The 142620-nt window shown below is 44.0% G+C and overlaps 1 protein-coding gene and 1 long non-coding RNA gene across 5 annotated transcripts in view; both read right to left on the bottom strand.

The window, feature by feature from the left end:
* Positions 1–36325: 36325 nt before the first annotated feature.
* Positions 36326–99180, bottom strand: mpped2a (metallophosphoesterase domain containing 2a). Of its 3 annotated transcripts, none has more exons than XM_061222043.1 (7): positions 98919–99180; positions 96587–96841; positions 80706–80887; positions 69084–69309; positions 41500–41615; positions 40626–40739; positions 36326–37383 (listed from the first exon to the last, which is right to left on the bottom strand). In XM_061222043.1, the coding sequence occupies exons 2-7, from the start codon at positions 96712–96714 to the stop codon at positions 37265–37267; spliced, it is 885 nt and encodes a 294-aa protein (XP_061078027.1). In that variant the 5' UTR covers positions 96715–96841; positions 98919–99180; the 3' UTR covers positions 36326–37264. The 3 variants fall into 3 exon arrangements, with proteins under 3 accessions (XP_061078027.1, XP_061078029.1, XP_061078028.1); XM_061222045.1 differs by lacking the exon at positions 98919–99180 and adding an exon at positions 97736–97886; XM_061222044.1 differs by lacking the exon at positions 98919–99180 and adding an exon at positions 97715–97859.
* A 39661-nt stretch (positions 99181–138841) lies between these two features.
* Positions 138842–142620, bottom strand: part of LOC133110964 (uncharacterized) — an 8216-nt gene continuing 4437 nt past the window's right edge. For both annotated transcript variants that reach the window (XR_009704950.1, XR_009704951.1), the window contains exons 3-4: positions 139960–140001; positions 138842–138952 (exon numbers count right to left, since the gene is read on the bottom strand). This is a non-coding gene — a long non-coding RNA (uncharacterized LOC133110964). The remainder of the gene's footprint in view (positions 138953–139959; positions 140002–142620) is intronic.

Genomic DNA, 142620 nt, shown 5'->3' with positions numbered 1-142620 from the left:
CCTACTGTTGTGTTATGTGTTAATATGGTCTACTTTACCTAGCCACTCTGTCTCTAACAGGCCTAAACAGTGCATAGTGTTACAGAATAAAATATTGGCCATACCTAAACAGTTTGTACCTTTCTGATCCATAAAAAAAAATATATATATATATAGAATTAAAAATATCTAACTTTTAACTTTGCATTGTGCACTGGTGGTCAATAAAGTGTTCTCATCCATTGCCTCTTTGTTGTTGATGTCATCCAAAATAAGTACAGTTTGATGTGTTTCAGTATTGTTGAATGATGATTCTTTTGAAAAATCAGAAGATTCTTCCTCATGGGTTTAGAAATGCTGAGCAAACTGAGCAAATGGGTATATATAAATGTCTGTGTACATCATTTTTCTTCATGAAGGACAGAACCACTATATGTTGCTTATTTCCATCTTGCTTATTTATATTTATATTTATACCTTGCTTATCACGACTACTGTCTGTTCTGGCTCCACGGTGGTGGAACGAACTCCCTGTGGAGGTCAGAACAGCAGAATCTCTGGCCACCTAGAAGCGCAGACTGAAGATGCACCTCTTCAAGCTGCACCTTTCCCTGTCCCTCCCTACCTCCCTGTAAACCTTAATTGTTGTCTTTACCTGTGATTTTTACTTGTGTATTAGGATGTTTTATTTGGCTAGGGAAGCATTGTTTGGTTAGGTAAGCGGTTCGTACATTGTTCATACATTTGCGTGTTGCAGTACTACGATTAAAAAAAAGAGAAAGAAAAGCCGTTTCCCGGCCTGACCAGAAGATGGCGGTGTTGATAAACTTTGGCTTTTTCCGGGGAAGTTCGTGGATGGACAGCAGATGGCAATATTGCGCACTATGAGTCCAACTTCGGGAGGGTTGCCAGGTTTGTAGTTTTCATGCCAAATTTGGATACCTTTCAGAGTTAGCCGCGGGTAGAAAATGACTTGGTCGTGATTTTTTTTTGGCCCAATTTTTTCCAAATGTGTGTTCAGAGAAGGCAAGCTCTCTCGGAGCACAGTTAAGAGGAGCAGTTGTTTGCGATAGATCATTATATTTGCACCGTGCCCCCCCCCCTCCTCTCTGTCTGCCAGCATCATCACCTCCTGGTTTCCCATTGACTTTATCTTTGTCCACTTTTCTGCAGATTTTGGGCTGGAATTTCTTCTAGACCTGGCAACCATGTATGTGGCCATCCACACATTTTCTGGTTGCAAGAGCTATTGATTTTGCGTACTGTTAGACAATCCATATCCAAGACAGAAAACCTTCAAAGGTTCAGGAGATTGTGACACCTTTGCTGGCCTGTTTTACCCTAAGACCAATATAATTAGGTTACCATGTCCACTACCTGGATGTTCCCTCTGCAGATACAGGATGGATATTGCAGTTTCTTCCAGCCGAAGCTTCTTACAGTACATAGCCAAGCAGCGTGAAGCCTTATATCTTCATGTCCTTCTCGGTTCAGTGAAAATGTGTGAAACTGTGGTTAAACCCTACTATTCCCGGCCAGCGCACCAGTCGGGAGGAGGCGAAACCCTCGGCAGGGCCAAGTGGAGGTGATAATGGTGCCAATAGGAAGTGTTACAGCAACAGCAGGATTTCCCGAGAAGTGACAGCAACAGGATGGAAACACCATGGTTTGTTCATGCAGGTGAAAAAAAAATGGTGCCCTTTTATGCAAACTTATCAACCATTAGAAATGTTATTTCAGCTGCTAAAATGTTGAGTCATGACTTGTGCACGGTGCGTCCCATAGTCTATTCTGTGAGAGTTTGGGCAGTACATTGATGTTTCTCAGATCGAGTGCATTTTTGGGGATAAAAACTACAATGGAGATTTTTGCTAGATATTTGCTGTGATAAGGATGCTGTAATTTATGTTGTCTGAGGATTTCAAAAGAGCTGAAGACCCCCACAAACGTCCTCAGATGTTACAAAATAAGGAACCATTCATCATGTTAGCATTGTAGATAGAGATAGAACTATGAATTAACACTTTCAAACAGTATATCATGTGACCAGAATGATTGAAAATCTCACCATGCAAATAAACCCAATCTAGCCCAAAAAGGAGTTGGGTTTGTTGTAAAGGGTAGGAAAGCCCATGCAAGAAGATAGCCATGCTTTCAATGTTTGGAACTGAAATTACCTAATAATGCATTTACTTACAGGAAAAATAGATTTTTTCACGAAAATGGCTGAACAGACTTCAACGTTAGTCAGACAACAGTCATAACTTCATAACCGGGTGGAATATTTGGTTCTATAAATATGTCTGCATTGAATAATTAGCAAAACAAATATGTTGGCAGGATATGCAATAAAAGTGAGCTAAGAGAAACAAAATACTCTACCTTGTTATATTGGGATATGATTTTCTGACATAGAGAAATGGTATCAAGGATTGTTAGAATATGCCTTCTAATGTCTGAGTCTGTGATTAGGGCAGGGTTGTTAACCATGAGAGAGGTCTGGGGGAGCTTGCTGTTTCATTGCCCTGCTTTGCAAATAAGGGGCTGATCTAAAATGCTGTTCTCACAAGCGAGAGAGTCTTTTTAACAATTGGCCATCGCCATCTTGGGGTTTTATTTCATCAGTTTTTATTATCTTTGAACAACAATAATTTGGGACGTCGTCGACTCAAACACAAGGGGGCAGCGTGGATGGGGCTAAGTGTTATATCAGAATGCATCATCTTCGATCGCGTGTGTCAAGGGCCTGTGAGAGAAAATTAGTTTGAGAATTTATTTCTAGAGCATCTGAATTTTCTCAAGTTGTGCAGAGAAGATAAACTGTCAACAAGCTAATGGACTTGTGCTGACATACGGATTCTGAATGGCTTTGGTCAGCTACATCACCGTAAGATCACATCTGCAGAGCATTAATGCCGAATTGGTTTAAAAAATAAATTACAAAACTGAGGGAAATGCTTCAGCAGCTGTTTCTTGCAAGAGGCAGTAAAAAGGTTGTAGAAGTACCAGTGCAAGTGTACACATCTGACAGCAGCAGAACTGGATCCACTTGCACTTTGAGGAGAACGCAGTATCCTTGAACCAATCTTGAGCCATTCTTAAAGGCCAGCCCATCGAAAACAGGCAACAAACTTGTTAGCAGCTTCCCAAAAAATCAGCACATCTCAATGTTAATTTATTCCGATTTGTCTTTTCTGATGCACTTATGTACTTGAAATCAGCAAGAGGTGGAGATGCTTTGTGCAATTCCATGGTGCCAAACCCACGGCTCCATGATGACTTCTTCAAGCATGGCAGGCTCACCTGCAGAAGAGTTGACTTTGGTCAACTTCTGGCCTTAATTACTTAATTATATTTGACATTTTAGCTGCATTTCTTGATAAGCCCCGTGAATGGCAGCTGAAGACTGTTCTTGAGTCCCTACTGAATATGAAACAATTTAGTGTGATCTAATCTACAACTGAACCAGTGTTGGTGTGTACAGCCCATTAGCCAATTTAGCTAGGGTAATTGTTAGATAGATAGTTACATTTATATAACGATTTTGCCACGCTCTAAATGCTTTTCAGTGATGAATGGAAACTTGCCTCAAACACCACCAATGTGCAGATGTGCACCACCTGAGTGATGCAACGGCAGCCATTTTGCACCAGAATGCTCACCACACATCGAAGTGGAGGGAGATAACTATTTTTTTGCCATTTAAATCAGGGGAAGATTAGATGGCAGGTTGAGAGAGCCATGTTGGTAATTTAGCCACAAGGGAACCCCTTACTTTTTGCAAAGAATGTCAAGGGATCTTTAATAACCACAGTGAGTCCGGACCTTGGTTTACTGTCTCATCAGAAACATCTTCTACATCACAGTGTCCCCATCACTGCACTGGGACATTTATTTGAAGATCAAATATGGCTAACTAGGCAAGCTAGCAGACAAAACAATCTCGCCATTCCACAGTGCATCTAATTCTGTTTATACAACAAAGCATTAAGATATGCTTTAGGTGATGCAGAAAGCCACAGAAAATGGATGGTTAACCAATTTTACAAAGCTAACAGCGTTAAATGTCAGAAAGCAAAATGCTAGCTTGCTAATGTAGCTAGTGTATTCAACAGGCAACAGGCTGGAGTTTCAACACAAGTAATTTAGCAGACGCTTTTAATCCAAAGCAATTTACAAGTGCATAGGTTCTTCAAGTTAAAAACATCACATCCATAAATAGCAAAACACGCATGAACAGCTGTTAGCAATAGTCATCGTAAGTGCAGTTTTTATTCGTATTTTTCATTTTTTATATAGGGTGCACGAGTGATATCAGAAGGAGGGAGGGAGTACTAAGGTAGAGTTTGAAAAGGTGTGTTTTTAGTCTGCATCAAAATATGGGCAGGGATTCTGCTGTCCTGACAGTGGTAGGCAAGTCAATCCACCACTGAGGAACCAGAACGGAAAACAGGCGTGAATATGCAGCTCGACCACCTGGTACTCGTAATGAGGGAACCACAAGGCGACCAGAGCTGGCAGACCGGAGTGGTATTGCTGGGCTGTAGGGAGGAATTTGGATGTAGTGTGTGGTACTCCCTTTAGCAGCCTGGAATGCCAACACTAGAGACTTGAAGCGGATACATGCGGCAATAGGCAGCCAGTGGAGACAAATGAGGAGTGAAGTGACATGAGTCGACCTGGGCTGACTGGTGGTCAGGTGGGCTGTAGCATTCTAGACCAGCTGGAGGGGCTTGAAGGCACAAGCTGGGAGAGCAGCCAAGAGGGAGTTGCAGTAGTCCAAAAGTAGAAAAACTTGAGTGTCATTGGCATAAGAGTGATAAGACAAGCCATGGAAAGAGATAACGGAACCAAGAGACATGGTGTATAGAGAGAAGAAGAGAGGACCAAGAACTGAGCCCTGTGGGACTTTGTAGGGGGTGGGGGTCAGAGACTGAGCCCCTCCAAGTCACCTGATAGGAATGACCAGAGTGGTAGGAAGATAACTGGAGAAGAGAGGAGAAGGTTGAAAACAGTTTGCGATGGTTAGAGGCGGCTGCGTTAATCGTAAAGTGAAAGAAAGAAGACTCCACAGATGGTAGGGAGGAGAGGATGACAGAGGAAAGGGTGGAGGTAGACAGGTGACAGTGGATGGTGGGAGGGATGGATGGGTGTTAGAGTAGAGTGGAAGAGAAAAAGAGATGAAGGAGTGGTCAGATATATGGCGTGATGTTACAGAGAGGTTGGTTGTTGTGCAGCACCTTGTGAAAAAGAAGTCAAGAAGGTTGCCTGCTTTGTGGGTGGGAGGGGAATGTGTGAGGGTAAGGTCAAAAGAAGAAAGGAGGGTGGACTGAAGAAAGGTTGACAGGGTGGACTCACCCGGGGGGATCAGGGGAGTGCCACTGTCTGGTGAGGAGCTAAGCAGGATGTCCATCTCATCCAAGGAGCTCCCCAGAGGACCTGGAGGGTGACAGACAACAATAATTAAAAGCATGAAATTCAAAAGAGGAGAAGGATGAAGAGAAGACACAAGATCTCCATGAGGATGAGATTATGAGACCTGTGCCTTCTCCTCTGCCAGTAGGTCAGGGTGTATGGGGAAAATAATAGGCAGAGGAAAGGGCAGCCGGGGTGGCTGTGTTCTCTTGTGAGTCACGTTTCTATTAAAGCAAGGAAGTCGAGGTTGAGATGGGAGGCATATGCCGATATGAAGTTTGCTTTCTTGGCGGCCAACTGGCAATCCCAGAGGCCACTGGCCACACAGAGATCAACACCAGCGGATCTGGGAGGGAAGACCAGATTAGACATGTCAGTTATGTCAGTAACCTAGCACACATGCTGAAATCTGCTAAAAACCGGTTTTCATACACATATTTATAAGTATAGACAAACGGTGGTCTTATATTTAATATTTGTTTCAGCCGTTCACAAGCTAAAGGAACGCATCTAAACCTGGCGCAAAGCCTAACTGGCATCTAGCTATCTGTGCAGGTGTTTGTCAAATTTTCACTAGCTATCTATCCTGTTATGGTTAAGATTTTCTTTCGTATTAATAACACATGAAGATGACACTTTAGCTATATCAAACAATTGACTAGTAATATCACCATAGCTGTGGTAATGTTAGCTAGCGTTTGTAGCATATTGCTGTTGTGGTTTTAAAGCTTTTCTTTCATGATATATGAAATTATTTGGCCATTAAGTATGAGTGTTCTATCTCAAGAAAGCACAATCAATTGTTTAAACGATTTTGTACGACTAGCAGCAGTGAATAAATGTCCCGAGGTATCCTGGCTCTCTCGCATTTTGAATCTCGAGCAGCTGGAAGAGTGCAGACTCACCCCCCCCCGACCCCCATTCGTTCCTGCACCCCCCTCATCCCCACACATAAAACATGACTTATGTACATTTCCAACTGAAATGCAGCGGGGAGCGCACATTAAACCGCCTCTATATCAAAATGAAGAGCACACTCCTGCTGGGTAAGAATTTCAATTCGAAAGTAAGGGGTTTTCATGGGAGTGGTTTGACTAGAACTTTACATGCTGGAATTCACATTTTCATCAGCAGTAGCTGTGAAACCAGGCTACCAGAAAGGGTCAGAATTAAGGCCTAAAAGTAAGCTCCCAAATAACAAAGAGTAGATACAGTGTGTGTGTGTATACATACATGCATTCATAATCATCGCTACTACAACACACCTTTCATTGCCTTCAGCGGTTCTGAGCAGAGGCCATATACCGTTTAATCTGGGTGAGGAGGTCTCAGCTTCAGAATCAGTGCTGAGGGCAACAGTCATCAGACCTCTCCCATGGTGCAATGTGTTTACAGGGAGCCCCAGACCCCACCAGGATGGTGACTGGAAGTAACCACATCATTGTGCTTTTAATGAGAGCTCATTTTATAATCTCTCTCTATGTTGTTAGCAGCTGCTTTTGTGCTCACCAGCACCTTCTACTGTCCACCAACCACAGGGCTTCTCACAGTGACAACTGTGGCCAGGAAGGCTGAATATTGAGCAACTCTCTGTCCTGACGGGGAGAGGAGGATCTATGGGACGATCATTTACACGACTCATGCTTTCTGAAAAAATACTTCCCCAAAGGATGCATTCATGTTTTGTTGCTCAAGACATCTTCAGGAGCCTCCTGGCTTCCAGCTCCTAGAAGGAACTTTTAATAGATTGGAATTTCCTTAAAGATGGTGGACCTTGATCGATTTTGGGGTCAGGCAAGGAACAAGTAGAAAGAAGGTGAAAAATAAGCTATTGCAATAAGCCCACAGACATGTTCTTCTTTTCACCTGAGCCTCTGATTGGTTCAGCCCAGAGGAAACATCTGATAGAGGAACCATTCAGGGGTCACAGTCATCAGAGACTACAGGAAGGCTCAAGCCTCTGTGGGTTTAGTGGAGGTCACCGTCCAGAGTCTTTTGAGCTCAACAGAAAGAGCCATATCCACACACACAAATAAATAAATAAAAAACACCTCCTCTTTATTGCAACCCTCTGAAAAACAGATGAACTTTTCCAAGTTGATTTATTGCACAGTAAACTGCTGCTACTGGTAAGAGAGCTGAGGACCAACTCTCCCACTGCAGTTTCTCTCAAGTGGGTTACTCTTACACACCTGTGCAAAAAACGGCAATGGGGCATTTACTTTGCTGAGCCATTTCATTATTCTTCTGGACCTAAATAACCACATAATAAATATATCACAGTAATGATTTTGATATACTGCAATGACAGCATTAAAAGCAGAGGTCGCTCCATTGCAGTGCTTTGGACTGCAGTTTATTATTGTCAAATATTGGTCTCCATTTTCAAAAGGAACCGATTTATTTCCACTACTTGCAATGTCGATTGAGTCTCCCGCTAGAAACTAATTCCACTGAAACAGTGATGGATTTACACATCCTTTAACAAGCTAATTAGAATCGTTCCCATTGTAAGAGCTCATTTAAGGCAAACAAATTGGGAAATATCAATTATTGGGTGAAAGCTACAAAATAAAGAATTTTATCTCTCTTTTTTTATTAGCGAGATAACGTTTCTGGAGAAAGCCAGTATCTTCCAGATTCCAGAGCTTCATCATTATGCAATACAGGAGATTTAACATAGGCCTATAATAAAGCGATAAAATAAAACGGCTTCTTTGAAACAAACCACAGTGAAAGATACCCAAACATGTTTTCAAGCAAAATAATAGAATGAAAAGTGAAATGTCTGTCGTGTTAATAGGGACAAACGACCTGCATATAGCGGCATTTAAAAATAGAACCAATTACGTGTTTATTAGTGTAGGATAGGCAACTTAATACCACTGTATTTTCAGTAGCCTCGCCTTCAATGCCTATTAATTATTCTCTAACTTTTATGCCTACATTTCATCTGAGGAATTAGGAGTCAAAAATGTTTCGTTAGAAATCCCAATGGTGCAGGTGATTAATCCATCACCCTTTGCGTTTATCAAAACTCTGTCATAAATACTCCTACGTTTAAATAGAAACGGTTACCCGCATAGGCTACGGTTAATAAACGCTCACTTTTTCTTCTTCTTTGCCCTGCTTGAGTTCTCTAACCCCTGTGTCTGCTTCGCCGTAAACATGAGCCTCGGAGCCGACCCCTATCAGCTGTTAATGAAGAGAGCATGTAGCGCAGCTTCGCCGGCGTCTCCGCACAGATGTCGCCCAACACCCATTGATTATCTGGATTAATTAGGGAACAGCTGTCCGGAGAGCCCACGAGAATTCCAGGAAGCTGGGGACTCGGGGAAAAAAAATATCTTTTCTCCGTCTCTTTCTTTGTGGATAACATTTGATGTGCTTCACACAAGAAGGAAAACGAAAACGAAAGAACAAAAATTAATGCAAACGAGAAACGCAAGGTGGTTGCACCTGCTGGGCAGGGAATGAGGATTCTGTTCTGTAATGAGTTTTGCATCATAGGGAAGTTATTAATTAAAGCTTTGAGTGACCCGTTGAAACACACGCGCTATCAAACAACAGTGAGGTTGACCACTGTTCTAAAGTACACACCATGATATCGAAGCTATTGGTGCCAATTCAATGGCATGATAAAGCCACCATACTAAAGTAAAGTAGACCTACTGCACGCATACCAAGTGTTGGCTATTGGTTAATTATTTAATTTAATTTTTCAGTAAAGATCAGATCATAAATGAATACTTCCACCTGTGTGAGTGTGTGTGTGCGTGTGTGTGGAAAAAAAACACAGAATACTCACTTCAGTTCCATAATGTCAAAAATGCTAACACCTAGTAGTTAGATGACAGAGGGAAACTTTCCCCTAATGTTAGTTAGTTTCAGGCTTCTTTAGTTTTTGAGATTAAAAAAACCATATTCTCTATCTCACTGTACAACAGTGATCCCTTTTTTGGGTGCTTGTGATCTGCCTGCACCAGCTGTGTATGCAGTCCACAGTTCAGTCAGACCATTGCTGGCTCAACATGCAATTCTGTTACCAAAGGTCTGGGTTCACAAGCTGGGCAGACCATGGTGAAGCATTTCATATCAGGACACAATGACATTCACTAGACATTCAAGAAATGACAGACCGTGGCAACGATTTGGCTGATGACATGACATGACGACTGGTAGTAGAAAAGAGAGAAACATTTGCCAACCCCTCGTCTACAGCGGAAAAAGCTGGACTTTCCAATGAAACTTGTTTCTTACAAAAAGAGCAAGATTTGCACGTAGGTTCCTGGCTTTCCCCCTGTCTTTCTGCTGTTCTGTAACACAGTCATTACACCTCTGTTGGTATTACTTTTAGTGTGATTTTGTTTATAGTTTAAAGAATAAGCACTTTTGCATTTCAGTCAATTCGCAGATAGTTACTGCATGCAACAATACTGCATGCAAATAGAAACATATAACTTAAAATAAGTATATGACGAAAGAGATGTTATTCATCTTAACCATTTAGATTTATGTTTTAGTCAAACTCTCCCAGATATTTTACAATCCCATAACTCATATCTATATTTAGAACAGTGGTATTAAGCACTTCCAGAAACGAGGCCACTGTTAATCCCGAAGAAAAAGTTAAGTAGTTGAGTTAGTGGCAAGATCACGATTTGCCAGGCACAGAGAAGCAATGTTCAAGGGAGGCGCTGTCTGGGTCCTTCGTGGACGGAAGATGAACACAGATGAGATGGGAGCGGGCAGCCCTTCCAGGGGGCCAGTGAGGTAGAACCGGAATGTTTTGGTGGGAGAGGGTTGGGGGAGGTAGGCCTCTGCTCTCAAGGGCAAATCTGAAGCGAGGTTTGTTGTTTTGTTGTTTGTGGTTTTTTGTTACCTGCATAATGTCTATGCCGGTTATTTCTCCATGACGTGAAAATGTGAAAAGCTATCATCAGCACACAACACAGGGCTAGAGTGTTCATTGACTTGAGGACCCAGTGATATTGTGCTCTGAATGAAGACGATGAGTGAGCAAACGTATTTTTGGTTTTGAGGAGCGAGAGTGGGAGGGGACTGACCAGCGTCCTTGACGAGCGAGCAGAGAGGGACTTCACCTCGCTCACCCCCGTGTGGCCCCCTCCTCCCCCGGCCGTGGGGATCACCGGCGAACCTTTGGACCCGGGCCCCGAATAGCGACTCCACCCGAGCAAACATACGTCAGTGTCATTGAAGCTTACGGTCGACCCACTCTTGCATTGTTACCGTCGCAACATTTCTGCTTTGCCCGCCTGTCCTCGGGCCCTTGAGGGACGGAGCGGCTCTGCATGTCATTTCACCTCCGATCCCAACCGCGTATCATCAGCCCAGACTCAGTCCTCATAGGCTCTGACAATACTGGCCCATCCCTGGAGACCAACCGGGACCTTGCAGCGTTCTGTCAGCCTTCTCCCGCCCCATAACACCCTCTTTACCTTCCCACCAGTTCATTTCTGTCCCCTGTAGAGGACATGAGTCTCTGGTCTTAATCTCAAGGACCGTATGTTCTACTACGCTGAGAAACCTGCATTACAATGGACATCATCTTTTTGCAAGTATTTTCACTGCAACATGTTTTTGTCATCCAAAGCACCAAAAAAATGCTTTCTTTCCTGTCGTGTCGTGTGTAGGATGCAGTTAGTGACCTACATCCATTTTAAAAGGCTGTTACTGAGCCCTCAGGCACCGGGCTGCAAATTCTCATCTCTTCCCACACCACTGTCTGCCACTCACACGCCTCAGCTCAAATTGTATTCGTTTCAGATTCAAATATTTTTGTGTGCCTGGCAAGATCAATGGAGCACAGAAAAGTATTTGAATCCAAAACTATTATTATTTGAACCTAGGTCTGCTCTGCTGTCTGCCCCCTACCCTGTCTCCACGGTGGGATCAGTTACCCACCATTCACCAAGGACTCAGGTGTCAGACTCCAGTCCTGGAGGGCCGCAGTGTCTGCAGGTTTAACTCCAGTCCCGGAGGGCCGCAGTGTCTGATGGTTTAGCTCCAGTCCTAGAGGGCCGCATGTGTCTGCAGGTTTACCTGGATGTTCTCAGCCCCCGTTGGTTCATTCAAGTTACTGATTGGCTAAAGAATCTGCACACCTTGTTCTCAAGGCCTAATTGGCAGCTGAGTGAAAGGAAACCACAAAAACCCACAGACACTGTGGCCCCCTGGGAATTCAGTTTGCGCCCCTGACCTATGAGCGCAGCTGCATTCCTCCAATCACAAAGGCCGGTTTGGGCACGCTCTGTCTCCCCATAGAGCAGGACATTATACAAAACAAATGGGATGGGATTGGTGCTAGACAAGCAACTGGTCCTAGATCAGTTGTGAAGGGTGGAGAGGATCGGGAGCCAGAGATCTGGATATTGCACTACACAGTGGGCACGCTTGTGCAGATTGCGCATTGATTGTTTTGGATGGCACAATGGGAGCCATATGGCACCTGTGAGCCACCGTAGATAAGGGCCTGATGAATGCTTAAAGACTATGATGATGATTACTCGCATAGGTGACGATTTGCTACTGTGAGCTGCCAGTAATCAGCCCGGCCATTATGTTTCCTGCATCTGCTTCAGAAAAACCCACCAGCGAAAAGCCTCTTATTGCACGAGGATACAGGATGTCCTCAAATATGAGAAACAGACGCGATTCTTTTGACCCATGAGAAGTAACATTGTTAAAAATAATCTTGTCTACTTCAATGCGTAATCTGATGTGGGTTTTGCGTTTCCACTTAATTTCTTTAAAACATTTTTGATTCCTTTATTTGTAGTAATGTGATGTATTAGGAAGTAATTTTGCGTGTCTGTAATTTTGTGCTGTTTGTCTTGGCCAAGTCTCTCTTGGAAAAGTGATTTCTTAATCTCAACGAGGCTAACCTGGTTAAATAAAGGTTAAATAAAATAAAATAAAATAAAATAAAAAGACCTAACTCATAACCAGTACAGTATGTGCCGTTCTGTAGCGTTGCTGATCAAGAAAAAGGAAATATCACCACAGGTTCCACGATGTCGATTAAAAATATAAATACCACACGAGAGACGCCATGTAAGAGCCAGGGGTTACCAGCTGATGACGCCAGGCCGGATACGCTCTCTGCGTGCGATTGGAGGGCTCGGGAGCCGCGGCGCTGGCTGACTCAGTCGGCGGCGGTGAGCGACGGCGTACAGCAGCCGTGGAGAAATATCTCCAGCCAGCGGGCGTCTCGAAGGCTCATTCATCAAACAATTACAGCGGGCGGCTCCGCTGGTATTTTAGCGGACCCGTCAGGAGATGGACAGCGTCTCCCACAGGATCAACAGCGAGATTCACTCTTTCCCCCCCCCATCCCCCCTTTTAATTCCTCCGCTTGATATTCCTCTGCGGAGAAAGCTCCTGACTCGGGGATTGGCCCTTGCACGGCAGAAATTGCTATTGACATTTCAATTCAGCCCGATTCCTCTCCTCTCCCCTCCCCCCCTCCCCCTCCCTCCCTTTCGCTCTGTAATGGGAGGTAAAGATTTACATGTGAATAGAGACGCAAGCGGCCTGCACACGGGCACAGGAATGTCATTTCATTTGGTCTTCTATTACCATTACCCTTTCCTACCAGGTAATGCAATTAAGGGGTAAGTGGTACGGCCGCCGATGCTAGGTTATGAACAGGAGCCACGGCTGCCTCACTCTCGCTCTCTCCCTCTCTCCCTCACTCTCGCTCTCTCCCTCTCTCTCCCTCACTCTCGCTCTCTCTCCCCATCTCTCTCTCTCTCTCCCTCACTCTCGCTCTCTCTCCCCATCTCTCTCTCTCTCCCTCACTCTCGCTCTCTCTCCCCATCTCTCTCTCCCATCTCTCTCTCTCCCTCCCTTGCTCTCTCTCTCTCTCCCGCTCTCTCTCCCCCTCTCCCTCTCTCTCTCCCCCTCTCTCCCTCCCTTGCTCTCTCTCTCCCTCTCTCCCCCTCTCTCTCTCTCTCTCTCCCCCTCCTCTCTCTCTCTCCCTCTCTCCCCCTCCTCTCTCTCTGTCTCTCTCTCTCCCTCTCTCTCTGCCTCTCCCCCTCTCTCTCTCTCCCCCTCTCTCTCTCTCTCTCCCATCTCTCCCCCTCCTCTCTCCCTCTCCCTCTCCCTCTCCCCCTCCCCCTCCTCTCTCTCTCACTGTGGCTCGTAGGAGAGCGTTGCGCGTCTCTGAGGCCGTGGCACAGCGGTACTCAGCGTGGTTCCTGAGCGAGGGGGGTCTGAAGAGGCTGTGGTTCCTCTGGCTCCTGTTTCTGTTCTTACCGGCTGCGATCAGCATGCAGCTCGGACGTTTGATTCTGGAGCGGCGGGGGTTCCCCTCGGCAGAATTAGCATTTTAAAGCCGATAAGCAGAGACTTCACAGGCCGGCTCTCCTGCCACCCCCACCCTCCTGAGATGAAAGGCAAGTTGTGGCAGCCAATCAGCAGGCATGTGCCAAACTATAATTAAAAAAAAGGATCGGTGGATAATTGTCAGAGGTAATACAGAATCAAAGCATTTTCACTCTTTTCTAGCGCCCACTGTCACGGTTCTTGGACCATGTGTATAGCCCAGGTATACTTCCTTCAAGGCCAGTAGTGCTGCTGGTTTTCTTTTCTCGTTACTCCTTAAAATGGATATATATCCATAGTTCATTTCAAATGAGATATCCACTCAGATCTGAAAAGCATGAGTCTGACTGCAGAACTCCTCCATAAGATAGTTTTTTTTGTCAAATGAAATCAAACTATCTTGAGTGCATTTTAACAGAGCTTCAATACATTACACTGTACAAAAGAAGAAGAAAAAAGAGGAGAGGAGAGGTCAGAGTTCATGTGTAAGACGGGAGATAATGGGATGCTATTGCATTGCAGGTGAGGTGCTATTGTAACAGAAGAGATCTAGGGGGGAAGAGAGGAAGAGAACAAGAAGTCGACCAACAACTCCCACCAAAGCATTCTGCACCTGGCAGCTGACAAGAGAAGGTTCCAGCAAGAGGGGCAACTATCTCTGGGGCTGTGTCCGAATGAGCTTACTTGCCTACTATTGAGTATACAAGTTGTACATGACTTAAATCCTCAATAGGCCCGTGCACTCATTATCACATGGTTCCTGGTTTAGGACTTTTTATATTTGCAGGCTCTGTAATATCAAACCATTCTTAGCAGGGTTAATGGCTGCACAGTGAGTGGAAAAACAATTCAATTTGGTTTTATTTGTTTAGCACTTATCAAAGGACCAATGTCTCAAAACACTTTACACACACTTCAGGTCCCCGGTTCCCAGCAAGCTAGCAAGGTTGAGTGCGGCAAGTAAAAATGATTTCCTGGAAAAAGAAAGAAGCCCTTGGATCTCAGGGGGGCGGCCATCCACTGCTGGTAGACACTGGGCCGGCTAATTTAAGCGGTGACAGGGTACGGAGGGCAACGGACCGCCTACAGAACTGCCGCTCGCTGGAGGTTTCTTGTTTTCTCTCTTTCTCCCATAAGGGCAGTGTTTTCTGATCTAGCACCAACAATCATATCAAGACACTCAAACTCAGATTGCGTGTCTTATTCAATCAAATAACTATTAGAACGGCCGACTAAACCTCTTCAGCATGCTTTATGTATATTGAGTTGCAGCTGCATGATTAGCCATTTGGAGGAACTGGATATTTGCATAAACAAGCACGTGCACCTAATAAAGTGGTCACTGGGTGTATTTTAATGTTTTGTCTGAGTGTAATGGTCATTATTGTAGGTTGACATTGCATTATATACATGGTCCTTCAGGGACTCTTTTATTTTATAAACCTCCATATTAAAGGTTTATAAAAGAATAAATAATTTCCCAAGTTCCACAGGCTGTCAGTGGCTAGTGACAGATGCATCACAGGTAGAACAGGAGACATAGACACAAATGCTCACACAAAACTGGGGGAGAAAATTGGGGAATGGGGTTTAGAATCCTGGACTGGGAAAACCATGAGGAGGGATCTTCATGGTCTGGGAGGCCCTTCAGTTCAACCCTGGGAAATTTGGTCATCGTCCAGGAACCACTAGATTAGGCTACGGAGTGAAAGTGAATTGTTCTGTTATGGTCAGCTAATTTAACAACATTATTTCCAGCCTTGCAGCCTTCAACATGTCTATTAAGAGCAGCGAAATGCAGGGAGGCCTTCAAACTGGAACACGGGGGACTCGGAGGGTCAGCGTCTGGAGGGTGTCAGGGCGGCATGTGTCTTTGATGAATCCGTGAAGCCGGATCACACAGCAGCAGTGGATCCCAGATGAAGTCCTTGTTTTTTTCCCGAGGAGCGAAAACAACCTCAGCACTGATGTAGCGTTTACATTTTATCACTTCCAATTAGGCTGTGTTAATGTCAGAGTTTACGCACTTAGCGGAAAAATCGGTTCCCATTATAGCCGCCGAGCCGCTGCTATCATTAATAAACGCTGTGTTTTCCAAAAAGAAGAGAAATCAATATGCAGGCAGAGTTCAGACAGGGCCTCCGACCCCCCGAACCCCCAAACCCACAGCAACGGATCTGAGGCACGGGGCGGTTCCTTCAGCACACCGAAATCCAGAGGAGCTTCTCCGTTCCTCTGTGATGCCCCCAGGGAGCTTCTCCGTTCCTCTGTGATGCCGCCAGGGAGCTTCTCCGTTCCTCTGTGATGCCCCCGGGGACCTGCTCTGAAGGCCTGGGTCCCGAGTCAGGCATCGCTCTGAAGGGAGCTGGTTTGGGCGTCGGAGAGGTCTGTTTGTGGTGGTGAGGAGCAAGCAGCACGGTCAGGTTATAATGCAGTAAAACCTCCCTCATTCATGGCCTTGCGCAACAATGACTCTGAGCCATGGAAGAGGGAATAAGAGAAAATGGGCTCTTTAGTGTCTGAGCTCCAGCCTAACCAGGGCTCTTCATGGCCCAACTCAAAGACACTCACTTTTGTGTTCGTGTCCCACAGGAGACCCTATCCGGCTGGAGGGGAGAGGTTAAACCAGGAGCACAGGTCAGACAGCACCTGTGCACTCCCTGTCTGTCCCCACACCCCCAGCCCAGAGTCACAGGAGTGGTTTCTGGAACCAGTGGGAACAGGTAACTGGTTGCAATCCTAAAATTTCCCCAGTAAACTGTCATCAACCCAACCGGATTTTCGGATGGAATCCAGACCGTGCCCATGGTGACTGTGGCCAGTGGCTCCATGGGGTGAGGCTGAATCGATGGCTACATCGCCCAGGGTCCGAGAGGCTTCCCGTGGGTTAGAGATCCGTGCTTCATTGCACGACAGCGACCCTGCTGATCGTCCTCCGCTGCTCACTTCAGGCGGTTCAGCTCTCTTTCCCCGCAGCGTTCGTCTTTCCCTGAAGCGTCCCCGTGACGCAGGTCTGCAAGTGTGCCGTGGAGATCCTCCTCTTTTTTTTTTTATTAATTACCTGGAATTCTGGAATGTTCCGAGCAGTCACGCCGACCGTGCGGATATTTTTGAGAGCGTAACAGCCCCAGGAGGGGCTGTTCTCATCCGCCAGGTGAGGAGTGTCACCGCGCCAATGTGACCGCTGCGGGTTTCGCTCTGATTGCCACAAGTTTGAGGGCAGGAGGGTGTGAGGGGCGGGACGGAAAGCCTTAACGAGACGTGAGGATGAGCAGCCCCCTCCCCCTGCAGGTTCCGCGGGTGGCGTACAGTAACCGCTCTTGTTTTAGGAGGACATTCACGATGGCAACGCTGCAGCAAGAGGGCTACAGAGGGCTGGGCCTGATCGCTGAAATTACACAGAGCCACTATCACTCATCTGAGACTGGCTGTAGGTGAGAGCGGGCACGTCGGTGGTCACCTGCGGTCAATGCGACTCCACGACATATAGGGAAATATGGAATGAGAAGTGCAGTTTATAATTATTTCCTGGATAACAACTGAAATATTATATTGCTTATATGTAGTAGCCTGTGTGTCCTCTGTAAGCATTAAATATGCAGAAGAAATATGGAGTCACCTATGACTAAAACCATTCAAATAAAGATTTTTATCAAAATGTTTGTGACTATTTAGGAACATTTATTTTTTGCGCCTTTTGAAACACTTTGTTCGCACTTGAAACTTGATAAGGCTTGACATATTGGAAATGTTATTTCTTTTTTTTAATTTAAGATTTATTTTTATTATTTTTTAGGCCTTTTTCAGCTTTATTGGACAGTATATAGAGACAGGAAGAATGGGGGCAAGAGAGAGGGAAAGACATGCGACAAATTGTCAGACAGTCAGATTCGAACCGTTGACGTCGCGGCTCACAATGAACATGCTGTCAGTGCTCTGCAGGCTGCACCACCGAGACACCCCAATTTAAGATTTATTTAAGACGGGAGCCTGTCCCCTTTTCAGCAGGGCTCTACATTACAAGGCATGAAACACACACACAATTTATTAGGCACACTAGTACACCGGCACATGAATGCAAATATATAATTAGCCAGTCATGTAGCAGCAACTCAATGCTAAACACATTCAGACATGGTCAAGAGACATTGACCACAGAATGACTGTTGGTGGTTTGAGTATCTCAGAAACTACTGACCTCCTGGGATTTTCATGCATAACAGTCTCTAGAGCTTACAGAGAATGGTCAGGTGGGCAAAAACACCTTGTTAAGGAGAGAGGTCAGAGGAGAATGGGCAGACTGGTTCAAGCTGACAGGAAGGTGACAGTAACTCAAATAAGCAGAAATTACAACACTGGTGTGTTGTAAACACACAACATATTTGGCTCATTCCAGTCCCTTATTTTTCTCCGCCTTTTCCTTTTCTTTTTCCTTTTCTAGCTCCACCCATCGTGAGACGCTCGGAAAAGATGAAAGAAAAAGAAGTAACGACAGGGGAACTGTGAATTAGGCAGATGGAATGTCCTCGCTCCTTCAAATGTCAGTTTGAAGCCATGACAGTTACAGACAGGTGTGTGGAAAGGTGGATACACAATCAGTTAATCATTTATATGTCAGACTTTTCAAAAAAAAAACTTCTGCAAAAGATGCGCTGATGTTTTCTTGCTCAAAGGAAAGATTGGGAGTTCCTAACTTCTACTTCTAGCTCCTAGAAGGAACATTTAAGGGGTTGGAATGTCCTTAAAGATGGCGGACCTTGATCGATTTCTGGGTCCAAACTAAACGAGTGGAACGAGCCCCTTGAACCTTGAAGTGGATGGACTACAGCAGCAGAAGACCAGTAAATAAATTACATTACTGGCATTTGGCAGATGCTCTTATCCAGAGCAACATACAGTTGATTAGATTAAACAGGAGACAATCCTCCCCTGGAGCAATGCAGGGTTAAGGGCCTTGCTCAAGGGCCCAACAACTGTGCAGCTCTTATTGTGGCTACACTGGGATTAGCACCACCAACCTTGTGTGTCCCAGTCATTTACCTTTACCACTACGCTACAGGCCGCCCCTAAATAAAAATAAGTAAAGGGGTTACTGAGTGTGTAAAACTGCTGTCTGGTGGCCCTGCAGCATTATTTCCTGTCTGGCCAGCCACTGATCAGTGAGTTAATGAGACGGAGAACAACCCTGCTGAAAAAACAGCTCAAGCTAGGTTTTTGAAACAGCCAGTAGCTGCCAATATCAAACTGGTCATAGCTGGATTTCGCACCAGGGAAAACAACCGTGACGGTGACGCCCGTGCAAATTGGGAGACAGAAGCTTCGGAAGAATGCCTTCGTCTGAGTAAGGGTACTCTGTGGCCGTCAAACGCATTTGTGAGTTTCGGGGGAGGTCTGCGGGCGCCGGGGGTGGCGAGAAGTCGCGAACCTTTCCCTTGAGAAAAGTCAGGCGGCTGCTTTTACATATCCACAAAGACTCCAATTACACAGAAGGTCACTTACTTAAGGGAGGTTTCCACACCTGTGCAGCGTGACGCAGAAAGTAAATTACAGCTAATTAAACGGATCAACCTTCAACCTGTCAAACAAGCGCACCAAGGAGAAGAGCGAGGCTGTGGGCAACCCCTTGCACGCCGAGGAGAGACACTGCCTTCAAAATGGAGTCTGAACCACAGACTACATTGAAAGCAATTAAACTGCGCTAATGTAGCCATGTTTCTCCCCCCAAATTCCCATTTTGCTCATTACAGTACACATGTATGTATAGATATTTACAGAAATAAGAACCATGTTAACTAGCAAGTTACCTTTTTGTTTTTATCGATTTAAGGGGAGTTCGGATAAGTCTAACGACCACAACAATTTCATCATAACCTTCAAAGATTTGATTCTAAGCGGAGTGAGAGAAGCTGAAGTGTGTTAGCGAACGACTTTGGGGCATGAGCTAATCTTTGTGACAGGACATCAGGAGATGACCGGGGCAAAAGGCACGGGGGAACCGCTTGCATATTTCATGCCAGATTGGAGGTCCGGATTTCTCCATAATTCATCACTCAATGGTACTTCTGAATGCAGTGCACCTCCACCCGCCCCCTCTCCCCCCGACAATACTCCACCCCGCCCGGAATGGGTTCTGGGATTGGACACATCCGCCGCGGGATGGCTTCATCCCGTTTACACCCACATCCACCCCTCACCCCCCACCCTGCTGCTAACATCTCCTGCCAAGCTCACCTGGCACACCCTGTGCGCTGCGCGTGCTCTGACGGTACGCTCCAGTGAGCAGCCAGGTCGGGTAAATTCTGCTCTTTAATTCCCCTGGCACACAAAATGGAAGTCGCTTTTGTCGGCAGGAAAGAGGAAACAAAACAAATGTACAAACAGTTGAGCGGCGAGTTCTACTTTTCCTAACGGGGTCAGATCGCAACCGGGAACGTGAACGTGTTGTTTGCAGATTCAGGAAACACTGTAGTTATATTTTGTAAGATTATTGCTATTTATTTTCTTTCATTAGAGAATACTGATGATAATGGTTATCATGTTTGTGTCTGTATGAAAGTCACAACAAACTCTGGCCTGATGAACTTGCTTTCTACAATAAACAATTTTAATTACAATAGCTGAATGGGTCTTGTCTTGTCTTGTTTGCTGACAATTTAACTGAACAGGATCTGACTTTGCCATCACGTGCAATGAATACATCTTCAACACTGCTCATTTTCCAATATTGTTTAGGCAGCATATGTTCAAGCAATAAAACAAGATCAGCAGATTTCAATTCCATCAAATATTCTTTCCTCGTTCAAGGCGTTCTTGATACCTGCACCTTTTAGCCAGCTCTTTTTGTTTACCCAGGCTACATCCCCTCCCCTAGAGGTCATGTCTCTCACCCTCCTGCCATTTGTGGTTGTCATACAAAGAAATCGCAATGCTGTTGGAATTCAGTCCATCCCCCCCCCCCCCCGAATAGGTGGAATAAATCATAACTGTTGTTGGCTTTTATTTTATAACCTTCAACCAATTAATTGGAAATGTAAAAAGGGGGATGATGGTTTCTTCCTGGTCATCATGCATTGCTGTTATTTATGTACTCGACAGATGGCCTTTTTGGGGTAACTTACATAGTTTTATATGTTTATAAAATGTGGCATTTACTGAAGCGTAGTTAATCTGCAGTGTTACAGTTGAGGAACTGAATCTTGCGGGGGGCGGGGGGGCAGCAGGGGACCTCTGAGACCATCCATCCAACCACCCATTATCAGGTTACTCCTGCTCAGAGCCTATCCCAGCAGGCATTGGGCATAAGGCAGGAACACCCCGGACAGGTCACCAATCCATCACAGGGCTGAGACTTCCCAAAACAATATTCACATTGCATGTTATTTAGCTAACTCTTTTTATCCAAAGCAACCTACAGTTGATTGGACTAAGCAGGGCACAATCCCCACCAGAGGGATGTGGGGTTAAGGGCCTTGTTCAAGGGCCCAACAGCTGTGTGGAATTTATGGTGGCTACACCGGGGGATGAACACCCGACCATGCTGGTCCCAGCACTGTAGCATAACCACTATGCTACAGGCTGCTGCAGTCTATTCATTGGAAATACATTTTGCTTTAGCCTCAACTTTAAGCAGAAAACCAGAGGTGTTCCCTTTTTCATTTCATACAAATGTTATGGATAAAGGAGCTGCTGAAATGAGCAATAAAAGTATGCCGTTGCATAAATGTGTCAATTCAAGATGGAGGGCAGCGCAGTTGAATGGAATCAGAGCATAAAATGTCTGTGAAGATAAAACATTGATGAAAATATATTGTTGACAAAAAAGCAATATTACAGTGAAGTATAAAGTAATAAATGTGTCCTTTGTGTAATTTTTATAGTGCCCAAACGCAAACTGCATAAATGTAATTCCTTTAACCCCTTTATGCACAAAAGCAATTCTTCCATTACTGAACCTCCATTCAATCAAAATCACAGGAGGTGAAGATGGCTAGTCTATCACAGGTTGCTCTGGGCCTATCCATTATTAAAAAGAAGAAAAACAATTTGATTTTGAAACAATAACATTTGGACCAAATATTTGGTGTAGACTATGAGAAATTAATAATTATTCATGCCAGAAACATTTTAATAATTCATGCTCGGCTTTCTATTCCTATTGTACAAAATGTTATCACGGTTGCAGTTTTTATTAAATTGAACACAGGAGGAGGTTATAAGGAGCTTGCCTACTGAGGCACATGAGAGCTTGTTGGCTACTTAGGACCCCTCAAAATTTTAAAGTGGAGCATATACTGTTTCCAATCTGGATACAATTAACAGTGACCGGAGCATTTAGAATACTCTAGCGAGTCCCTGGAGGAAGTGTATAAACAAAGAAAGGCGCAATGTCATTCGCCCGAGCAAGAATCGCGGACAGACGACAGCCGTCTACGATCCGGCGATGACGTGTTATATGCGAGGACCTGCCGTTGGCCTCGGCTGCACCCTGCTCACATCAAAGGCCGCCGAAAGCGGCAGCTGTGCGACTCCATGCTACGCAGATGTCTGGCGCCGCTGCACAGACGCGTCAACGGCACAAATTCTCAAACGTAGCGTTCGATCGTGAGACGGATTCTCACGGCGGACTCGTATAATAAAACCGCGACGGGAAAATCCTCATGGCGCGGAATTTAAGATGATTTATAGGACGCATATGCTGGGTTATTTTCTAGCCTCCGCTGTATCGCGGAGGTTTGCAGCGACACGGTCTACATAAACTCCCCCTGGAACCGAAGTGGCTCTCATCTGCCTGCAATGATCGGGTGACATTTGGGGACAGGAGAGGAGAGGAGAGAAATAGAGACCTGAGTGAGGATGAAACTGGCTGATAGACCAAGGGGATGTTACATATGGAAAATAAAGAAATGTGAAGGATGCAACAATAGGCTAGGAGATATGGTAGCAGCATATTAATGAATGTGCTCCAATATCACTGAGAAATACTACATTTGTTAGGTAATTTACAGCTGGGATTGGGTGTATCCACAAGGCTCAAACAAATAAAAAAACAAATCAACCCATCACATTGATAAGCCACAAATGGAGGGTTACTGCAGGCTCTTTAAAACACGCACACACACACACACACACACTCACACACTCACACACACACACACACACACACACACACACACACTCACTCACATACACATACACACACACTCACACACACACACACACTCACATACACACATACACACACACACACAAGCACGCACACACACTCTCATACACACACACACACACACTCACATACACAAGCACGCACACTCACTCACTCACTCACTCACTCACTCACAGTGATATCCAAGACTTGTATGGACAACGACACCATTATAAAATGGTGCAATGGCACAGATAGTAACCCAAGTTAGCACTAGTAGTACACACACACACACACACACACACACACACACTCACATACACAAGCACGCACACTCACTCACGGATGCAGTCCATAAGTATTTGGACAGTGGTACAATTTCAGTTCTTTTGGCTCGACTCAGGCAGTCAGGTGTATTAAATTGCTTGCGTAGTGCAGGTACAAGAAAGCTTTCAATATCGTCTTGATTCAAGGCTTTTATTGACATTTGTTAACACGAGGATCAAAGTTGTGCCAATGACAACCAAATAAGCCATTAGGAGGCTGAGAAATATTTTTTTTACACAGACATATGCCAAACAATATGCTTACCAAAATAAATAGTTTGGAACATTATTGAGAAGAGAGAGTAATCGCAAAAGACACGGTAGGCCAAAACAGTTTATGGACAAAGAATTCTCACCATAATGAAGCAAAACACCCAAACATCTGTTTGACAAATCAGAAACAGGTGTCCGTGGCCAACTTGCTTCTTTTCACACCACAACCCAGAGCCAGGCTTGTGTAGAGTTGAGTCTGAGGAAGACATCTAATATGAGGCACATAGGCACCCATCATTGGGGTCGTTAGAGAGCCAGGAGACAGACCTCTGTATAAACCCTCTTGTACTGTGGGTTGCAGTTGTAGTTCTTAATTTGATGTTCCCAACACTGAAATTAATTTGTAGCTGTTCAGTTAATCTCACATTGTTTAGAATGCCTGTCATAAATACATATATGTTGATTCAAGACAACGTCTGCATGCAGAAGCTTCTCATTTTGAACGTTTGTAGAGAGGGAAAACAGGGGTTGTTAAACAATAATCCAGATTAGTTATACATTCTGTAAGAGAGATGATATGACAAACTGAGTAGTAGCAATTAGTCTTGCACATGTAACTTCGCACAAGTCCATCAACAGGAAACACGGATAGTTAATTATGATTGCATCTCTGGATTGCACATGATACTTCAGTTTGATCATTACATTTAAATAAATCATAAAGTAAAGGATGGAGAACAATGCATGGTAAATTAAGACCAATTGGAGCAACCATCTCTGCTCAGAATTTTAATGAAAAAAAAGAAAGTTAATTAAAAATGGTTAAGCCCTTTTTCGAGCAAATAATAAATGTTTTTGTACACATATGCATGTGTATTGGGAGTGATTGACTGATTGTTTACAAAAAAGAAATCACCCTCAGATATTACCACATTTTAATACTGTGAGAAATGTCAATTTGTATATTTGTTTCTTGTATTAGCCCTGTGATAATTACAAAATATAGCTTTTATATAAGCTTAATATTGTTTGATATTTGCACATATTTCTTATCCTCATTTTCAGTGACAGATTGTAAGAACTGGATAATATATAGTCAGCAGAATTGTTACTTTTGTAACAATTGTGCAAAATGCAAAAATGTTATTTGCTTAATAATGTAATGAACTTGAACACATGACATTTTCTGGTGGTTATTTCATCAGGTGGGAAAAAACTACTTCAATTAGTAATATAATGGCTAACCCATTGGCGCCGGATCGGCCCGAATCTTAGGGAGGCTGAGACGGGTGTCAGAGGGGACGGTCTGCTGATGGGTTCCTGAAGACAGCTGTGCCTTCGCGCCGATGAGCGAACAAAAGGCCTTCTGGAATAAACTGGAAAACGGAGGTCCCCGGTCCGTGCAGGCGGAAGACGCAGAGGAAGAGAAGTTTGTTTGTCTCTTTAGATGAGGGGAGCTTCGTATGGAGGCTGATGGCACAGTCATAGGAGCTGAGGCAGGGAGCAGAACGATGGGGCAGTCATTCAGTCAGGTGAAACGATTGAATGAAAATGAATGAACAGAAAACAGAACTACGGAAGGTACAGAGGGAAACAAAAGGCAAAACGCAGGGGATTCAGACAGAATATGGAGACATATTCAAAAAACACAGATCATGACAAAAAGGGCCATCAACAATTCACCTCTGGAGGACTTGCAGATAGCCCATCCTGTGAAGGTGATTACCGTGTATACGGACTGTGCCCTAGAACACAGATCTTGTGTTACGTCCACTGCCTGTGTTGGAAGCTTGGAAGTCGTATAATAGGGTGACACTCCGACCATACCACATTCACATTAATGGGCGTCACCAAAAAAAACCACAATGTTCAGCTGTGATGCGAACTCGGGAACTCTATCTACTCTGGAGGTGCCCGTGATTTCAACTCGGAATGACAACATTTATAGCCGTTCAATAGCTCATTTTCTATTTGGAAGTCAGAAACAGCAGACGGCGAGATGCCATGAACGCACCATTACACCGGGCTATGCTGTTGTGGAGCGTGATGCAGCAGGACTGCATACACTTTGGTGGGTGGCACGGACAGTGCAGCAGTGCACAGCAGTGTGTAGTTCAGCGAGGGGGGAAAATTGTCTAAATGTCTCACTAGTTTACCCTGAATGACCAAGAGTGTTCCATGAGCACATACAGTACACTGTGGCATATTCAGTGTAGATTTAACCGACAGGATTCATTAAGTCTCACAGTCCATCAGTGTTAATGCGAAATAATCCTATTCATACCAGTGAGCTTCGCTCAAAGCTACAGGAGGATGCTGTGTGGCTAGCAGGCCCAGTATGGGACTGGCTGTCTCTGGGATGGAGGTGTGGCTAGCAGGCCCAGTATGGGACTGGCTATCTCTGGGATGGAGGTGTGGACCCAAGTGCACTGAAGCAGTATGGGACTGGCTATCTCTGGGATGGAGGTGTGGCTAGCAGGCCCAGTATGGGACTGGCTATCTCTGGGATGGAGGTGAGGACCCAAGCGCACTGAAGCAGTATGGGACTGGCTATCTCTGGGATGGAGGTGTGGCTAGCAGGCCCAGTATGGGACTGGCTATCTCTGGGATGGAGGTGTAGCTAGCAGGCCCAGTATGGGACTGGCTATCTCTGGGATGGAGGTGTGGCTAGCAGGCCCAGTATGGGACTGGCTATCTCTGGGATGGAGGTGAGGACCCAAGCGCACTGAAGCAGTATGGGACTGGCTATCTCTGGGATGGAGGTGTGGCTAGCAGGCCCAGTATGGGACTGGCTATCTCTGGGATGGAGGTGTAGCTAGCAGGCCCAGTATGGGACTGGCTATCTCTGGGATGGAGGTGTGGCTAGCAGGCCCAGTATGGGACTGGCTATCTCTGGGATGGAGGTGTGGCTAGCAGCCCCATTATGGGACTGGCTATCTCTGGGATGGAGGTGTGGCTAGCAGGCCCAGTATGAGACTGGCTATCTCAGGGATGGAGGTGTGGCTAGCAGCCCCATTATGGGACTGGCTGTCTCTGGGACGGAGGTGTGGACCCAAGCGCACTGAAGCAAACCCAGGAAGCAGGAAAAAGCAGTGAAGCGGCGATTTAATTAACAAAATAAAGCTCAGGAGATTAAACACAGGTACAGAAATAAACACGGGCAGAAAAATTACAAATGGGCAGAAACAAGGGAGATTGAATAAACCATGAACGCAAACACACAGCAGGAGGCAAGACTGAGCAACAAGACATGGAACAGGGGCAACTCAAATACACTGGCAAACAAGGATCGTGTGAAAATAATTATTACATAAATGGTGAAAGTAAGAATACAGATCACTGCAGCTGGACTATAAACTGGCCTTTAGTCTTCACTAGTTGGCAGCAAACAAAGTTGTGTCTGTTCTCATGAGAGTGTGTGCACGCATACAATATATGTGTGTATACGTGTGTATATGAGTATGTGTGTGTGTGTGTGTGTGTGCATAAGCGTGTGGGTGTGTGTGACCATATGTGTGCATGAGCGTGTGGATGTGCATGTGTGCATGAGTATATGTGTGTGCACGTGTATGCATTAGTATATGTGTGCCTATGTGTGTGCATGGGTATATGTGTGTGTACGAGTGTATATGAGCATATGTGTGCGTGTGTGCGTGAGTATATATGTGCGTATGTGTGTTCATGAGTATTTGTGTCTATACGTGTGTATATGAGTATATGTGTGTGCACGTGTTTGCATGCATATATGTGTGCATATGTATGACTCTAATGGTTGAATTAGGTGTGTAACTGCTTGGTTGGAACAAAAGCCTGCACCCACAGCGGTTGTTTCTGGGAAAAAGGCCTGGTAATAATAATAATAATAATAATAGATTTTATTTGTGGGCGCCTTTCAGAGCACTCAAGGACACCTTACAAGACACAGTAAAAACATCATACAAAAACTAATCAATCAATAGCACCGACATGTTATATACAACAAGACATATAAAATTATCAACATAAAACATAAAACTCATCAATCAGGGTCAGGTTAAATATGCCAGTGTGAAAAGGTGTGTCTTGAGTCTAGATTTAAAAGTGAGGAGAGTGTCAATGTTGCAAATGTCTTGTGGCAGAGAGTTCCAGAGGCGGGGGGCAGAACGACTAAAGGCTCTAGATCCCATGGTGGTCAGGCGGGGGGCAGATGGTGTGGCAAGTAAGGAGGCAGAGGAGGATCTGAGAGTACGTGAGGGAATGTGGCTATGGAGAAGTTCAGAGAGATATGAAGGTGCCATGTTATGAAGGGCTTTGAATGTGAGCAGCAAGATCTTAAAATCAATACGGGATTTAACTGGGAGCCAATGAAGTTGCTGGAGAACTGGAGTGATGTGATCAATGGAAGGAGTTCTGGTGATGATACGGGCAGCTGAGTGATGATTCTGGACCAGTTGAACTTTATGGAGACACTTGCGTGAAAGACCAAAGAGGATGGAGTTGCAATAATCAATACGGGATGTAACCAGGGCGTGGACAAGAATGGCAGTGCTGGTAGGTGTAAGTGATGGGCGAAGACGATTAATATTGCGTAAGTGGAAGTATGCAGACCGAGTGACATTATTGATGTGTTTTTCAAAGGATAATGTGCTGTCAAGGATGACACCCAGACTCTTAACCTGAGGGGAAGGGGAGACTGTGGAGTTGTCAATGGTGAGGGAGAAACTGTCAGATTTAGCCAAAATGGATTTGGTGCCAACGAGGAGAACCTCTGTTTTTTCACTGTTGAGCTTTAGAAAGTTGATTGAGAACCAGGATTTGATTTCCAGCAAGCAATCGGAGAGGGAAGTGGGCGGAAGAGCGGAGGTGGGCTCAGTGGACAGATAGAGCTGGGTGTCATCCGCGTAGGAATGAAACTGAATCCCATAGGTCTAGGGCTTGGTCTAGGGCCTGTCTTTTCCACAGGGTGTTTGAAGGTGCTGCAGGGGGTCCCTGGCCAGAACTGATATTCAATGATTACATATAGACTATTTAAAAATATTAAACTGTTTATTTGTATTTTTATGAATATAACCTTTTTTAACTTACGATAGGAGCCTTTGATCCTGAGTGGGGGGTCCTTGGACTAGACAAGGTTGAAAAGCCCTGGTCTGGAGGCTTAAACCTGAGGTGTAAACTTCACCCTGTGAGACCCAGGAGAGAGCTCAGGTTAACCACGGAGAGCCTCTCCCATGCCTGGGAAGGAGCAGCCAAAGCACCTACTGGAGCCTCCCATGCATGGTTAGCATTAGCATTAGCATTAGCGTTAGCCCCCCATGCATGTTAGCATTAGCGTTAGCCCCTCATGCATGGTTAGCATTAGCGTTAGCCCCCCATGCATGGTTAGCATTAGCCCCCCATGCATGGTTAGCATTAGCGTTACAGGGGCGGCCTGTAGCGTAGTGGTTAAGGTAAATGACTGGGACACGCAAGGTCGGTGGTTCTAATCCCGGTGTAGCCACAATAAGATCCGCACAGCCGTTGGGCCCTTGAGCAAGGCCCTTAACCCTGCATTGCTCCAAGGGAGGATTGTCTCCTGCTTAGTCTAATCGACTGTACGTCACTCTGGATAAGAGCGTCTGCCAAATGCCAATAATGTAATGTAATTTAATGTAATGTAATTGTTAGCATTAGCCCCCCTGCATGGTTAGCATTAGCGTTAGCCCCCCCATGCATGGTTAGCATTAGCGTTAGCCCCCCATTCATGGTTAGCATTAGCGTTAGCCCCGCATGCATGGTTAGCATTAGCGTTAGCGTTAGCGTCACGCGCGATGCAAGAGTTCTCCCACGAGCGCCCCTGCCAGACTCCCAGCCCCTCGTCCTGACCTTGAGTGCTCCTTGAGCCCGCCCCCTGTCGCCACGGCCTCCGCTATCCCATGAATCACAGGGGCAAGGGGGTGCGCAGCCACTGGCAGGCAGGCCGCAGCAGCATACATCACCCCCACCTTCACAGAGATGTATGGCCTCGCTCAACCACTCCCGGACCAGGGGCCGTACACCAACACAGATTCTGCTGAAAGATTATTTTAGTTTATCGTCCCCCTCGTGAAAAAGAGGAGGAGGCAAGAGAGGAAGCGTAATTATGGGGGGCAGGGACTGCTCATTTATTAGTAGTGACACAGTCCTAGCTGTGGCCAGATGTGTGTAGCCTTGCTGAGCAGGGCTCCCATGTGTACCATAGACTGTAGGAAACTAGTGCCTGCTACCTCACCCACTGATTATCCGTGGGCTCGTGAAAAGCGGTTTCAAGCCCAGGAAGTCAAGTTTACCGGCACCGCCATGTTGTACATTTCGAGCCAGAGTCTGTGCTGTAGGGAAGACAATGTGGCTCCTCCCCTAAGTGTGTGAGAGTGTCCCTGACCTGTCTCTGATTCGTCCACAAAATATTGCTGTGCTGTCCTAATAACATCGGCACATGGGGAGGCATTAGATGAAGGAAAGAGACAGGCAACTACATTTTCTTGTGGGGAAAATTATGACCTTGACTTTACATTGAAAACGGGTCTGAATGACCGATACTGGAGCCAACTGCTGTGTCTGACACTGCTGTGATAGTGCAGTGTCACGTGTTTGCATGTTTTGTTTGACGTCACGTTTTGGCGACTGTTGTTGTGTGCGTGTGTTAATTAAATGGAGCAGCCTAAGCTCCAAATGTAACTCCGATTTGTTCTCGTTTACGAAACGTAACACCAACTCTCAGCGTCTCTCAGCATGACCAGGAAATGTGCTTCAGAAAAGAGGCATGGTATTGGCTGCTTGGTGTGTACTGATCGTGTTATTCTGACGTGTGGATCACTCTGTTCCTAGCAACTTGATAGCTGGTTACTATGGTGAAAAATATACCCGGGTCTTACCCATAATACCTGGAGCATTCAATTCAGGGCAATATGAACGAGTGTCAATCAGTCAAATTGAATTGAGCTAAATTAGATGGAGATGAATAAGCAAATGTCAGTCAGAACAATAGCACTGCAGAATGTCTGTCTGAAGACATTTTCAAATTAGAACTGAAATGTGTCTGGGCAGCAACATAATTATATAGGGTGGGAAAAAAAAATACATTTTGCCTATTTGTTGAAGAAATAAAAATAATCCTGAAATGTATTCTGAATAATAAGAAGTCAAATTGCAGAGGAGGCCATATTTAAATATAGGTGTTCCTCATGATGGGCCCAGAGTAACAATAATGAGTTCTCTGTGTACATTTTAGGCCACCCATCAGTCTCTCAGGCGTAATTGGGATGTGGTCATGTGACATGATATTTTTAGATGGTGTAAACTCGCTCCTTTCCCCCTACTACTGCCTCTCACCTCTCCCCCCTCAGACATGGGTGTAGCTCAATAGTTCCCGTGTCTTCTGGAACGTTCTCTTGGCTACCAACAGCGCACGGGTCCAGATGCAACAGAAAAAACGATTATGTGCTGTAGTGTGCCCCTTCATACGATACAGAAGGAATCTTTATTCTCTGCTTGCGCTGAATTTTCTCTGATGAAGTAGCTGCCGGCATTCAGTGTGATTATTTGTAGTTTGTATTGCTGTTTAAGGGCAATAAAAAATGTTAAAAGTGACATCAATATGCCCCTTTTACCTTTGCTTACCGCCAAAAGCAGTTTCACTGGACACTGGCCACGTGGTTAGAATGACCAACACAATGTTGCGGTTATATCACAATATGGCCACATGGTAAGAATGACCAACACAATGTTGCGGTTATATCACAATATGGCCACACGGTAAGAATGACCAACACAATGTTGCGGTTATATCACAATATGGCCACACGGTAAGAATGACCAACACAATGTTGCGGTTATATCACAATATGGCCACACGGTAAGAATGACCAACACAATGCTGCGGTTATATCACAATATGGCCACACGGTAAGAATGACCAACACAATGTTGCGGTTATATCACAATATGGCCACACGGTAAGAATGACCAACACAATGCTGCGGTTATATCACAATATGGCCACACGGTAAGAATGACCAACACAATGCTGCGGTTATATCACAATATGGCCACACGGTAAGAATGACCAACACAATGCTGCGGTTATATCACAATATGGCCACACGGTAAGAATGACCAACACAATGTTGTGGTTATATCACAATATGGCCACACGGTAAGAATGACCAACCAAGCTGGACCATGCTTATTCTTGTTCACTGCTGACCACCTCACAAAGACTAGAGAACAATATTAGAAGTGCAGTTGGACGGGATGGGCAATTTTGTTTTTGCGGGACTGCAGAAATGTCCCAAACACCAGGCCATCCCCTGGAAAAGCCTTGCAGCATGTGGTGGCAAAGCTATGCGGAAGAGCAGAAAGCAATAAGCTCCAAACAGAAAGCTCAGCGCCTGAAATGATTTGATTCACTCAGGTTCCTCTTTGCGGGTCAAAGTGTCATGCAACCAATAGTATCTGGAGACAGAGCATGTGGCAAAGTCAGTGTTTGTCAATATCTACAGACCGAGCTGAGGACATACTGAACCGAAGATCAAACGCTTATTATTCACGCCACCAGGCTCCGTTAGAAATCTGTAGCCAAATAGGCGGTAATAAAATTCTGAGAATATGGAATAATAATATGCAACAAATGGACACATCGAGGAAAATGGGACCGGCATATTATTCTGCATTCTGTCTTATGTCCTCACTTATTTCATAGCCATTCAGCTCGTGCCAAATGAACTCCAGATTGTAATAATAAAATTCGGCAAGCTCAATTAGGGCAACATAAACACTCGACACAGTGTTCTTGGCACCTCCATTCATAAACACCACACACACACACACAGACAGCCCACACACACACACACACACACACACACACACACACACACACACATACATACAGACAGCACATGCACACAGACACTACACACACACACAGACACACACTTACACAGCCCGCACACACAGACAGCACACACACGCACACACACACACACACACACACAGACAGCACGCCCTGGCAGAGTGAACTCAGCGACGTGATTATCCGAGATGGCGCTCCACAGACCTGATCTCTCGGCGTACAGGACCATCATCCGCGCTCCCGCATCTGCGGCGGGGCGTGCAGCTGGGACCGGTCGCCGTGGTGATTTACGCGGCTCCCTGTGCCTCTGCGTGTCCGGGGCCAGCCTCAGGTCAGGGCCACTAGCCTTCACCACCACACGCACCACATCCATCACGCGCCCGCCAAGGCTAAGTTGACAAATTTCCAATATCAATAGCAGCTGTCAGGACAACATAGGGTAATAGCCATCCCTGTCAAGTGCACCTATTAATTCCTGCCGGTGTCAGTGGTGGATAATTAATAGACTTTGCAATCTGGCCCAGCAATAAAGGCTCCGGTTGAACACAGACAGATGGGTCCCTCGCACGCGTGTCGAGCATCGGAAAAGAACCAGTGGAGCTTCATTAGTATGATTGGGTGTTCCTCGTAGATGCCCGAAACATCTCAGTTCTCACACGTGAGTGTCATGCAGTGATGTTTCTTTACAGTGAAGTTAAACGTAAAGGAAGGACCCTTGTTGCCAAGGCGTGCCCTTCCGCCTTCCGGGGGAGGAGAGTCAGCAGATGGCTGATGAGCTCTACTCCTCTGCCCCGGCGGCAGGAGATGTTGGCGTGTGCGCCTTTCGCTGTGAGATGTTACACGCAGCTTTGTGTTTCAAATTAATCACCGTTTGAACGGGACTCTGATCTCTCTCTGAGTAACTGTGAATGGGTTTCCACCCTGCTGTAAAATGCAGCATTTAGCTATGCCCAGCTTGAGATTACCAGCTGTTTGAAAACCTAGCTTGAACTGGTCAAACCATGTTGAGTGGGGTGCTGGTCTGAACTGGTCAAACTGTAACCACTGCCTGGTGTTTCAAAACCTAGCTTGAGGTGTTTTCAGCAGGGCACTGAAAGGGTTTCTCAATCTGTTCATTTAGATAATGGAGATGGAGGGGTTTGTGTGTGATGGAAGGGTATATTGATGGAGGGGTTTGTGTGTGATGGAGGGGTATAGTGATGGAGGGATTTGTGTGTGATGGAGGGGTATAGTGATGGAGGGATTTGTGTGTGATGGAGGGGTACGGTGATGGAGGGGTTTGTGTGTGATGGAGGGGTATATTGATGGAGGGGTTTGTGTGTGATGGAGGGGTATAGTGATGGAGGGATTTGTGTGTGATGGAGGGGTACGGTGATGGAGGGGTTTGGGCAGAAGACACAAATAGCCACTCACATGCACAAAATGGACACATTTGAGCGAATATGGGTTTCTACTTTGATCTGAAGGGTTGTGCTAATATGGTTTATATGGATTATGATAACGAGGCTGAAGACTGCAGCAGGGTCTGGGGACGCAGCCGTGCTCCAGTTGGGAAAGCTAATTGGTTTAGACTCTTTGATGTGCAGGATGGCGGAAGGGGGGCTGGTTCTTGGACTGTAGACTGTATCCGTTTCTCTTTCCTCGGAAGTATTCGTATGTGCTTTCAGTGCACCAGTCCCAGAGTTTGACTGAACAGCAAAATGTAGTTTGGCTTAATCTTTTTATTGTTTACACACAGGTACACTGGCTAGCAAACAAATTAGGACTAGGAGCCTACCAAGCAGAGCAGGATGTGAGACTCCTGACTGCTTACAGGGGAGGCATTTCGAACTGGCGCAGAATTCCTGGACCAGTGTGCTGATGACTGAAGATGACTGAACTTCAACGACTACTGCATACGCGGAGGTGTGGATCACTAATCTAGAATAATGACTGCAGTGGGGAGATGGGCAGGGTTTCTGCTGTTCTGACTGCAGTGGGAAGATGGACAGGGTTCCTGCTGTTCTGACTGCAGTGGGGAGATGGGCAGGGTTTCTGCTGTTCTGACTGCAGTGGGAAGATGGACAGGGTTCCTGCTGTTCTGACTGCAGTGGGGAGATGGGCAGGGTTCCTGCTGTTCTGACTGCAGTGGGGAGATGGGCAGGGTTTCTGCTGTTCTGACTGCAGTGGGAAGATGGACAGGGTTCCTGCTGTTCTGACTGCAGTGGGAAGATGGACAGGGTTTCTGCTGTTCTGACTGCAGTGGGAAGATGGACAGGGTTCCTGCTGTTCTGACTGCAGTGGGAAGATGGACAGGGTTCCTGCTGTTCTGACTGCAGTGGGGAGATGGGCAGGGTTTCTGCTGTTATGACTGCAGTGGGAAGATGGACAGGGTTCCTGCTGTTCTGACTGCAGTGGGGAGATGGGCAGGGTTCCTGCTGTTCTGACTGCAGTGGGAAGATAGACAGGGTTTCTGCTGTTCTGACTGCAGTGGGAAGATGGACAGGGTTCCTGCTGTTCTGACTGCAGTGGGGAGATGGACAGGGTTTCTGCTGTTCTGACTGCAGTGGGGAGATGGACAGGGTTCTTGCTGTTCTGACTGCAGTGGGAAGATGGACAGGGTTCCTGCTGTTCTGACTGCAGTGGGAAGATGGACAGGGTTCCAACACTGGGTAGCCAGAACAGACAGGAAGCAGAATGGAGAGTTTTGGTTGGGGTGAAGGGTCTGAAGATCTTTTTGAAGATATAACAGGACTGTCCCCTTTTCTGCCTTGCAGACTAGCATGATATTTTCAATTTGATGAGAACAGATATGTAGGCAGTGGAGGGAAATTAAATTCCCCCTAAAGAATATAGGATATAGGAGCAGAATAAAGATATGGTATATTTATTATTTTATATTTATTGCAGATTCATAATTAATTGGGGGCGGCACGGATGGTGCAGTGGGTAGCACTGCTGCCTCACAGCAAGGAGGTCCTGGGTTCGAATCCCCATCGGCCAGGGCCTCTCTGTGTGGAGTTTGCACGTTCTCCCCGTGTCTGCGTGGGTTTCCTCTGGGTACTCCGGTTTCCTCCCACAGTCCAAAAGACATGCAGGTTAGGCTGATTGAAGAGTCAAAATTGCCCGTAGGTATGAGTGTGTGAGTGAATGGTGTGTGTGCCCTGTGATGGACTGGCGACCTGTCCAGGGTGTATTCCTGCCTTTCGCCCAATGTATGCTGGGATAGGCTCCAGCCCCCCTGCGACCCTGTTCAGGATAAGCAGGTTCAGATAATGGATGGATGGATGGATGGATAATTCATTGGGAGGGTCACATTTCTAAATATACTGTATGGACTCAGTGAGCACTTTATTAGGTATTTATTACTTATTTTGTAGACTTCTACTGCTGTAGCCTACCCACTTAAGAGTTATGATGCGTTGTGTGTTCAGAGATGCTCTTCTGCATACCACTGTTGTAATATGTGGTTATGTGGTCATTTGCGTTACTGTCACCTTCCTGCCAGCTTTGACCAGTCCGGCTATTCTCCTCCTCTGGCATTTCTGTCTGTAGAACTGCTGCTCACTAGATTTTTTGTAGTTTTTTGCAGAATTCTTTGCGAAGTCTAGAAACTAGTCTGCATGAAAATCTCAGGAGATCAGCAGTTTCTGAGATACTCAAACCACCCAACAATCATTCCATGGTCAAAGTCACTTCCATCTCATTTTTTCCCCATTCTGATGATTGATGTGAACATTAACTGAAGATCCAGACCCATATCTACATGGTTGTATGCATTGCCACACAATTGGCTGATAATCGCATGAATAAGTAGGTGTAATAAAGTTAAAAGGTTCCTAATAAAGTGATCGATGAGTGAATATAAACCAGTGTAAATTTAAATACATTTTAGAAAACACAAAAAGGGTGTGTTAAGGAATTAAGCGTGATTCAAGTGTACGAGAAATCATGTGTGAAATGGGTATCTGACAATGTTTGACAACTGGACACAAATTAAATTTAGAGCCACAGCTGAATGCCATCATCAGCTGAATGACAATGGAGTGACAAAGCATTAAAAAAAAAAACAGACAGGTATTTAATTAAAAATCTTGCAATTTTATTTGCATATAAAGGCAGCTAAATATATATCACAATAAATTTAAAGAAAAAAAAGCAGTTCTAAACTTCTGTAAACAAAAAACAAAAAAACAAGTCTGAAAAAAAGCAATGGAGCAATTTACAAGAGCGAAGTTGAAGCGACTATTGGCAACATTTTTTGTGCTAGCAAGATTGCATTTACACAGAGTGCAAAATGAGAAAAAAGACAGAAACACAAATACAATAATATTCACAATTTAAAGGACAGCTGAACCTTGTTTAGGCAGACGTGTTGGGAAAACGTTAGTTTTCACTCTGCAAACATATCTTTAGAGGACATATTCTCAGCTCACATAAGGCAAGTTAAGTATATGTAAGCTACACCAAAATCATATAGAAAAACAAGAGTTCATTTCTGCAATCAGACACGACAAAAAAAAAGCACAGAGGTTAAATTATTACACTCCTGTGACGCACTGCAATTGATCAGGAGTGAGGTACGCACTCCGAGTAAAATCTGACATCGGTTTACTCTCAGAACCTGAATGAAAAGCGAGGGCCTGCCTACCATGGTTCTGAAAGCACACAATCCGTACACACTGAGAATCCGGGGCAAGGCAGTTTCCCCGTCGGCCAAAAGAAAGCTCAGCTGTCCAAGAAAATAAAGCAAGTACAAAATAACAACGGCATTTAATAGCAACGTATCCAGCAACTTCAAACAAAATATATAAGGAAATTATACAAATTCACAAAATTTGTTATCTTACAGATCAAACTCATTTTCAATAACGCGACCTCTCTTTACCTGCTACTCCAGCTAGGTCTTCGTTTCGGGTTCTCCTCTTTTTTTTTTTTTGTACCAGCAAGTTTACAAAAGACTAACATTTTTGAAAAGAAACATTTAGTAGACTGATGAACGGTTAAAAAAAGGGAGTTTCAGGAGCCCTGGGGGTTCGGGAGGTCGAAGATGATTGGAGGGTTGGTGGGCTGGAAGCTCACTGTACAGGTGGAGGCGTTGATGTACGTCGTGTACCCGTCTGTCATAATGCCGTACCCTGCAGAGACGACACAGACAAGACGCTGTCATGGCAGGAAGTCAAAACCACAGATAAAAAAGCGTGTACAGGTATTGCATTTGTATGCTTCATACGGATATTGTACTGGAGTGTGCTGTATGGATATTGTACGAATATTGTATCGGTGTGTGTTGTACTGATATTGTACTTATACTGTACTGGTTTGTGTTATTCTGACATTGTACTTATACTGTACTGGTTTGTGTTGTACTGATATTTAGCATAAGAACAGAAGACAAATCGACATGAACAGGCCATTCAACCCAACTTGTCATTTTTAATATATTTTTTTATGATTATAAAAAAAAGTTTTTAACCCCTTCAGGCCAGGGCCGTGGGGGGGGGGGGGGGGCTCACCTTCTCCACATACTACAAGAAATAAGGTAACGTCAGTGTCCTTTTCAAAACAAGTATACAGTGGACCAAATGCGTAATAGTTTCTAATTCTAAAAATGTGCTAACTCGGAGAAACGTTGATAGAATGTCCCATTGTTTACTTCTAATTTCTCTGGAGGAATTATCATTGTTGTCCGTTTCGCCGTTGTATACTTCTACAAATGTACTTGCACATAGAAATGCTATTATCTACGTTTTATACAGGCTCTCTCGAACACATTGAGACCAAGTGCAACCGTCTCTGAACAGTATTTGTAATTTAGTTGCAGAGAAAAGGAGTTACCCCCATCCGTGTGTGAGAAAATTCTGTATAACTACAGCTCATCAAAGAACCGACGATGGGCATGTTATCGAAGTAATGGCTAATAAGCATTTTAGCTAATGACATTTTGTTTCCAATGGTGTATAATTACTTAGGCTTGCATAAAACAACACAGAATTTTTTCGCCGGCGTAAAAGAAACTAGTATTTTCAATATGCACATGGAGTCCATTGTACTTTGGCAAAAACAGTTCTACAACAAAAAAACAAAAAATGTTGTGATGTCTACGTTTAAACTTCCTGGAAGAGTTCCAAGGAATCTGTTGTCTGAGTGAATAATATTGTGTTGACAACAAAATAGAGGGCATTTTCAGTTACGTGACCCAATTTTATATCGGTGAGCACCCTAAATACTTTCTCAGAATATTTTATTATATTATTCAGTATGCTTACTAATAAGCCAGCCTGCTTTTGAATAAATAACGTGAAATTATGGAATGTGTTTAACTGGATGGGGGTTGGGTATTTCACAAAAACTTCCAACAATGGACCTCAATGAATATATTAGTATACAAGATGGTATTATTGAAATTATTGGACTTATTTTTTATGATCTTCTTGACCTGTTGCTGTCTGAGGATAGCTGCAAGGAGAGGGATTTTGGGACAGAGAGGTTGGGAGGGTGACAGGAATGCACAAACTTTTTATCAGGATAAAATGTGTTGTATAGTTTAGTAAGCAAAATGCAGCATTTTACACCTCATAAGACCCATAATATCATTTAGTTTCCGTGAGTCCTTCTGCAGCCTACAAATGTCCTTTTTGGAAAACTGCCTAGATGTAGATTAGAAAAAACAATGCAGAATGCTCATATTTGGTGATATTTGAAAGGGGATTTGTCCAGTGTTGTGACTTGGCTCCACTGTGTTTCTAAGTGCACAAGCCACAGCTACAATAATCTGTATCCAGTCAAAAACCGAAAATCTTGTCAGTGAGAAAAGGCACTTCCACTCTCACAGTGTTTGAGCTTCTGTAACTTTGTTTCAGTCCTATCTGCAGTAATACTGACTCTTGGAAAACAAACCCCGAAGGGTTACCTTTCACAATTATGCGGGATTATGCCTGCAGTGAAAATAGTTCAAGAATAGTAACCATTTTATTTTTGGTATGTAATTCTTAAGCTTGTGTCAAGAAAAGGGGCAACACTTAAAGGGGTTAAATAGATGTACAGACAAAATAGGAGAAATGGGCAATATAAAAGCATCAACAAAAAATAAAAAATGTTATTTTGTACTAAGATTGTACTGGTATGCATTGTACTGCTATTGTTCTGGTGTGTATTGTACCGATGTATTCTGTGTCCTGATATTGTATAGATGTGTAATATATTGATATTGGGAGTGTGTTGTTCTGCTATTTTATTAGTATGCAGTGTGCTGAAATGCATTATACAACGGATAGGTCTGGTCCATTGTCTCTATTGGTCAGTTGGCATTCCAGCCGCGTCAATATCCACAATATATGCTCAACTACATGGAATCTTCACACATCTTTTAATATTCCTCCGTTATCTACTTTGTAACCAAAATTAACCTAACGTTGTCATCATTTTGCCACTAGTAGCCTACCAAAATAAAACAAAATGAGTGATTTGAAAGTGAGCTTTGACCTTCTTGGGGATTTGGAAAGAGTAGGATAGGAACTAAAAAAATACAAGTAAGACAATATCCCCAGATCGAAATACCAGCAAGACCACCAGACCTTGGCAAGCAAATGATGACTCATAACGACGCTATGAGTTATTTCATTAACTGCACATTATCTGACAGTGTCCAGATAAATGTCTACAATGAAGACAAATTGTGTGTCAGTGTCGTCAGGTGTAACGTAAACTAGCAAGCTAGCTAGTATTTCAATGCGCTGTGTATGATGTTGTTTTCTAGTATAGATGGTTGGCATATCATCATACTCAACACTTCACAACACTACTTTTAAGTCAATATCCATTACACACAGAAGGACTACAACATGTGGCCCCACCACAACAACATCCCAAAGCCATAAACATGAGAAAATACAAATATAATGCATACAAAGCCCATAGTAAATTAATCTGAACAAAAATACAATATGATAAATATAACTTCAACACGCACTCACGCACAAAAGATCCAACATATGCTACAAAGTGCCCCTTCTCTCTCAGGGAGCACAATTTTAATTTCCCTCCAGGCAAGTACATGCAGCTAATCCATCTGTAATGCATTAAGGCGAAGGTACCAGGGGCAGAGTGCTTCTGGTAGACGGGGCTCCGGCCATTCGTGCCTCCAGACAAGAAGCAGATGAGATTTTGATTTGAGTGGAGACGAGAGCAGTGCTCCATACGACCCCCATATGACCCCCCCCCTCACACCCTGCCCCATCTAGCCTCCATTTCACAACCGAGAAGGTAGCTGGGCGAGTGCGTGTGTGTGTGGCACACAAAACGGGAGTGTGCTGAAACAGGCCGTAAGCTGAAACAGGCTGAAATGCAGCAGGAGAGAAACCACAGTGCTCGCGCTCACCTTCGTGAATCCCCCCGAAGGCGTGGAGTTTGGGCCGGACCCTCCTCTGCACGGTGTTCAGCAGCTCCACACAGCCCACCCGCTGCAGCTCCTTGGGAACCCAGTCCCGAAAGCCTGGGGGAAGACACCAGTCGCCCACACCATCACTCTCTGTGCCCAAAACCCCTCTCCTGCCCCGTCTCTCTCGGCGAGAGCGGGTAACTCTGTGAGCCGTCGTGGCAGGCTCATCGACGTCCTGTGTAATCAGGCCACCGCCGCGGCTGCTGTTTCCACAGCACGGCCGTTACACAAGCGGAGAAGAGCGCACAAAACAAAACAAAGCAGAAAAACACGTAACCGTGGCTCGCTGGAGATTTTTTACACTGAAGAGTGCCCAAGTACCCAGTCATGTGACTTGCCTCAAATTAGGGCTGCAGCATGTGAGGAAAATATGCGATATGACATAACGTTGTTGAATATTGCGATGATGATATGAAATGCAATAAATAAACAAATATTGAAGTGCGCCCAGTTCTAATGTCTTTCTGCTTTAGGTACACTGGTAACATCGACCCCAGACAATGGCCTAATAGCCTATACCCACTGAGAGGAAAAAATGTAATACATTATTTCCAACATGCTTTTATTGAACAAAAGCACATGAAAAGCCAATCAATCAATCAATCAATTAACAGAACATCAACTGAAATAAATACTATTCATCGCAGTTCAAGCAGCGTGTTCATCCCGCATGTTCATATCGCGACGCCGATAAATACACGATACATCGTGCGGCCCAAGCTAAAATAAACAGCGTGTGGCAGTTTAAAATATGAATGTATGATGAGGGGGAGGGGGAGGGGGGACGGGGGGACGGGCTGCAGGGCGGGATTACCGAGCGGGGGCCCGTGGGTCAGCAGGATGTCGACGCCCTCGGGGACCTGGTTCCACTTGTCCAGCAGAGACTGACCCCGGGGCAGGTTGAAGCCCCACCCGTTGAACCAGGGCGTCCTGAGGGAGCAGACACAACATCGCATTAAAAACAAACAAACAAACACTCAAACACTCAAACAAACACACCGCCGGAGGGAGATGCAGTACACTGGGCATTTAGCAAATGCACTTGTCAAGAGTGACTCATACAGTTTTTGCTTATATACATATTATATACAGGCTCCAGAATTATTGCCACCTCCTGACGGGCAACTCAAAATGGCGGTATGTGAAAAATACTGTACTTTATTAATGTTTCAATGGAACAGGAAAGGATTCCATGCTGATATTGTTGCCAGAGATGGATGAAGGACTAAACCGGGGGTGCCAATAATTATGGAACCTTGATTAAAAAATAAAAAAAATAAAATATATTTTTTAGGCCTTTTTCAGCTTTATTGGACAGTATATAGTATAGAGAGACAGGAAGAATGGGAGTGAGAGAGAGGGGAAGACATGCGACAAATGTCGGACAGTCGGATTCGAACCGCCGACGTCGCGGCTCGCAATGAGCATGCGGTCAGTGCTCTACAGGCTGCGCCACCGAGACACCTGGGCGAGGTCCTTAACTGTTACACACACACCTCTTCTCATCGTTACTTCCTGAATTATCCATTTCCCTCACTGACACGAGCAGGCAAGGCTCTGCGGGAACATCGCCACGGCGACCAGGCAGGTAAAATGGAGTCTGCGCTGCAGAGCCAGGGCGGTGAACACACAGCCGCGAACACACAGCCGCGACCGCACCGGTCTTCGGCGAGTGCAACGTGCGGTCGACCAACCGCCGCACCGCTACAGCAGGCTCGCAGGCTCGCAAAGGCGCGACACAGAAATAATATATTCGGCCGAAATAGAGAAGCCGTGTGCGATGTGAACGAGAGGAGGACAAGACCAGTGAAGACTGACGGAGTAAACGGAGTGGTTACGCATGCCCAGGACGCGCACGACAGCGCGATGCCTCGTGCGTTTGGGGGACCGCGGCACAACGGGAGGAAAAACAGGGCCGAACGAGCGAGTCCGCAACGAGCAGAGAGGCGAGAGTGCGCGGGTAAACGGCAGTGCGCGGCACAGAAGGAGCTTCAGGGCCATTTCCAGTCATTTAGCCCCAGTGTTTGTACTGTATTTGACCAGGGGGAAATCAAGCCCAGAAACATCAATAGGGTTTGTTACAGTGAGGGATCGCCACGGCGTCAGCGGCCAATGATATCGAGCGCAGCAGAGGCAAGTTCCAGCACTAAAGAAAATAAAGAGGTCTGTGAGAAAACGGGGAAACGCAGAAACAGACCGGGAGAAAACGATCCAATGAATAACGTCCTAAGAAAGAATGACCTTTTCTTTAGCAAACATGTTCGCCAAACCAATTTATTCCTTAAAATGTTATTAATACCACTCTATTTTTTTTTTCTCTTCCTGTGGCTGAGATAAATACCCATGAATCCTACAGAGTGCGGTCTAAGCGGAAATAAATGAAGCTCGCTTAATAAGTTATGAGACCATGCAATAAATCAGATGGATTCATGTTCCCCGTAGAAAACGCCAGGAACTGGTCTTTGAATCCAGTAAAAATATGAACCCAGAAATCCATCCGTTCCAACAATGCCTCCATTGTGGAAACGGCTGTGTGAAATATACCGTTTCTTCGGCCGCGTTTGCGAGCCCCGATAAAGATTGATGATAGTCGAGTCCCATGAAGGAAACATTGTTTCCTGCGTGGGTCTAATTATACTGTACCCTGGCGAAGCGGCAAATTCCTCAAACCAGATTAGATATTGTGCAGCTCTTTTACCATCTGGACAAAGTTACGAATGCGTCTCCATGGCTGCGTACAGGGGGTAGCCATCTCCATTAGCTGTCAAATTAAAAGGATGTCTACAAAGAAAATGGGATTAAGTGGAAAGTGTCGAGTAAGCCGACTCACTTCCTGGAAAAGAGGGGTTTTAATGATTCTTTCACGGTGGCCAGAAACGGGTTCCATCCACAGTTGTGCAAGGTTTTTGTTATCAGACCGAACCCATTTACCCTCATATACAGAATGTCGATATTCAATTAAGTTTGCAAGTATCATTAAGGCAGTTTCCCCCCAACAGCAAAATGTCTTTCGGAGAGAAAGAAACGAGTGATTGTAAGATCCGGTTGGTGGGGGATACCGTGTTTTTGGCTTGCTTTAGTTAGCCAGTCTTATTGGCACATAGCCAGGAAGAAACGGTCTGAAAGCCTGGAGGTTCTTGAAACTGTGAGACAATATGGGCCATTTATTTTTGTCTCCCTGTCCCCAAGCTTTTTATACAGTTTGTTTTTAGCAAGCAAAGTCCCGTGCATCTCCCTATTCTGTTTGACCGCACCCTCGTAACCCTGGGACCTCATAAGGATCTGTGAAAGGATCCCAGCTTGAGTTTAACGGCCTACTTAAAGAACCACGAGAGAAGAAAAAAAAAAAAAAGCACCACAGCGTGCAGTTTACTGCCATCCTCCAGTTGAGGTTTTTGTGGAGAGGGCGAGACATCGAATAACTCAAACCAGAGATTAGTAACCAATGAAAGCAGAGGCTGTGGCCTGCAGGGCTTCGGGAGTGAAGACGTCAAGTGGACTTGGAGTAGGTAGATATGAGCAAACCTTCACATGAAGGTAAACTCAACGTGTAATTGTGGGAGCAGATTGAGTTGCTATTATACTGTACAAGCACACCTCTGACTCCTCATCTCCCCATTACACTGTAACAGCACACCTCTGACTCCTCATCTCTCCATTACACTGTAAAAGCACACCTCTGACTCCTCATCTCTCCATTACACTGTAACAGCACACCTCTGACTCCTCATCTCTCCATTACACTGTAAAAGCACACCTCTGACTCCTCATCTCTCCATTACACTGTAACAGCACACCTCTGACTCCTCATCTCTCCATTACACTGTAAAAGCACACCTCTGACTCCTCATCTCCCCATTACACTGTAAAAGCACACCTCTGACTCCTCATCTCTCCATTACACTAGAACAGCACACCTCTGACTCATCTCTCCATTACACTGGAACAGCACACCTCTGACTTATCTCCCCATTACAATAACAGCACATCTCTGACTCCTCATCACACCTCTCCAACAAGTACATAAAGGTTTTTGGGCTAAACCATTGTTACAAGATCATTGCAAATCCCTTCCTATCGTTGAAAAAGGCTCACTGACATTTTGAATCACCCTCTACCTGTGTTGATAGTCCTTAAATTCTGGTTTCAAAATACACAGTTGACCGACCGTCACTCTGTACCAAAACATTGCACAGCTGTACAATAATTCAAGCTCATTGGTTGAAAAATGGTTCCAATTGCCACAGCCAATGGCGTGGGGGCTTATTCTGACTATTCGCATGTAGCTGCCCAAATTGCACTCCAGACAAGCTATCACTGAAACTACTGCTTATTATCCAATTGAAGATTACTTAATGAGTTATAAACAATACCAGTTTGCTATCGGTAGCAAGAAGCAAATTAGCTACAGAATTTAGAAATATCCACCTGGGGGAGCTGCGGTGGCGCAACAGGCTAAGACGCAGCAGACTTGCGGTTGCAGTTTACTGCAGTTGCACACCGGGGACCGGGGTTCGATTCTCGGTCCTGCCAAAAGCCAGGTTTGGCCGGCTCACGTGGAGCAGCAATAATTGGCTCGCTGCTCCAGAGGGAGGGACTTGGCAGGGTTAGTAGATCGCCGCACAAAAACAAGCACCTTGGGCGCCTCGGAATCACGGTTACAGCTTGGGAGGCGAGGCGGCTTGAAGAAGGCGTGTCGCTCTCCCGTTGGCCGCCGAGGGACGGGGTGTGGGCGGTGTATCTAATACTGGCTCTAATTGAATCAGACGGGGTCCAATTGGCTACCAAATTGGGAGAAAAAGGGGAAAAAATTGGATAAAAAATTATTAAAAAAAAAAAAAAAAAAAAATATCCACCTGAGGCAATATGGACATAGTAGTGAGCGTTGCAAGCATTGTTGCACATGCGTTGAGTCTCAGGTGGATATTTGTCAATTTGGCAAGCTAACTAATAGCTAATTTGCTTGTTGCCACCGATAATGAAATGGTATTGTCTTATAACTAGATAAGTATTCTTCGCTTGGATAATAACCAATAGTATACAGAGTTTCAGTGATCCCTTGTCTGGAGTGCAATTTAGGCAGCTACACGTTCCTTTAATCTCTTTACGTGTTGAATCATGTGTGTTTAGCTAAACCTTTATTTGTCTCAAACTGTAACTGTAAAGTGAGAACTTCAAAAAGACAAAATATATAAAAAGGGTTGGGCAGCACACTAAAGTCAACATTTCATGATGTCACCTGTTAAGCAAACATTTTCTTACTAGAACACTACGAGAAGGCTCTGTCACATTTGTCACTGTGAACTTTCCAACCTTTTTTGGTTTGAGGGTGTTTGTTGCTGCAATTCCTCTCTTGACCGTAAGGAGTCCGAAATTACCTATCGTACCTTTAACACTTAACAAGTACTTAACATGTGATTGACAAGTACTTAACACGCAATTAACATGTACTTAACACGTGGCAAAAAGAGACCAAAAGAGGGTGGTCTGATTGGTATTTTCTCTTTCATTAGCTTTAGAGTCAGGGTATATAAGAGCAATCAGCAGGAAAGAGCATTTCTCTGATGAAGGCAATATGCTGAGATTCCAGAGGCTTTGGGGCAACTGCTGCTGCTACAGCAACATAGAAGTATAAATGTTTAAAAGGAAATATTGTACAGTATCTAGGTCAAAGGTCGAACTCTGAAGATCGAGGTTAGATATCAAGGTAGCGTCAGAACTTGAATGCTCTATGGAATCTCATGTTTAAATATTTTCCGAGTCTTTCATTCACCTTACATATACTGGGAAAGCAAAAAAAATATATTATAATAATAATAATAATAATAATAATAATAATAATAATAATCGAGGCAGAGCCCCCCTCTTTCTGACATTTCTCAAGGCTTAAAAGGCTGGCAGTACAGACTGAATTGTATCCATTCTCCTAATAGCCTGAGTGGTGAACAAATAGAAAAACAAGGGAAATTCTATTTAAAAAAACAATACTTTAGAAAATATAGTAATTTTTGTCATCCAAGAAATCCAGTATTATAAAAAAGAAAAGAAAACATTTTTTTTTTTTTCATCCTGAGATCCTGCGGTAAATTCACAGAACATGCGCTGTCATGACGACCGCTGCAAATTGATTTGTCCTGTTATAACCTGCCTCCTTTCTCTGTAATTAACGGTGATTGTCTGTGTGACAACTTTATTACAGCAGCAAACATTTAATGGACACACAAAGAAAATAGAGCACCTTATAAAACCAACAAAAACCCGAGCATGACAGAGGGGCCTCCTGACTCCACTCTGCACCCAAAATGCTTTTCTCTATAGCTTACGGTTTCCCAGGCACGTGTGAACACATACATGCACGCACGCACACGCACACACACACACACGCGCATAGTCTCTCTCGCGCGCACACGCGCACACACACACATACACACACACACACAGCCTCTCACACATGCGCGCACACACACACACACACACACAGTCTCTCTCTCTCACACACACACACAGTCTCTCACACGCACAGTCTCACACACAGTCTCACACACGCACAGTCTCACACACGCACACGCAGTCTCTCACACACACGCACAGTCTCTCACACGCACACAGTCACACACGCAGTCTCTCACAAACACACACATACACACACACAGTCTCTCACACACGCACACACACACACAGTCTCACACACACACACACACACACACACAGTCTCTCTCACACACACACACACACACACACACACAGTCTCTCACACACACACACACACACACACACAGTCTCACACACGCACACAGTCTCTCTCACACACACACACAGTCCCTCACACGCACACACGGTCTCTCACACACACACACAGTCTCTCACACACACACACATACACACACACAGTCTCTCACACACGCACACACACACACAGTCTCTCACACACACACACAGTCTCACACACACACACACACACACACAGTCTCTCTCACACACACACACACACACACACACACACACAGTCTCACACACGCACACAGTCTCTCTCACACACACACACAGTCCCTCACACGCACACACGGTCTCTCACACACACACACAGTCTCTCACACGCACACAGTCTCACACAGTCTCTCTCTCTCACACACACACACACACACACACACACACACACACACACACACACGCACACAGTCTCACACACACACACACACACACACACACAGTCTCACACACGCACACACACACAGTCTCACACACGCACGCACACAGTCTCACACACGCACAGTCTCTCACACGCACAGTCTCTCACACGCACAGTCTCTCACACGCACAGTCTCTCACACGCAGTCTCACACACGCACAGTCTCTCACACGCACAGTCTCACACACACGCACGCACGCACACAGTCTCACACTCACACACACACACACACACACACTGGATGCACCTGCTCCGTTTCAAATTACCCAATAGCTTCTCCACAACATGAAAGGGAGAGAGAGAGAAAGAGAACCTTTGAAGGCAAGAGTTCAGCCCATTACATGAGCCGGCGATTCATTTTGGCCTCACCTCCTTGTCATGGCAGTGCAGAGGTCATCTAAAGAGGGGGCTAATTGATCAAGCTGTCAGGACCAATGAGGAGGAGCATGTTAATAGGACTTTTATTTGGCCCTTGGGAGAGGCCGGCTGACAGGGCCCAGTATATACGGCTGAGGCTGGGGCCTTTATTAACAGGAGGCAAGTGGTGTCTGCGGCCCGACACACTGCTGATCACCAAGGCCGGCGCAAACTTTGGGCAGGGAGGGGGGCGGCCGCACACTTGGGGCTGATGCGGCTCTAATAACTGGAGCCAGATGACGGATGGAGCCCTGAACACATTAATCTCGCCACAATAACAGCCAGCGAGAGGTGCAGGGCGGGGGGCGGGGGGGGCGCAGGGTTAGGGACTCCATTTTGAGAGGGCCCTAAACTGTGAAAGCTACCTCAGGGGGATGGAAAAGAACGAGTCTCTCTTTCTCTCGCTCCTGCAGGTCGTGAGCGGTGGGGGGTGGGGGTGGGGTCGTGCAAAGAGGCTGGCTCCGTTCTGGACAGGGTGGCACACACGGTCCCGGAGAAAGAGCCGGAAACAGCCCAGCCGAGGGCGGCCGTTTGAATTTCACGCATTTATTCCAAGTTCACTAGAAGATTCCACCTAAAATGTAGATTCCACCCGATACAGTGGGGTCCAAAAGTCTGAGACTACATTGAAAATCTGTGAGTCATTTTTCATGCAATAGTGGAAATAAACTGATTGTTTTTCATATTTCAAAATCCTAGAACTAACTAAAGTTACTTCAAAGCTGTGCAAGAGCTACTTGAAGACCAAAGAAGAGCAAGCAGTGCTGCACAATCATCTGACCTCAATCCCACTGAACCTTTACGGGGGAACTTGAAGAATGACAAAAGCACATATGCAGTAACATCACAAAATGCTCTGGAGCATTGTCAAATAACTGTGGGATAACATGAATCATCAGGGTTTTGTACAATTTTCCATGCCAGCTTGAGTGCACATTGCCATTAAAGTAAAAAGGGGAAATGCCAATACTAAGAAATTTTGAAATTCATGTACAAGATTCAACTTTTCACTCAAATTCTTATGCTGATAATATAGCGCTGTGACATCCTTCAGTGCTGTGACATCCTTTCACACTGTGCTGTGACATCCTTTACCGCTGTGACATCCTTTCAGACTGCACTGTGACATCCTTCAGCGCTGTGACATCCTTTCACACTGTGCTGTGACATCCTTCAGCGCTCTGAGATCCTTTCACACTGTGCTGGGACATCCTTTCACACTGTGCTGGGACATCCTTTCACACTGTGCTGGGACATCCTTTCACACTGTGCTGGGACATCCTTTCACACTGTGCTGGGACATCCTTTCACACTGTGCTGGGACATCCTTTCACACTGTGCTGGGACATCCTTTCACACTGTGCTGGGACAGTAGGCTCGAGATGCAAACTGCATTCAGGACCGAGATAATCACCACTAGTGCTACAAGTATGAAAACTGGGCAAAGCAATCATAGTTTGCCGACAGACAGCAATGAATATTTATATAAATAAAAAGGTCAATTAGCACAATGTTTGAAATAGTGTTTCTATGCAGTGCGGTCAGATACGCCGAGACCTTTCCGTATGCTATTCTACATACTTTTTTCCGAGTTGAATTGTGCAGGTCTCGGTAAGGCTAGGGTAAAAACTGTCCGTAATCCTGCCGCTAATTCGCACTGACAGCTTCGATATGGGCAGCTGTTACCCTCAGCCTCAGGGCACTTTTACCCCACCTCACCCTGAAAGGCCGACTGAGCAGAAATACATTTATGCTGTACTTGAAGAAAAAAGAAACGAACCCCACTCGGACACCACGTTCAGTTTGGTCTAAACACCAACCACACACACACACACACACCAATCCTCATCCAGGGGCAGGGGCTGGGGGTCGTGTTCAACCAGGTCTGGTCTTAAAAGTGCAGAGGTGGGGGGCGGGAGGGGGGATTGGTAGGGGAGGGAGAATGAGTGAAGAACGCCCCCGCCCCCCCCATTCATTCATTTCTCATGATGGGAATGGGTGTGTAATTTGTAAATGGCATTGGGGGGGGGGTTGGGGGTCTTTGAAACGCAGACCCGGCAGGAAGGCCCGGGGAAACCGGATCTGGCCGGGTCCTGCCCCCCCGCGCTGCTCGCTGCTATGAAAGGCCGGCCTCATGATCCGCCCCGCTAACCCCATCCCCGAATCCGTTTGACCTGGAGCGGGGGGGTGTAGGGTTACCGCTCACCCCCCTCCGCAGGGAACAATGGGACGGAAGTAAAGAGGGGTTGACAAGTTAATTTCTCTGGGAAATAATTGAATTCACTGGAGTGACACGGTTTGGCCTCAGACATAAAATACTAACAACCCCCCCCCCGCCAAATCAACGCCCCATCAAACATGTACATCTAAGTAGACGGTATTATTTTCCTTTAGGTTCTTTCGCCATCGCTATAACCAGACGCTGAAAGTTGAAAGCATTAGGTCATCTTTGAAACTTAAGTAGTCCAACCATTTATAAACTTCCCCCAATGGCAGGGATAAAAGAAACCTTTTTTTTGCCTTGTGTTGTCATTGTCGACACAAGGTCGGAGATTTCTGGGTCAGTACTGTAATTGACAAGGCTTTGTGCACAAGCTCAAAAAAGAAGCCGTAATTCTTTCAGCAGCTCCTGTCCCCAAGCATCTGGAACAAGCCACTGAGTGCAACGGCCGCCCCTCAGACCCTGGCAACGGATCAACTACCCAACCTGAGGTTTCAGACACAGCAAAGGCACCGAAACCCGAAATATCTCAAACGCACAGAGATATCCGTCAAAAGGGGAACAGCGGTATAATTATTTAATTTTTCTTTGGGTATTGAAACACGGTTTTATACAATTCGAGAAACACAAGTTTACATTCCCACAACAGAACCTCTCAACCTTATACTTGGACAAACACACAGAAAAAATAAATTCAATTGAAATCCATTTTACATGCAACAAGTTAAATGTTATCGATCAGAACATTTGTGTGAATTTGACAAAAGAAAGCAAAGTTCACATCTGGCTACTTTATGTTACAGTGCACCATCGCAAGCCCATCACGTCAGCCAAAAAGGGCTCAGGAAAACAATTTAGCCTAAACCATTTATCTAAAAGAACAAAACATAAGAATAAATATTTCTGGAAATAAACCCTATTAAGAGGAGAAGTTTATTAGGAGAATAATCTATATATAGTTTATATAGATTCTTTTCTAAAAATTCACCTGAAAACAAGCAGAAAAATGCAATTATCTTTGTCTGACGAAATACAAATATTGTGAAAATAGGTTTTTGCAGTAGAATACCTGTGATTAAGTGCAGAGACAAGTTGTGAAGGTTGTAACACCGCAGAAACGTTAAGGTGAAAAAGCCAGAGTGTGCCCAGGGTTCACGAACAGAGATCAGAACCAACAGGGCCAAATGCAACACCAGAACCAAACTTTTCACATTTACAATGGAAATTTCAGGAGTTCAGCTTTGGAATTAAGCCTTCTCAATCCCTTACTAATAACTTTTTAAAAGAATTTCATCTTTTTTTTTTTTTCTCAACGAAACAGATACCAGCTATTTGACGGGGCATAATGTTCAGGAAACACACTGAACAAATATTTTAGTCTTATATAGATTTTTTTTCTCAACATTTTCCAATGTAATAAGAACATTTCAGTTGTCAAGCAAACGTTAACTTAAAACAAGCCAATATTTTCTACTTAAGAAAGAAAAAGAACTGACAGCAAGTTCTTCTACTTCGACGGCACAATGCAGGTACTGGAGTTAAAGCTGGAGAATTCTCTCACCCTTTAGTTAGCCAATGAGAGCGCTTTTCCAGTCCTTGGCTGGGCTATTTTGCTATTTTAATGGTCTAGGCCTGAGGAAGGAGCTGATAAAACAGCACGGCACTGTGGGTGTTTCTTGTGCGGTTGCTGTCTGAGTGTGATTGATGGCTGAATAAATAGAGTAGAGTGCCCGTGTTTCAGCCCTGGCCCAGGCTATACGCGGGAGTGCCATCGTTCACCGGAGCGAGCGAGCGTTTCGGGGGCCGGCCTGCACCTCCCGCCAGGCCCTCAGGAGGGGCAGTAGGCCAGGGCGGGCCACACTATCACCTTTGGGTCAGCCACTTCCCCTCCACCCGCCATTAAACAGCACAACACAGCGCCCCTCCTACCATGCAGCCCCGAAGTGGCTCTCTTTGCCAGGACGAAATCCCACTATAACTGGGGCAGAGGAGGGAGAATAGAGGGACGACAACAACAACAACAACAAAAAATCTATATTTTGAAACCCACCAGGAGGTACAGAAATGAATACATTTAGGGGAAAAATGGTTAATGGGCCTCCCAACAAACTGGCTGAATGACACGTTCTTGTCGACGGAACACAAAAATGGCGGACTGCCGCGATCTTTTCAGAAACAAAGTGCTCAACTGGGGGCCAGGCAGAACAGCAAAATGGCCTCGTGTTCAGCAGATGTTACATCCCCCCCCCCCCCGAAATGAATGGTTGCTGCAGGCTAACGTGCTAACGCTGCTGCAGGCTAACGTGCTAACGGTACCTCGCAGCTCTCTGTGGAGCTTTGCAGTCGCTGTCATGCTGCCAACACAACTTGTGCCGATATTCACAACACCTCCATTATTTTCACCAAAAGCTAATTCCCATGCAAGAGACACTTCGGTAAGTTGGCTTTGCAGATGCAAGCATCTTTCTTCACAGTAATGATAGTATAGCCATAAATTTAGAACAATACTGAATTATATATGGGCAACAGAGTGTTATTTCTGTTGTGAATACAGCGCTCATAAAACCATAAACTGTTTATGAATAATTTATGAATGACACTTAACATTAATTATTCTATAAAATATAAATCCAAACTCCGAACTACCATCTAGGGTGTCCATGCAGAATTACACACATATTACAGTATTATTCAGGTATTATTATATTGTGCATGTGGAAAATATCAGTATTGAGTGTATATTGCATAGGCACGCATGTTTAAATGTGTATGTATGCATGTAACTCACGTTACATAGTCTGCACTTTAACTTCATGCTTTTATTCAAACACTGGAGGGCAAAGACCAAACAAATCGTGTGACTCTCCCACAAATTTTGAATTGAACTATGCACAGACGTGTGTGTGACTGTGTGTGTGTATGTGTATGTGCATGTTTGCAGATGTGTGAGTATTATTAATAATGTTAATATTAATAAAATATTAGTAATATATGTCTGCAGAACTGCTGCTCACTGGATTTGTTTTTGTTTTTTTGCACCATTCTTGGCAAAGTCTAGAAACTAGTCTGCGTGAAAATCCCAGGAGATCAGCAGTTTCTAAGACACTCAAACCACCCTGTTTGCCACCAACAATCATTCCATGGTCGAAGTCAAAGTCACATATTTTCCCCATTTTGATGATTGATGTGAACATTAACTGAAGCTCCTGACTGTATCTACATGATTGTATCCATTACACTGCTGCCGCACAATTGGCTGATTAGTTAATCACATGAATAACTAGATGTTATAAAGTAAAAATGTTCCTAATAAAGTGCTTGTGAGTATGTATGTATGTATATATATATATATATATATATATATATATATATATATATATATATATATATATATATATATATATACATACACACACACACACACACACACCGTAACATTACATGACTTAATAATCGCATCGAAATAAGGACTTCACTTGTTTATTAATAACGCTAGCTTGATGACATTCTGTTCATGACGACGTGGTCGTTTAGCTAACTTCGCTAGCTAGTCAAACAGGCGTTCACACAGATACTTCCTTTGTGACATTTACTTCCTTTGTGACTGGCCGACAGTAACTTCCCGTTCTATCGGAAGTCTCGAAGTCTCCCCCAATTCATAATTCAAGTGCTCAGTCCCCCCATCCCACACGCCATCGGCCAGGCCAGCCCTCAGAACTCTGACCCTTCCGCTGACCTGTACAGAGCACAACGGGACGGGGGAAAACACGCGACCCTCTCCCGAAAGCTCTGCCCCGGCGCATTACTGATGAAGCGGCCCCCGTCGCTAATGCAGCCGACCCTGCTAAAAGGTTACTCTCCGTTATTAAAATATGTATCTGCTGGCGCTGGGATCCGCTCCCCGGAGGAAGGGCGGACAAGAGAACAGGGGAAACGGAATAGAAGGCATGCTGGGTACAGGGGTCACTGGTTAGTCAAACGGGGGGGGGGTAGAGGAATGAAGGGGAAATTTTGGGAACTGCCACCCCTGACCACACCCTCCTGTCTGCTGGGACAGAGGTGGACACACATACCCCACGCTGTGCACCATGCGTCGTAAGTGATTTTGTCTCAGGGTGCGGTTATGGTTATTAGCCCCCCCGTGGGATTCTGGGTCAGACAGCTTGCCTCGTGTCTCTCGTTGGCCTCCTGCCATTTGATGAAACCCGCGCCCGTCTGCGAGGAGCGTTCGGTTCCGCGGGGCCGCCCAGGGAAGCCCCGCCCGCTCCCCGTCCTCCCGCTAACCTGCGAATCCGCTAATCTCCGCCACATCGCAGCAAGGGCCTGACCCCACATCAAACACTCGCCTGTGCGTGTGCGTGTGCGTGTGTGTGTGTGTGCGTGCGCGTGGCATGTGTGTGTATATGCGTGTTTGTGTGTGTGCGTGTTTGTGAGTGTGTGTGGCCATGAGTGTGTGACCGTTAATAACCCCGTGTCACGTAACAAACTGCTTAACATTCATCTGCAAACGGGGGCCAGAGCTGTTTACTGCACAGGTCATTAAATTTATGTTGCGCCCGAGCGCTCATTAGAGCAGTTTAGCTCTGCGTCCTAATAAGCTGGATCATCTCGGCTGTAATGCGGTGCTGTGCTACTGTAACACACACACCTGCACCTAGTGCTACTGTAACACACACACCTGCACCTAGTGCTACTGTAACACACACACCTGCACCTAGTGCTACTGTAACACACACACCTGCACCTAGTGCTACTGTAACACACATACCTGCATCTAGTGCTACTGTAACACACATACCTGCACCTAGTGCTACTGTAACACACATACCTGCATCTAGTGCTACTGTAACACACACACCTGCACCTAGTGCTACTGTAACACACATACCTGCATCTAGTGCTACTGTAACACACATACCTGCATCTAGTGCTACTGTAACACACACACCTGCACCTAGTGCTACTGTAACACACATACCTCCACCTAGTGCTACTGTAACACACACACCTGCACCTAGTGCTACTGTAACACACACACCTGCACCTAGTGCTACTGTAACACACACACCTGCACCTAGTGCTACTGTAACACACACACCTGCACCTAGTGCTACTGTAACACACACACCTGCACCTAGTACTACTGTAACACACATACCTGCACCTAGTGCTACTGTAACACATACCTGCGCTACTAACTGTGGGTTCACCTTGTCTTTTTCGGCTTTTTCTGATTTCATTTTATTTTCTGTAATCAAACAATTCATATGTAGTCAAAACAAAAACTCAGAGCTTTTATAAAAGGTTTTTAAAAAAAATACATTTTGGTTTAATTCACAGTGGTTGGTTTGGTGCAACCGTAACAAACAGATGTGCACTCAGTGCGACTAACACACACATGCCTTTTCTGCTTGTTCAGAACAGAATTGACAGATGGTCAATGATGCGACATAAAATATATGAAGAGTTTTGGGCTTGGTTTACTGCCCTTTATAGTAAATTCTGCTATATTTTCATTGCATTATTTTTTCAAAATCATCTTCACTTGGAATGGAATGGAATAAAAAGTTTCCACATATCACAAAAAGTTGTATTTACTGACCACCCTTCACATTTTAATAACACATTAATTTGCTTGGATGCACTGAAACTTTCCAAGAACATCGGCTGGAGATATCTGAAAACTTGCCACAGTTTTGCATACTTTTGCGGTTTTGTTTTCTTTTAACACTCCAGGTAATCTCATACAGCCCCGGTCAGAAGAGTGGTCTATTTATTATTATGTTACTTTACTTTATTTCATGAAATGCAAAATTCTCCGTAACATTTACTTTTTTGTGGGAAAATTAACGCCTTTTCTACTGACAAAAAAAATACACACCTCGGACCAAACCTATATTCACATATTGAGGGTGCCAAAGCTTTTGCTTTGTCCTGTTCATATACAACAATGTATTTTAGTTCAAATTCTTTCATTTGAATGGCTTTTTACTGATCAAGATGTATGTAATAGCAGTTCCATTGCAAAGGATTAAAAAAGGTAAATATCATGTTTGTTTAGATGTTAAGAGTATAGCTATTCTTATTACAATGTTAGTTAAAGGTGCAATTGGCAATTTTGGATTTCTAACGGTCAAGAGAGGAATCGCAGCAACAAACACCTTCAAACCACAACACTGTTTATCTCTCCCTCTTCTCTGTGAACAAGCTGTTGTTAAAACGGCATTGGCTGTGGCAATTATAACCAAATTTCAACCAATGAGCGAGCTTGAGTTATTGTACAGCTATACGATGATATACGGCCAGTCAACTGTATATTTTGAAACTCGTATTTAAGGACTATAAACATCGGCAGAGGGTGAGTCAACATGTCAGTGAGCCTTTTTCAATGATAGGAAGGGATTTACAATGGTCTTGTAACAATGTTTTAACACAAAAATCTTAACAATTGTACCTTTAATGAGTCACTTGATCGCATCAGTAATTGGTGTGAAAAGGCTGTGTGCTACTGAACATTGGCAACTATAATATTAATGTAAATATAATATCCATAGGTTATGATTCAATAAAACAACCCTGGTTGGCCTGAGTGGCAGTCGAGGCAGAGTAAGAATTTCTTATATGTTCATTTTAGGGGCATTGCCTCAAACTAAATTCCGATTACTTGATCTGATTGTTGGTGGCAGACAGTGGTTTGAGTATCTCAGAAACGGCTGATCTCCTGGGATTTTCACGCACACTAGTCTCCAGAGTTGGTAATAAATGTTAATGCATATTACAATACCACCCACTTTGCTGAAGGGAAATATTTAAAAATATTGTTGAGCCAAAATAAAATTTGACACAAAAGACAGGTACTTTGGGGAGACTATACACTTTCTGAAAACTCTATTTAGCCCTTTAGACTATTTTTAAGTCTAAAGGGTTTGATATGCATGTAATGTAGGAGGCTGGGCTGAACATAAAACTGCAATTCTGAAAATAGTTATATCTTCGTGAGGAGATACCAACATAATGGTTGTGACACCATTGCGTTATGCGTAGTGCACAATTGTTTGACAATCTACTTCAATAAAATTTTATCATAACATTTGTTGTCATCTCAAATGACTATCAGTTTTGACATTAAGAAAACCATCTGAAATGGTTTTGAATGTTTTCAATATGGCTGCCAAATAGCTTTGACTTCAACGGTAAATGGGACAAATAAATCGATTTTTAAGCATTTTCTTTTTGTTAGCCAAAATTTTATCAGATTTCAAAATGGTCACAATCGACTGTTTGAGACATAAAAAGAATACACCTGAGGTTTGCACACAGCCTATATGGCACACAATAACGCTACACAGAAGTTAACAGTGGAAAAAATTAAACAAAATAATTCTTTTGTATTTACATATATTTAGTAAATATCAGGTCATATGCTGTATAATTCAACTGAATGTCTCTGGAGAACCTAACATGGTCAAATAATCAGGTGTGAGAAATATTTTGACATTAAATCATTTCCCGTGTCAATGCTATTATAAAGACACAAAAGTAATTTAACTGCAAGCTCGTTAATTATGACTACAAACGACTTTTCAAGGTTCCTGAGTCCTGACACATTGCTTCTCTCCCTATTCACAGTTGACAAGCACAAAGAAATGGCTATTACTTAATAATAAAATGCGGCAAATGTAAAAATTATGAAATCAACGTGCCATTTAGGCTCTACAGAAACCAGCATTTAAAATTGAATACATTTAAAATATATATATTTTTAAAAAGCTATATTCCCAGAAATCTTAAATGTTAACTAAACTGCCATTCTGCATCCCTCATAACAGGATAAGATAAGACTACAAATCCCTGGCTGCAGCACAGCATTCTGGGTAGGGAAACAACTGAATGACACCAGCTGAAATGAATGAGTGAAACGTGTCCAGGCCTTACAGAGGCTCTCCAGGCCCAGGCTGGTCCACTGTGGATGGCAGCCCCACACAGCCCCTGGGGTTGGTCCACTGTGGATGGCAGCCCCACACAGCCTGCGGGGTTGGTCCACTGTGGATGGCAGCCCCACACAGCCTGCGGGGTTGGTCCACTGTGGATGGCAGCCCCACCCAGCCTGCGGGGTTGGTCCACTGTGGATGGCAGCCCCACCCAGCCTGCGGGGTTGGTCCACTGTGGATGGCAGCCCCACCCAGCCTGCGGGGTTGGTCCACTGTGGATGGCAGCCCCACCCAGCCTGTGGGGTTGGTCCACTGTGGATGGCAGCCCCACCCAGCCTGCGGGGTTGGTCCACTGTGGATGGCAGCCCCACCCAGCCTGCGGGGTTGGTCCACTGTGGATGGCAGCCCCACCCAGCCTGCGGGGTTGGTCCACTGTGGATGGCAGCCCCACACAGCCTGCGGGGTTGGTCCACTGTGGATGGCAGCCCCACACAGCCCCCGGGGTTGGTCCACTGTGGATGGCAGCCTCACACAGCCTGCGGGGTTGGTCCACTGTGGATGGCAGCCCCACACAGCCCCCGGGGTTGGTCCACTGTGGATGGCAGCCCCACACAGCCCCCGGGGTTGGTCCACTGTGGATGGCAGCCCCACACAGCCCCCGGGGTTGGTCCACTGTGGATGGCAGCCCCACACAGCCCCCGGGGTTGGTCCACTGTGGATGGCAGCCCCACACAGCCCCCGGGGTTGGTCCACTGTGGATGGCAGCCCCACACAGCCTGCTATGACTGCGGTTAGAGCACCGGGCGAGAGAACTGGAGACCAGAGGAGCCCTGACATACTGCTGCTCCTCCAGGGTCAAAGGTCACCCTGCAATCACCGACAATGTGCAGGTAACGTCTGGGAAAGGCTCAGAGAGAGCTGCCCCAGAGGAACACACACGCACGCGCACGCACGCACGCACGCACGCACACACACGCCAATCCTTCTCCAACAGCCAGCCGTGCACTGCATTCTCTGCACTATTTCAGTTATAATTAAAATATATTTCAATAAAATGTTCAAAATAAAGTCACAGGTACAGATAAAGGTACAGTTTATGCTAATGCTAAAGATGAACTTAATGGAGGAAAGCAAATTGTGTTTTTCTTTTTTGTACAGGAGCCAATTTAACAGTGGTCAGCGAGGTAAGCTACTTGGGGAGCAAAGGTTAAACCCCTTTGTGGGGGGAAAAGGCCTTGGGCATTGTTCTCTCTTTCCTTTGGGAAGCAGTCAGCCTGCTCCTCTCTGATTTCCAGTGAACTTAACACCTCAGCACATATGGTGCACTTAACCAAGGGCCTCGATGCAACAATATTCTCGGAGCACGTACATGCAATTAAATAGAAGCACGTTTTAGAAAGAACATCGACAGTGACAAGCAAGCAGCTCATCATCTTAAATACAATGAAAGATGAGCTGAACAGAAACAAACAATTACTGTTCAGTGAGAGAGAAAGAGAGCGAGGGAGAGAGAAAGGGAGAGAGAGAGACTAACTTTTAAGGTCTCTTTTATTGCACAGAACGAGAAAAGAAAATGAGACCTACATGTTAAAGCAATAAATAATATCCACTCACACACGCAGCCAGAGAAAGGATATAAAATATAATTAAATGAAATATCAAACAAAACGAGAGAGAGGGTAGGTTCTCATGACGACCATCTTTTACCACTATGATCCATGTACCTCTCACCCCTCTAACAGGGACAGGGGGGAAGCTCTTGCTGAAGGCACGGAAGCTCCCCTCTACACCGACCCCAACCCGAATGGCCAATCAAAAACTCCAGACGTATCCAGACCATAATGCAATACAGTATGGAACACATTTGTTGGCTAATTGGCTTCAAGTCATCAAGGGTCTGAGGTATCAAATGAGACTCCATCCACCGTGCTGCTGCCAGATATGCAGTAGATACAAAAATAATTGTTTCTCCGGAATATTTTTCAGTTCAGTTTGACAGGAAAATTTGCCAGGAGAAACAATTATTTTCATATCGATTGCATATCTAGCAGCAGCATGGAGGATGGAGGCTCATTTGATACCTCAGACCCTTGATGACTTAAAGCCATTTAGCAAACAAATGTGTCCCATACTGTATCTGCATAATTTACAGCGGAATCTAGTCCCACCCCAAATTCCCATAGACATCCATTCAAATGCAAAGAGTTTTAGTATCACTTGTAGGACAACCTGAAAATAATATATCCAGGCTCTGATGATGTTGATCGGTCACAGACATTAGGAAGTCACAGCTTGCAAAGGATATGCAACAAAATACTAAACATGACTACTTTTATTTACATAACATTACTGTGTCCCAAACATTATGGTGACCATGTATGAACACTGCCGTAATTTCTATATGGCGAAACCAAAATATATAAAAATGCCCTTTATTAAATCTGGCAATGTGCACTTTAACCACATGCACAATTTTTTTATTTTTTTTATTTTTTTACAGAGGCAAATAAATTCAGACCACAAGGTCTCATCAACATATGCACGAGAGACCTGGATATGGAGTCACAACAGTGAGCAGGTCATTATGCGACTCTCCCCTCCTGAATCCAGGGCTCTCTAATGATCAACCAGACGCAGGAGAGTGATGGTACATCTAAAAAAAAAAATGAAACCCAAAAACAGATGTTGCATATTCCTTTTTCCCTTCAGAAACCAGACAGCATGGAAGCATCGCAAATTAAGGGTGAGTTTTCGGAGAGTTCATCGCCGGGGAAGGAGGACAGGCTCTTACTCAGAGCAGCAACAAATCCATCATTCCCAAAACACTTGCTCCTTTTCCGGCAAAATGCATTCCATTTGGGCTGCGTTTTTTTCCCCTGTCCCAGCTCTCTCCCCTTTCTCACTCTGCCTGTAGGCACCATAAAGTCTGTAATACCTCAGGCTCGCTAAATTCATCTGACACAAGGGGGGGGGGGGGACTTTTACACATCACGGGAGACCTTCACAGTGCAGTAGGAGTCAGTTATCAGAGATCTTCACAATGGAGTAGGGGTCAGTTATCAGAGATCTTCACAGTGCAGTAGGAGTCAGTTATCAGAGATCTTCACAGTGCAGTAGGAGTCAGTTATCAGAGATCTTCACAATGGAGTAGGGGTCAGTTATCAGAGATCTTCACAGTGCAGTAGGAGTCAGTTATCAGAGATCTTCACAATGGAGTAGGGGTCAGTTATCAGAGATCTTCACAATGGAGTAGGAGTCAGTTATCAGAGATCTTCACAATGGAGTAGGGGTCAGTTATCAGAGATCTTCACAATGGAGTAGGGGTCAGTTTTCAGAGATCTTCACAGTGCAGGAGGAATGCATTATGAGAAATCTTTACAGCACAGTAGGGGTCAGCCATCAGATCTGATGACTGCTGATCTCGCTGTAGGGTTCAGCACTGCACCCATGCCCTCCCCTGCACTCCAGCTGAAAATGTAGCGATGTTTCTCCACCTCCTCTGCAGTGAAATGGAATGAGCCCCTTTCTTCTGGACCCATGGTCCACAGCCCTGCCTGGCAGGCCTCACCCTGCCTGAACCCAGCAGTCACAGGACCTGGCCAAGCTCAGAGATTATAACAAGCACCGCCGCCTTGCCCAGAATCCCCATCGCCCAAATCCCAATCATATCGCACACAGCAGTGCCATCACGGGGTTGAGGGTTAAAAACAGAAACCCCCCCCGAGAGAAATCACAACAAACAAGCCGCAAAGCGTGATATTGAACAGGAACATCTTTCAAATGAGGGATGTTCGGTGAAGGTCAAATTCTGCTCCACACAAAGGCTATTGTGTTAAAACATTGAACAAAGCCACAGTTCTGTGAATAAACCTTCACCTCTTGTGTCAAGGCCAGTTTATAGTCCACTGACTCACTGTTGCTTGACTGAAATTGCTGAACGTTCAGGAACGTTCTATTGTCACCCGACATAGACAGTGGTAGCAAAAAGATATAAACCCACCCAGTCACCCTGAGTATAAACCAAATGGAGTTTATACCCATGACATACGTTGCATGTCGTCTGTCACAGTGACGATCTGTCGCTGGACTACAAACTGGCCTTAAAGGAGTAACATAGTGGTTGAATGTGACACCTGTGAGGAGTTTTAAGGGAGGGATAAGGGCGCACATGTGTGACGCACACGAGGAGAACATTCTCAACCGGTTGAAAATAGGACGATAAATTTAAAATGCTTACTTCTCCAAAACTAAAGAACGGTACATTCCATTTAGCATTGGAACAATAGGTACGATTTTTGTGTTAAAACATTCTTACAAGGCCATTGTAAATCCCTTCCTATCATTGAAAAAGGCTCACTGACATGCTGACTCACCCTCTGCCGGTGTCTATAGTCCTTAAATTCCAGTTTCAAAATATAGCTACAGTTCACGGCCCGACACTCTGTACCAAAACATTGTGTAACTGTACAATAATTAAATTGGTTGGAAATTGGTTCTTATTGCCACAGTCAATGGCGTTTCAACATCAACACGTTTACAGAGAAGGGGGAAGGATACATATATACACACACAGACCCATGATCAGCACTGGACATATACACACACACAGACCCATGGTCAGCACTGTACATAGATACACATACAGGCCAAAGGTCAGCACTGTACATATATACACATACAGACCCAAGGTCAGCACTGTACATATATACACATACAGACCAAAGGTCAGCACTGTACATAGATACACATACAGACCCAAGGTCAGCACTGTACATATATACACATACAGGCCCAAGGTCAGCACTGTACATATATACACATACAGGCCCAAGGTCAGCACTGTACATAGATACACATACAGACCCAAGGTCAGCACTGTACATATATACACATACAGGCCCAAGGTCAGCACTGTACATAGATACACATACAGACCCAAGGTCAGCACTGTACATAGATACACATACAGACCCAAGGTGGCACCTCTCCGGCTGGCTCAAATACAGCAGTAAAGCTAACCGATAAAAACAGAGAACACCGCTCTCAGCAGACCAGAGGGGGTGAGGCCACTGGAGCTGCTCCCCGCTCCGAGAGAAGAGTCGTGGTGACCTCCGGGTCATTTCAGGGGGCGGGGGAGATGGCAGAAACCTGCCTTCTGACCTCGCTCTCAGCGGTGAACACAGAGGTCAGGGCAGGGGTCTGCTCTTCGCCCCGACGAAAGGTGCAGGATGTGTCGGAACAAAGGCCGCTTCCTGAAGGGGAGGCTGGTGGTGACAGAAGGTTTGGGAAAAACACCGCTGGCTGCCTGTTCCCAATGTAAACCCCCTCAGTCAGGCCTCTCCCCTATGTAATCCCCCTATGGAAAATAGAGGCCTGTTCCCTATGCATAAGTCCCCCTATGTAAAATGGAGGCCTGCCCTCAATGTTAAAACCCCCAGATACAACGAAGGCCCGTCTCCTGTGCAGAAATGCGAAGGATTTCTAGGAGTGGCTGGCATCACGCTCCCTGCCCTCTCCAGCAATATGAAACTCATTCCACAATCACGAGCAGCAACCGGTGTCATTTGTGCTGGCGGATGACCTTTCGGAAAAAATCATACGTAAATGACAAAATCTGCATTTTCACGGAGCCCCACTGGGAGCGGAGGGGAGAAGAGATTGGCAGTCAAATGAATTCACCGGCGAAACTAATAACTTAACGCACTTGCCTTGTGTGTGTCCAGGAGTAGCCCTCCTTCACCGAATATTCACAGAAGGTTTGGGGGAGGGGGGGTTGAAGAAATGCGGGCTTTTGTGTGCGAGCTATAATTAGCCCGGTGAGGGGAGCCCAGGCTCCAGGCTCCAGGGCTCCAGGGCTCCAGGCGGAGGCCAGCGAGGCCCAGGGAATGCCATTGTGGCAGGGGGCAGAGTGGCCGCACAATGGCCTAATCCCTCCTGGGACCAGCGGCCTTCAACCCAGCGTACTCCAACTCCCCGCCACACACTCCCTGCACTCTGCCACGGGCCGGGGGGAGGGCTTCACAGGAGGGGTGTGCATATTTACCGTCCAATACAATCTTTCTGATGCTTACACGTTTTAAATGGTAAACTCAGTCAAAAAAACAAATTAGTTGTAACTACTGCAAAAAAAAAAAAACCTCACAGGAATTTTACAGCTGTCACAAGGGTTATTAATCACAGCGTTTTTGATACTTATCTGACCCTGGTCTGTATGCATAACCCCAGTCCCCAGGTAAAGACAAAAACATACAAATGCACCCAAAAGTGGTTTTGTGGCATGTCAAGCCAGTTCTTCCTGAGCGCCATTCCCGAAATGTAAACAAAGTCAGCAGACAGGGAGGGGACACGAGGCCAACGGTCCCACACAGACCCGCACAGCGCTGTGAAAAGCACAGTACGAACATCTCTCCTCTATTAATCAGCCCGCGTTGCCTCAAAACACGGAGGAAAGAAGCACAACTATTGAAACGAAGGACGATGTAAACAAAGACGATCGCTGTAGCTTGGCTTATAGCCGTTCGGCACATTTCTTCTTCTACCGTTTACAGGGGGGGTTAGCTCTGGGCCCTGCTTTTCGGCAGTCTGGCGCAGGCGCGGCCGCCCCAGCGCGGCAATATGGCGGCCCAGCAGAGGAAGCTAATTGAAAGCTGCTCGCATACGGGGGGGGGGGCTCGGTCAGACTGACCAGGCCGCCCTAATCCAATCAGTCATCTGCGTGCTCGACCGCGGCTTCCGCTGGAGCCGCCGGCGTGTTCCGCGGGCACGTCGCGGAGCCCCAGGCTCTTCCGCTGGCTCTGTGACCGGCGCTGCGTAAACTCCATCCACACCCCATCACTCCCGTCCAAAACGTCTGCATTCCTCGGATATCTGTGGCTCCTGCGTACGCCACTGTTTTGTTTTGTTTTTTTGGGGGGGGGGGCGGGGGCGGCTGGTATGGAGGTAGCGATACCGGTTCTGAACCTGAATTCTGGTTATTCTTGTTGCTACGGTGATGTTCATTGTAAAATGACCTTGCTTGTAAATGACTCAGAAAAAATGATCTGCCAACATTTTTTCATCATTAATATTTTAATAGCTCTACAGAGTCAGGTGTGAAGTCACATGTGAAAGGGGCCGTCCAGAATGACACTCAATCACTCACTCCGACAGGTTTCCTGCAGGTTTTCACTGCAGGGCTTAAAGCAAATGTATTGTTCGGAATAATCTGAAATTCTTCTGTTAAGGTGGTGGCGGGGATGGAGTGCTGGGGCAGCCGGTCTGTTAATTCGTTTAATTTAAATAGCCTACATAGCCGCTAGTCTACGTATAAATGTCAAGAAACAGACGGGCAAAAGTCATGGTCTCGCAATGCCATGACAAAACAATTAGGTTCATAATTAGATAAATATAAGTAATGCTGGCGGCCCACCTTAACTATAAACCACTTTTTTCAACTTGTCAGATAAACATTGCTACTGCCGTGTATTAGTTTCCTGCCACACACCGCGCAAAAACAAAAACAACAACCAGCTTCACAGAGTTTCTTGCACCAAGTATTAAATGGTTGCCTGTCCCCACCATTTTCTTCAACAGAAGCCCATCTCCATTCATTTCACTCCCCTCTCAGTTAGGCTTGTGTCTTTCAGAGTTTGAATGAACTTTGCTTCCATGTTCCAAGCTTCCATGTCCATGACACGAAATACCAGCAAGACCACCAAATCCCAGTGAAGCAAATGACTCATAATGAGTTATTTAAATAACTGCGCGTTATCTGCCAGTGTCCAGATAAACGTCTACAATAAAGACAAATGACTTGTATGTCAGTCTTGTCTGGTGTAACGTAAACTAGCAAGCTACCTGGCTAACATTATTGCAGTGGGGATACATTATTGCTAGTAACGTTAGCTAACGTTAGTACCGTTGCTTAGATAGTGGAGTGGGGATATATTATTGTTCGTAATACCGTTGCTAATAACCGATAAACTACTGTTCAGCGGAAGAATACATTTACCATAATACAAAACATACAGTTGACTGCCCGACCACTCTGTAGCAAAATATTGTACAACTATACAAAAATTCAAGCTCATTGGTTGAAAACTGGTTCCAATCAGCGGGTTCAACCTCAGCGCATTCACAGAGAAGGGGGAGGGATAACAGTGTTGTAGTTTGAGGGTGTTTGTTGCTGCAATTCCTCTCTTGACCGTTAAAAGTCCAAAATTACTAATTGTATCTTTAAGAATCACACAAGAGTTCAGACTGGGACATTGCCTGAACCAGCGCGACTCAACTCCACATCCTGCAGGCCGCAATGTCTACAGGCATTTGCTTCAGCCGTGTGCTACACCACCTAATTTAGCTAAAGGTCAAAATTTGACAATTTGAAGTATATTTGAAATATGGACGCACTGAGACATGAAACCTATATGTATCAAAGAAGGTCAGAAAACCGCCATGTTTTCCTGCCAAGCTATCGGCTTGGTCATCTACGATGAACTGCAGTGATTTTCATCTGCTTAAAAAAAAAAAAAAAAAAAGACAAAACACACCAATGAAGTCAACTGAACTTTGGACACATCTGATAGTAAGCAGTACGTCCCCAAAAGCTGCCTGCACAAAGTACGCGTCAGGTGTTCGTGAGGCCTATTGCCGACGCGCTAATGAGAGGCTAACCGGGTGCATCCAGACCTGCTCCCACTGCTGTCGGCTTCTGAAACAACTGCCAGGCCATATGTCGCACGCGCGACGGACGCCGGAGCCTGCTGCCAGCTTTTCCGTGCTGACCGCAGAACTGCAATCGCCCTCCTCCTTCCACAACACTGACCAAGAGAGAAATTAAATACCTTCAACTCCCACAGCTACGTTTTTATTACTATCTGAATGAAAAGTATTAACTGTTGAAACTACCCGTTTAGTGAGTGGAAAAGAAGCAGAGAAGCAGAGCAGGTCTGTGGGGCGTGACCTGCAGCCCACCCGCAGAGATGCCGACTGCAGCTGTACAGAAATATGCAGCCCACACACACACACACACACACACACACACAGACAGAGAAAGAGACACAGACACACACAAATGCAGACGCATACACATACGCATACACACACACACACACACACACACACACAGATGGATACACACAGATTTTTAGCGCAGGGTCAGGTCCAACCATGGAATGGCGGCAGTCTACCGTGATAAAGGGTTGAGGAGAACTGCGAGTTCCACGCAGCCTTCACGTGGTAAAAATAGCAGGTAATGCATGTGGAGGAAGCACTGCATTCACTTCTTCCTATTGCAACACCTTTAGGTGCAGAGTGGGGTTGACTGTATATGTGTGCGTGTGTATGCATGTATGCGTGTATGCGTGTGTCTGGGTCTGTTTATGTGTGTTTATGTGTGCCTGTGTCTGTGTCTGTGTCTGTGCGTGTGGTTATGTGTGTGTGTGTGTGTGTGTGTGTGTGTGTGTGTGTGTGGGAGACCCAGCCCTGGGGAAGGGAGACCCAGTGCAGGACAGCCAGGCCAGGCCGGGGTGAGAGAGTCCTGCCCCCGTCTGAGTCCCGGGGGCCCGCTGTCACAACACGCATTTAACAGCTTTCAGGGTAATGGGTCTCTGGAGTTTCCCTTCCTCTCGGCGTAAAAGGCCTCTCAGATTCCGCCTTCCTGTTTCCCTCTTGCAGCTTCTCACGTTCAGCAGGCCGAGAGCGCGGCTTCCGCAACCCCAGCTGACCCCCGAGACCGTCGCCGAACCAGCCGTCAGCGGGAAGAATAATAAAGCCACGACATCATCGTATATTTGTTACATTAGAGACCATTCAGTCTGTGGCGAACTTTAACCCCCGACTGAAGACCGTTACAGTCTCTACTCTGTCAGCCACCCTCACGGCTCCTGACCTGTCTGAATCAAGCAAGAACACGAAAAAGGGCCAACTGCGAATGAAATGCCACTGCAGTTTAACGCATCAAGCCCTTTTTCGGCCCTTTTACTGAACATTTACACCAAGTACAGCTGTGTTCGATGTACAGCACCGTATTTTCAACTGCCACAATGTACAAACGACCTGTAAAACCATCTACAAAACTCTGACAATTAAGCACCATTTAGCTAATGTCAAGAAAACCTTCAAATACAGAGAAGAATCCCACACGAACCTGCAACTATGTTTTACTCAGGGGTGTTGTGATTTAATCGATATGAAAAATCCAAATACATTTTCCAATCATCCTTTTCTTGTGTTTGATCAGTCAGAATACGAGGAATAATATATCCGGATACGATGCCATGAATCACCTTCCTGGCACAAATCAGGGTGGATCTTTGCCAATCATGGAGTATGTTGGTAGCAACCTACATAACGCAGCCTGTGATTGGTGGATACTACGCACACAAGGAAAATATACACCAATCACTATTGGTGTTGTTCAATCAGTCGTTACAAATGTATTCCATGACTGTTGTAACTCCTCACCATTGCCTACCCAAGGTGAAATTAGTCCCCCCTCACCCATATTCTACATTTTACAGAGACCACTTGGGGACACATTTGATAGACAGGGCGAATAATCACCAGCTGGACGATGACGCGAAACCACCCAAAACAAGGAGAAAAGCAGCACCCCTCTTCCCTGAGAAGGGCAGAGGGCCGCGGGCGGGAGGGACACTCACCACGGCGTCCCGTAAATGCGGAATCCCTTCACGGTGACGTCGGAGTCCTGCAGGTACACACAGTTCGTAAGGAGCGACTGAACGTCGTCAAAGTCCTCCGGTTTCAACTTGGAGACGGAGGGAAAGCGGTAGTAATCCTGCTTCACCAGCTCGGCCATGAAGTCCTTGTCGAACGTCAGTTCGTGGTTGCCGGCGATGACCACTTTGAATTCGTACGGTAGGCTGCCTGCGCAAAAGTAGGAAAAACAAAAATGAGTGAAATACACATTCCTCTACAGCCATGAATAACAACAACCATTCTTTGTGACTTTACTGGAAGCTTTAAGGCGTTTTAAAGGAATAAAACATCTACTTCGCAGCTCAAGTTCAGTACTGCCTCATTGCTTAAATATTTAATCAGCAGTTGAACAGAATGTGCTTATTGTGACTGCACATCGGAGAGCTCCAATCGACTGGATAATACTTTAATATTAAAATATTCTTTGTGACCCAACGTAGAGCAATCAATTATCTCAACATCCTTCCCTTAGCCTCATAGCTCTGGTTGAATTTCTGGCAAATTCCACATACATACAAACAAAGACTCACTGCAGTGAGACCTGCCTTCCTCACATAGAAAAGGCGGGAAATTTGATTATAGCAGTCTGTTGCTGCCTGGCTCTGGGGATTTCCAATAGTGATGAGAAAATTTTAAAAGTTTTAAATTCCAAAAATTCCTTTCATTCCCCATTAGAGGATTAATTCTGTAATGAAATACATTCAAAAGGTTGATCATTCTGTCTAGTCCTGAAATCGCTGTGTCTCAGCTTACACATCTGTACAAATCCCCAGCCTGATTGTGCTAGCTGGCTAGCGGCCGTATGCTCAGTCTGAAGAGATTCAGTTCACTTCCCACGCCCCGAAAAACAAAAGTAATCTAAAGAATGAAGCTTGGGTTCGGGACATTTCGCATTGGCAGTTTAAGTTGAGTTCCAACACACTTCAGGAGCCGGGTTCAGCTAGTGTCCCTTAGAACACGGCTCTCAAACTACAGCCCTGGAGGGCCACAGTCTGCTGGCTTGATTTCCTTTCCATCAGCAGCCAAAGCAGACCTTGGCAACAAGGTATGCAGGCTCTTCAGCCAATCAGTGACTTAAATTAAGCACTTTGTAGAAGGAACAGGAGAATGCAGCAGATGCAGCAGCCCTCCAGGAATAGATTAAGGTCCAGCCTGAGACCCCTGCCTGAGAGCCTGACATCTGTGGGGTCGGAACGGACCAGACAGGCCATGTGCCGGAACATTCCATCAGCCCACCAGCCTTTCACCTCCACTTTTACACAGAACTCAAATTCCCATTCCGGGATCAATATTCAGCAGGGCCATCAGACAGCCTCAGAGATTTACATTATTTACATTACATTATTGCCATTTGGCTGACGCTCTTATCCAGAGTGATGTACAGTTGATTACACTAAGCAGGAGACAATCCTCCCCTGGAGCAATGCAGGGTTAAGGGCCTTGCTCAAGGGCCCAACGGCTGTGCGGATCTTATTGTGGCTACACCGGGATTCGAACCCCCAACGTTTCCTGTCCCAGTCATTTACCTTAACCACTACGCTACAGGCTGCCATAGAGATCCTGAGTAAGAGCACCTGATTTGGTGGCACCAGCTTGTGACTTGGTGGCACCAGGTGCTGAAAGTGAACAAACATCCACTTTTAGCCAACGCCACCATTTCAAACCGCTCGCACGCAAAACAGGATCCAGCTAGATGCACGTTGAGTCTGCTCAATTTCAAAAGAAAGGATTTGGGATGTGGTAAACAATATCTGCACTCGACCAACAAGAGCTGCTACAGCACCACTAATATCTTACTCCGCGTGTGGTCGTATTGGATCGGTGAAATGAGCTGGTCCTGTCCGGGTTGCAACTAAAGTTTTCGGATTTCACAGAGAGAGAAAAAAAACGAAAGAAAATGTTAATTCCAACACCGGGACGTTTCCTGACTCTGCAAAGCGACAAGGCCCCATAACGCCACCTCTCACCCTCACTGGCTGCCCATTGCAGACTTTACATGTTGCAGAGGTGTATTTTTTATTTTCTATGACTCTTCAATAAATGGGATTTCGGATGACGGGGAGGGGGAGGGGGAGGGGGGAGGAAAAGCTATGGCAATAGAAGGGATTAAAATCACAGGTGAGGGCCCTGCTTGACCCCCCCCCCCCCTCCCTCCCTCCCTCCCTCCCTCCCTCCCTCCCCAACATGGAGCAATAAAAGCAGAAGCAGACCTAAATACCGGGGAACATCTATTAAAGCCATCGCCCGGCGTGGGCATTTTTCAATTTTTCGTTTGACCTTTCCCTTCCCTTTCAGAAAGAGGTCCTTTGTCCTGGCGGCTTCATATCACAGCGCTACGGCACTCCTTTATACAGCAGAGATTGAGTACTCCACCGCTCCCCCTGCCCGTGTAGGATTTTAAACGGCAGCTGCAGAAGATTCCGGAGGCTGAGCCAGGCCTTAATGGGCATACAGGAGCTCGCTCTCAGGTACACATTGTGGGAGAGAGAGGAAAATACACAAAACTACTGTACGATGCATCATTTTGTAATACTGTTGCAGCTGTCAATCACAGTAGTCGAATAATCAAGTAGTCCTGGCGACAAACCCCCCCCCCCCCCCCAAAACGTTATCCTGCGTTATCTCGTGTGTACCGTACGAAGGCAATCTGCTAGACACTAGGCTCACTGCCTCTTGCCAGCATCCTGTTTAGACATAGAAGACACGGGTTTAGTGAACATTATTATCCATTTTACCATATCTGACGGACTGAAAAATGTACGCGTACTTGGCATGTACCAGCACACAGAAAAATAGAAGGACAAAGACCCAAAGTGAGTTAGACATGGGTGCAGGTTTGCCGCAACGAAACACAATATGGCATCCTCGGCACTTTTACACCCCCCGGATGAGTTCCCATTAAGCTCATAATGGTTCATATCAAATTCCTACTATAATCAAAAACCATATTCAATTTGGACGGCACAGCGATGTCGATGGTGGTGCGGCTAACGGCATTTCAACAGACATTTTAACGCTGGGATTTCGCAGCAAGGGGGTAACCATCTGGAAAATAGACAGCATTCAACAGCACCAGTTAAAGAGAGAAAATCCCAGCGCTTGTTAATCTCGTCAAGGGTTTGCTGCAGTTTCAAGTTTTCCGTGACCCTTTTACATGTTCGGCTAGACACGACAAAAAGAGGGGGAACGTCAGGACCCCCTGCACCTTTAAACTAGCGGAGTGCGGCAGCGCATCATAATCCCCGTCTGATCTGATAAGGAGAAGCCATCTCTCAATTTTAAAATCCTCCGGCCTTCTGTAACCACATCACATATCCATTTACATGGGGCTCTTTCCATGCGCAGAACCGGATCACGGGGCTGAAATTGGCTTACACCACAGCGCGGCTTGCGGCACCAATGCAATTACCGCCGGCCGAGTCTATTTCCCAGGCTCCGGGGAATCTCAGCGCATTTTATCGGCATCAAAATGCATTTACAGACAGCTTCCATACGGAGCTAATTTTTCCCATAAATATGGACCTTATTTTATTATTTTTATTACACCGTCCTGTCACCAAAACGGCGGGGGACGTCGGCCCATTTCTGCTCCTCCGAGAAAACGGATTTCCGCTCGCTCCGGTTCCATGGTTCAGGAGCGTTCAGCAACCCCTTTAAGGCAGTGGTCTCCAACCCTGGTCCTGGAGAGCAACTGGGTCTGCTGGTTTTCGCTCTTACTCTGCACTTTTAATCAATCAGAATGATTGTTCACATATCTGAGGCTTTATATGTGAAATGAAGTGCCAGTATGTCTTTAAGACTACAGTACTTACGGGGCATCATGTTTCAACTTGAAATGGATAACTGATTATTATTTTTCCTTAAAATAAATTTGATAACATACATTAAAACTAAAATAATAATAAATAAATAAGTAAGTTACACATATCTAGACTTGACTAGATAGTAAGTCTAGATAAGGGTAAGGATAATGAATTTCCTAGAACACTACAAAATGAACAAAATAGTTTATCCGACAATATACATTCTAAAACACTTTAAACCTTTTCTTTTTTTTTGTCAAGAATAGCAACAAACCCCTGTCCATGCCTGCGGGCATCTGAAATTTACAACAGATCATACAAAGTCTAAAGAAATCAAATAGCAACAGGTTTAATGTTAAAAAAAGAAATAAAAATTTAAATAAAGAATATAGAGACTATTCCACAGACTTGCAGGCCTAGAATAGGCAGACTTCAATTTCAGCTGAATGGGTGAATTTAGAAAATGAAAATGCAGTAAACGATCAGAAATCTAAAAATACGTGAAGTCATTTTTCAGCTAAATACACACAACACAATTTCAATTATTTTTCGTGAGACTTCTGTGGCCAAGAGTTGTTAACACAAAGTTTTTCATTAAGTTCAGCGACTGCAATCTCCTACAAATCCCTTGTGCAAGAAACCTTAGACCTTAGTTCTCCTCTGTTGATTCGTTTAGCTTCAAACGAGCCTCAGAACCGCAAAGGACAGCCTTACAGGCAAAACTGTCAGAATAAAAGTAAAAGAACTGAGAAAAAACTGCTATTGGCCATCTCTCCAAACAGCCATCATATGGACAAAAAAAATTCGCAAAAACTTTAAAAGATGCCATTGTTGAATGGCATGCCATGCAATGCAATGCAATGCAAAAAAGAAAAGAAAAAGCCAAACTGCTCCCAAATGTTACCTGTATGCGTATAGATGCAGGGCTTGAAGCACGAAAAAATTCTGAAATGTATTGTTCACAATAATTCTTCTATTAAGGTGGTGGCTGACCGGGGGGGGGGGGGTTTGGCTGGTATCCTTATTCGTTGAATCGAAATACTCTAAACACACATGCAAAAGTCATGGTTTCGCAATACCGGACAAAACCATTACGTTAATCATTAGCTAAATATTAGACACGTTATGCAGGTATCTTATGGAGTTAGGATTATTCACTTTCGAATTTGATAACGATTCAATGACAAACTGCGCGATGTTATTTTCAACCAGTAAATGCCGCTGTTCGACGTCGGATTTCTTATTTAGTAAGGCGACCCGCCTTAACTGTAAACCACTGCGGGAAACACCGAATATGCTAGGTGCTGTGTTATAACTTTGGCAAGATCACAATCGCTAACTAGGACATTAAGAATTCTATCCATGTTCAGGCTTGTAGACTCATCAGCGTTCCTTTTTTCAACTTGTCAGATAAACTTTGCTACTGCCGGGTATAAGTTTCCTGTCACACATCGTGCAGAAACGACTTCAGAGTTTTTTGCAGCAGTTGCCCGTCCCCACCATTTTCTTCAACCAAAGCCCATCTCCATTCATTTTTCACTCCCCTCTCAATTAGGCTTGTGTCTTCCGAGTTTGAATGAACTTTGCTTCCATGTTTCATACTTTGAATTTCGTGCACAGCACGGAGACTGACGAATTGGCAGGAGCTCCCTACTCATTTGATGAAAAAAACTGCCTTACTCGCTCACCGTTGGTAATTGAAGAATGAACGTGATTGGATAGGACGCATCCAGAACAAAAAAGAAAAAAGAAATTCACGTGCGATCGCGTTATGGCATTTACGTTAAGACCTTGTGTTGCATATTTACAAAAGAAGGGATGTTATCATATTGTTATATTACACTGCATTAAATTCCTCCTGTACATACTATAATGTTAGGAAAAAAGTAGCAAAGTTATGTATTATCTTGACTTGACTTGGTTGTTGCGTTTTCACTTTTATTTAATTCGCAAGAATATTATTTTGTGGAAAAAAGCCCAAAATCCGGCAGCATGCAGAGAACTATAAACCCTGATTACGCCATTCTGTATGGTTGAGATAGTTGATTCTGAATGAATCTCAGTTTAATGTTCCACTAATAACGGCAGTTTTGTTAAACGGGGACGTTTGGAATCAGTGACGGTCATAAGTGAGGGCAGCCATGCACACCAAAGCTTGAACTTTAGATCAGCGCTACTGAACTCCACGCCCTGACGGCCGCAGTGACAAAAGGTATTTGCTTCAACAGTGCGCTACGTCACCTGATTTCACTAATTATTTTCGCTGCTTGGTTCGGATAAGCTAATTACTGAAACCAGGTGGTGTAGCGCACAGTAGAAGCAAATACCTGCAGACACTGCAGCGTACCGGACGTGGATTTGAGTAGCCTTGCTTTAGGGGCTTACTGACTGCAACCACAGCCGTGTCCATGCCTGAATCTCTGCAGTTTCTAACACTTTGGTTGCAGAGCGTTCCTGTTCCAGATCATTGTCTGTGCTACATACAGTACCAACCGGAATAAGGCAGTCAAACCCCGTCAATGCTGGAGAGGGCGGAATTCAGGTCAGAAGGCTAGAGGAAAAACAGCAGCATACCGACCGTTATTCAGTACAGCTAAGACGCAACACGGTCGGACAGCTGCTAAATAATGTGTGTGTGCAGATCCTGCTCGGTGTCAGAAATGCATAAGCACATCATATGAATTTCTCTGTGAAACTGCATAGTGTTATTTACAGTACTTATACGAGTTCAATTGCACTGTTCAACAGCACTATGAAGCAGCATAGTTTAGTTCATTATCAGGGGTAGGAGCACATATACCCAACACTTTTAGGATAATCACATTTATAAATGATTATTTTAGATTGGCATTTTATTGGTTTTATTTGGAATGATAAATACATTATTTGTGCTTTGTGAGCCGGAACCAGAAAAGCCTGAACGCTGATTTTCAAAGTGATTGCTGCACGTTTTCATTTATTTTACTTCATCAAGCAAGAAATTAATATCTCATACCGATCAGCTGCCAGTTCTCTAAACCGGTTTTACCCTCACTGGGGAAAATCCAAGGTAAGACCAGCTGGGATTCTAAGATGGTTTCAGCCGTATTTTCAACACAGTTGGCTAGCAGGTCAATGTTGGTCTGTGGCAGGGCATTGTTGGGGGCAGAGTGATGGGAAACGCTGGGACAATGCGCCATCCATCACTGAAGACATTGCTCATTGTCGTTTGTTTGTTTGTTTATTTATTTATTTATTTAGCGAGTTCAACAAGCCGAAGGATGCTTGCCCTAGTACGAATACTCCGACACTTCCCCTCCATATTCCTGCCATTGTATTTGAAATCATGATACAAAGCCGGGTAACATTTAAGGTCGCTAGGGTGCTTCTAAGTCCCGCCCCGCCTAAGGATCGTGAAAAGTGACATTGACGAGCGCCGTACCTTTCTGAAAAGGTGAAGTATTCTGAGCCTGAAGGCCCAATGCCGGCATATAAAAAAGATGGCAGCAATTAGTTAGTTGGTGGACTAGCTGACTATATAGGCTGGTCAGTTGATGAACAGCTAAAAGTGTCGAAAACCCAACTTCAGCAGGTTGACCAGCTTAGGCTGGTTTAAGGTGGAGTTTTCAGCAGCGCTGTGGTACCGTTCCGTATTTCACAGAACTGCGCCGCATTCGCCCAAGTTCTGAGTATTTCCTCCCTGTACCTGCAACCAGGGAAATGTTACAAAGAAACGATCAATTAAGCAGTGCAGCTTATGTGGGTTATATAAGTCTGTGGAAAAACACTCATTACCTAAAGTGTTTATTGCACATTGAGCTCAAAGCCGCGGAGATGCACACTTAAAGTAGTAAATAGCAGTTAGAATTCACAGTTGGAAGCTAAAAGAATTGTTTGTAATGATTACATTTACTTTGACTAAATTTAAGTTGTTCCATAGATTACGTTGTTGAACACATTGTGCAGAAATGGCTCTATAGTGTGAAAACAGCAATGAGAGAGGTTGGCCACCAACAGATAAAGATAATTATTTTCTGAAAAAGTAAATGAAAGAAAAATAGGATGGGGACCAACAATTAGTTGAAAAGATGATTGGTTTGGAGATCAGGAGTTTGACGGCAAGCTAGGAACAATGATGCGTAACAACTTTCCACAGCGTTGTCCTGGTTTTCTGGACCTCCACACCAACTCCCTCTCTCTCTCCACCATAAGACCACTGCACAGACCTCCACACCAACTCTCTCTCTCCACTATAAGACCACTGCACAGACCTCCACACCAACTCTCTCTCTCTCTCTCCACCATAAGACCACTGCACAGACCTCCACACCAACTCTCTCTCTCTCTCTCCACCATAAGACCAGCACTCTGCACAGACCTCCACACCAACTCTCTCTCTCCACCATAAGACCAGCACTCTGGACAGACCTCCACACCATCTCTCTCGCTCTCCACCATAAGACCAGCACTCTGCACAGACCTCCACACGAACTCTCTCTCTCTCTCCACCATAAGACCACTGCACAGACCTCCACACCATCTCTCTCGCTCTCCACCATAAGACCAGCACTCTGCACAGACCTCCACACCAACTCTCTCTCTCTCTCCACCATAAGACCACTGCACAGACCTCCACACCAACTCTCTCTCTCTCCACCATAAGACCAGCACTCTGCACAGACCTCCACACCAACTCTCTCTCTCTCTCTCTCTCTCTCTCTCTCTCTCTCTCTCTCCACCATAAGACCAGCACTCTGTGTCATGCGCTTTCACGAGGTAATAACTGCGGTGATGAAGAGTGGCGGAACGTCATCTGAACACTTCATCTGGTTTACGACACGACTTTCAATGCCATAGGTCAGACCAAGGCCCCTGAACGATAACCCCTGCCCTGCCGAGTGCACCACCTCCAATACTCCCCAATAGGGGAAGCTCATGTCCCCCTGTGACCCAACATCACAAACACCTTCCTTCCATAAAACATCATACTCATCTCTTTAAACATAATTCTCATCTCTTTAAACATCATATTCATCTCTTTAAACATCATACTCATCTGTTCTAACATCATCGCCTTAACCCTTTAATTTTTTGGCTGGACTGCTTGGAAGGACGCACAGATTCTCCGCTGTGTTTCTCTTGGTGAGGACATTAAAGGGACAAAGGCCCAATGGGAAACTGTGCACGCCGGGGTCTTGCTGTTCTCCTAGACCTGAAGGGGAGTGTTTTTTGCGCCGACACCAAGCGTGACCTTCTAAGTTCGCCCACGCAATCCGGCTGCTCAGTCTGCTGCAATTAGCCATTAGCTTCCTTTGATAGCGTAGCCTGACATTTATCACAGAGTTCTCTTCTCTGAAGTGAATAAAATGGAGAGCTGCCCTCTAAAGTTGACCTTCCTGCCGGGAGCGGCCCAACAGAATTTGCCGCGCAATGTTTACCTGCTCGTCAGAGACCTGGGCTCACCCGTCAATTCTTCCCCAACCAAATTAGTGAGATTCGCTTTGGATTGATGCTTTAATCTCTGCAAAATTGCAAAAGCCATTAGAAAGGAGACGGTCCATCTTCTCGACAGGTCCCCAGCCCTCGTCTGACAGGCCGAGAGGAGCCGAGAGAATGCTCAACAGAGCAGGCTGCGGCAGGTGGCACTCTCAGCTCCCACGGAAAATAAACATCAAAGCAGGAGCGGAGTGCTTTCTGCACCTAGGAGTGGGCGTATGCGAGTGTGTTCTGCACACAGGAGTGGGCGTATGCGAGTGTGTTCTGCACACAGGAGTGGGCGTATGAGAGTGTGTTCGGCACACAGGAGTGGGCGTATGCAAGTGTGTTCTGCACACAGGAGTGGGCGTATGAGAGTGTGTTCGGCACACAGGAGTGGGCGTATGAGAGTGTGTTCTGCACACAGAAGTGGGCGTATGCGAGTGTGTTCTGCACACAGAAGTGGGCGTATGCGAGTGTGTTCGGCACACAGGAGTGGGCGTATGCGAGTGTGTTCTGCACACAGAAGTGGGCGTATGCGAGTGTGTTCGGCACACAGGAGTGGGCGTATGCGAGTGTGTTCGGCACACAGGAGTGGGCGTATGAGAGTGTGTTCGGCACACAGGAGTGGGCGTATGAGAGTGTGTTCTGCACACAGGAGTGGGCGTATGAGAGTGTGTTCTGCACACAGGAGGGGGCGTATGAGAGTGTGTTCTGCACACAGGAGGGGGCGTATGAGAGTGTGTTCTGCACACAGGAGTGGGCGTATGTGAGTGTGTTCTGCACACAGGAGTGGGCGTATGAGAGCGTGTTCTGCACACAGGAGGGGGCGTATGCGAGTGTGTTCTGCACAAAGGAGTGGGCGTATGAGAGTGTGTTCTGCACAAAGGAGTGGGCGTATGAGAGCGTGTTCTGCACAAAGGAGTGGGCGTATGAGAGCGTGTTCTGCACAAAGGAGTGGGCCTACGCCAGTGCATTCTGCGTATGCATAGGGTTCTTCAGAGCAATAACTTTGAACGTGGTGTGAGTCAGACACAAATTTAAAGCTTAATAATGTATTGGAATGGCTATGTGCATTGCCCCATCCCCATTCTTCAACACACTCTTGTTTTTAGCCATAAATCATTCAAACTTAACTTAAATTCTAGCGAGCTGTGAATGGAGCTCATAAGGGAATTGTTTTGTTTTTTTCCTGAAAGACACAACATAGTAAGGTGCTGCTTAATAATAACTTTTCTATTGTTGAGAATGTATTGTTCTCAAACATAAAACTGCTACTAAATGCTGGCCTAGTTAAAGTGAAAGAATGTGTCATTTACAGAGAAACTGAGAACTAAGAACCAAAGAAATGCTTGAAGACACCACGGTGAAGCAGAGGCTCAAGGCAGGCAGCTCCCAGCGTGTCATAACTTGACAAAAGATAGTGAGGAGAAATTGAAAGGTGAGTGGCAGTCTACAGGCGCTGCTTCAGACAACCCCGGCTCAATTTAAACCGCTTCTGGCGCTATTAATTAATAAACGTGTCTTTCAGAATGTTCAGAAATTCGTTAAAATGTGTTTTGCGGTGCGCAAGAAATTAATTGGTTTCTTCTCATTATGCCGCTCCTTTGGAATTAGCCCATTTGAGATAGCATGGGAGACTGGACACTCAGCGCTAACATTCCTGTGTGCTCTTTTCTACAGCTAAATTTTCACAATGAAAAACAGAAAGCAGGACATCACTGGTCACTCTTTCAAGTCAAGATTTTTCAGGTTCGGGCACACCCCTCGGTTCTCACATGCAATACGACACCAACAAACAGTAGCCATTTTGAATAGCGTAAGACAACAAAGAAAATAAATAATCAGTTTCTGTAGCAGATAAGTATGAGAAAGTGTTCAGCCCCACCTTCTGTAATGTAAGGCTGCACCTGTTGCAGAAAGAAAGTCAAAGGCAAACGTAGAAACGTAACCCTTTCTGCAGAGTGAATGAAACCCTACTGCATGAGCTCATTAGAAACGTAACCCTTTCTGCAGTGTGAATGAAACCCTATTAACCCTTTCTGCAGAGTGAATGAAACCCTATTGCATGAGCTCATTACAAACGTAACCCTTTCTGCAGTGTGATTGAAACCCTATTAACCCTTTCTGCAGTGTGAATGAAACCCTTGTCTATAACCGACAGTCTCGTTCATCGAGACCAAGCATAAGAAAGCCCCGTCAGCCCCCACGCCCCGCATAAGTGAATGAGGAGGCGCTGAACGGCGCTAAGAGGGAAGGGGAGGTTAATTGGGGTCGGCGAGGGAAAGGGGAAATGATAGTCTGTACCTAACCAGTCGTTAAACTTCTTGACCTCGGAGGGCAGGCCCAGCTCGGTGAAGTCCCCGCTGTGCAGCAGAACGTCGCCGTAGGGCATCTGGATCCCGTCGGTCCGGGAGTGCGTGTCCGAGACGCACACGAAACGCGTGTGTCCCGTCGGCTTTGGGGTGTCGTATGGGACGGGGTCCACCCTGGCGGAGAAGAGCGAGGGAGGTCAGCGTACGTCGGCAAAGGAGGAACCACACAGAGCGACGAATAGGTTGCCAGGACATGTAGTGGAAAGCAGAGACAATAGGGTTTTTAAAGAGCAGGTTGATATGGTGCTAGATACCATTTAGCTTTTAGACAAACTGAGCAGTTGTGTCATGTTACATGTTATGTTACGTGCGGCTTGTGTTATGGGTTGTGTTACGGGTTATGTTATGCTAGGGGTTATGTTATGGGTTATGCTATGGGTTAAATGGTAAATGAATGGTAAATGATTGGCATTTATATAGAGCCTTTATCCAAAGCGCTGTACAATTGATGCTTCTTATTCACCCATTCATACACACACCCACACACCAACAGCGATTGTCTGGCATGCAAGGCGCCGACCAGCTCGTCAGGAGAATTTGGGGGTTAGGTGTCTTGCTCAGGGACACTTCGACATAGCCCGGGCGGGGGATCGAACCGGCAACCCTCCGACTGCCAGACAACTGCTCTTACTGCCTGAGCCAAGTCGCCCCCCTGTTATGGGTTATGGGTTATGGGTTATGTTTTGGGCTATGGGTTATGCTATGGGTTATGCTGGTGTCTGTATGGGTGGAGTCTGTAAACAAAACAGGTTGCTGACAGGTTAAGAACGGGTTACGGAGCTTTCACAAATAAAGGGTGGAATTACAAAAAGCTTTTGACTGCAGGCTCATTTCAGCAATCTAAAGATTTTCCTCTTTGCACCAAAATGCAATGATTGGTCCAAATCAATATATCACTGATAGCATGTGGTACCACCAACCGTTTCCACGTAAATGAACCCTTGTTCTTCCGTCGCTAGCTATGGCCCCAAGAGGGGTAGGAGGGCACACGGATTACAAGCAGGGCCAGCCATAGATTAAGTTGCCAGGCTTGAGGAGGCTCATTGGCGGTAGAAAGACATTGCCCATTACCTTCTGAGCCAAGGCTTCTGATAAACCTCACCGTCTCGTGCCATCGACCGCGGCTCGCTACGCTAACGACGAGGCGACAAGACCAGACGCTGCAGAGTAGCAAATCCATTCTTCAGCAGTAAGAGTAGAAAACTATACTCACGCAGTAAATTGCAAAACATCTTAAACGAAAACAAATGGGAGCTTAACTGTTGTTTTACAAACAAGTACGACAGTTGTTAATGGCACAATACTACGCCTGTGCCTTTTCAAAATCCCTTTAATGAGCACCCGGTGTAGGACTTTCACACAGGCCAGTCCTCACATTGAGCTGCAGTTACATGGCAGAAGGCACAAAGGGTTAACTTAAGCGACATTTTTTGTTTCACCAGAAATGGCAAAAGCATTACACGAGCGAAATTCTCAGAAGCGACTCAACCGCTCGTGCAAAATTAGGCGGTGGGAGGGGACCTCTGAGAAACTCTTTATTGCGGCAGTCTGACATCGCCGCAAGTGGGAGTTGCGCAAGACGAGACTTCATTTTCTTCACCATGAGAATCGTTCGCTTCTCATCCGGGAATCTTTTTATTTACTTTTCTCCGAAGCATATATATATATATATATATATATATATATATATATATATATATATATATATATTTTTTTTTAAAGTCTCATTTGAAAAGAAGAAAGCTCTGGCCTGTAATTGAAGTCGGCTTCATGCAACTGACTGCCTGCCTCCCCACTCTCCCATTATTCCACTACTAAAGGGGATGTCAATTCTGCTCTCTCTTAAGAGCGTGCGTCTCCCTAATTAACACACGTGTCTGCAATCTGACAAAAAAATACAGACGAGAGAGGGCTGGAGGAAGAAAAAAAAAAAAAAAAAAAAAAAGAGAACAAAAACAGAAAACAAAAACACAAGTTTTCTACGTGTGCGTCACCCGGGAAGCTGAAAACCTTGCTTGCTGCAAAATTCCTAAAAACCGTTTCAGAAAGGCCAGCTCTGAAACAAGAAAGCATTTTACGGGAAAGCCATTTTTTATTTCTTTCTTTATTTATTTTAATCAATTTCATCTGCCTCAGCTGCAAGCTCCTTTTGGATCTGGAAGGAATGGAAGATAGTGTGCCCGAAACGTGTGTTGTATACATGCGTATGCCTATGTGTCTGTGTGTGTGTATGCGAGTGTGTGAGCATGCGCATGTGTGTGTGTGTGCGTGTGTGTGTGTGTATGTGTTTGTGTGTGTGTGTGTGTGTGTGCGCGTGTGTGTGTGTGTGTATGCGAGTGTGTGAGCATGCGCATGTGTGTGTGCAGGTGCATTTGTGCCTGTGTGTGTGTGTGTGTGTGTGTGTATGTGTATGCGAGTGTGTGAGCATGCGCATGTGTGTGTGCAGGTGCATTTGTGCCTGTGTGTGTGTGTGTGTGTGCGGTGTATATACGGCGGTGTGTGTGCGGTGTATATACGGCGGTGTGTGTGCGGTGTATATACGGCGGTGTGTGCGGTTTATATATGCCGATGTGTGTGCGGTGTATATACGGCGGTGTGTGCGGTTTATATATGCCGATGTGTGTGCTGTGTATATACGGTGGTGTGTGCGGTGTATATACGGCGGTGTGTGCGGTTTATATACGGTGGTATGTGTGCTGAGGTCACGTTCTCGGGTGAGCGGGTAAAGTTGTCCTCAGAGCCCTATACGGCTGCCTGGGTTTATAGGACCTGATGGCTCCAGACACAGAGGTGATGTGGGAGCAAAGCTACGTGCTCCGCTGACATAAATCATACACCCGGTATTAAACGTGAGACGACAAGATCGGAGACAGCTCTCGGCCGAGTCAGGCATCCTTCTCCTCCTCCCTTTAGTTCAGCTTTGTGTCCACAGCACACCAGGCCACAGCACATCCGTCCACAGCACATCCGGCCACAGGCCAACTACTTCAATAGCCCCAAATTATACCCAGTGAGTAGAGAGCGTGCGTTTACACGTCCCCCCTAACCCAGCAGGTTGTGAGATAAATGGGGGGGTGTAAGTACGCATGTTCCATAAATTAAGTGTGTAACTCAAAAACCTTCATGGGTGGTTTTTACATTTTCTCCACCTATAATTCTAGGACCCCAGTAGCGGATGAATCAAGGGATGAGCGCATAAAAAATTATAATATTAAAAATATGAATATTAAAATGGTTGTTCTGGGCTGGAGGATTTCTTGTGCTTCCAGATTCATGGGGGTTTGGACCAAAGGGAGAGATCATTTTGGTACAGAGGAGGATTATTTAAACTGTACAAGCTTATTATGACAGAAATCAGGTTATAAACGAGACGGGAGGACTGAAATGGAAATGGCACTGCTCGCAGCATTAAAACAAAATCTCAGAACCCAAACATATGAGCCGTCAGAAAGGGGCCTTGGATGCTGAATGTGAATGTTATCACAGAGCCAGCACACGGCCCAGAATCCTCAAACTCTCAGCCACGGAAAAACGCTCCAGACGCAAAGCGACTCCGGGGCCCGGAGGACAGCATTCCCAAATCCGCGATGTTCTCAGAACACGCTCGGCATGACTGCCGTTTTAAAAGCACAAAGCGTGCGTCCGATCGAACGGCCTTCCGTCCGACGGAATAACACTTATCCGAAGCGACTTAATCGCTGAAGCCCGTTTCGAACATCTGGGCTTTTAAACACACACACGGAGAGGGATATACCTTCATTGTGGCTTCAGCGGATGCAGGACTAAAAATCTCGAAAACGTTTTCTGCGAGACCTCGATCCACAGAACTACAGGGCACAGATGAAGGTTTAATTCCCCTTCTGCATCACGCCTGCTTCTCGGCTCTTCATCACGCATTACCAGGCACTGGCGGATCATCTGTGTGCTATGAGGTCATTCTGACCGCATCACCACACTATTCTGCATTAACCTGTTATTATTCTTTTATCATGTAGGGTTCTCCGTAAACTGTAAAGTGAGGTATTTTTCATAAACATAACATTCATTCTATGGTTTTTTTCCTGTCTATTTTGTCTTTTACAATATTATTTGTTTTATACCTGTATCAATTTTATATTTTAATTGTTTTTCTTGAGTAATGTGTTCTCTTATGGCATTGTGTCTACTTTTATCATATTTGTTTTTCACTGTTATGAAGCACTTTGTGGTGTATGCTCAAAAAGTGCTATACAAGTTATTATTACATCATTGTCATCTGCAAATGGGAAAGCAGGAATTCTATATGGGACTCAAAATTCTCTGGGTTTCTGATCACAAAATTCATGTCTTTGCAGTCTATCAGTTAAGGTTGGTGAAAACATTTGTTGCGCCATAAATGTTTTTTTTATACCCATTTTACCTTGGTGCGGATTTGGCTCAGTGCTATTTGCACCGTCTTTGAACTCCACAGAAAAGGGATCTCCCTCCTTTCTTAAGAAATCGTTTGCCATATCCAGCAGAAAGTTATTATTATTATTTTCCTTTTTTTCCCCACATCAGACAAACATCTTGGATGACAAGTAAATAGATAAATATATATATATATTTCTATTATTATTATTACTTATTTTTTTCTTGTAGTGTCAGTTCTACAAGCAGAATATGTGGTTGACGGGATCAAGACCTCAGACTGAAAATTAATTGCTGGGTCTTTGGTGGATAGAGAACAGAAAATCAAAGCACGTATTTTGATGCTCGACCGAAATGGAACGGCCCTCAGATCTGCTGAAGAAAGTCTCTTGCGTGCCGTTAAGGAGAATCACGTGAGTGTAATGTAATGTAATGCATGGTGAAGAGCCCTTTTCTGTGCAAAGCACTTTCACCTGCTGGTTTCCGTCTCAGAAAGGTTTTATTATTATTCTCATCATCATTATGATCCGAATGATACTGCACGTCCTGGGATGTGAATATGTAGCCAACATTTCTGACACACTAATGTGGAGCAGAGAGAGTAAATCATCCCTCAGCATTAATAAGGTCGGCTTAATACCCATTAATAGCCTTTGTCATTGCAACAGAAAGCCAGCATGTACAGGTGTTCACACGGACGCTTACAACGTCCACTACAGGAGAATTTGGTTTTGGTCGTTTGGAGATTATGGGCCCAGATTCAATGAAAATCAGCACTCACAATGAGGTGGCAAGAAGTAAGTCATGAAATCAGTTTTCATGGAAGAGAACACAGCCACACTACCAACTGGCCAGACAACTCGCTAAAATACCTGCCTCTTCATGCCAAAATCAGCTTGCTCGCACATTTCCAAGCACGCAAAATTCAGTCCAGTATTCACTGGAAGAGGAACAGATCAAACACACAAAGATAGACTGTTGCTACATTGAGATGATTTTTGACCATCCTGGTGAAATAAAATAATAATAATAATAAAAAAGTAATTAAGGAGTCATTAAATTTGCTTCTTTGGTTTAATTTGTTTTAGTAATGCACAATATAGAAATTATGGGGCCAATATTAATGCATAATATTTATCTGGTCATACTGCCCAATAGTAGCATATTTTGCATTATCGCACAAATTCAAACTGCAGTTTGAAGATGCAATGAAGGACTACACACTTATGGAGGAAAAAAGTTTGCAAATCTAACTCAATATTTCTACTTGCTTCCCCATAACATTTATATTATTAAAATGTTTACATGCATTTCATTTTACCGCGAAACTACGCGTTGAGTTTCAAGCCCATGAGCCGGTCTCTTTTAATAGCCAAGTGGAAAAACACATAAAGAATGCACACATATATACAATCACTGAGCACTTTATCACATAGACCTGTACACCAGCTTGTTAATGCAAATATTTAATCAGCCAATCATGTGGCAGCAACTAAATGCATAAAAGCATGCAGACATGGTCAAGAGGTTCAGCTGTTTCAGACCAAATGTCAGAATGGGGAAGAAATGTGACTTTGACCGTGGAATGACTGTTGGCACCAGACAGGGTGGTTTGAATATCTCAGAAACTGCTGACAACCTGGGATTTCCCCACAAAACAGTCTCTAGAGTTTGCAGGGAATGGTCTGAAGAACAAAAACATCCAGTGAGCAGCAGTTCTGCAAGAAAAAACACCTTGTCAATGAGAGACGTCAGAGAACTACCAGACTGGTCTAAGCTGTCAGGAAGGTGACAGTAACGCAAATAACCACACCTTACAACAGTGGTATGCAGAAGAGCATATCTGAACACACAACGTGTCAGACCTATAAGTGGATAGGCTACAGCAGCAGAAGACCTAAGTCTAACAAACACCCAATAACATGCTCACTGAGTGTATACAGTACTGTGCAAAAGTCTTAGGCACCTGTATAACATTCTGTACAGATAAGATTCTTTCAAAAATAATTCAATGAAAGGTCCTAAATAAACGTACTATACATTTTACATTACATTTTAGTCATTTGGCAGAATAGTTCAACAGAATCAAATCAATATTTTTTGTGGCCACCCTTCAGTGGTAAAACTGCATCACTTCTCTGAGATATAGAACTGCAGTACAGTGTTGGCTAAGAGGGATGGAGGTTGTTCCAAGCATGTTGGAGAACTTGACGCAGTTCTTCTGCAGACTTTGGTTGGGACCTTGCTTCTGATCTCAGACAGCCTTGATCAAGTTTTTATGAAAAAAGTAGTGAATTGCTTCCAGTAATATGTTACTTTTTAAAATTAAAAAATGTCTCCATAAAATTACATCTTTTGGAAAATGAATATTTGGAATGTGTGTTCTTTTATACTAACACCCACAAAAAAAATAAACATATATGTATATATATATATATATATATATATATAAAATGAAGTCTAGTGCCTAAGACTTCTGCACAGTACTGTATATAGCCGAGTTGTGAAAACGCATTGGCCAAGTACAGAGAAGTTGTAGATCAATGAGCCACCGCTGCCTGCCAGCTACAGATGTTGTGTGGCATCAGGGAATCTGATATTACATTTGAAAGGCAAGGATACAGGCTGAACCTAGACGCTAGAAAATTAAAACTAATTTGGTGAAATTCAGTTATAATTTAATTTCCACACAAGGTGACACACTGCGACCTTGTGAAGCAGCGTTTAATTTACACAGAACAAGAGCAAATGAAGAAATGGGCGATTCCTCCTACATTTAGGGTGGTCACTACGGAGAGCAGTGCGGCTGATCATGAGCCACAGATCTGTTCTTTCCACAAAACTCTCTCGCTACAAGTTACAAAGCTTTTGTAGGTCAAGTTGAAGGCAAACTTGGAAAAGTCTCTGTTGATATGAACTTTGTGACATGTGCAGCATAATGTCAGCAATGTGCCATACAGAGAAATGTTTGGTCAAACCAGCTCTAGGCTAAAATCATAGCTAACATAGCGAGCACTTCCTGGGTTGCTCTTTCGTAAACCTTTTTTTCAGCATTTTATCAATGGATGTTTCCAATTTAACGTTGTAAGTATCTGACATGAAGCAGTAAGTAGGCTAAATGCCCAGTAGGGCACAAAACAAATTCTCAAAATATGATTACTTAATAAATAAAATATAACAGATATTGTGCAGAGGTAGTACTCTAGTGCAACAACACCAAAGCAAAACAATCATGCAGATCAGGAGATAGCTGGAGCCATATACATTTAATGAAACTGAATGGGTTATACAGTTTGCCCATTGGTTAACAGCCGGTAAGAAATAACACTCTCTTTGATATGTACGTCTTGTTATAATGATATGATCCAGCTGTGATGTGGATCTAGCCAGCTGCTTAGCTACAGTAATGCTATTTATCTGTGCTTGCCTGTCCGTTAGTGAGTTTGCTATGGTATGGCCGCATTGTCAGGATAGTTGTTTGGGAACACATTTAAAGATACTGTGTGGATTCTGACAGGTGGGAGAGAGTAAATATCAATATCAACATTAGAACAACAAGTGAATGCAATTTCTGGAAGATTGTAATATCACAATGTAATAGAATGCTACAAAATTTGACCGCGAAGCAAGGTAAGGTAGGAAACCAGAATACTTTGTTGTATCATAATAATGTCGCTATAAATTGGTTTAATGTTATTATTTGGTCTAAAACAGGTGTAACACATCTGACTTATTATGTTGCAAACGAAGTGGTCATTTATCTAGACATACGAAAATTACTGTTCAGCTGCTGTGATCGCCGTGTCATTGAGAATGTGCTTTCACTAGTACAGACCACACTGAACAATTTACAAGACAGTTATGCAACTTAATTAAAAGGAACAATAAGATGCTATATTATACTGCACATATAAAAACCATCTTGCGGTCACATTAATTCATTCAAGCAGATGCCGCCAGCTGATTGCCAGGGACTTGCTGTTGCTAAGGGATATTTTGCTAAGATATTTGGTCAACAATTAATCGATGATTGTTTATTAATGTTAGCTTAATTTGCATCTCTAACCTGAAGCAAGTTAGCAAACAGATAGATACACACACACTGGCAGCATCATTGTGAAGCAGCACCGACTTCCTGCCTCTCCTCCATTTAACTCGTTCAGGCTTAAAAATTAAAAGCAAAAATGTTAAAGTAAAATTAAAAATAAAGTAAAATGTAAAACCGTTAAATAGAAAGCACATTTTTAATCAAAAAGTCTTGTGGCTTGTGGCTTTGAAAATAGTCTTTAAGAGTGAGGCTTTACGATCCCCCATAAGCATCTGCTACCACTGTTACTCAGACTGGCCAAGTCACTGAGCCTGTTTAACCGCCAGGTTGGCCCGAACGACGGGGAGAGGAGGGTCCATCCGGCCTGGAGAGAGCATCCTTAATTAGCACCCCATTGTTCCAGGAACACCTGCCCGTCAACTAAGAGCTGAACACCAGCAGCCATCTCACCCTAACGCTTTGCATCAATACCCAATCCAATGATCTAGAACCGTACCGCTGACCTGGGGGGGGGGTAAAAGGGCGATTGTCCTATTGCTGATATACCAAACTGTCCCTAATCTTCCCCAAATTTAATAAATAGGTGACTGCTTGCATTTGTAGATCCACAGAAGGGAAACTAGTGGTCAGCAATGAATGCAAGTAACGGACAATGAATATGGACTTAGCCTGTAAACGCCAAAAAACAGAATCCATTCCATTCGCAATTCTGTTCACTGTGAATTCAGCCAAACCAGGGGAATCCAGTTAACTGACTCACTCCTCATAGAACATTGGGAGTTTCTCCATTTGCCAATTGAAGGTCCATTTTCTGAATTGGCTCGATTGAAATAGAATGGAACCAAACCCTGAATGCTACAAAAAGTGTTTTATGATATCAGAAATTGCCATTCAGTGTCCACAGACAAAGCTGTGTGGTCGTTAAACATTACAAGGCCTTTGTTTTCCAAGAAATGGGCCACTTGTCATTTTGTCTCCCCCTACTCGTCCATATTGTGAGTCTACCGGTCTGTCTACTGACATTCCAGGGGAAAGTGTAATGACTCAGAGCACTCAGACTATTAATATTGGAGAGGGATAGAGACAGAGAGAGAGTGAGTGAGTGATAAAGATAGACAGTGAGTGAGTGAGAGAGAGAGAGAGAGAGAGAGAGAGAGATAGAGTGAGTGAGTGAGAGATAGAGAGTGAGTGATAAAGATAGAGTGAGTGAGAGATAGAGATAGAGAGTGAGTGAGTGAGAGATAGAGATAGAGTGAGTGAGTGAGTGAGTGAGTGAGTGAGTGAGTGATAGAGAGCGAGTGAGAGTACGAGTGAGTGAGTGCTAAAGAGAGGGAGTGAGTGATAAATATAGAGTGAGTGAGTGAGTGAGTGAGTGATAAAGATAGAGAGTCCATGAGATCGCGTGAGTGAGAGATAAAGATTGAGAGATAGATAGAGGGTGAGTGAGTGAGATAGAGAGTGGGTGAGTGAGATAGAGAGTGGGTGAGTGAGATAGAGAGTGGGTGAGTGAGATAGAGAAAGAGAGGGACTTTGAAAAAGACGCCCTGGAGTGTGGCCTTTGTTGGAGATAGCATCTCCACCGTGTGGGTTGTCTAGTGAAAACAGACCCGCTACCTGTGACCGTGTCTGCGCTGCGATCCGTCTGCAGTGAAATTAAGACGATAGCGATCGCAAATACACATATTTACTGCCTCACCTCACCCCTTCTGCGTTTCCTGCTGAGAGGCGAAACTATAAAAGCGAACGTGCTTCCCCTCCTCACCCGCCTGCCATCCGGCTTCTGCTGGGACCAGCATCACCATCTTCAGAAAAAACCACAACGCCCCATCTTATCTGCCGGCTTTCAGCTGTCACCGCTAATTTAATAAACAGGAACATCCCTAGCAGGAACAGGTCTAATCTTTGCAGGTATATAGAGAGGCAGAGAGAGTGGGAGAGAGATGGGGGAGGAGGGGGGGGGGGGGGGGTGTGGAGACGGTGGAGAGAGACAGAGCTATATGGATATAATGTATGCATGTTATATGTATAGCATACAGTCTATGCTTTGTTTTGCCAGAATTTGCTACCTGAATTTGACAATGACAATACAGTAAAATTAACTGAAGGGGAGCGAGAACAGAGACCAATATCAATTAAAGTCTAGTGTTGCATTTTTAGCCCTACTATATTTACTACAAGAATCCAAGGTGTCATAGTAATACCCTCCTTTGTTCTATACAGTGAGGCAAACATGACACCAAATACAAACACAAAGGAGCCTGCAGCACTTCATCTAAAAAAACTAATTGCCCCTCCTAATGTCCCCCCCCGTCCATTCTCACCCCTAAATTTGCAAGACTAACAACCTCCAACTGCACATTTTTTGTCGCCCTTTGTTGACTTCAAACCAGATGAAATCAGAGCGGACAAAGAGAAAGCCTTCCTGTTCTCAGACCGTCGCTTTGAGTGGAAGACTCACGCATACGTGCAACCCACCGCAACATAAAACCCACCGTGTTTATTACCCAGCCCTACCAAAGCTCCACCTCGGACATCCCCCATTTCCTGCCCTCAGAGTAAAACACATCCCTAAGCACACACAATGTGAAAGGGTTAAAACACCCCAAAGCACACACAGTGAGAAAGGGTTAAAACACCCCAAAGCACACACAAGTGAGAAAGGGTTAAAACACTGCAAAGCACACACAGTGAGAAAGGGTTAAAACACCCCAAAGCACACAGTGTGAAAGGGTTAAAACACTGCAAAGCACACACAGTGTGAAAGGGTTAAAACACCCCAAAGCGCACACAGTGTGAAAGGGTTAAACACCCCAAAGCACACACAATGTGAAAGGGTTAACCGGCTCACAAAGGGGAGATGAACTCTTGCCTGCTGTAGACAGGGCAGGAAATGACATCTCACCTACATTCTCTCCAGGCCCAAGCAAACAGTCTCTAGGGGGGCGACATGGCTCAGGCAGTAAGAGCAGTTGTCTGGCAGTCGGAGGGTTGCCGGTTCGATCCCCCGCCCGGGCTGTGTTGAAGTGTCCCTGAGCAAGACACCTAACCCCCAAATGCTCCTGATGAGCTGGTCGGGGCCTTGCGTGACGACCAGTCGCCGTCGCCGTCGCCGTCGCCGTCGGTGTGTGAGTGTGAGTGTGTGTGAAAGAAAAAAAAAAAGAAAAAAAGAAGCAAAGTCTCTACTTGGGAAAAGGACGTTCGGGCAGCCGCGAACCGCCCCCTAAAGGGCTTCCAGCCGCACAGCACATACCTGGAGAACGCCAGCTGTCACTCGATCGTCGTGACGACAAGAGGGCAGAGGAACGTCTAATCAAAGGTTCTCCAGTTTCACAGACTGGTCCTCAGGAACCTGCCCGACCGGCCGAACAAAAGGAGCCGAACAACAGCGCTACTCCACATGGACCGGGGGCCGGCTCAAGGCCTCCGAGAGGAGAAGCTTCACTCTCCAGACGGAATTCTGTGGGACACAGATAGCGCAAGGCCCCTCGCTAGCACATATGGAAACCATACACACAATTACCGCCAAATGAAAGGAGAAAAACCTGCTAGTGCCCAAGTGTGGGTTTATTTTCATTTAGTCAACGTAATCCGGAGATTGAGCAAAGTGGCCGAGGGAACGAGGAGCCAGTAGAGGGCAAATTCCTTCAAGAAATGGCAAATATTTTAAAGTAAGGAAATGCTAAGATTTTTTTGAAGAACACGTAGCAACAGTCCACAGATTAGACCACAAAACCCATCTGTAAATTACAGTCTTCGGTGCACTCCTTCAGGCGAGAGAGGCAGAATGTTGTTAAACTGCTGAATGATTTACTGTACGCCAGTGTGGGCTTTTCAATAATGCAGAGGTTTGGAAACGATTAACAAAGCGAGACAGAATTTTGAAAGACTAATTGACAGTCACCCAAAAAAGAAAAAGAACAATGACACTGACAATGACAGTCTCTCACATTTTCAGATAAAAAGGTAAAAAGTTAAGATAAAAAGATAACATGGTAAATTCTGGGAAAAGTGCTGTTTTCGAGCAGGCTTCCTCATGAAATTTGACGTACCCCCCGAAAAAAGAGGAAACGCATTCTGAAAAATGCTCAGGGCAGATACTGCCAGCTTTTTGTGTCTGAAAATCACCAGCCTCCACAGAACCTGATGGGTGAGGTAGACTGGTAGCGGTGTTCAGCCACTGCAGTTACACACCGCGGTTAATGATGAAGCTCATCACTGTCACAAATTACCATTTGGTTAAAGAACGAGTTCTTACTGTGCCCTAAAAAATGCATGGGAGCACACCAAACCCAGTGACAGAATGATCAATTATGCACACATTACAGAGTAGAAACTGGACAGAGTGGTGTGTATCACCCTGGGTTATTTAGCTGAATCATTTTAACCCTTTCAGGTGTAAGATAAATATGCGTTTAAAATATGCTTAACTGAACATTCTAAAAATTGTAACGGTCACTACGGGTTAATGCTGCACGACTGACGAAAACATTTTCATTGATATTTCATTGTAACTCTATTAATCGCACTGAATAATCATAATTACATACCTATTCTGTGGTGCAAAATTAAATTCTTTGTTCTGTATTTAGTAACACATCAAGTAATAGACCACTTTTCAGATGAAAACTTGACCAAGGCTGTCTGGAATTACCTGGAGAGCCAGAAGTAAGCGAGACAGCCAAAGTCTGCAGAAGAACTCTGATATTTATACAATATGTTTGGAACAACATGATTAGCTAGGTTCATAGTGTAATCGTTTAATCTTAAAGTTAGCTGGTCTAAGTAGCCTAACATGAGGGACAGCGAACCTAGCATAAAGATAGTCTATTTAACCTGGTTGAGAGAAGTGGTTTGAAAGACGCATTTGTTGGTAAGTGGTAGGGTTTCAGATAGGCCATTTGGTGGAATACTTCAGTAATGTTTCTATAGTACAGCAGTGACGTTTGAAAGAAATGTTTTGATGATAATCATGCTTTTTGTTGGCAGGCCGTTGTATAAGAGGGCTAAGGACCTGGGAGCTGTGGGTTCTAGTTTGAATGCCCTTCAGTTTGAAAACCACCGCAAACAGAAGAAAGGAAATCTGCGCTTCCTTAAAGACACTGCCGCATGCTTCAGAGGACCAGCGTACTCATCCTGCTCAGCAGGACCGCCCCAGTTAAGACCACGTGAATGCCGCCGACTCGGCCGTGCACTCAGGGCACTCGACAGACATGTTTGTGATTGGTCACAATGCTCATGCGCTGAATAGGCTACCGCAGTTTTGAAACTGGCAAAGCAGAATGTAGGGCGGCCTGTAGCGTAGTGGTTAAGGTAAAGGACTGGGACACGCAAGGTCGGTGGTTCAATCCCCGGTGTAGCCACAATTAGATCCACACAGCCGTTGGGTCCTTGAGCAAGGCCTTTAACCCTGCATTGCTCCAGGGGAGGATTGCCTCCTGCTTAGTCTAATCAACTGTATGTCGCTCTGGATAAGAGCGTCTGCCAAAATGCCAATAATGTAATGTAATGAATGTTTACATTGCAGGAATTACTACATGGAATGCTATGATCGCGAGATTTGGGACCTTTTGCGATTAGCATATCGCAAATTGCATTGATGATTAATATACAATTAATTGTGCAGGTCAAGTACTGGTAATTGAAAGCAATAGAGTCCTAGTAAAGAGAATTTGAATTAAAAAAATATATTCCACAAAGAACCTGCTCTTCGAAGGGCTGAAAGCTTCGGGGGGGGGGGGTCCTGCGGTCCTTTTCAAATGTAACACTTGCTGGTCTTTGACATATGCCAGTCTGCCTGTCATATTATTACAGCGCACAAACAGGTTCCTTCTCCTCTTTCTCTCCGTTTGCTCCAGAAAAGGCAAAAACAACGAGGCTAAGCTACGTTAGCAGAAATACAAAGGGGCAGGGGGTCCATATGGACTACCAAATTTGCCGTAAGGGGTCACGTTCCAACACATTACTCCAGTAAATACCATCGATGCTAGGACGACCGTATTCATTCTCCCGCTAATATGTGGGTCACAGAGCTCCTTTGTGCAGCTGATTTTGCCACAGCTGCAGCCATCACTGAAGGCCGAGCAGAGTCTGCCGGCCACAGAAATCACAACGCTCCTCTCAAAACTGCCTTTTCGGAGAACAGACGGAGGTCAGGAAACGACAGACTGTGCAAAGTTTTGCAAAGCCGCATTTCCCCACCAGACCCCGGTGAGCAAAAGCCGGCACTCCAGACATCTAGAGAGGTGGAAATCTAGGTTGAGAGACTTTTCAACAAAATGCTTAGAACTAAATGTTTCACTGACTTTTCACCAAAAAAAGTGCTCACTGGGACATTATTTACTTCCAAAGCATCTTACTGCCCCCCCCCATTCTAGTAACCCCTCAGTGGGAATGATTAGTATTTGAAAGTTGAAATAAGCCCTATTATGCTAGAACGTTCCATGTGTTCTACAGATAAAACTAAAATCGAAGGGGACGAAGGCAGGTGGGGCTCATTTTTGGAGGGAAAATTCAGAAGGGTCACAAGAGCTCAAATAAGTACAAAACATACAACCAAACAAAAACAAACTGAATGTTCCCAGTGCAAGAAACCCACAACGATGTGGGCCAGGCTGAAACAGGGGGAGACAACACACTGAGGCCAAATCCATTTTCATTAACCACATTCATTATTTTAGCATCATCCATTTACACTTCCGCGATTCTTTACAGCACTGAAGGTTAAGCACCGTCCGCCAACCCCAGTTGAAACCACAGCCTCCTAACGAGACTCGAACCAGAGTAATCGAGGTCTAAACTCTGCCACGCCAAGCTCCGCTCCATCCTCCTGGCTTTTTCCTGGGTAGCTTTCGCAACAAAGGGAAACTTCCACTTATCACCCAATCAGAAAGCAGCGTGCCCCCTTGGTTATGGGGGCCCGGTGTACTCGTCATATTGGGGGAAAAACATGAAGCGGGAGTTGCTAGGGAACCATCCTGACTGTACTTGCTCATTGTAGATGCGCCGTGACTAGAGCGGCTGAAGTTTCAATCTCATTCCAGTGAAACTGTGTTCATCAACACGGCGTCGTGATCAGACACGCACACGCGGCATGCAGCAAGCCAAGCCACCGCGGCACAGCAGCAGCGCCTCGCAGAGATGCCCATTCTATTACAGGGCAAAGACTGCGATTCGGTACCGAACAAAACGTTCAAAAGGTTCAGACCAATTACTGTAAAACGGGAACCAACTGCCGCAAGAATGCAGCCTTTATTCCGCGTTTTTCTTCGGCACAATTTATCAGGGATAAAGAATTTCACCGTCGACGTGCACAGAGGAGCCTTTCCCCCATGTCTGGACCCCACCCCCCCAGGCAAAGCCCCCGGCCCTGGACTCACATGTGGACGTGCGGGGGCTGGAAGCGGCTCTGGTTGATGTTGTAGTGTGTGAAGGCCTGTGTGGGGTTGGAGCTGTACTCGTCCACAGCGATGGTCACCTTGCCCTGGGACGCCATACCATGAGCCATCCTCCAGCCGTCTGGACATGAGCAGATTCACCAGGATCCTGATCGGGGCCGTGCGGCCGGCATCCTTCAGAACCGCCCCTCAGAACCAGGCAAACGGACCGGAACCGCACCAGTCTGTAATCTGCACCTACACACACACACACACACACAAACCAACCAACTCAGAATTTGTGATGGTACACAAACACAGGAACTTGCGTGAGTCCAGTTGTAATTGTGTGGGAGTCCCGTCTGATTTAGGCTGCTTTCATTACCTTACACATCACTTACCACTTGTGTTAATTAATTCATCGAGGGCATATTTTCACAAGAACTGAGAATGACAACTAATGGAGAACATTTTTAAAGAAATGCAAGGACTGGTAGTGTTCATATTCAAAAAGGTTTGCCAGAAAAAAACTTGTACTAGCTCCCATATTAATCTTTTCACCAAGGCTAAGTTAAAATAATTAAAGCAACGTCAGATAATACCAATTAGGTAATTGGAATAAAAATCCATTCTCCTTCAGAAAGACCAGCCTTCATGACTGCAGTTGTACAATCAGCTACAGTGAAACTACAACTGCGCATAACTACACAGGGTGCCAGATCCCTGTATTCACATGTTATTTTTCATTCACAAAACATATTACAAATATATAGAAACAAAAGTATGGCAACTTTTTTTAGTAGCCATAGTTCAGTTTTTATAACTCCAGGCTGGAGTTATAGCACCCCTCACACTCACACACAAAGATACGCCTGCATTTTTATTAATAAAAAAATAAAACAAATCAACATTTATGCAATATACTATAACCATGAATGGGTTTGCAACCGAATTTCGCACAGCCTAACATTAAACAAGACCGTTCAATATTGACTGTTTACATTTGAGTATCCCTCAGAATAAAATGGGAGCACATTTCACACAAAAAGTAATTAGTACACAACACATAAAATATATCAGAGCCTTCTCTGCATCAAAAAAAGTTAAATGTGTTTTACTCCAGGAACTGACATTGTTCGATATGCAAGTTACCGGCAACGCTCGATTTTTCATGCCGTCCTAGAAGCTCCTTCTCCCGGCTTCTGCTCTGGTTCGCACGCCGCTGGCGTTCGTTTCCTCTTCGCTATCTCTTCTGATTTATTATCGCCAGTAGCCAATGGGTTTGACTTCGGCCCCTCCTGGCTTTTATACGAGATTTCCTGTCCAACGTCATTCACGCTAAAGCCTTCCGCGATGACTGCTATAAAGCCATCGTTAATTTAAAATCAAAACAATACCGAGAGGTCAAAAGGTTCAATTGAGGATATATAATTCAGCGGGGGAATTGTTCACCACATTAACAAGAATAAAGCAAACGGGGTTACACTATCCTTATGTACATTTTACAGCTTTCTACTTGAAAATTATTCTAAAAAACGAGTGACCAATCTGACTAGCAATAAAATGTTTTTACACCTTTGTGCAAAAATCCCTCCCTCTATATTTAAACAAGTTAGGCCTCAAAGATGTCACAGTATTTCATAAAACAACGAATTATGGATGCATCTATATTGCAAACACAATTCCATCTGCACCAAGACTCGTGAACTTTGACCAATGTAGCCTACTTTGCAGGAGTCCATTTATGAAAACAAAACTGGACATTTGCTAACCAATACGTGTTTTCGCTAGCAGCGTTAGCACATGTAAACTCAGCAGCTACACAGTGCAATACCGATAACCTAGCGAGAACTAAAACCTTCCCGTTGCATTTTAGCGAAGTGAACGATTTAGCTTCAGATCTTACGTTTCGCGTTACATAATAAAGTCTGATCTGTCTGGTGCTTGCTTTGGTACTGCAAAAAAATAAAATAATAAAAATGAAAAAGCAAGTTTTCAGAAAGTATTTTGCAAGAAATTCACTCTTTCAACGAAAATGACTTTTCCAGAGAACGAGGGAAAGAGACCACATTGAACCTCTGACACCGCACGTTACAAGATCACTGCGCCGCCTTCCACGTAACATTATTGTTTTTAATCATGCACAATGTGACTGCCCAATCCTAAACCAGATATATTTTATTTCAAATAATGCTAGAAAACACCACATATGCAGTGAACCGCTGAGCTAACCTCCTGATCTTTCTCCTTGTAAATGACAAGACACCTCTAACCCACGGCTTTGTGTCTTGCTATTTTTTCCCTGCGATTTTCTCGCAAATCGGGGGGTGAATACCTTTCCGCGTGCCGAGATGTGTCCCGGGGCTGCCCTCTGCGGTGTTAGAGACGCCGATCCATAGAAAGCGAATGCAGATTTGGGAGGCTGAAAGGTTGAAGTTGGAGCAAGTAGGGCAGAACCTTCGACCCTGAGGGACCTCCGGCTGGCACCCGTGGAAATGAGGCAGACAGAAACCGCGAGCGAGCGAGAGCGCAGCCTCGATGTGGGAGGAAGGCAGGCGGCGACGGAGTGCAGTGTGAGGGGACTGCCACTGGGGTCAGGGTGCACAACACAGGCACACACAGGGGGAAGCGTGGCGCACACCATTTACTGCGCCGTGCGCCCGAAACTGCCATGACGATACGTTGCTTCCTCGTTTTTACCTTTTGTTTCAGAAGCATTTTGGAACAGACATCTTTGCAACTAGCGAATGTCGCTTCAAAACGCTACCGGAACAAAGGAGTGGAAACACCAATGCCAGCACACGATAACCCTGCAAGAACATAATATAAACACAGGTCTGTGTTTTCTAAGCACTGACACACAGACACACACCAAATCAAGAAACGTAGAAACGGCAAAAGTTCAATACGTTTTCCTCATTACCTGGATACAGAAAGTCAAATGGCTCTCTTGCTCATTGAAGGTGCAGTGCAATTGAGGGCCAATGAAAAGTCCATGGGTTGAGTGCTAAAGCATAATTTTGTCTTGAGGAAGCACAGGCATTTCATTATATGTATAAATATATATATATATATATATGTGTGTGTGTGTGTGCGCGTATATATAAAAAAACAAACATACGTTATTTATGGAGTGTGAGAAGGAAGGGGGGCTGTAATAGAGGAAGGGCTCCCCTGAGCTGGCCTGTCACTGGCCAGGTTAGAGTGTAATGGACAGTGACCTCGTCCCCATGATCGAGGCACTGCCGCCATGCCACAGCGCACCCGAGGGGCCTCCAGCCAGCCAGAGCTCCGCCGTGTCCACGCGTCACTGCACAAGGGGCCACACACCCCCACCACACCTGCCCAGGCTCCCCTCACCTCTGAGAGAAGGTGCGTCTGGAGATAGCGGTCACTGCCGTAGCATGCGTGTCAGAGGAGTGTGTAGGGAAGTGTGTGTGTGAGGATGTGTGAGTGTGTGAGGATGAGTAGGTGTGTGTGTGTGTGTGTGTGTGTGAGGATGGGTGTGTGTGTGTGTGTGTGTGAGGATGAGTAGGTGTGTGTGTGTGTGTGTGTGAGAGGATGTGTGTGTGTGTAGGGAAGTGTGTGTGTGTGTGAGGATGAGTAGGTGTGTGTGAGGATGTGTGAGGATGAGTAGGTATGTGTGTGTGTGTGAGGATGGATGTGTGTGTGTGTATGTGTGTGTGTGTGTGAGGATGTGTGTGTGTGTGTATGAGGATGAGGAGGGCAATCCTTTTCCTCACATCATGGAGGGCGAATGAGCGCGTTTTATTTAACGTTATTAAAAGCATTGGAGAAGAGCAATCTTACCAATTCATGGCTAAACAATGGTGCTGTATATAGACTATGACTGTCTTGTGCTGTGTGTGTGTGTATGTGTGTGTGTTGGGGGGGGGGGGGGGGTCTTTTTTTAAACGACTCCAAATGTATAGAAAAACAAATCACTTCAAAATCCTAAGCCCCTTGCCTTTCTGATACCACCATGCAAATTGGATTTCCAGAAGCGCCACAGCGCATCCGTGTACCATTTCATGCGACCCAGCGCTGCATTTACATCCCTGCCAATTGCCGGGGCCGAGGTGGGTTTTCTAATTTTACTGACATGCTTCAATTTCCCACAGTCCTCATCGTGGCTCGCTGGCTGCTGCAGCTCCCCGTGTAATTTCCATTTGACTTTTCTCTTATCTCCAGAAATACATTTCCATCTATTCGCCCCTGGCTGCTAATGTGGAGGCCATGTTTAAATTTCATTCAGAGAGCCAACATTTAAACATTTGACCGCCATTTGTTCCTCTGGTTACATAAAAAAAAAAAGATATTAAAAATAAAGTGTCCAAATGTCAAATGAGAAATGGCTTTTGCCATGAATTTTTTATTCCGTTTCCATCCAGATCACATTTACACAAAAGAAAATGTAAATGTTATTCAGGTTGTTAATATAAACCATATATTTTATAACCCAGTATATAAAAAAGTCTTAAAATGACTTCCATGCAAATGCATATAGAATAAAAGGCATTCTACGCACAGGGGACTAGCATTCAATTGTGATGTGTGATGTTTCACCAAGCTTGACAGCAATACTTCAACGAGTGTCCTGGCTGCAACATTTAAGATTTGTGTTTATCAAATTTCCTTTTGTCACCCATCTAAAAATAACAGTAAGGCTAATCAAAAACAGGAAATAATTTTATTGTCCATTTTACAACAAAGAATGCTATGAATTGTATGCACTTTATTGTATGGGCTTCCATTTAAGTTAACCCGCAAAATAAATAATAAAAAAATGTCTAAATCTGATGTCAGCACAGATATATTTCAAGTTACATAAGCAGGGCATTGTCAAAATAAGGTGTGATAAGCATTTTTATTTTTATTTTACTTAATTAATGTATTTGCCTGTTTGTTGCTGCTTTGCATGTGGAAGAGGAGGTGAGACGTAAATATGTGACCTTTTGGCTAATCACGCATTATAAACATGATTCAAACCGGAGCATTCAAATCAGCTTTCATTTGTGAGCATCACTAGGGCTGGTGGTAAATCAGCCTCAGTTCAAATTATCTATCATAAATCAGCACCATGCAGTGTGCATATGCAGTGTTTTAATGACTGCAGAACGTACCTCAAATGCATTCAATCAGAGGCATCCCGCTCTATAGTATATAAATGCAAATGAATGCGATGTCTGGTTTGAGCCTCTTCTGAGATGTGTGTACAAGCCAGTTTTATGTACAACAGTGCTTTGGCAGATTAAAATTCTGCTCCGTCAATTATAATCCTCTGACAGTGATTAGACATTCTTTGAAATACTTCTGCTTTTCTCATTGTGCACGGTAAGAAATCATTTGCATAATTGGAGCCCTGTATCCTTTTTCGAACTAGCCTACAAGTCTTTATTTTTTATTTTTAGGGTGTATTTATTTTTCTTAAATATTGCGTCCTGGTTTTACAGGGTGAACATCATTACATTGGCCCTTGCTATCTGAAGTCAAACCCTGTCATATGACACTGTTTAATCTGCCCTGCACAGTGCTGGTGGATTACAGGCGGTCAGTGTAGAACTCTTGGGAGGGGGCTGTAGGAAAGCCGGGATGTTATTTTTTGGCGCAGAAGAGTAGCTTCTCGAGCTAGAAGATTCACGTTTTTTAGAGCGAGGAAGTCATCTTCCCGCTCTCGTGTATCGCTGGCTTCAGACTCCCAGCTGTTTGGAAGCAGACATTGACTCCCGTCCCCTTTAGCCTGAATAAAGAGATTTACTTTCCCTCAAGTGGAGTCATTTGGCAAGAGCCTGAGCTTTATAAACACAGAGAAACCACCGGAATAAAGATATCCTCAGTGCTGTTCTATCTCTCACAGAGATGACAGCCTGGAACACGGGTCGGCTAGGTAAACCTCAGAAGGTTCTGGAAGCTCACTGTTTGTCTTTTTACCCCTGCGTCTGCGATGTGGAGACAGCACAACCGTGTGTGTGTTTGTCCTTATGTACTGTAATATCGCAGAGCTGAGAGATTTATGGGGACACCATGCAGACTAAAGCTGACAAGAGCCATAACTCCTCACATTACAGCTTGTTCTATCGTAACACCAACAAATTAATAATACCAAGGCAAGCAATGATTATTAAAACAATATTCATGTATACACCAAAAGGGGATTTAAATGAATCAGTGCTTTTTTCTGAAGAAAGCATTTTTTTTTTTTAATTGTATGGAATAATTGAACTAGCCAGGTCTGCTCATTTGCCTCCATTTTGTTGTGCTGTTACCCGAGATCCTGCCTGGTTTGAATGGCAAAGGAGAAATAATTGGCATGGATCATGAAGAAGTCTTTTCTGGCGCATGCCTTGCATTCACGGGAATGTGGCCTTCGTGCAGAAATGAGATGAATAAACCTGAGGCGGGTGGAAATGTTAAGGGGGTTAGCGGGCAGGTGAACGGTGGAATACAAAGAGACAATGTTGGCGCATTCGCTTCGTGCGTTAGCGGGGCACTGAGGTCGGGAAGAGGGGTATTCAGAAAACAGGAAATAAAAGAGTCCAACAACAGAACCATACGATTTCTCACTTGTAAAAAAAAATGGAAAAGGAAAGAGAAGAAAGTGGAGTGAGAGAGGGAGACTGTGCAAGAATAAATCTACAGGAAAGTCAGACTCGAGGTTTCATTGCTTTCTGTCCTGCTGTGTGACTTGATAGGGTTTCCGTGGTGAAGTGTGACGGGGGAGGGGGAAGTCAGACACGGTGATGATGTCGCCCTAATGTGGAAATGAACTGGCAGCCAATGGGGTGAGAACACGGAGGACGCGTGCCCCGGAATCCAAGCGCGCTGGTTTCAGGCTCCCCACTCATTGCCCGCTCTGTATTTCCTGCACACACAACCTCCCGTTTTCATTCCGGATTCCCAATTTCAATTTAAAATACAGTGCCTCCATCTCAGATTTACCATAGCTGCAGGACCAACCGGGGGTACCATCATGAGCGCTGCGTTTAGGCCCAGGTCACGGTTCAGGTCGGGATGTTCATGCCGGGCTCCAAGATCCCACAGCAAAAATACATTTCCTTAACAGGCACCATTACTGTTTGCATCCTCGCAAATAAAGTAGTCAGTGTAGCTCCTAATGCATCTGTGGGAAAAGTTATACAATCTTATGGCAGAAGTAATATTTTAATTCTTATTCCAAATACATTACATTAAAATAAGGAAACATTACATTAAATTCTAAGGAAACAAAGCCATTTGCTCTGATTGAAACAGTGTGCATTCGATCCTGCTATTGCAGAACAAATATCAGCAGCAAATGTTTAACTTATTTATGCAATGCCTTGCACACTCAATTCCTGTATCACAAAAACAACATTTGATATACAGTTGCCTTCTTGATTTTTTATACTATTATTTCCTGCCTTTTGTGGCTTTTAGCAAATGCAAACATTTCACTTAAAACATAGTTTTTGTGTGTGATGAATTAGTATTGTTTACATCACTCTGAATGGTAATTATTAAAATATGCCTGGCCTCTCTTAGGCTGCTGGAGAGCAGAGCCTGTTTTCCCACAGGCCAGAAGCAGAGGCACTTTTCATTATGCTAAACGCTGGACAACTCTGCCAACCCGGCTGATGTTTCACATGCTGTCACGTGGCCGTCACTGAGCACTGCGCAACACCAATGATTTACGCCTTTTCGGCACAACCAGTCAAAACAGAAATGAAAGATGTGTGTGGCCAGTCAGACACTATCTTCCTAATTTTGGATCTGGGAATTGTTTTTAGCCCCCAACGCTTTGCATGGTTCTGACCAATCACAATGGTAGTTCTACCCGCAGAAGGAGATCACACAAATTTATGCAAAGCCTGTAAATGATTTATACTGCAGTGAACAACAAAGGGCTTTTTATTGGTCCATGGGCAAGAGGAGTATGGACTACACTAATGGAGAGAGAGAGAGGGGGAGAGAGCGAGAGAGAGTAAAAGAGAGCAGAAATGTGTGAGGGAGAGAGGGAAGGATAGAGAGATTTCAAACAAACAAAAAAACCTGGGAAAGGATCGTCTGTGACAAGGGTCATGCTGGTAATGGGGATTTAGTTATCAAGAATTGTTACCGTATTTCAGTTGTGTGTAGGTGCTAACAATAGAGGCATGTATGGCATTCTGCTTTAGAGAGATAGATGGATAGAAAGATATGGATTAATCACAAAAGACTACATTTTAAGTGAAAAGTTTGCATTTGCTGAAAGCCTCAAAAGATCAATTTAGGAAATTAAATTGATCAGCCCTGACACTGACATCAGCCTGCTCTCCATCAAGGTTTCATCAACTACTCTGTCAAACAACATGTGATCACCATTGGGCAGATTGTTTAAGATTCAAACCACTCAAAGAAAGTAGTGCACTGTAAAGTGTATTGGTAATTTTGCATAGTAAAGGTACAATAGGTAATTTCGAACTTCGAAACCATTTACCAATTAGAACCAATTTTCAACCAATGAGCTTGAATTATTGCACAGCTATACAATGTTTTGGTACAGAGTGTTGGTCCGTCAACTTTATATTTTGAAACCCGAATTTAAAACACCGGCAGAGTCAACGTGTCAGTGAGCCCTTTTCAATGATAGGAAGGGATTTACAATGGTTTTGTAACTGTAATGTTCCTGTATTTGTCCTGTGTGTATTTATGTTTATTCTTGTTATTTATTCATTTTTGATATTGGTTTGTGTTTTCCATTACAGTTCTCATTTGTCCTCCCCTGTTATGTCTGCGTCTGAATGTTTACCAGTCTAGTCACTCCCCTGTCTGCGTGTCCCACTATTCGGGTGGTTACGGTAGTTTTCGGGTTTTCAACATTCCTTCTAAAACTCGCGATTCTTACTTCCTGCTTTTTCTTGGTAGTTAAATGTTGTAAAGCACGATTCTTACTAACTACTACTAATCTAGGTTTTGTACAGTACTAATCCGATTAATACACTTACTGTCTAACTAACTAACTAACAATCACTTTTATTGGGTAGTTTAGAAATATTCACGTAACTAACTCACTAACGCAATCGCTTAGTATTTCTGCACAGTTCTGTAACTCCGCCTCCCTATGCTATCCCTGATTACTCGTTTAGTTTCAGCGAAGTGTTCGCACCTGTCTCTAACTATCACTACGTCTTCAAACTATGCAAATGTCTACTCCCTAATCCGGAGCCGTATGTTTTATATGTTTTGTTACGTGCATCCAGTCCGCGTTTTCGTCTCCCTCCTGTTATTATGTTATTACCCTATTATGTTTCCCCACCTGTTGTCTATTTGTTTAGCCCACCTTTTTCCCAGCCCTGCCTAGATTGTCACCTTCCCTCATGTATTTAAACCTCAGTCTCTGCATTGTTCTTTGTCAGAACGTTGATCAGTTTTAGTGCCGAATTCCTCGTAAGCCTAACTCTTGAGATTTTAGATAGACACCCCTTTGCCTCTTGATTTCCGAGCCTGACTTGCCCTTTTGTTTTGTTTGCCTTTCTGGTTTTCGACATTCTGCTTTGTTTTCTGGTTTTGATTCTTGCCTTCGTCCTCTTGTACTTTAGCCTTTTGATTTTCTGGATTTTTGACCCCCTCGCCTGTTTTTTTTTTAGACTATTATTTTGCCTTTCGTTTTAGTCTTTGTATTGGATCTCTTGGCTACGATTTTGGACTATTAAACACGATTTTTGGATTATCCTGTGGTCTGCGTTTGGGTTCTCAGAGCGGTACATAACAATAACAATGTTTTAAAACCTTTAAAACCTATTGTACCTTTAAAGTTAGAGGCAGTATATGTATTTTGCACTTTTCTAAAGCATGCTTTATGTCCAATGTGTCCTATTTGGTACCACATTATTTTTTTTTGTATCTCTCTTTTGACATAGCTTGCCCACAAACTGTGTAGGTACATAGCATACCATTTAAACTACTGTTATTAATTGACAGATCCTGCATTAAAGTGTATGTTGTAGAGTATAGAGTGTATATTGCTATGATCTCTTTCATATAGGCCTACTGTTTTTCGTTCTCGGTAAAAGTGTAGAAGCAGATATATAGCCTACAGTATGTACGTATTTGGGCCAATACATCATTATTAATATAAGTCATTTCCAACTACTGTCCATTCACAGTCACTCAATGATAGTGTCACCCACAAATTACTTTTATCACTGTAGGAATAAATGTTATAATGTTGTATGTAATAATTGGGTATAAATGCACAAACTGAATGTAAACTACAGGGCTGTAGCATGTTGTCAAATATCTCTGCTGATACCTTGATGGAGAGCAGGCTGATGTCAGCATTCGGGCTAATCAGTATAATTTCCTGTCTTTTGAGGCTTTCAGCAAATACAAACATTTCACTTAAAACATAGTTTTATGTGATTAATGTCCTTTTTGTTTTTACACCAGGGAGTTTAATGAATACTTGATATGTCATTGTAAATCTATATTAAAAATTAAATCCTTGGTTGAAAACTTGCCTTACATTAAATAATCCATTTGACCCACTCGCCAACGTTAACTACCGTAAATCCTCAAATTGTGGCCGGGGTCTTTTATTTACTTAGGCTGCACAAAGCACAGGCCTTTATTTGGGGCAGGCTTGTATTCGAGGCAGGCCTTTATTTCTTATTAGGCTTCTGTTGTAGAATTTTATTCTTAGAAATAAAGTAAAAGGCTACACTTAAAGTGGGCCAACACTGTTCAACACTTCCTGTAACCGTTCAGAAATGCAACTTGAGTAGCTAAACCATTAATGAAAGCCAAAACAGATGCGTCTTCATAAAATACCAACTTGCCAGACATGCCTTCATGAACAATAACAAATTAGCGTAGATAACAGCAAGTTAAGGATCTTTTTTTCCTAAAGTGCGTTTTATTGTGAGACATGCATTTCGTTTGGAGCAGCATACTGGTAGGCTATCAAAAGATTTCCGCTTTGGTTTGGGATTTAATTTACTTTTGGACTGTTTGATTCAATTGCTATATGTTGGGACTGATGGGCACTGAAATCTGGGGGGTATTTTATGGTTCACTGTTAAGTTTTATGTAGTTGAAAGAGTGTCGGGATTTCCACCCGTCTGTTTATTGCGAGTCAAGGCAGCCACTTTCATTCATTCATTGAACGTGCGCTGTGCTGTAAATACATGGAAACCTTATGGCGTAGCCAAGTAGCCCAAATTGAGTTAATTTTTAATTTTGCCTGATTTACTTTTTATTAAATTCGTAGGCTGGAATGCCTCGCGGCAACAATTGTGTTTAAATCTACACTGCTTCAGCCTTTGGCAAGCTACTCAGAAGGGGGCGGCAAGCGACTGGTAGCTTGAGAGCAACATGTTGGAGACCCATGGTGTAGGACAATGACTTTTCATTGGCAACAGTATTAAACCAGCCAACAATATAAAATATTAAGAAGAGCTCTTTTATTTCACTGAGTTAAAGCGAAACAATGTCTTCTAGTGCTCATGGACTGATAGCCCTACTGGTAGGCAATATTACCCCAGCTTGTATTTGGGGGCCGGCCTTTATTTGTCCGAATCGACCACGCCCCCAGCTATTATCCGAGGCCGGGCTTCAAATAGAATCCTGGACACAATTTGAGGATTTGCTGGAGAGTTCATTTTTCTCAATCGCTTTGGCCCAATTTTTTGAACGTCAAATAATGTTCTCAAAACAATATGTGAAAACCTCCACACCATAACATCACTTGCTCACAGCAGAACACCATTTCTCATTGTATTCTACAAATTGCAAATATGAAGCACATTTATGCAAATTTTAGAGTACAAATGTCTAAAATTGGCCCAGTTATCAATCGCATAAGTCTTACTGATCAGAATACATGTTGTTTGCAACCATCATATTGTCAAGTCGATACTCCTGAAATTTTAATGACATGGTATTGATGTGATGTCAGCTAAATTGATAAATTGCTTGTCTGGTGAATCGTGGATTTTACTTCCAAAAGGGAAGTTTCCCACATCTGATATCACCCAGTCAAAAATGACTGTCAAATTACTATAGGGCACAGGTGCAACTCAATTACAGTACTACACTTTCTGATCATGGAGGAACCTGCACAGGCAAACATTAAACAGGGGCAAGTGCCTGCTCATCCAAGAAGAGGAGGAGTAAGGATCCATGGTAATATTACTAGACGAAGACCACAAAACAGAGGAAGAGGCAGAAGAGGACAGATGCACATGGTTGTCTCCAATGAAGTGAGGACCACCATTGTGGGCCATGTAATCAACCATGACAGAGCCTGGTCAAAGAGTGCACCCTAATGTGGGCCAGTCCACAGTGTCATCAATCAGTCATACAAACATTCAGAAGGGAAAACAGGTGCACAATTGTGCAATATTGTTATGATCTCAATTTACAGTGAATACATGTTTGAAGTGCATAAGGACTCCATAAACTACACTGTGATGTGTTAGTGAATTCCACTGATTCTGATTGTGTCACAGTATCAATAACATTGATTTTCAACAATTTAACAAGAGACTGATTTGGAGACTGATTTGAAGTTACTGGAACATGTTCTTCCAGGGTACACTGTCCAAATGACAATATGTCGAACCATTTTGACGGTCTTGATTTCAAACAATGATAAAATTCCTTTCATTTTTGTGACACTGACTAATTAATTGAAACAATTATTTAATTTTTAAACATGAGTTAAAGATTTTGAGTAAGGTATGCGCTTTTGGAGGTGAACCATAAAGTTGTGCAGTATGCATGAAATTGGCCAAAGCGAACTGTGAACAAAATGTTGTCTTGTAAACCCTTCCTCCCCAATTCTTATACGCAATGCCATCTACTGGGGGAAAAAAAGAAGAAGTTTTTTCCCTTCATTGAACTCAACCAAAGGTTTTGTTTTTCCAGCATGCGTAACAATGCACTGACTTAAAAGTATAGTTAGTTGGTGTCATTCTTTTCCAGTGCAACGATAATCCCACTGTCTGAAACACATTTCTTCAGTGAAATCTTAAGGAGACGCCAACTGTCTGCCATCAACACGGTAACTGCAAAAGTTCCATCTTGCTTGTGAGACTGCATGTTGTCTCTTATACAACGGATAGGTCAAACTCTTGTCTCTATTGGTCAGTTTGTGTTCCAGCTGTGCCAATATCGATTATATACACACAACTAAATAGAATGTTCACACATCTTTTAATATTACCCCGCGTTTGTCTACTTTGTAACTGAAATGAATGGTTAGTAGTTAGTTAACTTAATGTTATCATCATCTCGCCTCTAGTAGCCTATCAAAGTAAAAACAAAATGAGTGATTTTATAGTGTCATTTGACCTTCTCAGGGATTTGGAAAGGAGTAGGAACTAAAAAAGTTACAATGCTATGAGTTATTCAATTACTGCACATTATCTGGCAGTGTCCAGATAAACGTCTACAACAAAGACAAATTACTTTTGTGTCAGTGCTGTCTGCGTGTAACGTAAACTTCCAAGCTAATGTTAGTGCAGTGGGGATACATTATTGCTAGTATCGTTAGCTAACGTTAGTACCGTTCCTTAGATAGTGCAGTGGGGATACATTATTGCTGGCTAACATTTGTTTAATGCTGTTGCTTAGCAACCAATAAACTACTGTTCAGCGGAAGAATACATTTACCATAAAACATAGTTCCATTAAAAATACATTCATTTAAAGTTTGTCTCGTCTTTCTTTTGTGAAAGACACGTGGTAACCGTTGTATAAAAGCGTTATGGAACTCTAACCTATGGTATCGTGAATATTGGGTGGTTCACGTTGTGCCGTTACACCCCCTAGCTGTGCCAACAGCCTTGATATACCACAGATTCTCGTTCCATTAAATGTGTAATGAGAAATATTCCATATCAGCCAGTCTGCTAGCTAGCTAGCTAGCAAGGTATAACAACATTTAAAAACTTAACTATAGACGAAATTAGAATATTTGTAAACAAAAGGCGCTAAGGGTGGCCACTCAGCTTCAAATCCGACCGAACCAGCACAAAATAAATAATAAACTAATATAAAACTAATATAAAAATAATAAACTAATATAAGTTACAATAAAAAAGGCAACAGAAAGTAAAACCGTTACTGTTTTTCAGCTTTGGCCTCGGAGTGGGGCCACCTTTCAGCTTTGGCCTCGGAGTGGGGCCAATTTTCAGCTTTGGTCTCGGACTGGGGCCACTTCTCCACTGGCCAGCTCTGCTGCTTTTCAGCTGCATTTTCCTTTCTTGAACCGTCAAAATAAAATAAAAACTTAATCGCAAACATTTACATTTACATAGGTTCTTCCGCAAACCTGGTGTTGTGTTCCCAGAGAGCTCGTCCCAGAGAGCTTGTCCCAGTGCCATCCCAGTCTGCCCTCTCCACCTGCAGGCGTGGCAGAGACTATCTGCTTCTCCACCAGACTGAATCTCACACAAGTCTTGTGATCTCAATATAAAATTAAATTCTGAAGAGCAGTATATGTTAAAAACTAGTGAATTCATGTAAGAATTATATTTGATAGTTCTATAACACTATGTATTTTATATTTTCTGTATACTGTTTTTTGTGTATATATATATACAGTCTTATGGAAAAATCTTGTCATCCCTGGCCTTTTACAATTAATATCTTGATGAACAGAAGCAAACCTGAACTGTATATGTTACAAAGTTAAACATTTCTTGAAATTTTAAAGCATGATCGCTTTTTATTTTCATTTTTACTGTTATAATGATAAATGATATAAATAATTATCAACAAAAAAAGAAAAGGGCACTGTGCAAAAGTTTGGGAACCCTTTTGGATTATTCTTTGTTACTTTTAAAAAAGATCATTACTAAGGCCCAGACCCAGGTGATTTACTCATTAGGGCTTCAGTGAGTCAGGTGAGCATAATTCCAGGGCTGAACCTTTTTTTCTGAAGTAACTCAATGCCTTCTAAAGTATCCATCTGCAGTGGCTGTTCTGTCTGGTCTTAACAACTATGGGTTCCTCTAAACAGTTGTCCAAGGATTTCAGAATCAAGCTGGTTCATTTCCAAGAAGGAGAGGGCTACACATAACTCTCTCAAACTGTTTCAAACTACCTATTTCCACTGTCAGAAACATTATTAGATAATGGAAGATAAACAGAACAGTTGAAGTCAAGGCAAGGATCTGGAAGATCAATTAAATGTTTCAGATAGATTGACCCGAGACATGGTGAGAAATGCCCAGAAGAACCCACACATCACTGCAAAAGAGCTGCAAAAAGGAGTAGCAGTCACAGGTCTTGCTGTTCACAGGAGAACAATACTTCAAACAACAAATCCCTACATGTCAGAGTTGCCAGAAATAATCCTTTCCTATGACCTCAACACAAAATTCAGCGTCTGAAATATTCATAAGAAAACATTGAGAAGTCTGAGGCCTTTGGAACAATGTGCTTTGCACTGACAAAATAAAAAATTGAACTCTTTGGCCACCGCCAATTAAGGTATCTTTTGGAGAATAAGATTGAAGCCATGGTAGTGAAGAACACCTTGCCAACTGTGAAGCATGGAGGTGGACCCATTATGCATTGGGGTTAGGTGGCAACTGGGGGCACAGGAAATATTGTGAGTGGAAGGAAGAATGGATTCACCAAATATTAAGAAATTCTAGAGACTAATGTCAGTCCAGACATTGAAGTTGAAGAGAGGTTGGGTCTTTTATCAAGATCCAAGCATACGTCAAAATCAACATGAAGTTGGAAAGACTGATGAAGGTTTTGGAATGGCCGCCATGGTCCCCAGACTTGAATATTATTGAAAATCAGTGGAGAGATCTCAAACATGCAGTACATGCAAGGAGGCCGAAGAATATTTCTAAGCTAGAGAATGAGGAAAAAAGCGAGGATTGAAAGACTCTTAACTGGCTACAGGAAGCGTTTGCAAGCTGTAGGACTTACAAAGTACTAACTGACAGGGTTCCCAACCTTTTGCACAGGGTGTTTTTCCTTTTTTATTATTTTGAAACAGTAAAAAATTAAAATATAAAGAAATCTTGCTTTAGAATTTATGAAATGTGTTGTGTTTAACTTTGTACCTTTTAGAGGTCAGGTTCGCTTCTGTTCACCAAGATATTAATTGTAAAAGACATTTTCTTCCCCAGGGGTGGCCAAAGTTTTGCATATGACTATATATACTCACCGAGCACTTCATTATCTAATCAGCCAATTATGTGGCAGCAGTACAGTGCATACAATCATGTAGATACAGGTCAGGAGCTTCAGTTAATGCTGACATCAACCATCAGAATATGGAAAAAATGTGATCTAAATTACTTTGACTTTGGAATTATTGTTGGTGGCAGACAGGGTGGTTTGACTATCACAGAAACGCACACTAGTCTCTAGAGTTTGCAAAGAAGATACAGTGAGCAGCAGTTCTGCAGATAGAAACGCCTTGTTAATGACAGATGCCAGAGGAGAATGGCCATAGTGGTCAAACCTGACAGGAAGGTGACAGTAACACAAATAAGCACACATACAGTGGTATGTGGAACAGCATCTCTGAACACACAACGCATCAAAAGTAGTGACAGCAGAAGATGACCAGTAAGTCTAAAAAATACCCAATAAAGTGCTCACTGAGTGTATATACAGTGGCCTGTAAAATTACTGGCACCATTAATAAACATTAAGAAAAGCCAGGTTCACTGTGTTAGACCCAGAGGAAGCAGGTCTGCTGTGGCAAAGTTTTGGTTTGCTATGTTAGATTTTTAGGTTTTACTTTCTCCCAGGTTTGTTTAGAGTGTGTGAGGTTCCCAGTAGAAATAGTGGAAGGGGTAGACTGAGGGATGGGCAGGGGTGTGTGTGAGGGGAGGGTTAATAGCCTCTTTCGTAGATGACAACAGCACCCCCCCCCCCCCCGGCCCCCTGCACCTGTCACTCTGGGACATTGTCTTCGATGAGGAGGGTGATGCGCTTTGTCTCTCACACTCTCCATCACTGCCCATCTGCATACCGTCAGCTCCCCTTGCCTTTGTTTTCCAGGGTGCAGTTTAGCCCCCTCTCACGGGACAGATCTTCAGCTCTTCAAAAGAAGCAAACGCAAGCTGCTCGCTTCAGGCGGATCTTATCTGGGAAATTTGCCGCTCGTCAGAGTCGAGAGCGATAAGAAATCACCTTGTCGCCCACTCCCCGCTCCCCAAGGAAGGACGTTTTCTTTTTTCCATGGAAACAAGCCAAATCACAATAGAATCCCATGAACAACGTTCATTAATTAGTCCGTACAGTTACAGCTGTTCCAATGTACATGATATGTAAGACCAACAAAAATAATTTCCATCTTTTAAAAGGTGGAACTCTGTCTAATGCCTCGTCCAGACTAAGCCCACTGCAGACAGACAGATGGCCGACTCAGAAAGCCTGCCAACTCTGCTGCTAGGCAGTTGGTTGTGAAAGACTATACTGGAACTCGTAGGATTTTGGTCGACGCCAGTGAGCTAAATGTAGGCGGACCACCAACGAGCTTGATGAGCTTTTGTGCTTCTGAAAGACGCAAAGTAGAAGTGCTCACCATTCAAAAAGAGGGAATGCAAATGTGGAATGTTCCAGAAATCAATGACAATACCTACCGTACATACATACACAGCAGGAATGTTTGTGTTCAAATATTGGGGAAATGGTTATGGGAAAAATGAAATGATGCATTTTTGATTGCCACCCAAAAGGTAAAAAAAGGCAGGAAATGTATTAAAAGAAAATGAATTTGGGTCATTCCAAGGGTCATGTTGGGAGCAAGATTTATGTAGAGATATGTGTGACTATATTTCAACATTCAGGAAGGCTTACCGTCACTGACGGCAGGCCAAAGGAAACTCTGTGCTTACCATAGTCTGTTTTCAGTTTCATTCCCTCATTCATTTGTTCCACCCATGTCTCATTTTGCGTCTCCGCCTCCCCAGTACTTATATGGACTTCCTTCCTGCCATTTCTGCCATTCCTCTCACTTGTGTCTCATTGTCTGTCAATCAGTAGTGTATTTAAAACTGTCCTTTTCAGTTTCTTGTTGCTAGTTTGTCTTTCCGTTATTCTGTTCCCTACCCCAGTTCTAGCTTCCCCGTACCTGTGCCCTGTGATTATCTGTCTGTTCTGCTTTTTGGTTTTCTGGTTCTGATCTCTGCCTGTTTCCTAACTTTGCTCTGTTGTTTTTGCCTTAGAACATCCAACCCTAGAAACCATGTGAGGTGAGTCGCTGTGTAATTAACTGCTTTATTTGATCAATTAAGTGCTCAGGAAATGACAAAACCCAGCACACCCTGCAGCTCTCCAGGACCAGGAATGAGGACCCCAGCTTACCCTGTGGCTCTCCAGGCCCAGGAGTGAGGACCCCAGCACACCTTGCAGCTCTCCAGGACCAGGAGTAAGGACTCCAGCTCACCCTCCAGCTCTTCAGGACCAGGAGTGAAGACCCCAGCACACCCTGCGGCTCTCCAGGACCAGGAGTGAGGACCATGATCTAGGGCATTCACACACCTTATCAAAAGCTCTGTCCGTGAGCTGACCAGTGGCATTGTCGGGTGAAGGGTGCTCCATGAAACCCCAAAAGTGTGTCACAAATGGCACCTGTGGAGGCATCTTCAGGAGGACCCAGGCAACATCCAGGTGGTGTGACACACCTACCCACACTTGGCCATACTCAAAGGGACACTTCGCAAAATGTTTTCAGCCCTTCTGCCGATATGGATGTTGCAGAGTCCATCACAGAGAGTTATGTCACCCGCTGGAGAAACAGCAAGTCAATAATTAAATCCCTGGGGCCTTATACATAGAACAGGCTTGGATTTAATTTTATCGTACAACCAGTTACTGAATCGTGCATACACATGATTCATAAAATGGGCATACGGATGAAAATAAATTTGTAAATCACACATACACACCTTTTATTCATGAATCACAAATATCCCTAAAAGTGTGCAGATGAGAACATTATGATTCCACCCAGTAAACGCCCTCAATCATCCTTATACACTTGCTGATCACTTTATTAGGTAGACCTGTACACCAGCTTGCTAATGAAAATATTTTGTCAGCCAATCAGACCAAATGTCAGAATAGGGAAGAAATGTGCTCTAAGTGACTTTGACCTCGGAATGATTGTTGGTGGCAGGCAGGGTTTTTGATTTGGTTTGATTTTTATTTTTCTCGAACCATAAACAAGACATAATGAAAAACACAATTTGTAATATCACCAACTACATTAAGATAAAAAACATTCAAGTAAAATAAAACAAAAAATAAAACAATAAGTTGGAGAAGGGACAGGATGAAGCCAAGGCTTATCTTGTCCTGCCCCCTCTATGACAAGTTTATATTAGAAAAAGTAGTAAAAGTCTTAGAAAAAGTAGTAAAAGTCAGGGTGGATTGAATATCTCAGAAACTGCTAATCTCCTGGGATTTTCACACACAACAGTCTCTAGAGTTTGCAGAGAATGGTACAAAAAACAAAAAAACATCTTGTGAGCAGCAGTTCTGCTGGAAAAAATTCTTGTTAATGAGAGAGGTCAGTGGAGAAGGACCAGACTGATCAAAGGTGACAGTAACACAAATAACCACACATCACAACAGTGGTATGCAGAAGAGCATCTCTGTCCCTGCTTTGACTCCACAGCAGACCTGAGTACAGTGTTGCCAGTGACTTGGGTAAGGTAAGAGTCAGAGAACGCAGCACAGTATTTTTACATTATAAAAAGAAATGTTGAAGAAAAACACAAACAGTGGCACGTAGTAAGGCCCTGGACTCAAGCAGATGCCACTGAAGAGGATGGCTCAGGGGCAGGGTTGACACGCTTCCTCTGGGCCCTTTGATATGTTATGCCGTTATTTCTCCCTTTAAAATTGCAGGAGACCACGAAGAGTCAATCCAGTCATGTCCTAGCCTAACTTTAGCAGATTTTCATTGCATCTGGCAACTCCCATGGATTGCTCAGATAAGGTTATTCATGGGAAGAAGCTGGCATATTTTACACTGGAGTATAAAGTTCTGTTATCCTCTGAGCCACATTCTGTGATGGTGAAGGGTTGCCAGATAAGGCAACTGTCAGCTCATAATACAAGATGGGGGACTTAATATTCTGTAGGTTTCTTTAGCATGTTGGCGGTAAACCCAGTGTGCTCTGACATTGCCACCTTAATATCAGTCTGACTTAAGGGCTTTGCTGACTATAACTCTGGAGTGAAGCTGATTGGCCAAACAAGAATTTGTCATGTCTATACACACTAAATACCATGCCTTCCAGTCACGTGAAGTCTGGTGTCTCACTCTGATGATCACATGGGGATATTTAGGTTTTTTATTTAGGACAATTACAAATCAACTATTTTGTAATTGATCAGATGTTTTAGCCAAAGCTACTTACAGAAGTACATTTCATTACATTACATTTACATTAATGGCATTTGGCAGACACTCTTATCCAGAGTGACATACAGTTGAGTTTTAGACTACGCAGGAGACAATCCTCCCCTGGAGCAATGCAGGGTTAAGGGCCTTGCTCAAGGGCCCAACGGCTGTGCAGATCTTACTGTGGCTACATCGGGATTAGAACCACCGACCTTGCATGTCCCAGTCCTTTACCTTAACCACTACGCTACAGGCCTAACAATTTCACGTTGTTAGTAGACAAAACAAGAGCTATAGCAACACAACATTACAGTGATGTGTGTCACTGCCAAGGAGCATCCCTCAAAACCTGTGAGATAAAGTAGAGAAGGGTTCATTTGTTTTTTTTTAGATATAAACTATTCAGTTAAATAGAAAAATTATGGTTTGAGTTGATTTCTGAGACTGGAAAACAGCCGGTGAATCTGTCTCCCTAATTGGCTGGGGATGGTAACTCCAACATCACGGGCTGAGGACAGAAAGGAGTTTTTCAGGCGCCTTTCAGGAGCATGGCAGGAGGGACATTGGGCCTCATGCAAGAACATGCAAGGGCCTCATACAAACATATTTGTTCTTAAATCGCTTAAATCTCTTAAAATGAGCCTTGCAGTGCAAGTCAGTGCAGCTCACCGGGCAAACAGAACTCGGATCAAACTTTCAAACTAGGCAATGCAGATCAAATATGAATCAGGATTAGCAACCGCATTGCTTATTTCATTGCGTATTTAATGTATTTTTAAAACTTATTTTAGTGGACTATGACAGAAGGAAAGAGAAAGTTTATCAACATTCTGCCCTATTATTATGTTATGTTATGATCCTCAGTCTACCCAGTCGGGTATCAGTCGTCCCTTGATCTTTAACGCCATGGGCCATCTAACCAACAAACAGTACAGTACAGTACTGTCATATTGATTGTGCCAATTATACTGATTATAACGGATCTCCATTTAGGACAGTCTAAAGTTAGGTGTGTTTGTTGAATCTGACATGGCACACTCGATTGAGCCCTTTGAACTAAGGGAAGCTAGGGAAGAGTAGTGCTGTCAGCTGGTCACTGTACCAGTGTGAGTGATTTGAATGGGATGTGGGCAGCCACTGTAAGCTGGTGAAGGTTGTTCAAAATTGGCAATTTAATCAGGCCGAAGTCTGGGTAAGCAAAAACAAGCCCAGTAAAATGGTTCAATCAGCCCATAGTTTACACCGATTTTACACTGATGACAACATATGTTTCTCTCTTGTATGGTGAAATAAATTGTTTTAATTCAATTTAAGACCAGAGAGACAGCACATATTGTTTTGGCTTCTCCCCATTGAGTGTCACTTTTTAACCCTGGCAGCAAATGAGATACAGAATTGTAGACTGCCAATTAGAGACCCCCCTTCAGTGGTCTCCTGACAGAGGGAGGGAGGGACATTAAACTCACTTTGGAGCACTTCAACTTGATCGAAATGGAAAGGTTTGGGCACTTGTCAGACAGCGACAAAGACCAGAAATATTCAAAAGAACAATTCAATGTCCAAGTAATAATACATTTCAAAAGGAAGTAACAACTTTCTTGCAATTTGCTCCTTCCGAAAAGTCACTTTGAAGTGTCTGAGGCCGCTTTTGCGCTCTTTTTTTGTTGCAGGTCATTAGATGTTTGGAGACCTTTGCGATGTGGAATTGGTTTGATTCACAAAGGAAAATGGCTTGCTACTTAATGCCTCGTGCCTCCAGCCTCCAACGCTTAAGCTGCAGGGTTAAGTATGCGAACCAGAAAGCCTTTCAAGGGAATCTGCGCCAGTCTGGTGCTTTTGGACCGCTTCCCTCGACAGTGTGAAGTGCACGTCTGCCCCTTCGGCGTTCGGTAATAGACGGCCCTCCACATTCTTGCGGCACTTTCTGATAATTCGCCACTTGTTGCCAGGCCCCTGAGATGGAACAGGAACTAGAATGGGTGCGATTCGGTGCTGGCTGGGTGATTACTCTAAATGAGGCTGCTCCATTTGGGCCCACCCCTCCCCTTGGCATGTGACAGCTGGAGTGCAGGAAGAGGGGGTGATAAACGGCGTGAGTGCTGTCTGACCTCACCGGGCTCCGGGGGTCAGGAAGGGCAGGGAGAACGTGATAGGGTCAAGTGGCCCCCATCCAACAAAAAAAACGGACCCAGCTGAAAGAGCAGTTAACCCTTTAAGGTGCAAGTCACAGATGTGTAATTAGAATGTTCTTAACTGAACATTCTAATGCTGATTTCACAATCACTGCTGGAAATTGAATGCATTGGAATTCTAGAACACTGATTTAGAATTTTGATGAGAAATAAACTAAATCATAGGGTTTTAATCAGGGTGAAACCTGCTTGGCTCGATGCCCTCCTGGCTCTCATCTCTAGGGCATTGGGGGGGGGGGGGGGGGGCTTCTTCCCGTGAGCTCACCTCTGCATGACTCACCCTTAATACAACACCCCCCAACTTCATCACCACGGAACAGAAAGCCACTTGGCTGGTTCTCCAACTGCAACGGCAAACTACAAATACAGAGGGCTGTTTTTTCTCTTGTTTAATATTTAATAGTTGCTCTGCTCTGATCTTGGAAAAGGGAATGGGGCAGCCTGTAGCGTAGTGGTGAAGGGGACATGACTGGGAAATGACTGGGACCCACAAGGTTGGTGGTTCGATACCCGGTGAAGCCACAAAAATATCTGCACAGCCGTTGGGCTCTTGCGCAAGGCCCTTAACCCTGCATTGCTCCAGGGGAGGATTGTCTCCTGCTTAGTCTAATCAACTGCACATTGCTTTGGATAAGAGTGTCTGCCAAATGCTGTTAATGTAATGTAATGTAATGTGATGGTTGAAAGAATGGGAGGCTGTGGTGGAATTACTCTGGGTTTAATTAGCATTAAGAATCAGATGCCATGCAGTCACATGCCGGTGTTAGGCTGAGGAAGGATACGTTTGTTGTAGCTGGCCCATTGGCTAGGTCTGCACTTGGCAACTGTACTTCTTATCCGGTTGCTTAGTTTGGCAGGATAGCCTGATCCTGATTGTGTCAGAATTACATTATATATCATTTTATAACCTTTCAGCTTTTCTTTGTCACAACTTCATCATAAAGTTGCATGGACAGTTCCTTGGTCTTCTTGACAGGGAGACTGATCTTGTTTGCTGTTTCAGTTGTGAGACCTCACAAGTGATATTTAACTGACACAAGACAAATAAGGAAGGACAGAAGGTAACCTGAAGTCTTGCCCTTTGGATTGGAGGGCACTGTATCTCTCCTGTGTTGGATGGTTAAGGACATTAATGGTGGTTTCTATTGCGGGTTAGGATTGGCTATGTACGTATATTTAGTATAAACAGGCAAAAATGCAATTTGTTATTTTTGCTATGTACTTACACCATTTGTATTTGATATCAATAGGCAATCAGCTGTAATCGCATGGTATTTACATGTGTATATGTTTTACCATTTTACATGTTCCCCCATGCTCTGCTCTGCAAAAGCAAGTTGACAGATGAGTGACAGATGGTAACTGTTCCGTTCCGTGCTCTGCTGTTTCCTTTTGCGTTCACGATTCGCACATAAAGGAGCAGTGACTGATGAGTGTCTAGTCTTGGATTTAACCTGTTTTCATCTGTGAAGATTGCATTTGGAGCCAGCAGACATACACCATCATGAAAGAACCACTCGTGGAAATTAAGCACGGTACAGGTCGGCCAAGGAAAACATGCATGACTGCAATGACACATGAATCCAAAGAGCTGTGATGAAAAACCGGCAGTCAGTAACATCACCAGCAGTCTCCAAAATGCAGGGGTGGAAATATCATAAGCCACCCAACAAAAAAGACTTCAACAGCACAGCAGAGGCTACCCTGCAAGGTGCAAACCTCTCATCAGCAGCAAGAAACAAAAGACCAGATTCAAATTAGGCTAAAAATACAGAAGGTCTGCAACAAAGTTTTATGGACAGATGAGACCAAATTAACCCACCAAAATAACAGAAAGCCAAAAGTGTGGGCAAAGGAACGAACAGCCCACGGTCCTCCATACTTCATCTATGACTCATGGCTTGGGCATGTATGGCTGCTTCTGAAACAGGCTCACTTCTCTTTATTGATGATGTAAAGGAGGATGGAAGCAGTAGGATGGCCAGCCCCTTTCCTGTAGGAAGACAATGCCCAAACCCCAAACACACGCAAACTAAAGGGTTCCTCAAAAAGTGGACTGGCCAAGTCAGTCACCTGATTTACATCCAATCAAGCATATAATTAACTTGCTAAAGGGGGTACTGAAGATAGAAACTTCCCAAAACAAAGATCAGCTGAAGGTGGCTGCAATGAAGGCCTGGAACGGCATTTTTAAGGAGGAAACCCAAATGATTGGTGATGCGTGGGTTGTAGACCTGATGCAGTCCTTGCATTTAAGAACTATCCAACCAAATATTAAACTTTTGTTCCTTTGATTTACTTATACATTTTTTCTCAATCGCTTTGGCCTAATTGTTGAAGTTGTGAAATATGTTAAAATCACCATAACATCACAATACCATTTCTCATTGCTTTCTACAAATTGCAAATGTGAAGCACATTTTTGCAAATGATAATTTAATTATCAATTATCAATTGCATAAGTCTTGCTGATCAGAATACATTTTTTTTTGTTTTTCTGTTGAATAGTTTTACTCACATCTGTGCAACCACTCTTTGTGTATGATATTATATGCAAAATGGTCCATCCAACAATCATAATATGTCAAGTAGATATTCCCTAAATTGTAGTGACATGGCATTGATGTATTGTCAGCTAAATTGACTGCTTGTCAGGTTGGATCTTGGATTTTGCTTACAAAGGGAAGTTTCAACATCTGACATCAAAATTACCGTAGGGCACAGGTGCAACACAATTACAGTATAGCAGTACACTGATCATGGAGGAACATGCTCAGGCAAACATTGAACAGGGGCAAGTGCCTGCTTATCCAAGAGGAAGAGGAGGAGTAAGGATGCGTGGCGGTATGGTAAGGAGAATACCACAAAACAGAGGAAAAGGACTAGGCACACGGTTATCTCTGATGAAATGAGAGCCAGCATTGTGGACCATGTAATCAGCCATGGTCTCACAATGGCAGAGACTGGACGTGCAACCTAACGTGGGCCGGGCCACAGTGTCATGAATCATACAAACATTCTGGAGAGGCTCAATTGTGCAATACTGTCATTATTCATACTATTTCATTTTACAGTAAATGCATGTGTGAAGTTCATTAAGAAAGCATGAACTGTGATGTATTGGTGATTTCCAGCTGATTTCCCAGCATTGTTGTGTTTTCTGTTTATTGTATTGCACTGTATCAATAAAATAGATTCTCAACAAGCAATATTGTTGTCCAGTGTCTTACTAGTGCTCTTTTATTTCAATGTGAAATATTGTACTGCAAAAAACACTCTTCCATGTAATAATGACAATATGTCTAACCATTTTGACTGTCTTCATTTCAAACAATGATCAAGGGACTTTTGATTATGATGACAATGACTAATTCATTGAAACAATGATTTTATTTAATTTAATGAGTTAAAGATTTACATTTGGAGGTAAGCCATAATGTTTTGCTGTATGCATAAAATGTTTTATACAATGGCTAGGTCCGATCCATTGTCTCTATTGGTCAGTTTGCATTCCAGCCATGCCAATATCCACGATATACATACAACTAAATGGAATCTTTCAATATTACTCTGCGTTTTTAAATCACCGTTATCTACTCTGGAACCAAAATTAACTAACGTTATCATTATCACGTTAGTGCAGCGGGGATACATTATTGCTAGTAGCTAACGTTAGTACCGTTGCTTCGCAAGTGCAGCTGGGATACATTATTGCAAGCTAACATTAGCAATACCGTTGCTTAGCAACCAATAAACTACTGTTCAGCAGAAGAATACATTTACCATAAAACATCAAATACATTAATTGAAAGTTTGCCTTGTCTTTCTTTTGTGAAATTTTAAAAGATAAATGTGGTAACCATTATGTAACAGGAACCCATGGTATATCGTGGATATTGGCACACCATACCACGGGTTCTCGTTCTGTAACACTTAATTATCCCATAATAAAGGGGATAATCGAAATGTTGGTGGAATTGGGCCAAAGCGATTGAGAAAAGTTACTTACTTTTTCTCAGCTGAAAATGGGGGACCCAACACAAAAATATGGAACTTAGCACATTTTTGCCTGCGTGAGTTTCAGAAAGCTAAGGGGAGGCTATGAATGAGGTCACGGCAGAGATGGGGACTCGAGACTTGACTCGGACTCGAGGTTTGCGACTCATGAACATTTTTTTTGGCACATTAAGGAAATGTCTGGCGATCTGAATGTCATTCCCTCCATCATACGTAACCTTACGCATCTGGCGCGCGCCGCCACGGCCATCTTAGAAATGGACTAACGAACGCCAATCTAATCAAGTTAACCTCATTAGCTAGCGACAAGGCTAGTAGCACGCTAACGTGAGATAGAGTAGCTGGGAGGTTAACGTGATTAGATTAGCGTTCGTGAGTCCATATCCATTTTTAGCCACCCTCTATATTCAGAAACAAATATGGATATAGCCTGCAACATTATTAGAACCAGTTCTGAGAGAAGAACCCGGTGGTTCCAGATGGATTTTGCTCTATATAATCTTTACTTATCATTATTATTCCTGGTTCTTCCGGACCTATCTCCTACAGTTTTTAAGCTAGACATGTGGCCACCATAAGCTATACTGGTCAGGTTGCTTTTTCTAGATTTATACATTTTAAACTATAAAGCTTTAAAAAACGACCTCCATTGACTTAACATTGGTGGAATGTTGAGCGTGCTAAACTGCTAAGAGGCTAACGTTACGAAGCAACAATTAACGTCTTTTTTGTGCTCATTGATATCTTGGGGTTCTTTAAGCGATTATATGTAATATCTGCGGTATAATTGTGCATAAAAAAAAAGTTAGGTACACGAATGATAGTTAACGGTATCGCTGTGAGGAAAAAAAAGAAGCTCCAGCTCTGAACGCTCGGTTTCGAAAGGTTTTTTCTAGGTTCTTCTCGAGGTCGCTCAGATTAAATTCCGGGAGCATATGCGAAATGGTCGCAATTTCGAGCTCTGTACAGATAAATAAAGAGTTTTTTTGATCTGTGAATCATGAAAAGCTACTCTAGTGAAGTCCCAGAATGAATATGAATATAGAGAGTGGAAATGAGCATAGGTCCCCTTGAATAAATTTAGCTCTAACAGCATGCTTGCCAGTTAGATACCTTACCGGACTTGACATTTTGAAATAACTTTCTTTTTGAAGTAGCGAGGATAACGTTATCCCTCGCTCCAAGTGCCACTTGTTTGACAGATTTTTGCGTTTGACTGGCGGTGTGACAGACTAGCTAGGATAGGACTTGTGACCAAAGACTTGAGACTTGACTTGGACTCGTGACCAAAGACTTGTGAGCATCTCTGGGTCATGGCCTTGCAGATGACAAGGCAGCTTATTGCAAATGGGCAGCGATTAAAAAGCCTCATAATTAATTTATATATTGTGTCATCATGTGTACATAGCTAGGCTGCTATATCAAGCAAATACGTAACACCATAAGTGACCATTGTAGTGAATTATTTACAATTATAAGAATGTTAACAAGATAGGAAGCAACCTGTAGCCTAGTAGCTACGGTACATGACTGGGACCTGGAGGATTGGTGGCTCATGCCTCAGTGTAGCCCCGATAAGATCCCCACAGCTGTCGGGCCCTTGAGCAAGGCCCTTAACCCCGCAGTGCTCCAGGGGGGATTGTCCCCTGTTTAGTCTAATGAACTGTCAGTCACTTTGGATAAAAGTGTCAGCTAAAAAACAAATTATTATTATTATTATTATAATTATACAGTCACAGCCTCATTTCTCAGACTTCCCATTGAGTGATGGGATAACTGCCTTTAGAGCACAGTACTGCTCAAACACAAATGAGTATGTAGTCAGCAAATGAGTGTGTAGTAAGAGGTAACGCGTCTGTTTACCTTGCATTTCTGTTTCTGCTCTCTGGCAGAAATGCGTCATGGCCTTCGCCCATCCTCTGAGTAGTTTGGGGAGAATCCCTTTTTGGAGCCAACTGAGGAACTCTTCTGTGCCTGGAGATGGAAGGTGTGTGAATGGACTAAATGTCCGAGTTTGTTGGCTTTTGGACCTTTCTTTTATTCGTTCAGCATTTGAGCTTAATGGAAACATTTTCAGTAGAAAAAGGATTTCTGTTCTTGAGTATTTCAGATTTGTGTCAGGGAAAGAAAGCATTACCAGAGCCATGCCTTGAAATGGACTTCCAAATTACAGTAATTTAGCTCTTAGTTCTTAGGCAGGAAGAGACCTGCACGCAAGAGAAAATGACTGAAGACTTCCTTCTTAAAAATCTCTCTTTCAAAAGGGCATCTAAAAAACAAAGTGCAACAATTTAAAGTGCAGCAGGGATTGCAACTGGATTTATGGGAAAACTCCAATGGGACTAACAATGCAGTCTGAGCTGTGCTTACTATGCTTTAACACAGAAAAGGAATCTTCACAAATAATCACTTATCGATTATTCTTCATTGCACATTCATGTCAATCAAGTTCAACCGTTAAAAAGATACATTTTGTATTGGGTCACCTAAAATTGCATTCCACTTTCAGAGAAAATCTAAAATTGTCCAGCAGATAGGGTTGTATATTTTAACATAGCCTACTGAGATAGATTTTGACATCTACATCACGCCCCATGGATTACGATTTGACCACCAAAAATGTGTATTCTGTCATAGAAATAAAATAAAATAAACAAAATATAGCCGAACAAAATCCTGAAGGTATTCCAATCCAGGTGAAAAATACTGTTCACGCAACAGCAAAATAAACATGAGGAATTGTGTAATCATACCATGTCATTCTACTGTCAATATCTATTGTCATTCTACAATAAATATACGTTTGAACCATTGTTTTTACATGAAGAGATGTTCCTTTCAGGATTCAGAGGTCATTTATTGTCTTGAATCGAATGTTTGAGAAATCAAACTTTTGAGAAAAAACACACAAAGAGGAAGTGGGCTTGGCATTCATATCAGCCATGTGTAATAACCCACTTGTTTTAAAGCTGCTTCAATCTGTGTTTTTATTGGGAGTTATTTTATCCAGTAGAAGATGAAAATGTCCACCTCGCAATTGCGTACGGTATAGAAGTGGAACAGAGGGATTGTTTTCTTCAATTTTCGCTCCCAATTTTTGCACCCACTGGTTGAGGTGTACTCTTCACCCCGTAAATGTCTCCCCTTGTTGACGTGAATTTGGGGAGTGGGTCAGAAAAGCAGCAGAAAATATGAAGTCTAGCCTGGACAGATACAAACATGGAAAAGATGGAAGTATTTCTGCTTATATCATTTAAATTATTTGCATTGTATCATATTTTAGATATTGTTATATTCTAATTGATCTGAATAGACAACGTTTAGACTAATAATATCCAGCATAATTATTGAGGGCTACTAGCTAGCTGTTTGTATTGTTAGGTGCTGATTTGTGTTACAACATGAACGTAACTTTCCATTGGATTGATTGGAAATAGTAATATTTGTAATGTTACATTACATCTTCCCATCCCCATGCATCAAAATTTCACAGTATTGATCACAGCATAACATTAAAGAATGAATTATGACATATTTAGCTATGTGCACAACAGTGTATCACAATGTGTTTGCATAATTTTTCTATGTGGCATCAAGGTTTCATCTAAAAGGGTAATTAACACAAATTAACACAAAGCTGAGTGTCTTGTTTCCATTTTCCACGTGTTGTGGCGACAGGGTAAGGGAGCTGAATATGTGGTCCCCGGAGGCCCTCTGGTAATTAAGACCGGCTCAGACCCCCCTACAGCTTTGATCTAGTGTAAGGCATAAGTCCATATGTCCCCTATCCGTATGTGGAAATTATTCATGGCGCTGCTGTGTGTCTGTTTCCCGTAGCGTGCGGTTTCCAAGTTTACTTATGCTCACTTTAGTATAGCGAGGTGTTTCTTTTTGTCACTTTCAAAACTCATTATTTTTGTTATTGTCATCGGTTATGTCTGTTATTATGCATATAGCACTAAGTCTGCTGTTGGAGGTAACATCCTAAAAATCAACAATTTGGTAACAACAATCTTTCCTAAAAATCAAGTAGTGTACATGGTCGTTGGAGTATCGCCCCTCTCTTAGTGGGAGTCTTGCAAACTTACTGATATGCTTGGGGTTCTACGACTCAGACCCCCGTCGCTGTTTGTTTACACTTCCAACCCCTGCATTAGGATTCTTGCTTCAGTTTTTGTACATTGAAATGTTTTGTCATTTGGCAGATGCTTTTAATCCAACGCAAGTTACAAGTGCATAGGTTCTTCCACAAGTTAAAAGCATCAAATCCATAAATAGCAAAACATGCATGAACAGCTGTTCTAAACAAAAAGACTCCAGTGGAACAAGCGGGTTAATGTGTTTCATGAACTCTTTTTAAAGTAATCCTGCTTCGTCAGTTGAATTGTTAATGTTTTTAGTGTATTCTAGTGTTAGGGTCAGTAACACTGCTTCATCAGTTTAATTAGATTGTTAAGGATGATGTCGGGACGATGTCGGGATATCTTATGTGTCTTTCATTATCACTTCACTGTTCCTGGTCCTTGGTAGGCTAAAACGCAACTGGGAGCCTGCATAGTTTTCTCCCTGATGCTGTTTGCATACCTATCTCATACTTGCCTCATCTTATGACCGCTGTACTCAGTAGCACGTGAGGTTGAGTTTCCGTTTGTTATTTCCTAGTGATGGGAACGTTTGTTAATTTAGGTGGTGGGTCTTTTGGCTCCGTTCGTTCAAAAGATTAGTTTGTTCGGCTCTCTTGTTTGTTCACTTGTACTTCCGGAAAATATGCACATGAGTCTCATATGTTACAGTTCATCGATTGTTCAATTATGCTTTGCAGAATGGATGATACTGCAGAAAAGCTATCTGCTTAGTAGCCAAAATAATACAATAGCTATGAATAGCATTAATAAACATTTTTAGCTTCATTTCAGTTTTCTTCAGAAATTGTAAGCTATGAGACATTGACGTTAAAGTTAAATTACCTAGGCTACAATTACAAGGTAACATTAGCTAAAATTAAACTTTAATGCAATTAAGACAATACCTGAAATATATTACTGCTGCCTACACATAGTTACATTCATTTCAATATACTACCTACAAAAATAAAACACAATGTACGTCGTGGTCTTTGTAAACCCGTTCATCACTTCTTGCATAGTCTAGCTGACTATATGACAGAAAATTAAAAGACAACATGATTTTGTTAAATATTGTCTCTGATATCCTAACTATTCAGCTGGTCGGCAGAATGTCTGCTGACGTCATTAACGTTACATCTTACGGCTCAACTGCGCCGTACTTTCAGTTCAACACCAGCTCATGGCTCATTTGTTAATTTGTTCGTTCATTCATTCGCTAAATGGCTCATTTGGCTCTGGGGTCTATTCCTTGACTCTAGAGATGCCCCCAGAAAATATCAGTGGTTATCTCACGTCATGTGGGTAACTTTTAGAACCCAACTCGGTCGCGTTTGGTCCCCTGACCCCACTCCCTCACACCTACCATGACGTAAGCAAGTGAACGCTGCAACACTGCCCCTCTTGCTGCCCCCCTTGGCAGGATTACTGAAACCCGATTTGCTGAAGGGGAAACGTAGCCTCCCATGTAGCTATAGTAGCTACACGGTGGTAGAGACGTTTGCTGCAATATACACACAAAGCGAGACAACATACTACATACTTTACATACTAGCGTGTGTAGTGTCGTGTATGTAAACCTGCCAAAAAACAAAAGCGTCAATGAATTGTGTTTATGAGTATGCCTGCTTATGCCACATATGTAAATTCTGTAGTGCGGCGAGCTAGAGTGGAATGCAACCCACTGGTGCGGTCCTAGCAGTGGCTAACATAAGTCACTATTTCCCAGAGCCATATTACCCTTTTGCATTCTGACTTCTCTGCATCACAGATTGGCTCCCGCCCCTGCCCGCAACTGAAATCGCAGTGAAGTGGGCAGAGACTGGGTGTTTCATTCCCCTTAATTGACAAAAAGCATTTTATTCATTTTCAGAGTGGCAGTGGTCCTAAAATGCAGTACACTTTTTGTGGTGCGTAAAATCCCTAACACACACCGACACAGAGAAAGAAAGGAAACGTACAATGAAAACTTCATTGGCTCTTATCCAGCGATTGTGTGCCCTGACAGTAATTGCACTGAAAGCCCAGTGTGTCATAATGAGACTAGTACAGAAATTGGGGGGTTTTGGGGGGGGGGGGGGGCAGTAGTTATTACGGAGCTACTGTGGCACTCATACAATGGCTGTTTCACAAGGCCGGGCACACCCATGATGCTGCTCATTTCCATGATCTCTTGGCACACGGAGTGAGAGAGCATTCTTAATGGCCTATTCATGGGCAGCCAATCCGCTCTGTCCTGTGACACGGGCGTCTGCGGCAGGGGGAGCTCTCTCTGTCGCAAAACAGCAGCCGCTGGGCAGCGGGGAGAAGACGCGCGGGGCGAGAGCCACTTCCTGTCTTTACACTACTTAACGTAATATCCACAAGTGCTTCCTATGGCACGTCTTCAGTAAATCTTCAGCGTGGCTTGTGGAGGGCGATCCATCAAGGGCAGGAAAACGTAGGTGAAGGCAGGTGAAAATGTCACACGCTGCCTCCCTCTGTGCCCTGTCTCCTTCCCTCTCGCTCTGTCTCTCCCCGTCTCTTCCCTGACTCTATCGTTCCCCGCTGTCAGAGGATTCGCTGACACCGCTGGCAGCCCTGACACCGCCAATCACCCGCCGCCGGGCGAGGTCAGCGATCCGATTGGCTGTCGCGGCCCAGCCTGTGATTAGTGTCGGGTTTGATCTGGCGCGGGGGGGGGGGGCGGGGGGTGCACCAGTCAAAGGGAGAAAACGTCCAGCGGAAGGTAATTAAAACCTGTCAGAGGCGATTATCAGCTGCGGGGGCAGCGGGGGGGGTCCGGTTCCAGGGGTGGGAGGTGGGCAGAGCAGCGCCGTTTGAAAGGCAGGCGAATCCGCCCATTCGTATTCACGGCGTGGGCCCTGCCGATGGGGCTCCGTGGGACACGCATACATATTCAGCATCTGGGAAACACAGGGAATCGGCTCTTAACATGATTATTCCATTTCAGTTTTCATAAAGAGCGTGAATTTCTGCGCTCGCCATTTCAACGGTCCTATGTCTGGACACAGCCTGTAATGATGACACGTTTGAGCTGAACACTGGACCGTAATTCCTAAAAATATATATTTTTCAGAATAAACAATATAAAGGAAAGTGAAATTGTGGATAATGGCTGAAAGTAATAAATGGAGAAAGAAGTGCGATGCTCAAGAAAGGGAATTGTTCATTTCAGTAAAGACTGTAGCTCCTGTGTGGATCAGGTGACCAGGTGCTACTGTGTGCATTAGGTGACCTCAGAGATAATAAAATATATAATTCCTATATTTTAGGGGTGGAGTGTTGGGGGATAAATCAATAACCATTCAGGTGAAAGATTGACAGTGTTTGAGTTACAGGGATTTTCTGCTTCTCGTCTGTTCCCAATACCCCCCCTCACATCCATGCTGACAACATCTCTGAGCTAACGTATTAAGAGCCAGTTTCACACACACACAGAGTAAGTCCTAGATTTAATTCAAATTTGAATGGAGATTCTCCATACAGAACTCAGTTTAGTTAGGAATAAGCCAAATCTGGGTCTGTGAAACTGGTATTCAAGGCTTTGCCTACAGTCGTAAGAATCAAGTAACATAACACCAAAAAATGCGGTCAAAAATTAGGTACAATTTAGCTAGCAAACATTTGTTTGTTTAATCCAGTTAAAAGGTTTGGTGCTTCACAAGACAGTAAAATGACTGATAAATCAGTAAGCTACTCTTAGCTACTAATAGTATACCAAAAATGGGTCAAAACTAAACTAAATATTAATATCCTGAAAATATATTTGGAAGACAATAAATACATTATTTCCAATTGAAGTGCTGGCTAGAAAGAGGCTAGCCACCTGTATTACATATGAAATAAATAAATGAAAATAAATGTAATATGCACAGTATTGGAGATACTTACCATCCCAGGCATTTTTTTATTGAACATTTATGTAGATTTGTCCCTGATTGATTTATCACAAATGATGTTTAGACTTTATTGGGAATTTAATCTCTAAGTAAATATCTGGTTCTGAACCACCTAGTCTGGTTCTGTACCATTCTGGCCAAGCCCTGCTAGCTCCAAAATAACCTCATATGCGTTGTGTCTGTCTGAACCCTTATTCTAAAATGGAGGCCCCTTGATGACATCTGGATATCGTGTAGCACACAGTGTGACGGACACAGTGTGAGTCTCTGAACGCTGACAGAGTCGGCTCCCGTCTCCTCATGATCCTGCTGTTCACAGTGAAGTGAAACGTGGCTTCAACCCGGCGTTTCTGCACTGCATATGCAGAACAACTCAAATAGAAGGTGACGCATTTTCGGATCACTGTGGGCTAAAGATTAATGGCTCATTAGCGGTTTCGTGGCCAATTACTTCTAGTTAGCCGATGATGAAATACGGCACAAGTCTTTCTGCTGTTTCCTTGACCTTTGTGACCTGGGGGGGGTTTAACCTCTGACCCCCGCTAAAGTAGAAGTGTTTGTCACCTTTGACCCACTCAATAATTAAAGAAGTGCGTCCCAGGAAATAGCGATGGCGTAACTAAGGAATACCTCTGAGGTAACGGCACAGAAATAACGATGAGCGGGGGTGTGAGTGACAGTGGCTCTGGGTGACACGCACAGTCCGCTGATGCGTTAGCCTTTCTGTGCACTGATTGGACAGCGGCTCTGGGTGACACGCACCGTCCGCTGATGCGTTAGCCTTTCTGTGCACTGATTGGACAGCAGCTCTGGGTGAAACGCACCGTCCGCTGATGCGTTAGCCTTTCTGTGCACTGATTGGACAGCAGCTCTGGGTGACACGCACAGTCCGCTGATGCGTTAGCCTTTCTGTGCACTGATTGGACAGCAGCTCTGGGTGACACGCACAGTCCGCTAATGCGTTAGCCTTTCTGTGCACTGATTGGACAGCAGCTCTGGGTGAAACGCACAGTCCGCTGATGCGTTAGCCTTTCTGTGCACTGATTGGACAGCAGCTCTGGGTGAAACGCACCGTCCGCTGATGCGTTAGCCTTTCTGTGCACTGATTGGACAGCAGCTCTGGGTGACACGCACAGTCCGCTGATGCGTTAGCCTTTCTGTGCACTGATTGGACAGCAGCTCTGGGTGACACGCACAGTCCGCTGATGCGTTAGCCTTTCTGTGCACTGATTGGACAGCGGCTCTGGCTGAAACGCACAGTCCGCTGATGTGTTAGCCTTTCTGTGCACTGATTGGACAGCAGCTCTGGGTGACACGCACAGTCCGCTGATGCGTTAGCCTTTCTGTGCACTGATTGGACAGCGGCTCTGGCTGAAACGCACAGTCCGCTGATGCGTTAGCCTTTCTGTGCACTGATTGGGTGAGACGAAGCACATGCCTGAGCTGAAGATGCAAAATGTTGCAAAAACTAATTCAGTTTACAATAATAGTCATAATAATAATATTTTGTTATTTTGCTGTTGCTTTTATGCATGGTTTATCTCAAACTCCCAAGGTTGACTAGACTAAGCAGGGGCCAACCCCCCCCCCAAAGTAATGCGGGGTTAAGTAATGTGGGGGCCAACAGCTGTGCAGATGTTATCATGGTAGCCCCAGGGCTTGAACCACTGACCTTCCAGGTCCCAGTCATGTACCTTAGCCACAAGGCAACAGGCTGCATGTATCTATAGTTTAGTACTATACTCCTATACTACATTTATACAGCTGCAAAACCAATCTGCAAAAAATGGGACTATTAGGATATACATATAGGAATATACACATGGACCGAAATGCTACAGACTCACACAGGCTGCTCGGGGTGTTAGGTGAGCCTTCTCTGTGAAAAGCTGGGGAGCAGGGACCCAAAACAGAATCCTTACGTCCTTTTCACCCTCAAGGACGAAAATGTGAAATGTGTTGGAGCAGGAAGCAATGGGATTTTGATGCTAATCATTATAACTGATTAATACTAATCATTGATTACTACTAATGTTTCCTCATACCTCTGAGGATTTAGATGGACTGGAACCCAACCGGGATTACCAGTGCCTCGTCCAGTGTCTGAGCTTTCTGGGGCTTTGCGAGTGATCTCATTACCTTCGGTTTCACGATGTCCCCCGCCTCTTATCCACCGCTCGCGTCTTGGCTGGTCAGCCGAGCCGCTCTACAGCCCCGACCGTACAGAACCGCGGCCCGAAGCGAACGGACGAACTGACAAAGACCCGTCCCGGGGAGGAGAAAACGGGGAGACAGAGAAGAAGCCGCGGCGTGGCAGCTTGCGGTTGGCGGTGACGTCGAAACAGGAAGAGGCCTGGTGGTGGCGAAGTGGTAAGCAGATTAGATTCTACGCTAAATTAGATTGGGGATTCCTCAGGCGGTTAGTATGCAAATCTTTCCCCTCACAACCTGCCTCCCTGCGGTGACTGATGGATCCAGTCTCCTCTCCGTTCCGCTACCTCCGGACGCCTGGAGCCTCCCCCCTCGTCGTACCTGTACTTCTCGGTCACGTCTGCTGTCTGCTCAGGGCCCCACTGTGGTGGAGTGACCTTCCTGTGGAGGTCAGAACAGCAGCGTCTCTGACCACTTTCAAGCGCAGACTGAAAACCTTTTCAGACTGTACCTTTCCCTCCCTACCTCACCGTAATAATTAACCATGCATGCTGTGTGTATGCTATATGTAATAATTAACCATGTATGGTATGTGTATGCTATATGTGATAATTAGCCATGTATGCTATGTGTATGCTATATGTGATAATTAGCCATGTATGCTATGTGTATGCTATATGTAGTAATTAACCATGTATGCTATGTGTATGCTATATGGAATAATTAACCATATATGCTATGTGTATGCTATATGTAATAATTAACCATGTATGCTATGTGTATGCTATATGTAATAATTAGCCATGTATGCTATGTGTATGCTATATGTAGTAATTAACCATGTATGCTATGTGTATGCTATATGTAATAATTAACCATGTATGCTATGTGTATGCTATATGTAGTAATTAACCATGTATGCTATGTGTATGCTATATGTAATAATTGCACTTGCATTTCATTGTTTTACTATTCCGGGCTTTCTAGCTGCCAACTGTGGTATTGGTACTTGGGCAAGTATCTGATTATTCTACAAAGGGTTCAAGTGTAATCTGTGTGATCACTCTGGGACAAAGAACTGTACTTCCCTCTCGGGTTTTCAGTGCACTTGTCCTTGGTTCTGATTTGCACTTCATTGTACATCGCTCTGGAGCATCTGCTAAATGACTATAATGTAATATGTAATGTAATACAGCAAAGCAGAATCCATGGAATAGCAGGTAAAGGGCATTTTGGGCCAACATCCACTGCTCCCCACCCACCAAGAGCCTGCGTCAGGACCAGCAACCACAGGTGGAGAAGAAGACCCAGGCACGGCGCCTGGACCCCCAGTTACAGTCAGTGTGAGACACAAACATTGGCCTGAAGTTCTGCTAGCAGCCATGCAGCACTGGAGGACATCTCATCCCACCCTTTTCCCGCTATTCAGCAGACAGTCTCACAACACAGCTGTTTTGCAGCTCAACATATGCATTGACTTCCACATACAGACGCACCAATATGGGCGAATGGGTTGCTCTGACTGTGAACTGAACTGTCCTTGCTCGAGTGTTTGAGTGCTGCCCTTTCACAGGTATACTACTTTCCACGAATCTAATTAAAACAGGTCACAAAAAGCTGTGTTTTTAGGGAAGCCCTTTAAAGGACTGGAAAGGTTGCATTTGCACTCGTACCTCCTTCCTGCAGCTAATTTCGGAGGTGTCTCCTTTCCACGCCTGCGAACTTTGCAGTGGAAAGCTTTGTACATTTTCCATATTTCTCCAAAACATTAGCATTTAGATATTCTTTTGCCTGACTGAAACGTCTTTTCAATGGACTTTTCCTGAATGTTTATTGGTATCGCAAGTTTACATTTTCCATATTACCAGCAAATACAAAGACCCTTTGGGAATATGGGGGGAGGCCGTTCTCTGCGTTTCTCTGCAGGAGATACAGTCATGGTGGCCGTATTCATTTGACTGCAGTACCGTTGCTACATTTGCCAGAGGGAGGATTCAACAGCGAGGAGAACACTTCTCTGTTCAGGCAATCACACTGATACACTCTGCGGCATGTCTAAATGTGTGAGTGTCATACCACTTCATTAAAATGAAAAAAAACAACAACCTACAATCTGCAACGAATCTAATTAAAAACAACAGTCTAATCAAAGCAAGGCCGGCTGACTGAGAGGGGGAGAGTTAGCACTACAGACGACGAGCCCCGCGTCGCATTCAAACCCAAACCTCGGGCTACAACCAACGGGAAAACAAAGAGCAGGTGGCCTCGCGCATTCTCCAGCTCTCACTTGAAGGGCACGAGAAGAAAAGAGTCAATTCTCCCGCGTCTTCTTTAATAGGCGAGTCGCTCAACCCGTTCCGACAGAGAGCATCTGAAATGGCAAGGGTATAATCAGTCATTGTTTTCGCAAGATGCCCTCACACAGCTGTCAGAATTGCCGCAGCCGAGTCGTACAAGCGTAGTGAGTGGCGACCACAAAAAACATCAATGCGCCGTAGCCATAATTTGCTTGACATTTTTCATTGTATGTAATTACTATTCTACTAATACTAATGGAAGAACGTGCTTAATTATTGAAAATGTCAAGCATATGTTTTTTTTTTTTATTCTAGATGCCTACTACATTTTTCACATTAACAAAGGAAGGTAATATTCTTTCTTTACAAAAACGGAGGTACCCATTTGTTATGCAGTTTTCTCTTAGTCTACCGTTCAGAGGTCAGTAAATACCTATTGTGGTACCTTCACAATGCTTAACGTGTTAAACGTAAAAGTAAATGTTACTTATGCATAAGTGCCTTGTTCATTTATACATTTTTATTCCACTTAATTTTCTGAAACATTATGAAGTGTTAATAGTCAAAGTCACATTTTTTACATAGAGCATCATTATCCGAGTTTTGTATTGCTAAAACCGCATATATATTTGTGACACTGAGCAAAAAACAAGAATTCTGTTCAAGCTCAAGGAATTGTATTTAAAAATTAAAAACCGTCTGGAAGAAATACCTGCAATTGTGCCTTGAACAGAGTAACAAGGACATGCAGTTCCTCTTCGGGCTATTGAAGGTCATTTCACCTATTCAGACCTTGTACCATCACAAAAGGCATTTTACATATTCTTAAAGACGCCAAGGAGAGCTAATTTCCAACCTATAGAGAACTAAATGTCCTCTCTCACCAAAGAGCTCTGGGCCTGCAGAGACAGGAGGGAGAAAACGAAGCTGTGTGCTGGAAATAAGGCAAACACACGTGAAACTCGCACAGGAAGAAAATCAATAAGGTGCAATTAAACACAACACCGAGAGCTGGGAGAAATTTGTTATTTATTAAATCCGACCCCCTTCGTGGCTGACATGGGTGGAGAAGGTCTCATTGCCTCCGACCCCTCTCCAACTAATCTGAGTCCAGCATACAGCACTCTAGCCGGCCACCCAGCCAAGCCCTGGAGCTTTCTCGGGGAATTCAACAATGCTCCCGATCGATCGGCCTGCTGACGACGGACCAGCCATTAAAGTGTCAGATCCAGACGAAAAGGGGGTCCGTTTCTTTGGAAAATTAGGACCCGTCCGTCTGACTTCCTGCACAAACATGAAGGCTGTGGAACACAAAAGTGCTTGATAATAACACTCGGCTCGCGGATGTTTGTTAAAAAATCTTTTAGATGCATTTTGTCTATTCTCGCAATAATTACAGCCAAAGAGGTGGGCACACCCGTAATTTGGTTTGATGGCCTACGGCAGGGATACTCAAGTCTCTCTGAAGGTCAGTCCTGCTGGTTCTCTCTCCAGCCTGATTGGCCATTCGGTAGTCCAACAATGTGTCAGGTTTCAATCAGTCCGCAGATTGGAGGGGATGAATTAACACCTGTAGTATTACCCAGGGCCAGATTTCAGCATCCCAGGTTTAACATGGTTATGCCAAAAACATGCATGAAGGTGTTTCTTGTATAAAAAAGTAGTGTTGCAAAAAATCTAATGTAGTGGTAGATAGAGCAGTAAATAAAGACATAAAAACATAAAAACACAAAGCCAAATCACTAAAGATTTCCATCTGCTATCGTCAGACTGACTTCTACGGGTGAGGGCAAACTGCTGGCTGCTCCAGTCCTCCCAGAATTCATGTTTTCAGAATTCAGTCATAGTCTCAGAAAACTGGAGAAGTATGATAATGAGACATGCTCCAACTCAGCCTCCATATCTTTCCTGTTGATTCCCATTAACTTATTTTTATAGATGCTTCTCTGCTCAATGGCTCATCTTATTCAAGTGTCTCGTGTAGGTCATGTATCTATACAAATGGCCATGCTTAAATACTTCTGCCACATAGCAAGATTAATGAGAGTGCATCTTAGCCAGAACTCACCTATTACAGCTGCGGCCCAGAAATGAACCCCACACGCAATCAGCGTCGCATAAATCAAAGGCCACAGCCACCGTGTGAGACGTGACCCCACGCTTTCATACACACTCATGTATTCTCTCTGCAAGTCTCAAGTGCAGGTACACACACGCACACACACACACACAGGCACACACACCACACACACGGTGCACAGACACACCACACACACATCCTGGCCTCCTGAATAATGAAGGTATTCTCGCACTGCGGTCAGTTTGAATGCCGTGATTAATTTTATGCTGCGAAAGTCTATGGAAGAGTTGAGAGAAGTGCTTATCACAGTAATGCTGTAAGTAATATCATTACTATGGCAGGCAGGAAACCCAGGGTATTGTTATAATGATGGGTAATGCATGCATTATATAGCATGGCGGCGCTCACTACATGACTGCGTTGGTTGGCACTTCCATTTAAAACAGCAAATTTTGAACCTTAATATCTCAGTTTCAAAACCAATACTACTAAAATAGCAATGGCAAATAGCTTGATTTGTATTGCTATATTGCGCCATTTATGTGTTATGGATACCCTTAAAAAATTAGCATAAAACATGAAGATAACTACATTTAAATCCAAGGGATCCCGACACAAGACCACTCATTCCGTGGGTAATTCATAAATATACATGCTTATTCTCATTTGAAAATGTTTCTAAAATTTCTCAATTTCGACAACAAATTGTCCAGAGACCTAACATGGCAAGACACAATGCCAATTGGGTGAAGCTAATCTGAAGTTCTAAATGGACCGTTATGTTCAGCGACATTATTGTGTGCAGGTGGTAGCTAGCTAGATGACATTACATATCACAACGACAGGCTAGCAGCTGCCAGTCTCACAGACTGTCCAAAGTGGCAAGCATTTCATTTGTGAAAAAGTGTCAACAGGTGATTCGGTTAGCAGAACAAGAGAGCACAAATTGAAATTAGCAGAGGATAAATTCCACACAGATATAAGGAAGTTGGAATGTAATGTTAGTTTAATTTGTTATTCTTGAAAATGTATTATTTTTCATTATCATGGCTGGTTTTCTGTTTACATTCATAATTCATTGCACCCATATTCCCCTGTGATGTCTGTGTCCTTATGTAACTCTGAGCCCGAGTCACTTACCTGTCTGCGTGAATCACTATTCGGGTGTTTTCGGAATTTTTCCCATGATTCCTTCTTAGTCTTGTTTTTTCTTACTTCCTGCTTTTACTCCATTCATGTTTGTAGATAGCTCTAATCTACAAATAACAACAAAAATAGATTTTGTAATGATATTAACACATTAATTGTCTGTCCAACTAACTAACAGTCACTAGTTTGGGGTAATTATAATTTAATTGCGCAAACTAACAGACCAACTTTATCTCTATTTCTATACTGCTCTATAACTCCGTCTCTTGGTTCTATCTCTAAATTGCCTGCCTTAATTTAGCAAAGTGTTCGCAACTGCTTTCCATTATCACTACGTTCCTTAACTCTGTGCAATTGTCTACTCCCTAGTCTGGAGCTGTTTGTGTTACAAGCGTGTCTTTGTGAATCCAGTCCGCGTCTTTATGCATTCCCATGTTATTGTATAATTGCCCTTTCATGTTTCTCACCTGATGTGTATTTGTTAGATCATCCTCAGTCCCATGCCCCGCCTATTTTGTCTTATCCCTCAGTGTATTTAAACTCCATTCTCAGTAGTTTCCACTGTCAGAACGTTGATCTATATTTCAGAGCCGATTATTTGTAAGCCTGTCATACTAGAGATTCCTGAGAGCTTGCCTTAGCCTTCAGTTTTGTTTGCCATTCTGATTTTTGGTTTTTGATCTTCTTGCTGCCTTTTTCTACGACTCTCTTGCCCTGTCCTTTTGTACCTCGCCTTTCTGATCATCTGGATTTTTTGACCTTGGACTGTACCCTCACTATTCTGAAAATAAACTACTAATTCTGAATATCCCCTGGTCTGCATTTTGGTCTCTGGAACAGTACATAACAGAAGTATTTTTTCCACACAGAGCATGGTCATAAACACCAACAAAGTGAGTTCACTAGGCTAGCCAGCTAGCTTAAGCTACAAAACGGCAGTGACAGTGTTAACGTCAGCTAGTTAACTAGCTAGCCTATAGTTAGGGTTTTAAAAGTACTTATACCTTCCTAGCTAGCCACTGAATGGCTGATGAGATATGGGATATTTCTCATTAACATTACACATGAGACAACATACAATCTTGGTAGGAAAGGTAACTTAATATGCAAATACCGTGCTGGTGTGGCAGGTAGTTGGCATCTCCTTGAGATTTGACTGAAGAAATGGGTTTCAGACAGCAGAATTATTGAAATTGAAAGGAATGACACTAACTATACTTTTAAATCATGCATCATTATGCATACTGCCTAGGTATGAAAGCAAAACCTTTGGTGAGAACTCACTTAAAGCAAGAAAACAAACAATAAAATAAACAGGTTGTGGGCCGAATAGATTCTTACAGCCAAGTTCTCAGCCAAAGTTTTATTTGTAATGCATGATGTTTTAAGTGAAAGGTTTGCATTGGCTGAAAGCCTCAAAAGACAGGAATTGATCATGCTAACGCTAACATCAGCCTGTTCTCCATCACGGTAACAGCATAGATATTTGACAACATGCTACAGCCCTGTAGTTTTTATTCATTCATTTATACCCAATTATTTGCATAGTATTAACATGGCAGCATATTAAATGAAACAGATACAACCATAATTGTATATAATACATTACAACATTAAAATTATATTTCTTACAGTGATAATAAAAGTGATTTGTGAGTGACACTATCATTGAGTGAATGTGAATGGACAGTAGTTAGCCATGACATATATGAATAATTATGTTTAGGCCCATATACGTATATACTGTAGTCTAGATATCTGCCTCTACACTTCCAGAACAACATACAGTAGGCCTATATGAATGAGATCATAGCAATATACACCCTATACTCTACAACATACACTTTAATGCAGGATCTATCAATTAATCACAGTAGTTTAAAAATCGTATGCTATGTACCAACACCGTTTGTGGGCAAGCTATGTTGAAGAGTGATACAAGAGGTGGTACCAAGTGGGACACATTGGACATGTTGGAAATAAAGCATGCTTTAGAAAAGTGCAAAATAAGTATACTACCTCTAACTTTAAAGGTACTATAGGTAAGATTTTTGTGTTAAAACATTGTTACAAGGCCATTGTAAATCCCTTCCTATCATTGAAAAAGGCTCACTGAAATGTTGACTCACTCTCTGCCTGTGTTTATAGTCCTTAAATTCGGGTTTCAAAATATACAGTTGACGCACCAACACTCTGTACCAAGACATTGTACAGCAGTAAAATAATTCAAGCTCATTGGTTGGCAATTGGTTCTAATTGCCACATCCAATGGCGTTTCAATGTCAGGGCATTCACAGAGAAGGGGAGGGATAAACAGTGTTGTGGTTTGAGCGTGTTTGTTGCTGCAATTCCTTTCTTGACCATTAGAAGTCTGAAATTACCTATTGTACCTTTAATATGCAAAATACCAATACATTTTACAGTGCACTATTTTAAGATTGTGAATTCTTTGAGAGGTTGGAATCTTAAACAATCTGCCCAATGGTGAACACATGTTGTTTGGCATAGAGTAGGCATTATACATGGCTGTAGCATGTAGCATGCTGTCAGAGATCTGTGCTGATACCGTGACGGAGAGCAGGCTGATATTCACGTTAGGGCTGATCAATATAATATCCTGTCTTTTGAGGCTTTTTAGCACATGCAACCATTTCACTGAAAACATAGTTTTTTGTGATTAATCTACAGTGTGTGCATGAACTAGACGTGCACTATACTGAAATAAAAAAGGGAAACACTGAGTGCTTTGTGGACCATTACGAGTGCTGATGTAAGCAGGCAGCGTCGCGGGGGGGGGGGGGGGGGGGGGGGGGTGGCGCGTGTCGTGAGCGCAGTGGGATGCTGGGAGAAATTAGCATTCCATTCGCCGCCGACCCCAAGCGTAATATTTATTCAGTGCCAGGGCTTAGCCTTTTTAAATGGCTAGCACTTGATATTTACCGATACCAGACCTGCTTCTCTGTAATAAAATGTATTCATTCAGAGAAATGGGTTCTGACACTGCACGCGGGGGGAAGAAAGGGAGGGTCCCACAGCTGCGCCCTCAGGACCAGAGCCGCGATGACAGAGCCAGGCTTCAGCATACCGAAAACGGGCAGAGCTGCTATATGACATCAATGACTGGCTTGTTGAGCCAATCATTACATTGTGCTACGGGGAGAAAGACCTTTTGATTGGATCAAATGAGCCGGTGGTTGAGAGCTCGTCGTAGCTTCGCCCAATTTGTGGTTCATGAAAAGCTCACTTTCTCTCCTTCGCTGCTCAAGAGTGCATTAACCCAGGCTGAAACAAACGGCCGGAGCTTCATTATTGCTCATTGTGCGGTGTGGCAATGTGAGGATGCTAAGCTGCCATTGGCCCTTGACTGTATGTTTTGGAAAAGGATGAGCCCACCTGCTTGCCAGTTCCCCGGTCTGTTTTCTTTTGGGAAATTGAGGAAAAAAAAAAGACATACACTTTCATACCCCGCCCCCCCCCGCGCACGCCGATATCGACGGAGCGGGAGGCATACAGCGTTGTTGAGAGCTTGATTGATGTCCGTTCGGTGGCCAGGCGCTAATGGCGGCTTGTTTATCTGACGGCGGGGTGTAATGAACGACCTTGAGCGCGCGCGGCCCTTTCCCAACGTTCCCGCTCCCTCTCCCCGCTCTTACGAGCGCCCCGAGGAAATTAGAGGCCTTGCGGTGCGGCGGAGTGCTTTTCTTTTCCCAGAGAACCTTGTTTCTTCTTTTTTTTTTATCCCCCCCCCCCCCCCTTCTGCGGCTCGCCGTAAAGA

This window comes from Conger conger, chromosome 15 (assembly GCF_963514075.1).
Source record: "Conger conger chromosome 15, fConCon1.1, whole genome shotgun sequence".
Taxonomy (NCBI): domain Eukaryota; kingdom Metazoa; phylum Chordata; class Actinopteri; order Anguilliformes; family Congridae; genus Conger; species Conger conger.
Note: the sequence above shows the minus strand (reverse complement) of the source record. Positions and strands in the feature narration are given on the sequence as shown.

What these genes read in the sequence shown, in the direction of transcription:
- mpped2a (XM_061222043.1), bottom strand. Translation starts at nt 96,714, where the DNA reads ATGGCTCATGGTATGGCGTCCCAGGGCAAGGTGACCATCGCTGTGGAC. An exon ending in GACCCACGGGCCCCCGCTCG is followed by an intron (nt 40,740 to 41,499) that starts GTAATCCCGCCC and finishes GTCTTCCCCCAG; the next exon opens with GCTTTCGGGACTGGGTTCCC. An exon ending in CTTCGGGGGGATTCACGAAG is followed by an intron (nt 37,384 to 40,625) that starts GTGAGCGCGAGC and finishes TCGTCTCTGCAG; the next exon opens with GGTACGGCATTATGACAGAC.